The 144,179-nt window shown below is 42.9% G+C and overlaps 3 protein-coding genes and 4 long non-coding RNA genes across 10 annotated transcripts; 4 read left to right on the plus strand and 3 right to left on the minus strand.

Annotated features, from left to right (window-relative positions):
- Positions 1–984: 984 nt before the first annotated feature.
- LOC119021417 lies at positions 985–14,135 on the plus strand. Of its 2 annotated transcripts, XR_005075556.1 has the most exons (6): positions 985–1,297; positions 5,354–5,516; positions 9,030–9,112; positions 11,048–11,127; positions 11,228–11,283; positions 13,611–14,135. It is a non-coding gene; the product is annotated as an uncharacterized LOC119021417 (long non-coding RNA). The 2 variants fall into 2 exon arrangements; XR_005075557.1 differs by lacking the exon at positions 11,048–11,127.
- Positions 14,136–20,746: 6,611 nt separating this feature from the next.
- On the minus strand, positions 20,747–28,373 carry LOC119021364. The gene is made up of 3 exons (XR_005075541.1): positions 28,034–28,373; positions 26,539–26,631; positions 20,747–20,909 (listed from the first exon to the last, which is right to left on the minus strand). It is a non-coding gene; the product is annotated as an uncharacterized LOC119021364 (long non-coding RNA).
- A 3,896-nt stretch (positions 28,374–32,269) lies between these two features.
- On the plus strand, positions 32,270–91,236 carry rims4 (regulating synaptic membrane exocytosis 4). Of its 2 annotated transcripts, XM_037102379.1 has the most exons (8): positions 32,270–32,292; positions 33,233–33,330; positions 35,404–36,696; positions 65,537–65,681; positions 70,917–71,029; positions 72,992–73,093; positions 76,722–76,861; positions 82,408–82,852. In XM_037102379.1, the coding sequence occupies exons 3-8, from the start codon at positions 36,600–36,602 to the stop codon at positions 82,624–82,626; spliced, it is 816 nt and encodes a 271-aa protein (XP_036958274.1). In that variant the 5' UTR covers positions 32,270–32,292; positions 33,233–33,330; positions 35,404–36,599; the 3' UTR covers positions 82,627–82,852. The 2 variants fall into 2 exon arrangements, with proteins under 2 accessions (XP_036958274.1, XP_036958273.1); XM_037102378.1 differs by lacking the exons at positions 32,270–32,292; positions 33,233–33,330; positions 35,404–36,696 and adding an exon at positions 63,872–64,248 and having other exon boundaries at positions 82,408–82,612; positions 82,736–91,236.
- A 3,321-nt stretch (positions 91,237–94,557) lies between these two features.
- abraa (actin binding Rho activating protein a) lies at positions 94,558–101,760 on the minus strand. Of its 2 annotated transcripts, XM_037099823.1 has the most exons (3): positions 101,544–101,760; positions 100,773–101,507; positions 94,558–96,466 (listed from the first exon to the last, which is right to left on the minus strand). In XM_037099823.1, exons 2-3 carry the CDS (start codon positions 101,400–101,402, stop codon positions 96,029–96,031), a joined length of 1,068 nt encoding a protein of 355 aa, XP_036955718.1. In that variant the 5' UTR covers positions 101,403–101,507; positions 101,544–101,760; the 3' UTR covers positions 94,558–96,028. The 2 variants fall into 2 exon arrangements, with proteins under 2 accessions (XP_036955718.1, XP_036955717.1); XM_037099822.1 differs by having other exon boundaries at positions 100,773–101,760.
- Positions 101,761–104,792: 3,032 nt separating this feature from the next.
- LOC119021510 lies at positions 104,793–106,176 on the plus strand. Its single transcript, XR_005075619.1, has 3 exons — positions 104,793–105,027; positions 105,347–105,493; positions 105,683–106,176. It is a non-coding gene; the product is annotated as an uncharacterized LOC119021510 (long non-coding RNA).
- A 17,488-nt stretch (positions 106,177–123,664) lies between these two features.
- LOC119021815 lies at positions 123,665–126,588 on the minus strand. Its single transcript, XR_005075757.1, has 2 exons — positions 126,457–126,588; positions 123,665–124,461 (listed from the first exon to the last, which is right to left on the minus strand). It is a non-coding gene; the product is annotated as an uncharacterized LOC119021815 (long non-coding RNA).
- Positions 126,589–127,744: 1,156 nt separating this feature from the next.
- Positions 127,745–131,346, plus strand: lsm3 (LSM3 homolog, U6 small nuclear RNA and mRNA degradation associated). Its single transcript, XM_037102329.1, has 4 exons — positions 127,745–127,849; positions 129,377–129,487; positions 129,821–129,916; positions 130,360–131,346. The coding sequence occupies exons 1-4, from the start codon at positions 127,760–127,762 to the stop codon at positions 130,438–130,440; spliced, it is 378 nt and encodes a 125-aa protein (XP_036958224.1). The 5' UTR covers positions 127,745–127,759; the 3' UTR covers positions 130,441–131,346.
- Positions 131,347–144,179: the final 12,833 nt, after the last annotated feature.

Consider the following 144,179-nt stretch of genomic DNA (forward strand, 5'->3'; position numbering starts at 1 on the left):
ATGTATGTGTGTTTTCTGTGTGTTTACAGACTTTGTGCAGGTGTATGTTTCAGAGAGACCAACTGTCTCCTGTCATTCAAGGCCTTTGAAGGTTTTTTGTGTTCAGCGTTGTGTTGTCGACACAAAAGGTTGAAGTTTATTCATTAGGCATTTTTGTTCGACTGATTTATGAATTCTTTTGAGGAGCAGTTTTTACTGCGACTGTGGTTGTTTGAGTTTGTGGTTTGTGTGTCATTTCCTGTTTTATTTTGAAGTTATGTGCTCCACTTCCTCCTTTTGTTTCCCTCCCTTTCTGCTCCTCCCTTCTCTCTTTGTCGTGTCGTCCTGATTTGTAACTTATTTGTTATTTGCACTTTTTCTTTGTTTTGTTCTTGCCTTTGCTTGTTTTTTTTTTTGCTCTTGTTTTTTTTGTGGAATTTATTGATTTGGACTCACTTTAAGTTTAAGTGACTTGTCTGCCTGTCTGATTTGTGTTCGTTTCCCGTTTTGTGTGACCTGATGGCAACAGCTGAGGTTGAATACAAGCAGATGTAAAACAGCCAATAATGCGTCCCGACATTTCTGAAATTGGGGTTATAATAGATGAGCTCCCAAAGACATGAGTGTTAGGGTGAAGTTATATCTCAGGACCCAAATGTAGACACACACACAGGAGGAAGGAAATGGAGGAAACAAACTGAGCTTTATTAACAAAAAGCTGAAAAAATACACAAAATCAAGGAACCACCCACAAGCAAACCAGACAAAATACAAAGGAGCTCAAGTCAAGTTCAAACCAAAACGAGAAACAGGGAAACGAAAAACATATCAAAAGGGAGACCTGAGGGACAGACAGAGTGACGGACATCACAATACGAACTGACCAAGACCAGAGGGAGGACAAAGACTGTAAACAGACACACTAATGACATGACGAGCAACAGGTGAGGAGAGAAGAGGACAGGTGAGGTAACGAAGGGAGAAAACACACAGGAGACACTGAAAAGCCTGAAGAGACGCAAAAGCACACAGATTCAAAATATAAGAGAAAACATAACAAAAAGACACCGAATCACAACAATCAGAGCAGCATTTCAGTTTGATTCCAGTGTGCAGACCATCAGTACATCATCAACGCCAAATTTGTTGTTTGACCGACTTTTGACTGCATAACTTGAGTTGAAATCATGTCTGACATCGATAACAAACTCTGACCAGGCGTCTCCATGCTGCAGATTTCTGCGGAGGTTTCCAGGTTGACGTGATGTGCCGACACATACCTGCACCAGAAAACCCTGGTGAGGATGAGAGCGCCGAGGTAAGAAAAAAAAAAAAACATTTAAGGAATGCAGGAAATGAGCAGAAGCTCCAGTGAGGCAGGAAACTGTCCTTTGAGCAGCCTGTCTCTGTTTTCCTGCTTTGCCTCCTCAGATTAACAAGAACAGAACAGTTATTTATAGAGCATGGAGAACAGGGGATTAGAGCTATTCCTGTTGTGTTTTTGGATGCTTCTTTGATGACTCAAGGTGTGGAAGTGTGTGCTTGTGCGTAAACTGTGTGTCTATGTGCATAAATAAAACCCCTCCCTGCTCCCCACACAGCCCGGCTGTCTGCAGGAATGCAGTGTTTGTGCGTACCCACCTGTGTGTTTGTGCTTCATGAGTGTATATGTGGTGTGAGAGGACATTTCTGCTCAGAGACGCGTCATCTGCATGTGTGAGAGCATCGCTTGTTGGGTTGCATGCGTGTGTTTAAATCTCCCGTCACCATTAACTCTTCTCTCTTCTGGTGGATGAGTCGGACAAGCAGCAGGTTCCTGTTTATTTTTGGGACTGTATACAGAAGCAGGACAGGATCTGAAATAACTCACAGGAGGGTGTTTGTGGTGGAATTATGTGTGTGTGTGTGTGTGTGTACGACTGCCAACGTTAACAGCACGCACTGATATCAGTGGGCAAAATTCACAACACGTGCAGCTCAACTTTTTTCTGCCCAAGAGCTAAAAAAAATATATAATACCAGGCTATAAAAAGACTTCAAAGGAAGCAGACCTGTTGGCTCCAACATGGTGAAGTTTGGCAGGTGAATCTCGGCAGGAGTTGTAAGTAGACAGGCCGCCATTAACGACGCGGCACCCCAGTTAATGATTTCACTTTTTTTTTAAACCAGTTTTTTATCAAGAGATCTCTCCGGCAGATGAAGCAGAGTCAGAAATATAAGATGAACATACTCATAAAACCCCAAAAATATCCTCACAGCACATTTCTGACGGTGAAACTCGGCTGCCGACAGTTCTGTTGGACATTTGGGTTTAAATCGAGAGTTTTGTCAATTCTAGACTCGTCATCTTCAGCACCAGTCAACGCTGACTCAGGTGACATCACTTGAGGCATTTAAAACATTTTCCCAGACTGGGCAGAGCAGTATTGCTTCCTACAACCTGTAAAGTGACTTTCAGTGCTGCACCCAGGCTGTGACAGAATACGTGAGGCGAGTCTTTCCACTTGGCAGCCATCTTGGCAACATCATTTCAGTCTAACAAGACCAGAACTGCTTCTAGATGAATTAAGAGAGAGCCAGAGCTTCAGTTTTAATGGTCACCAGGACATAAAAATGTCCAACCTCTACTGTGTTTGCACACGGTTTCATGACACAAACTTATTTTCCAGAGTGACGCAGCTGCTCGTCCAACCAGACGGCTCGAACAACTGCAAGTTTGACGTCTCATGTTTGAATCGCCTCACCTTTCTTCCTGTAATCCTGTGCTCTCATGTGATTTCCTCCTCTTCCTTGCCTATAAGAAGAACCACTGGCTGATCTGTTTCCTGGTCTAAATGTGACAAAGCAGACGACTGGATTTTGACGGGATGTGTATCATACAAGAACCGTCTCTGGCGTTTTCTATTCAAAATGCTTTAAGTGGTTTGCCTCCAAAAGCAACACCCACTCTGTTCCTGTGCATGTTACCACTTCTCCCCTGAGGAGCGCCGGATCTCCCGCTGTAGAGCTCCTTAATCTCAGGACGGCGTCAGTGGCCTTCTGGGAAATCTGCAGGGACGAGCGGTGGCGGAGCACGGAGCTGACGTCTCGTCGACTCAGCAGAAAACCCAATGAACTCCTGGAGAGGAGGAGCAGATGGAGGCGCGGGACAATCATCTCAACATCGGTGTGTGTGTGTGTGTGTGTGGGTGTTTGTTTACTTGATGCTGATTGGTCGCAGGCATTGACTACACCGCTTACTGCTGCTTTCCAAGGAACTGCATCATGATCTCCTGCGTCGATAATCAGAAATGAGAAGCGGACGGACCTGAGAGGCCGATACAACAGATCGATTTGATCGATTGTGGACAAACCTTCATCGCTTCGGTCATTTTCTCCTGAACTTCTGTCTCTTTTAAACAGCGTAGAAACATTAAAAATGAAAATGAAAACAAAACCAGGTGCTTGTAAGTGAAATGCAACTCTGCTTTTCAATACACGCATCTAACAACTAAACATAAATCTGCCTCCATGAGACTGTGCAGGTTCCCCCTCTGCCGCATGAAGACTTGGACGCATGGATCGGATCTGTACCTGCCTGTCTCCCCTGGATTCTGGATCTACGGCGGTCCTGAACACCTTTCTTTGGGGCTTTGACGCTTCAGGGAGAATTACTGCGAGTATCTGAAGCTTGAGCGGCGGCCGGGGGGTCGTTAGGGGACAAAAAGCCATAAAATGTCAGCCAGGCAAAAGGAAAAAGAAAAAAAAAATCCAGCAATTGCAGGACGGCTGAGCTGTAACTTACAGTTTTCAGGTGATTAGCAGAACTCATACAGCAGTAATTTCTGTGATATGTCAGTTTTCCTTTGGCATGTCTGACACTCTAATTTCTAATGGTCGTCTTTGAAATTATTCCAGGAGCTTAACTTTTTTGACATCTGGCTTTTCTTTGTAACTTGCTCGATTAGTCATTCGCCCCCCCGTAGATCCGGGTCGGACCAGCAATTTGCACGTCAGGACCTCCACCAGAACTTCCTCTGGGTTTCGCACTTCTGGTGACTTCAGATGATGCACAAGACGAAAACACACAGAAGCGTCGAAGCGTTCGGTGTCGAGTGGCGTCCATGTGAATGTCAGGACGTAAGGTTGCGCTGTAAAGACGTGATCAAGCACCTTATTACCACACGGTGCAAAGTGCTTTTCATCAACATCAGTACGGAAAAGAGAGTGTGTGTGTGTGTGTGTGTGTGTGTGTGTGTGTGTGTGTGTGAGAGAGAGAGGAGGTGATAATTGTGAGTCTGAGCTCTAGTTTCTAGTTTCTAGTTTCTATATAAGCTGTCTGTCTGAGGCCGCGGCCCACTTTTTCTCTCCAAACTAGGCTGAAAAGCCCTAAAAGGAAGTGACTGCTGCACTTCAGACACAAGAAGCAAGTTGTTGAGGTTTGACAGTCTAGGACACACACACACACACACACACACACACACACACACACACACACACACACACAGGTTTACACTTACCTCTGTACCTATAAGGACCATCGCTGACATTATACATTCAACAGTCTGTTACAAAAACTTTCACAGCCTCACGCCCAATGCCGACTCTTCATATAGGAAAGAATAGACTGCAACCTCGTCTTCATTTTAGCTTAATAAGTCTGCAAACCCTCATAAGTTTCAGCAATTTAAAGAGAGAGGAGCGCGTGAGATCAGCTTCAGCCCAGCAGCCACACGAGCGTCACTTCCAGGCCGAGCGTGGACACGCGGAGCCGTGACTTCGTGAAGTCTGATCTCGAGAATCAGATCACACCGATCAAAAGTGAAATAACAAGCGCGGCCGCAGGCGATGACACAGAGCAGTGGCGCGCGAGAGGCCTCGGCTATGAGAGGAATGCATCCTACAACATCTGCAACGTCTAACCTTTACGATGGAAATGTCACACCAACAAATGACGACGGCCCTGCAAGCTATTTATGGTGCGAAGTCGGAGCCACCTGCATTCTTTCAGCCACCCGGGAAGGATCATCGCCGGAGCAGATATTTACCTTTATATTCACGCTGACATTAACGGAGCTGAGGACGCAGAAACTCTTGATTGTGGAGTCTCATCTGGTGTTATTAACACAAGTTAGCATGATGTTTATTAGCTCTAAAAATAAAGTTGTTCTATATGACAAGTGCTGCTGGAGTTTTGACCTATTTAGACTTTTTCCGTCTCCGTGCAGCTTTGGAAGTGAGAGAAGTTGTGCATGAAACCCAAATTCTGCTCCTACAGACGTCAGGTGTCATGGTGCTGCAGCTGTGGTGTATGTGTGTGACATTTCATGTGATATTTGAGGCTGAGCACTCAGCTGCCTCGCAGGTAAAACTAATTCATGACTGTTTTGTTCAGCTGCAGGTGATGTGTGCTGCACAAGGTGGACGATGATATACATCAAAGACATGTGAGGGCTGCGTTCAGCATCCGAGCTGCGTCACAGGGATGTTTCACACGTGTTTTATGATGCGTGTTGTGTATCTGGCTGCGACCGTTTCCCCTTTAGACCCACAACAAGGTAACTGGAACCACTTTTATGCCAAAATGAGCATCATATATAGGTTTTTTGAATGCTTGTAAACCTGCTAAAAATAGGCGATGGACTCGTTTGCCGTTCTGTTTTTTTCCTCCTCGTCACATTTAAGATCGTATAAGTTGAGACAAAACAGGATTGTGATTCCTCTGATGATTATAAATCTGTCTCTGACCTGTAACAGCAAACAGGCTATTTTTCATGTGGTTATTATTAACGCCTGTGCTCCAATGCAGTCTGATCACATATATCACATATAATATGACGTATAATTACATTACCTCATCACGATCCATCCTGCGGCCTCTCTTCCACTCGCTTCCAAATCAAATGCACATGCCGCCGCCGCCGCTGCGAGCTAGTAAAGATCTTTACCGCAGCAGGCGCTGGTGTCGTACTGCTTCTGTCAAAACTGAGAGTTGTCTTTATTAAAAACATTCTGAAATAGACACAACGACATCTCACTTCTGTCTGATGTCTGCTGAGTTGCACATGCTCAGTATCGATCCGACAGCCGACTTTAATATCTTTAACTTCAGTCTGTCTTTCAAACTTAGCGCCGTCTGAACAATGTTCAAGTGTTGCTTTACAGAGACGGACTGAAAGATGTGAACACGCTAACGGCCTTCACTTCAACATGCACTGTAGCATCACGCCTGCAGAGCAGAGTACATTAGCGATGTCACCCGGGTCCATCACAGCTGAGCTGAGCTGGAGGTGATAAATACCCGTGATTACTGCCGGGTTAATTGGTGTCCCGGTGTCCTGATTGTACACATTGACATTGCACAGAAAAGCCAGATGGTTGTGGGAGTTGGCCAGTGTGCAACGTGCACATGCTAACTGAGCTAGCTAACGTTCCAGCTCCTCTGAGGACATTAATGTTTACATCCTCTGCTGTCTGGAGCCTCTCGTCCGTGAGCAGACTCGTGCTTCCATCTTGGTTGATGTAGAGCGGAAAAAAGAAACAGTTCCTACATGAAACTTCTCACGACAGCGTCTGTGCATTATCCTGCGTTAAGTAGGTCATGATTCCTGTTAAAGACACATTCATGTGTATATTGAAATGCTCTTTGTTGGTGCCACAAGTCGAGCGCTGTTATGTTTGATTATACTGGAGAAGAAGCTGACGTCTCTACGGCCGATATCTCCAAACCTCAGCAACTCACATCAAAAGAATCCAAAGGGATTCAGATAAAAGGAAAAATAGGAATCTCTGATTTTGGGGTGAACCGTCTCTGTGCTCGTATGTCAAACACGAGCAGAGCTGGACTGTTACGATAGAGGCAGAGATGTTCGCGTCTCCCTGGAACTGGTTTTTGGATTATCGCAGAAAATAAACACAAGTTCATGGAAAAGTTTTGTCCAGCATCCTCACAGATGAACGACGGCTTCTGTGATTTTTCACTGAGCTTCCTACTACACTATATTATACACACTTCACTATAAATTAATCGATCTACAAGTTGAAAAGTTCCTGTGTTCGGCATTGTGACGTGTAATGTCGCGTGTGTAATCTGGACAGCTGTTAAGCATTTACAGCATTCATTAAAACATGTAAACTTTAAACTCCACAACTATCATCCTTGCTGAAGCTTGTGTTAACCACAGACCTGTCAGGCATCTCCTCAAAACAACACTGACCTCGAGATGAAGGCAGCTGAAGTGTAAAGACACAAACTGTCTGTGTGTTCGGACTCGTTCCTGTGATTCTCACTGTGTGGCTGACTGTGGGGAACGAGGTGTGCAGGTGTGCAGGCAGGTGATCACCAGGCTGCTGGACAAAATGTGAGAAAGTCACTGCATGCTGACGTGTCGTGATGAAGGAGTCGCTTTTCTCGACGTGTCACCGAGATGTTAAAAACATCCTCAGTTCACATTCTGAGACTGAATCTCACATCAACACAACACAGCGCGGCCGTGAGCCTTTCGTAAGCTCCCCGGGATCATCAGTCATCTGCTGCCCGACCTGCACACTTCACGCTCCACACAGACTCCAACTGCAGCCTTCAGCCTTTCTGTGTGTGTGTGTGTGTGTGTGTGTGTGTGTGTGTGTGTGTGTGTGTGTGTGGAGGAAATACACTGAGCTGAATCCAATCCTGCAGATTTATGTCGTGTTAGGAACACTAGATCACAGTAATGCTGCTTACACACACAAACTGTTCCGGGGTCTTTTTTCTTTTCCCCCCCTTCTGTTTATTATTTCTTATTCGTCCTCTCAACCTTTTTTTTTTCTTTCACTCCGCCACTCGTGTCGGTTCACTTCACTTGGACCGTGATGCAAACAGACGCGGCTTTAATCCGCTGAACGCTTTATAGTAGTGAGAATAACAATGATGATGATTCGTTTTACCTTTTTTCTATGACGTCATCGAGACACCAAACTCCCTTGACCTTTGCGAAGTCTTTATTTTACACATCTCTCTCTCTCGTCATCATTAATATCTTCTTCACCATTTCTCTCACAGGTCTCCTCTTTACCTCCATCAATCTCTCTCCTTCCTCCTCCAAAAACCCGTCTCCATCGCTCGCTCAAATGTTTTTGATCTTGCTGATGTGATCGCATCATCTGCTCCTGCATTACACTTTCTTTCTTTCTTTCTTTCTTTCTTTCTTTCTTTCTATGGGGATGAATTTGCTAGAAAGTGTTCAGAAAACAGGCTGACATCATAAGAGTTACTATAAAAAAAACGATTGAAACCTCTAATTAAATTTGTAATCAAAGAAACGAAAGGTAGGACGAGAAGGAGTGTGTGTGTGTGTGTGTGTGTCTCGGGGCGATCCAGTGTAAGTGGAACAGTTGGACAACATCTGCGTCCTTGACAAGACAGTATGTTCCCTCTGACCCGACAGGACCTGTTCTCCCTTTGTACCTGCGGCACAGGACACACACTCATTAAGTGAACAAGAGGACAGACGGACAGACTGACACACACACACACACACACACACACACACACACACACACTCACCCACACACACACACCTGCCTGTTACAGTATGCCGATGGGCGGGTCGTTGAACGTGAAGGTGAATTTTGTTACAAGGAGCTTGTTGTTGTTGGACTTTAGGAATAAACTTAAAGGGCCACGATCCCAAACATTTAGTAATCTTTTGTCTCCTCTACCTTTATATGAAAATATATATTTCAAAGTGGATAATACTGTGGGTGCAGTCGGTGTTTGCTGCGTTCAGGAGGGAAAATCTGTTCGGATCCTTTGCCAGCTGCAGAATCTGCCAAAGCACCAGTGTGACTGCGCGAGACGCTATTAAGGCTTTTCTGTCTTTATCATCCTGGAACGCGACATGATTTGTTTTACTTGAGGAAACTGGTAGATGATCGTACAAATACACACACTGTGTATTTAACTTTTCTCAGTTTATCCAGCTCTTTTGGTCCACAGTGATCCCACGAGAATTAATAGTATGCTGTTTATTTTCTGCTAGAACTTTTGGCCAAGCCGAATCAAACCGAGTTTCGCTGATTTGCTTTTCCAGAGTTGAGCCGAGCTGCACCAGCGATGGACCTGCTCCGATGTACCGTCCGTCCAGTGCAGACGTCTTGTGACTTCAGGCAACAGGTAACCAGCACCTGTCTCCCCCTAAAATCTAAACTCAACTCCTGTCTGTGTAGGACACCTGAGAGAAAGACATTATTGAAAGTTATTATTGCGTTTTACAGTTTCATCGTGTTCAAATTCAGGACTCGTGTTTAGTTACTGCGGGTGAAAACACAACATTTCCTGTAATGTTGCTTCACTTTGTCAGCGGTGATTCTTTAACAGTGCTGGACGAGGACGCACTGCTACGATCCTTCATCGCCTCACATATCCCAAGATTCTTTGCCAAAAAAAGAAGAAAGAAAGAGAGAAAATGGCGACATCACGTGGCTTAGATCGTTACTTTTGCGGGCCTGGGCGGCAGAAATCGTGACGTAAGGGTAAAATATCTGGTGACGCAATGAGGAAATGCTCCAAAGGCTCGACCGTCACATTTAACAACTGCTGACGCGGTTAACAAGGTCTCTGAAGGACTCGCCTTCAAAAACCGCAAAGGCCGGGATCCTCCAGAGGATGCAGATCCTGAATTGAGACACAGCAGTTGTTGTGCAACTCACAACAGCGATGAAAATGAGGCAAGACAGCTCCACCGTTTCCATCATCGGCTCCAGAATAAACTGTGCGTTTCATTTAGAAAGTTTGAACTCTTACTAATGTATCTGGGAGAAGTTTTTTCAGTTAAGTCAGTGGAGATACAGAAAAATGTCTCTTTCAAGATTCCCTCATCTGATCGTCAGAACTGAAATACCTGTGAATCGACAGGTGCGTAGGAGATGAACACGGGTGAAGCTTTGTGTACCGAGGAGTTACAAATTAAAAGTCTCTGACAGGAACGTGAAGACGACGGTGTTTTTTTCTGATCGTTCGATCCGCAGAAGGGAACAAAATGAACCAGAACGCACGCAAACGCGACACCTCCGATAGAACAGCCTGTCGCTGCCCACACGGCGACTGCATGACATCACTGCGACACCATCGGTAGGCCATGATGTACGGTCAGGGCTGGTTGATGTGCGAGAGAGATATTCAAAGAGACAAGCAGAGTGTGTGGCGTCTCTGCTCGAGTCAGGAGGGAGGAGGAAGGAGGCGCAGGCACAGATGGAGCAGAAGAAGAGAGCAGAGTGTTTGTTTGCTTTGTCTCGTGCCAAAAGCCTTTTGGTTTTTTTGGCAGTCGTTAAATACCAGCAGACCTTATTAGTGATACAAAATCAAGCCGGCGAGCCAACTGTACAACAGCAAGGGAGGCAGTGATGACACCACGCTTCACCTGATGTTACCTGACGCCCAGGTAGCATCAGGTCAAACAGGACGAGAGAAACTGAAGCGGTTCGGCTGGAAGCTGCAAAAGTACAGAGAGCTGAAACGTTTTCCTCTCAGGTTTCCTGCAGAGATACGAGCTGAGTATCGATTTGAAGTGAAGGAAGTTGATCGTTAGCCGCAGCCCGCTTGGAGGCGAGGCGGCCCGAGCAGGTCCATCACCGGCTCGGCTCAACGCATCGCAGCCAGACGTGCTAATGGAAAGAAGAAATTAGCTGCCTAAAAGTATTCGTTCCACAATTACGATAGTCTCATGGCGGCGATGACAAAACCAACCACATGTGACAGTAATAATCTCGAAGAGTTTCATGTAAATAAATATCTGTTAAGTCTCGTATCTATCGCCGAAGGAGGTGACAGCGGTCGGTCGGTCAGAGAGAGAAGGCAGTTTGCACGCGACATAACAGTTTTATCTATCCTGGTTTCTGCAAGTGTTGACGGCCGAAGTAACAAAGAAAAGACGGATAACAACAGACGACGAAACTTTATAAAACGGGGCAACTCCAAAGAAAAAGAAAGCTAGAAGAAGGAAAGGGGGCTGAGGGAAGATTTTTACTGGTGGGTATCGCTCAAGTTTATAACGTCATATCTAAAATCTACTCCACTTAAATTGTGGACCTTGTTTTGGGGTGATATTAGTCACCACGCCAACAGGAACGCTCCGTCTATATTCCATACCTTCGCTTAACGCTGACGAGGGCTGTAAACACAACATTAAGGTAAGCAGATGGTTCCAAGTCCTGTGTTGTGCATTTCCCTACATGGAGCATATTTTACAGCTCTAATTTAGTTTAATGTTTTTTTTTTTTTTCTCACCAGCTGCCACCGGCTCTTCAGTTTTCACACTGGAACTGAATCTCTCCAGGAGAAAATCAGTCAGTTGTTCCTCGGAAAAACGTTTCACCTTTAAAAAATTCAATGCAGGTTTTTTCCACATGTCTCCCTCTTTGCTTCCACCCCCTTTACTTTTAATCCATCTCTTTCTCTTCTCTCTCTTCAACCCCCTGAAGACACACTCACAGTCACATGGCCGCAAAATCATTATTTACACACACACACGCACACACACACACATACAGATGAAAGGCGAGGAACGGGGAATTGAACCTGTGCTCTCCTGGGACGCTCCCAACATGTGATTGGGATTCAGTCTGCAGCTCAGAGAGACCAGGAACCATTAACCACCATGTTCTATTACACTACACACACACAAACACACACTATGGCAAACAGCATATAAGGTGTGTGTGTAGAGCACATTAGAGATGCTGAAAGAGTAAATCTGTTTCCTTTCGCAGTTTCTGGGTCAGAGAGGGAGGGCGAACAGAGAGAAGGAGTCGATGACCAGCGCAGATACACTCGTCTTTCTCCAGTGAACTGATTGATTAAACCTAATTGGACAGGGGATTAGAGGAGGAGTTATGCTGGACCCTCTGCAGATGGTGATGGAGGACAGGTTCGCTGTCTAACTTTGTTAGCATCCTCCACGACGTCTCCCGCCTCCTCCACAACACGGTCGCTTCAGCCAAAGAAGTATTACTCAGAGACGGTCCAGCTCCAGCAGATATTTCCTGCCAGCGGGAATAAAACTGTTCAACCCGTCCACACTCCATCACGGCGTGGACATCAGTGGACTGAGAGGATGCTGGAGGTCTAAATGGATTTGCTAGCCGGACTTGCAATTACATTACATCTCAACGTATAATTTATTATCAGCCGGGAGCAGCATCGAGCTGGTTTTTCGTTTTCACACTGTGAATCTGTGTGTTTGTCATCACGGCATCCAGCCGAGTCGCCAGGATTTAATGTAAGAAGTTTACATTTCTGCAAAATCACAGATATGCCCGAGGTTAACGTGCACCGAGTGTGGCGTAACGTTCAGATCAGATCCCTGTTTGTGGACTTTCCCAACCATGATGTCTTTATAACCTTAATCAAGTGGTTTTTGTGCCTAAACCTAAACCTAAGCAGAGGATGAGCAGTGATGTGACACACATCTGAACAAACGTAAAGAGTCAACATCTTTTAAGTTATCTTGGGTTTTGCAGAAATGGATTTAGCCAACATTTGTTCTGAGACTGTGTCGTAGCAACCGAGGATGTTATAATTAAGCTGGACACAGTCATGGAGGCCAGTTCACATTAGTTTATATAAAAGCTGAGACCCAAATGACTCGACTATCTTCTGCACAGCTTCTGCACGCGACACTTCTGCTGACTGAGCCGGCTAACTTCCAGTTTAGCAGCCGGCAAACTCGAATGGGGATGAAATAATTTAATCGTGTTGCTCTTCTAGACTTGCCAAATGTTACTGGAGTCATTTCTTGTTGGTTGTGACTCTTAGAAAAAAATATCCACTGTTTTAGAAACGCTTCTTGGGACCAGGTGCATCATGTGACGGTGATGTGCAGTTTCAAGGTTCGGCCACTGCGGTGGAAATCTACTGTAGTACGAGTTCCCACAGAGGAAACTTTGAGTCAGCATGAAAGCATCACAACTGTGCAAGACGCAGTCTAAAACTGGAAGCCGTCGATCTGAAATCGAGGACTGACAGTGTGTGACTCTGAGAGTTATCAATAGTCAAAACATAATTCCCAACATCAAACCAGATCAGCGGGATAAACAATCTCAGCCCCAACAAATAAAACCACCTCCCTCCATCCAACTGATCTATTCTCCTGCTGCCGCTTCATCCTCCGTCCATCCGACCCACCGAGGAGGAGCCGTTTTACAGGACTGAAGGCAAAATGACTCGTCTAATGTTTCAGCGATCACATTGTGATCAGAGATGAGGAGGAAATGAGGATGGACGGAGTGAGATGGAAGGTCTGAGGGCGGAGAGAAAAAAGGAGGCGAGGGGGGGGGACGAGGTTAGAGGTTTGAGAAATAAAGACACGGAGCCACACAGGAAGGAACGCCTGATCCTCAAAGACAAATCAATGTCACCACACACACACACACACACACACACACACACACACACACACAGACAAACAGCTGCACACATCACGTGCTGGTGCAGACCTGCTGTGGTTGAACACTCAATCAGACACACACAGTTTCTCCGTAGGTCACTCACACACACACTCTCTCTCTCTCTCAGCTCCGTCTGGTTTCTTTGCACTAATTTCTGCTGTGATCACAATTATATAATTGCGGATAAAAACATTCCTGTTTCCTGTTTGTGTATTTGTGTATTACAGACACAGATATCTGAGTGATGTGTTCTGGGCGCTGCCTGTGACGGAGCCTGTGGATCTACGATTATTTCACCATTTCATGGGAAACTCTGACTTCACACATTGAATTCTTTGAGCAGATCTTTTCGGGAGTGCTCGTGCGTTTTTGTCGCTTTGATAAAATGCCTCGGATGACGTCACGCGAGTCAGCGTCTGCGAGACGTCTGTAGCCTCGTCACCTCTGCTTGAAGCTAACTAGCCGCTACTAGCGTAACAAACCTGAATCTCCATCCAATCATCATCAATAGTAGTATGTTGATCTATAAATGTCCCGTCCTGAGGTCCAGTGCGCCCGGGCTGAAGGTTCTGACTTGAACACGACAGGAGGATTAATGTGTGTTAACAGAATATTGAACTGGGGAACATAGCTGCACTCCCAGAATGCAACGCTAAATCGATACTCGTGTACTCTTAATCAATGTCGTTAACATGATCAATTCAACAAGAAACCTCAGAATTAATTACTTCTGTCTCTTTGAGGGACCAGTTTAATTTCCTGTTGTACAAATGTGAATTAATTGTATCTGAGTATCTTGTCTTAAACTGATCTTAGAAACAAATCTGTAAATTTAAGTGAATTATTTAATTTATTTATTTATAGATCACTATCAAACCGCTCAACAGTCGACAGGATCACGTTGCAAAGACGAGGATTCAGAATTTTCTTCCACTTGCAGACACGCTCGTGAGAGAAAACACACAAAGGCTGCAGATGAGATTGCAGATTAGCCACAACTCCTAAAAATCTTTTTTTTTTTTTTAAATGGCAAAATAACAAAACTGCTGCTTTTAATGAAACTTAAGGAATCACGAGCTCCGGCTTTCTGATGTAACAAAGAGATTTGTTCTTTCACTTTGTGTGTGTGTTCAGATAGATTTGCCCTCACTGAGCCTACAATGACACACACACACACACACACACACACACACACACACACACACACAGCTACCTGGTGATCCATCATGACACGGTTATATAAGACATTTATCTGTCCCCCTCCCTACGAACACACAGAGAGAAAATCATGGTGTCACAGAAGGACGAGCATAAATAAAGTAAAGCTCTTTGTGTGTCTTTATCAAACTCACACACACACACACACACACACACACACACACACACACACACACACACACACACACACTGCGGTTGCTCAGTGGAGGTCTTTACCTCTGGCTGCTCAGCCTTCTGTCTCTTCCTGGATGGACCCCAGAGACACAGCAAGACTGACAGACTGACGTCAGTGTGTGTGTGTGTGTGCGTGTTTGTGTGTGTGTGTGTGTGTGTGTGTGTGTGTGTGTGTGTGTGTGTGTGTGTGTGTGTGTGTGTGCGACAGCATAGCTGAGAAGCACAAGATTCCTGCCCGGTGGACGATCTGAAGCGTACTCTACTGTCTGCTAGTCTTCAGATCAGATACCTGGTCTTTCATGAACTTGTGTCTGCACAGAAATCTAATATCATCTTTGACAGGGACATCAAATGTTTTTTAAGAGCAGCTGCTGAAGGGGAAACCTCACATACTGCTGTAATTCTGTGAATGAACACTCAGCCTGCCAGCTAAGAACATTTTGAAAAATGATTTATATACGTATATAAAGATAATCCTCAAATTAACTGTGAACAAAACAAAACATGAGCCACCAGGATGAATGACACAGATCCCAATTTAGACGAACCTTGTTGAGTTTTGACATCAGAGCTGTTTTGTTTTCATGTTTCTTGAAGTGCAATCATGTATCATTGTATGGTTATACAACACTGGTCAAACAGGGAGAGTACAGAGAATATAAGTAAGATATTTCAACAAAAATACAACAACACTCGACGGATAGAGGATTAAAAAAATTCCTACTGGTAGAATGGCATTCAGAAGAGGCAGTCCTCTTTCGTACTCACTCATCGATATTAACTTATTAAATACGCCTGATTTTTTCATCGAGATATCTGCATTATTCCCTGAGAAGCTGATAAACATGGGGAAAGACGACCCTCTCTCACAACGTTAAAGAAAGTAACCCTGGATCCAAATCCTGTATCTGGATCTTCTGTCCAAGTTTTGTTGAAAAGCTGAAAAACCAACCAACCAACATGCGGGAACAGGTGAAAACAGGCGAAACCTCCTTGGCAGAGATACAAGTTGTCTGATTAGTCAGACAGCTAAACTGAAAATGTGACTGAAAATAAAACATTAGAGAGTAAAACTGAAAAGGGAAACAAGAATTTCATCACAATTAAAACCATTTCTCATGACAAAAACAATAGAAAATGATAAACTGAGAAGAGACTGGAAGTGTAAACAAGTAAAACAAAAGATGAAGATGCAGATGAATGTTAAAGATGGCTGACGTTCAGTCGCCAAGCGTTCATGTTGAGAGAACGAATCACTTCCTGGATTTATGTCGCGGTCAACATTAAGAATCTTCCTCTGGATGTTGACTGAAGGAATATCAACGAGTTCTCCGATGTTTCCGCTTTTCCATTTAAGATAATCCCACAGAGAGTAAAGTTTTGTTAGCGACCAGGTTAATAAATGGAGTTTGTAAATGATAACGTCTGACTGTGTGTGTGTGTGTGTGTGTGTGAGAGAGAGAAAAAGATGCATCCGATAAAGAAAATGAGAGAAAGAATAAGAAGAACACTTTTGACCTGCTCTACTCATAAAAGTTTCAGTGTTAATGCTCAGCCAGGCAGGATTATGATGGAATAACACACATTCAGTTGCATAATCTCAGAGGACTACATGGCTGTGTGTGTGTGTGTGTGTGTGTGTGTGTGTGAGCTTAGGGGTTGGAGTGATTTGGAAGCTGATTTGAGCGCTGACGAGCACCTCTGCACGTTATCTTCCCTCTCCCCTCTTCTGACCGTCTCACGCCATCGTTTTCCGTCTCGCAGCGCGTCACTTTGAATCTCCGTCATTTGGAAAATGTCGCCAAGTCTGTTGCCTTAATTAGGGCCCGAGCAGGGAACCTGCGAGGACCCTATTGTTTTTGAAGCGATTCTTCTTTTTTTTTTTTTTCTTCGGACGAAATGATTGCATTTTTCACTGCCTGGACATACCCAAAAACTCACCAAACTTGGAATATAAGTCACACCTGGCGAAAAATTTTATATTATATCTATTGTCGTCCTGAATTTCCACCACTAGGTGGCGCTGTTATTAAGCACAGCGCGTTTTGGCTTATAACTCCCATATACTTTGTCGCACATTCAAATTCCTTATATCTACGCGTTCAGTGAAGTGGGCTGAGTCTCGTGGTATAGGCCACGCCCATTTCCGCCTACCGTTTTTTTTCGCTACGTCGCAAAATGGCGAAAACCTACTTTTTCGAACTCCTCCCAGGCGATTTCACCGATTTGCACGAAACTTGGCACACAGCATCTGTGGACCCTCCTGACAAAAAGTTATTAAAAGAATTTTGATAGGCCAAACAATACTCAAGTTATTACATAACAACTTCCTGCAGATTTCCTGCCAAACAGGAAGTGTTGGATATCTCCACAACGGTGTGTCCAAATGACATGAAACTTGAGATAATACTTTGACATGAATTCCTGATGATGTGTCCAAAAGGTTAGGCGATGACCACAAGGTGGCGCTCTTTAAATTCAAATAGTTTATATCTCCACATCGGTTGGGCAGATTGACACCAAACTTGGTATAGTCATTGCCACTGCGCTCTTGAGGATATCTGACAAAGGACTTATCAATTGGCCACTAGGTGGCGCCCTGATGCCAGTTTAAAATTATATTTGGCCCTGTGCCCAAACCATAACACTTATGGGAATGAAATTCATAGGCGTGGTATAGACTAGCCCCTGCAACTTACACACCAAAAATGACCAGCAGGTGGCGCTGTTTTCCACTTGAAGGCGTTTTTGGCCCATAACTCACACATATTGTGTCACACATTGGTAAACCTTTTATCTACATGTTCCCTGCATGCAGCTGAATTATTTGGTGTAGGCCACGCCCACTTTTACATTAACTTTCCATTCGCAAAATTGCGACAAATGAAAAAGCTACTTTTTCAAACTCCTCCTAGGCAATTTGACCAATTGGCATTAAATTTTGCCTGAAGCATCTATGGACCCCCCTGACAAAAAGTTATCAAAAGAATTTTGATAGTCCTTAAAACGGCCGAAATATAAAACAACAAATTCCTGCATATTGTGTTGAAAGCAGACAATCTTGCACATCTAAACAAAATACGGTCTGATTATCACGTAAATGTTCATAATTGTGTTCCATGGACGGATGAGGCTCTGTGTAAAATTTGGTGCAAATCGGCCAATAGATGGCGATCTGGTCGCAGTCTGATTAGTTTGAATGGAAAGTAAATGGGAAAATCTTAAAATCCTCTTCAAAACTCATCGACTTTCAACCTCTTCTTGTGCTTCATGCTTTGAGCTACAGATACCATTCCACCTTTTAAAGAGTCGGAAGACCTTGAACTGTTGGGCATGTATTCAGTTTTTAAAAATCTCTTACGGTTTCCAAACCATCACAGTTTTAGTTTTACAGATTTTTAGGCCTTCTTCTGATTTTATAATGGGTGTGTATTGCGTGAGCTAGAGTGCGTGACATCATCGCCAGAGTGTAGAGCAGCTGGAAGAACTGGAGAAAAAATTCTCTTCAGCTACTGGACGATGATACTTTCAGCTTCTTCCTGAAACTATTTCGTTGCATTATGCCTCATGTGGACAAGTAATTAAATTAAATGTGAACGATGACTTCATGGGGTGATGTCACAGAAAGGGGCGGGACACTTGTACATATTATGTTTATAGGAATCTGTTTCTTACCTTTTTATTATGTTGTTCATTTTGTACTATGATTATCCTTTATTGTTAAATTGAACTGTCCTTATGCTGCTGTGACACACAGATATCCCCATTTGCAGAATGAATAAAAGAGTTCTGATTCTGATTCTGATCACGATCCATGGGAACTGCATGAGAAAGTCAGTGATGTAATATTCCAATCAGCCATAAATAAGAAAATGTTTCTAATATTTTATCACATTATGTTTGTGTTGGAGGCTGGACAAGCTGCAAGGAGCCATTTTATCTTATTTTCTGTGGGGTTTTTTTGAAGTTTTTATTTCAGTTTTTTAGGAGAATAATGCAAATTATACCTACAGAGTTCATTGTACATATTTATCATGTTGTGAGAGTGTTTCTTATATTTTTGCTGTCATATAACCTGTCAGGTAGTTTTTAATTTCTATTTTCTTTGCAGTGTTTCTGAAGCAGTTAAAAGACAAACGTATCTGTACATATCTTTAATGTGAGGCTTCTGAGGAATGTGGACATTTTTACAATCTCATACCGTTAAACACTAAAGAACACACTGTCCTCCGTCCCTCCTCCATTTCTTCTCCTTTGTTTTCAGGTGTTTCACCTTTTGTTTTGTGATTCGTATCTCAGCAGGCTGGACTGAACTTTACTGTGACTTTCAACTGCCTGTGTGGTAAATCATCAAAATCATAATGAAACTAAATATGTAAACTGTTTTTAAAGGTGCTCTAAAAATAAATACATTATTATACATATTATTATTTTTATAAATAAGGTCAATAAGACATACATCCTGGTCATGTGCCGCCCTCATCACCTCAAATGTTGACCGACAAACAGAGATGACATCATGTCAGCTCTGTCACTTAAATCCTGTCCTAGCAGCTGAACATTTAAGGTCAAAGAACCACACACTAGATTATTTAAAATATTGCTCCTTACAAAAATAAATATTAACATAATAAATTAAAAGTAAACCACTGTCAAGGTTTATATGTTAACTGTGAGAGCAGTTTAGATGTTGTACGTTTGTCCCCCTTGTAAAGTTTAATAAAACAGCTAAATAATAATAATAATAATCACTTAATAATTGAGAATGATATGACGTAACTTCCTGTGACTGTCTCCAGTCATTGCCGTTATTTTGCAATTCTTTCTCGGTGGGTGGGGCTGCAGTTCTGTACAGTAATGACATCACATGTTGGGAACAAAAACAACGTTTAGAGGTAAAATAAGACTTGAAGACTTTAACATGTGGCCCACACTTAAGTCAGACCCACACAAGTGAAACTGTCACAGGCAGAGGGAAGCAGTTGATGAGGCTTGTCAGCAGCACGTCGACTCTGTAACATCAGACAGGATCTGATGATGACTAAAGTCCAGAGGAAGTCGACACTCGTCCAGAATGTCAAAGATGAACACAACCTGCACATTCCTGCTTAAGTTTCAATAAAAGAAGTGATGAACAAGTTCCAACAAGCTGTACTGTTTCCCTTTCAGCACATTCAGCTCTCTGAAAGTGAATGGAAATGTGAACTGTATGTTCTGGTTCACTTTGTCTGCAGTTATTCTGCAACACTTTCTCCACGGGCGAGGATGCGATTCTGTATACAATAACATAACACAGTTGGAATAAAAACAAAGTTGAGAGGTGAAATAAGACTTTAAACAACATTTAGATGTGAAGGTGTGAACATGTGGCCTACATTTAAGACATTAAATGTCCCACACAAGAGCTAAACGGTGTTGACAAGAAGCACCAGTCACATAAGTCATTTCAGTCACACAGTTACAAAGAAAATGTCTTTATTTTGATTCCATTTGGTTACAAAGAAAAAAATATCGAAAATATTCTTCATTACATATTTTTAAATGTTTTCTCATTGGATTTTTTTTCAAATTAGTACATTTCTGCTCACCAGGTCTCATCTTCTATTTGTTATTAGTAAGTACTCAGTTTAAAAAACCAAGCTTCTCGTACAGGATGAGTAGGTCGGTAGCTGCCTAATTGTTTCCATCTTCTCTGCTTTAATAAAAGCAAAATGCCAATAAAAAACAGGGGAGTTTGTAGAAAGATGATGTGAATTAAGTGAGCAAACTGAACCAGGTCTGTTTCACAAGAGACTCATTTGATGCTTCATCACAGACGGACAGAAACCAAAGAGTCTATTTTGATGAGGATGTTCGGGAGTCTCACAGTCTGAGAACAACATGTCAGTCCAAAAAACTTGATTTACAGGAAATCAGGATTCATTTCAGGAAACCGTCATTCAACTCGTCCTCAGCAGCCTGTTCCTCTGCCCACAACTTTCAGCTCCTGGCTGCTCTCGTTCTGGAGAAACAAGCAGTGAACTGCAGATATATCAGCCATGTTTGATCCCCCTCGTGAAGTACAGGTTCAGGCTCCTGTGGCGTCTCCATTGATTGGCTCATCTTGGTGATTCGTCCTTTCAACTGTCCATCACCTGCAAGATGAGAAAGAAGAGCAGTGGTAGTTTCACGTCTCTTGTGCAGGTTTTGTGTCTATTTGTGGAAGTTTTTAGTGAATTTGTGGAGGTTTGAGTATATTTGTGAAGGTTTGTGTATTTGCGGAGGTTTTGTGTCGATTTGTGGAAGTTTTTAATGAATTTGTATAAGTTTTTTGTGGATTTGTGGAGGTTTGAGTGTATTTGTGGAGGTTTTGTGTATATTTGTGGAAGTTTTTAGTGAATTTATGGAAATTTTTAGTGAATTTGTTAAAGTTTTTCTGGATTTGTGGAGGTTTGAGTGTATTTGTGGAGGTTTTGTGTATGTTTGTGGAAGTTTTAGTGAATTTATGGACTTTTTGTGTATTTGTGGAGGTTTTGTGTATATTTGTGGAAGTTTTAGTGAATTTATGGACATTTTTTGTGAATTTATGGACGTTTTGTGTATTTGTGGAGGTTTGAGTGTATTTGTGGAGGTTTTGTGTATATTTGTGGAAGTTTTTAGTGAATTTATGGAAATTTTTTGTGAATTTGTTTAAGTTTTTTCTGGATTTGTGGAGGTTTGAGTGTATTTGTGGAGGTTTTGTGTATATTTGTGGAAGTTTTAGTGAATTTATGGACTTTTTGTGTATTTGTGGAGGTTTGAGTGTATTTGTGGAGGTTTTGTGTATATTTGTGGAAGTTTTTAGTGAATTTATGGAAATTTTTTGTGAATTTGTTTAAGTTTTTTCTGGATTTGTGGAGGTTTGAGTGTATTTGTGGAGGTTTTGTGTATATTTGTGGAAGTTTTAGTGAATTTATGGACTTTTTGTGTATTTGTGGAGGTTTGAGTGTATTTGTGGAGGTTTTGTGTATATTTGTGGAAGTTTTTAGTGAATTTATGGAAATTTTTTGTGAATTTGTTTAAGTTTTTTCTGGATTTGTGGAGGTTTGAGTGTATTTGTGGAGGTTTTGTGTATATTTGTGGAAGTTTTAGTGAATTTATGGACTTTTTGTGTATTTGTGGAGGTTTGAGTGTATTTGTGGAGGTTTTGTGTCTATTTGTGGAAGTTTTTAGTGAATTTATGGAAATTTTTAGTGAATTTTTTGTGGAGGTTTGAGTATATTTGAGAATGTTTTGTGTATTTGTGGAGGTTTTGTTTGTATTTGTGGAAGTTTTTAGCCTTTTTTGGGAGGTTTTGAGTGTGTCTGTAAAAAGCAGTTAACAAGTGTAAACACTGAGAGCCACAACATTAGAACCAGTGACAGGTGAAATAAATAACATGGATCATTGTGTTCCAATGTCATGTTCGGCTGTGAAACTATGGGTCCCAGCATTCGTGTGGATGTCTCTTTGACAAACACCAGTCACCCAAACACAGCTGCAGACCAAGTACACCCTCTCATGGCAGCAGCACTCCTTGGTGGCAGTGCGCCCCCTGCAGGACAACGCGCCTGCAACGCTGCAAAAACTGCTCAGGAACGACCCGAGGAACGTGGGAAAGAGCTCAAGGTGTCAATATGACCTCCAGATTCCCCAGATCTCAATCCAGCTGAGCTTCCACTGGATGCAGTCAGAGCCAAGAACAATCCATGGGGGCCCCAACATGGATGGCAGTTGGTTCTGGCGCATCCAGCAGATGCTCAGCTGAAGTGGGATCTGGACAATGAGGAGACCAGTTTGAGGCCTTGGGTTCTTTGCCATGAGGGGGTGCAGTTGGTTTGAACGGTGTTTGGGTGGCTGTGTTTGTCAAAGAGAATCCACAGAAATGACAGAACTCAAAGTTTCCCAGCAGAACATTTGATTGTAACAAGATGATCAATGCTCACTTCACTTGTCAGTTGTTTTAATGTTTCAACTGAACAGTGTATATATATATATATATGTTAAATGATTTTCATATTTTGCATAAATTTAGTTTTAACTATATTATTCATACTTTCACAGTACTTTGTCTGACAGCTTTAGTTACTAGTTACTTTGTCGATTCATATCAATATTAAACATTTGCTGATGAAACATGACATATTATTATAGATTAAGTTAATCAGCATTAAAAGCAGAAAGTTGAGATCTTAGAGAGGCCATGTGAGACAAGCCAGTGTCCTGCATTATGGAGGACAATTATTAATTAATTGATATATTGCATGATGCCGGCATACTTATAAAGCAATTCTGTACAAAGACAGCTGCTTTTTGTGTCTCATTCTCAGGTCGTCAAATAACGCACTTTGTGAGCTATTAACAGGACTCATAGAGAGTCAAGTTGTTAACAGTGAGAAGACATGTATTTTCAATTACATTTTATTTCAAGATACATTTTTTATATACATTTTTTGTGATTATCCAGTGGCTGTAAAAACTCTCCTTGAATCCTATGGGTTTTGAGGTGGGACTTAAGTCTGGTCTGGTTGGTCAGTTCACACAAGCCTGACCACAAACAACTGGATTGCTATTACTGAACTTTGGTGCCTGGAACTCTACAGTGGCGAACTGGCTATTGTAGCTTACGGCACTCAACATTGTTTAGCTAACAATGTTAGCCTGAAAAGCTTCATACCACGATGTTTTCGCCAGCAGAACAACAACTTCCGAGGGTTCATAAAGCTCATCAAGCACTCTCTGAGCACACAGTTGCGCGCTCAAGTGCACATGTACAAGAACTAAAAACAAACCTTCAATACACTCCGAAGGGTGCAAAATAACTAACAACCGCTCAAGCTGTTCCTAGCTATCAGTTCACAAGACAACAACTCCAAAGGCTTCATAAAGCTTATCAAGCACTCTCTGAGCACACAGTTGCGCGCTCAAGTGCACATGTACAAGAACTAAAAACAAACCTTCAATACACTCCGAAGGGTGCAAAATAACTAACAACCGCTCAAGTTGTTCCTAGCTATCAGTTCACAAGACAACAACTCCAAAGGCTTCATAAAGCTTATCAAGCACTCTCTGAGCACACAGTTGCGCGCTCAAGTGCACATGTACAAGAACTAAAAACAAACCTTCAATACACTTAACCTTCAATACACTCCGAAGGGTGCAAAATAACTAACAACCGCTCAAGCTGTTCCTAGCTATCAGTTCACAAAACAACAACTCCAAAGGCTTCATAAAGCTTATCAAGCACTCTCTGAGCACACAGTTGCACGCTCAAGTGCACATGTACAAGAACTAAAAACAAACCTTCAATACACTCCGAAGGGTGCAAAATAACTAACAACCGCTCAAGCTGTTTGTAGCTATCAGTTCACAAGACAACAACTCCAAAGGCTTCATAAAGCTTATCAAGCACTCTCTGAGCACACAGTTGCGCGCTCAAGTGCACATGTACAAGAACTAAAAACAAACCTTCAATACACTCAGAAGTACTCAGACAAATTAACAACCACTCAAAGTATCTGTAGCTATCATTTCACTACATCTCTACCATTAACATGACAACAACAACAACAACAACTGCTTCCAAAGAAAAAATGTCACCACAACACATTCAGATCGTTATCAGTGGTCTGCTGGGCATTAAAGCCGAGGGCCCTGTAACAGCTTTGTAATGATCTCTGCTTGGTGTTATCAAGCAGGATGCTGTTGCACACAGTTGCAAAGAAAATGAATTCCTGCAATTGTTTTCATTTAGTTTTATCACAGAGGTTCAACATTATCTTCAAGCAAAGGCATCGCGCCCATACACACTGAACTCGCGAGGGAAATCGTCATGGACAGTTGAGGGCAGAGATCCAAGCCGCTTTAGTGGCGTCAGGCTAGCTTCTACCGTGGCCCTGAGCATGTCCCTAGCCAGGCCGAAGCCCAAGCTAAACACGCACACTATGTGCACGCTTCTACCAACCATAGGTTTCTGGACATGAGGGACCTGTAAGTTGGCGGGATCGCACGAGGGCTCGTAAGATACGCTATTACCAATACCAGCGACTGATCAAAGGCCTGACTACTGCCATTCATGGAAAACACTGCTTACAGCTCCGATGGACTGCACTCGGGCATTTGCCATTGAAGATAGCTGAAGTCTGGCCAAGTTAAACTATAAATTACAATAACACCAGGTAAGCCTGGCAGACCACTAACAACGGGACTGCTCTTACTGAACTTTTGTCCCCAGAAAGCTCTACACCACAAGGCCTCCAAAACAACACGTCTCAGCTCAGTTCTGCTGGTGTCGTAGCTCTCAATCCGCTGCACTTCTACCATGAACAAGAATGCTACTGCTAACAAACCTTACACAAGCCACCAAAAATTAACATGTCTCCGGTCATTCTGCTGGTGTTTACAGCTCAGTTTGCTGCACCTCTACCATGAATGTGACCACAAGAACCGCTTCTAAACCAAAAACTTCACCACCACACAGCTGCACGTCAGAAACTGAATAGGATCCTTATTAGTGGCCTGCTAGGGGAATACGCCGAGGCTAATGTTAGTGTTGAATCTACATAAATGAAGCTGTCCATGTAAATGTAAAAGTCCCAGCTCAAAACCAACAGGGTTCAAAGGAAGTACAAGTATTTCAAACAGGTTTTGCTTTATCAAATCAAATCAGGTCAATCAGATTTTGATTTACTGAGAGGAAATATAGACATATAGATATTTTAGACATATATAGAGTATTTAACATGTGTATACACTGAGAGTCATATCATTATAACAGTGACAGGTGAAATAAATAACATGGATCATTGTGTTCCAATGTCATGTTCGGCTGTGAAACTATGGGTCCCAGCATTCGTGTGGATGTCTCTTTGACAAACACCAGTCACCCAAACACAGCTGCAGACCAAGTACACCCTCTCATGGCAGCAGCACTCCTTGGTGGCAGTGCCCCCCCTGCTCAGGAATGACCTGAGGAACGTGGGAAAGAGCTCAAGGTGTCAACATGACCTCCAGATTCCCCAGATCTCAATCCAGCTGAGCTTCCACTGGATGCAGTCAGAGCCAAGACCGATCCATGGGGGCCCCAACATGGATTGGAGTTGGTTCTGGCGCATCCAGCAGATGCTCAGCTGAAGTGGGATCTGGACAATGAGGAGGCCAGTTTGAGGCCTTGGGTTCTTTGCCATGAGGGGGTGCAGTTGGTTTGAACGGTGTTTGGGTGGCTGTGTTTGTCAAAGAGAATCCACAGAAATGACAGAACTCAAAGTTTCCCAGCAGAACATTTGATTGTAACAAGATGATCAATGCTCACTTCACTTGTCAGTTGTTTTAATGTTGTGGCTGAACAGTGGAGATATACATGTTAAATAAAATATAATTATATAATTCATAATATATATAAATGCAGGTGTTCGTTAAACTGAAACAATGCCAGCTGGCTACAATATCGCACTTAGTAAATATTAAAATACTATGACTTCCTTCTTTTATTCCCCATTGAACTAACCTGTACATTGCTTGCTTGCAAATTTGTTTGCCTTTTTAATTAGCTTTTTTAAAGACAAACAGAAAAAGAGGGAGAGAGACTAGTGTCCCAACAGTGACACTGTCATGGCTTCTGCCAACCCAAACTGTCGGTATTCAACGACCTGTGAATGAGACTCGACTATCCTCTAAAATCATTTACTGATCATAGAGTATTAATGAGCAGAAATTGACAAAACTCACACTTTCTGCCTTTAATTTTTGCACCTATATTGCACTGACCTGGTTGGACCAGGTGTGTCTCCTCTCCGGGTCTGATCACCGTACAGGCCACAGCTGTTCCACCTGAAGCTGAAGACAAGTCCCACTGTTCACCTGGAGAGAGGAGGAGGCACTTTAGTATAACATGATGACTACATGCATATATGTCTGTGTGTATACACATATTCTGATTGTAAGCAGAAAAAAGATGTATGGACAGAGTATAGACACATCTGGCAAAATGGGATTTCTTACAGGATTATCATTGCATAATAAAGAATGATATATCGGTCTGTGACCACGTGCATGACATCACCTCAGGAGTCTCACATCACTCTGCACTATAAAATCTACTTTCATCTGATTTAATAAATGTGTTTTTTAAAGGTAAAACAAATGTAAACCAAATGTAATAAGTTCTGAGAACATTAAGAGCTTTATACACGAGTAATATGATTTCAAAGTCTATCTTTTGACACACAGTGCAGTGATTGCAGTAACACATTAAACCAAAACTGAGACAAACACACTGAATACATGCTGTGCAGCTACAATGAGGCTGCTTATTTTGTGTATAAACTAATTTAGCTGCTCAAAATGACCTTCTAGATGCTGACATACTAACATACTGAGACATTATTGAGCACCTGGAGCCTGTTAGCTAACTGTGCTGTACTCAGATATTCAGCTGTAAAGATGATAGTATTAACAAGCTAACATTACACAGCACGATAATGGCGTCATGCTAACACTCTCCAACAGACACACACCTTAGCTAACATGCAAACCCGTCTGTAAAAACACAACGATGAAATGACCCAGACGTCTTTATAAGCTCATTATAGTGTCAGTAGCCCGTTAATAAAGCAGCTGAGCCGCTGGTAACATGTTTCCAAACCTTGCAGTGCATCTCCAACAAATTTAAACTCAGCTAGCTAACATAACCACTGACTTAAACTGACCAGTAAACGTTAGCTAACCAGCTTTCATGCCGTTTAAAATAATAAATAAATAAATAATACTTCAAGCCGAATTTAACGAAACTAGCGACTTGTTCTGAGACAGTGACCCAAATTTACTTAACTGTGCAGTGTTCATGTAATAAACACCGCAGATATAAAACGGCCAAAATCACAATGGAGTTTGGTGCATTGGGCAAAACATACAGTCCGCGGCGCGTTTAAGTGGATGTAATTAGGGGATTATGTTCCAGCCGAATTTATCTCAACACTAAACAGTTACACGAGACGTCTACAGTTTCGTGTTCAGTTATTTCAGAAACATTTGAGGCAAAAACAAATCTGACCGACATGAGAGGGAGGCTGGCTCCATTTTAACCGGCACTAGGCTGAGACAACATGGAGGTTACTTTGCAATGTGGAGCTCTTTGATATAAAGGAACATCACCTGGGCTAATCACCTGAGATCTATACAACTCCCACACAGACATGAACACACCTGAACTGAGCAGGTAAGCACACACATAAAGCAGATTCGTACAGAAGAGTTTACTGACCGTATTCGTGTCCTCAGAGTAGAGCCGCTGGAACCAGAGTGACGATCCAACAGCTATTTAAATACACATCTACAGTTTTGGAGGGAAATCCACTAATTTCACGCGGGAAACGAGCGAGACCGCCCCTTTTCGGCGTGCTCCACCTGCATTCGTCAGAAAGTCTGTGGGCGGGACTCATTGTGTTTATTCATCCAGTGTGAACTCATAATGGTGTTTAGCTCAGGTGGTAGAGCAGGATGTGAATGGAGGCTTTGCTTCTGCTCTGGGTTTGAGTCCCGCCATGGATCCTTAATTAGGGCCCGAGCAGGGAACCTGCGAGGACCCTATTGTTTTTGAAGCGATTCTTTATTAGGGCCCGAGCAGGGAACCTGCAACAAAATTCCTGCATATTGTGTTGAAAGCAGACAGTCTTGCACATCTAAACAAAATACGGTCTGATTATCACGTAAATGTTCATAATTGTGTTCCATGGACTGATGAGGCTCTGTGTAAAATTTGGTGCAAATCGGCCAATAGATGGCGATCTGGTCGCAGTCTGATTAGTTTGAATGGAAATTAAATGGGAAAATCTTAAAATCCTCTTCAAAACTCATCGACTTTCAACCTCTTCTTGTGCTTCATGCTTTGAGCTACAGATACCATTCCAGTTTTTAAAAATCTCTTACGGTTTCCAAATCATCACAGTTTTAGTTTTACGGGTTTTTAGGCCTTCTTCTGATTTTATAATGGGTGTGTATTGCGTGAGCTAGAGTGCGTGACATCATCGCCAGAGTGTAGAGCAGCTGGAAGAACTGGAGAAAAAAATCTCTTCAGCTACTGGACGATGATACTTTCAGCTTCTTCCCGAAACTATTTCATTGCATCATGCCTCATGTGGACATTTTCGTCAGCCAGCTCCAGAAGCGGACCGTCATCTCAGTCTTTGTCTGGGGAATCGTGCAGCAGTACACGCTCTTTTTTCTGTCTTCAGCGTGCATTACTTAATGCCAGCGGGAGCAGGGCACCAAATTATAAAGAAACGGCTTCTTCGAGGCGTTGCGTGCGGAAGCCCTGACGGCAGCATGCCCCGAGGTGCGTGGACTGCGAGGGCCCGACCAACGCTGCTCGCAGCTTTAATTATTTCTTTTTTCCCTTCCCATCCACTCTCTCCCTCTCTCTCTCTGTTCCTATCTGGGTGGTCTTGTCATCTCACATCAGTGTCAGCTGATCCTGACGTCGCTGCTTTGCAACTTGCAGTTGCCTTGGCAACGGCCGGGGATCGGGGCGGGCGGGCAGCCGAGCAGACGTGACCTTTATGCCCCGAACCTGATCACACTCTGCAGGTCAGGGTCCAGTCGGGATGAATTTTATTCCCTTGGTATAAATTCGGAGCTCTCTGCCGGATCAGAACCACCTGGGAAGCCTGATGCTCTGGAGAACGCGGACAGACGCGTTTTGTGATGTGGTTTCACGGCTGACAGTCGTTTTTACTGAATACATCCGGTGAAGTCTGCCTGGAGGAGCTCCTGCACGACCTGCAGTAACACTGTGACATTTCCATATAAATAAATGTCAGTTGCGCTGCTCTCTACACCTGCAGTTAATAAAGCAGAACATTGTTTTGACCTACTGTTCTCAGACTCCGGGCGCACGCACATAGCTTGATTTTGTGCCAAGCTGTGTTTTATCCTAAAGGAAACGTTGCTCTCGTTGTTGTTTCGATGCTTTCTGGGTCGTTTCTGCAAAATGTTCTACAAGCAATCACGACTCAAACTTAAACCTACAAACATAAAACCTTTGTGCAGTCAAAAATAAAGTCTACATGTTGTTTTTTTATTTTTATTAATAGTTTTGTTGTCCGCTGGGAAATATCAGAAGGCTGCTTGTCATCTCAGCTGGCTGGAGGGGCGTGAGAGCAGCTGGCAGGCTGAACACCTGCAGGGCAGCGAGGGACAAAACATCAAACTTCTGCTGCTTCGCCATCAAACCGTGTGCAGGTAGCAGGTTGCTGTTAACAGTCGTTTTAAAGAGTGAGGGAGCGCACCAGCACCTAAATGGACCAAAGTGGCATTTGCAGGTGTGTTTACATCATGTTTAATGAGCTGCAGCTGAGCAGCTAATTAGCTATATGGCCTGCAAACCTCAGTGTCGTTTGTTCGGTGGCTTGTTAAGGCGCCGACCTGATCGCCAGGATCAATGAAACCTTAAAACCTCACATCTATTTCTGTTGCAGCTTAACTTCAATTAAATACGTTATGTTGTGACAATGCAGTGCTTGGGTTTGGTTAGATTTAGGCACAGAAAATACTTGGTAAAGGTTAAAAAAAAAGTATGTTATTGGCTTAAAATACTTGGTTATGTCACCGCAAACACAGCTTTAGATATTTATGTGTTTCGTCAAAACACACACATTTGTTGTGGTTGGAGATGTTCTGACTCTGGCTCAGTAGTAGAGAGCCACTCCAGCCCAGATGCTCAGCTTTGTACTGCAGTGAAAAAGTGAAATAAACCACCTAAAACAAGGCTCTCCTAAAAAAATCTAACAGTTCAAATGTACGTTGTATAGGGAAAATTCACATCGCTTTATATCACCGTTCACTGGATGACACAGAGATAACTGCTTTGTGAAAATATGGTTTGAGGTTAAGCACTTTGAACGAGCTTTTTCAATTAATTCAGATTTTAGACACGTAGACGACTGTGATGGTGGGAAAAGACAGGAAATAAAATTCAGACAGTGAAAGGGGGGGGAAAGTGTAGCGTGACTGTCAAGTAGACAAATTAACACAAGCAGACACATGAGGACAGCTGATGATAGCAGAAAGAAGACAAATGGAAACGCGAAAAGAAGAAGACGGATGGTGTGACAGAGGAGCAGATGGAGGCAGAGAGACAGGCAGGGACATGAAAAAGGCGGAGACGAAGAGGGAGGCAGGTACTTGTAGTAAAAGGTCAACGCTCCTGTGATAAGGTGTGCTTGGACAGCATGCTCACAGCGAGCGGCCGAACGCTTGTCAACACGATACCAGTGCACTTCACTGGCCACAGTAGACTCAGCAGAGCACACAAGGACGGAAGCATCGCAGTGTAAAGAGCCTTTTACAAAGGCTGCCGACTTTAAGTTACACAAACACGAACACTGGGAGGCCAAAACAAGACAACCATGATCTAAAAAAGGCCAGTGAGTAAAAGGTTTTACAGTCCCAGAGCAAAAAAAAAAAAAAAGGATGTTTGTACAGGGTTGAAGAGGTCGTTATGACAAATGACAGGATTCATTTGCTGCTTATATTTCTGAATTGTTGCCTCAATATGTTTTTGTTTTTTTTCAGTATTTGCTGAATGGAATACGTGGAGTAAGAAGAAAATGCAACAAGAATAGTGATCATCACAACAGGGCACAAATAATAAGAGCTTGAAAATATAAATCTCTGGACACAATTTGACCCGTTTTTTGGGGGAAAATGTAAAAACTTCCCATCAAAAATATCTCTGTTTTCTTCCCGTTTATAGTCTACATTATACATCCATCACGTGATGAGGTGCACCGTACGTGCGCCTTCATCCAAAGCTCTGAGAAAGCGTCTAGCGTCTTCATTTGAGATGGGAGGAGAGACGACGGATGAGGAAGGAGATGGAGCAAATACATGCCAGCTACCAGCGCGAAAAAAATCATATACTATTTACAATCCTGACTGGGCGAAACTTTCAGAGTTTGAATGTGTACGGCCGATCCAGGGGGGACAAATTTTCAACAAATTTTCAAATTTTCTGCCACATGTGTTTTGCGTCCCCTCTCTGTAAAGTATGAAGGAAAAACACGCACTGGAAATCCACACAGTAAACATTACATCAGCACTTTATTTTGTCATGTTGATAATGTTAGCATGTTGACGCCCCACCGTGTCGACATTCACCCTCACAGAGCTGCTCGCACGGCTGTTGACTCCTGTTAAACGCTGTAGCGCGATGATAAGGCAGCTTTACTCTGCACATGTGCGTCTCAACCTGTGCAGTGTGTTTGTTGTCATTGTGTGTGTGTGTGTGTGTGTGTGTGTGTGTGTGTGTGTGTGTGTGTGTGTGTCCCCTATGGCTTCTATCTATAGAAGCAGAGAGATGAATGGAGCCCTGTGAAGCGCCGGTGATTACACAGCCCATCTCCTCTCTGCTTCTCCTCTCTCTGCTTCACAGGAAAAAAAACCAAAAAACAAGACGCAGAAGAACAGAGGGAGAGGAGTGCACAACGTGGAGACAAAGACAGGAAGAGACGCGAGGAGGACGAGGTGCGAACGAGGGAGGGAATGACAGAGTGAAATCACACGCGTACATACGAGCTTGAATAAAAGGTGAAAGAGAAAAATACTGTCAGTGGGTTCACAGTGAATCTGTTAAGTCATTTTTCACCAGTCAGGTGTGAATCCTCTCCTGTAGATGAACGAGGGTTTCATTTGCTGGCTGCTTGTGCACGCATACATGGGTATCGGCGCCACAATTGACTCTACGTCGACTTGGAAAGGCTTGCGCCAAAGGTGGCTAGTACTCAGGCTATCAGCTTTACAGCGACACCCTGCCCTGACCTCGCTGCTTCCCGGGAGGCAGCGAGGTCAGGGCAGGGTGTCGCTCTAAAGCTGATAGCCTGATAGCCTAATCTGTGGCTCCCGGTGCAACTGCTTGACATACTGCGTTTGTGTTTTCATACCGTTGGTGTCGACAGGTGGAACGTAGAAGAAAGGGGTGAGAAAACAGACAAAGGGAAGAAGTTGAAACTGACACATAAGGAGAGAACCACAAATTAAAACAGGAAATAACTGAACCAAAATCATCAACGTTTTATGACTCGGAAGAAAATCATCCCACCTGTATTCAGCTAAAATGTGGTATTTGGCATAAAAAGTAAGAAGCCACTTACTCTTTAAGTTTAAAAAAAAATCTAAATCAACAATTTTAGACATGGTCGATTAAATGTGTAAACTGATGTATGTATTTTATTCCCTCTGGTGCTCCTGTGAAGTGAAACATCCACAGGCAGCCGCTCAGCAAAACACAGATATCCTGCTGTTTAAACACGATGTGAAAGTTCTGCGAAAGATTGATGAAAACTCCCCAGATTCACGGCAGGATATCTGTTTTCACTGCGGGCATACGGAGCTGCAGAAGGTGTGGAAGGGGCGAAATAATCAATACACAAAAAAATAATGTTGTGGGTTTTTTTTTCTCATGCAGCTCGTGTGAAAACAGCGTCAGTCGACTGAATCTCTGCCATCACTCAGAATTGTAAAGAGAGTCCGACTAAGTACCAAGACCTGCTCCACAGTTTTGAGGTACTTCTACTACACTACGTCTCAAGAGGAAATAATGTATTTTACTTGGAAGCTGTAGATGTAACATACAAAACAAACGTCTGATTGATAATGCATTGTTGTGACGTAACTACCAAATGCATGTGAAGTATTTGAAATTAGACTCCTCACTGTCAGCTACAACATCAAAATACGTTGGTGATCATCAAAAAACAAAACAGTGGCGAGGCGATTGTGCTGCATGGCTACTTGTTTGCATTTTATAGATAATACTTCTTTACTTCTTAAGACTCAGTATATCAGCTTTCAGAAGTCTCTCAATCAAAACAAAGAAAATCAAAAGACGTAGTTTGATCACATCATGAAGTAGCGTAGGATCATCGGAGTTGAACGATCACCACGTTAATCCTGCAGAAATGTTTACAGGCAAGATAAAGTATCATCGTTTTTTTATTCATGTCATGTTTTGGTCACGTTCGCCGACATCATCTGCTGTTTCTCGCACCGTCACCTTAAATGAAATGACAGATTTATTTTGATTTGAATATTATTTGAAACATTTAGGATAATATGGACACAACTCAATAAATGTCTAACAAAGGTTTAGTCATTTCTAGTCATTGTAATGCAGAAATGTTACATAATATATATATTTTCAGTATTTTCCCGTGGTGGTATGACCTTTACTTACAGTGGATCTGAACAGTTCCACCACTTTATGCTCGTAACTGCCGTTCAACATGTCATGAACGGGTAAACGTCATGTTGTTGGATGGAAAACCACAAATGCTGTGTTCAAAAATTTGACAATGGCAGCTTGTTGCCTCCACGACACTGGCCTGCTAACACAATAGAGGGTTTTGATGTTGTTATCTTTTTTATAGATCTCTCTTTTCTCATACATCGCCAGTCATTTTGTCATTGCCTCTCTTTTTTTGTTTACTGCTTTAGTTTCACCCTGACAAAACACAACCATAAGCCGTTTTTTTTTTACTGGGCAGCAGGTCGCCAATTTGGCCGTCCTTTTTGCAGCTAGGTCCATGGATTTAGACAGAGGGCGGCAAATTGGGGGTCTGCTTTGTTCCAGTAATTTGACACTCAGAGAGTACACTTATTTCCGCCTCCATTGTTGTAAATCCGAGGCGTTAATGTGCCGGCCACTGCGTGAGATGGGCGGAGGTGTGGATGACCTGCACTGTTGTGGGACCCACAGCTGGGGGGTTTTAAAACCAGGAAACAGCTGATCACAGCAGTCAGTCCATCACTTCATCTGCGGACGTTAAGATGAGCAACTGAACAGCCGCTGAGATCCAGGAGATGCAGCGTCTCCTCGGCCTCTGTAGCTGTCTTGTTGTTCGCTTCTTGTTGTAGCGGCGAGCTACTAACGGTCACTACTTTCAAATTAAAAGCCCACCACTAAGATCCCAGTTCTAAACTCCAATGGGGTGCAATGTAAAGCTCTTATTTTGAAGACAGATTCTTTGTCGCTGTTCACTGCCCAACTTCATGCTTCACGTCACGTGACATGTTTACACCTACCCCAGTGGCGGCTTTTGGAAAAGGAGGAATATTACACCTCCCTTTTAGAAAGACAGGCACATTGCCGCCCTTATCTTGGAGTAAATGTGCTGCCTTTTCGACATACATTTAATACAAAAGGGTGTCACCCAACACTGGATCACCTCTCCTTCTGGACATCGATCCATGCATTTCTGATCATGTGTTGATGTTCGAGAGAGAGGGAGAGAGAGAGAGAGAGAGAGAGAGGCTGTAAACTTATCCTGCGTTGCATTACCTCCACTCTACCCCCGAGTCACGCCCATATTCCCTCATCTGCGTTATGATTGGTCGGGCTGCCAGCAACAGTCTGCTCTCCATCCCCTCTGTTCCCCCTCCTCCCTCTCTTTCCCCCCCTCTCTGCTCTCTCTCCCTCTCCCTCGCTCGCTCTCCCTGCAGCTCGTCAGTGAATGAGTTCAGTCAGACACAAGCTGTTAAACAGCACAGCCTCTCTCTCTCTCTCTCTCTCTCTCTCTCTGATTCTCTCTCTCTCATCATCTCTCTCTCTCTCTCGCTCTCCGTCCTCTCCCGTCTCAGGAGCAGACAGCCAGTGGAGCATCTGCACGGCAACGCAGCGGACAACAGGACCGGCGAGAGGAGGACGAGAGACGAAACCTCACGGCATCACAACGTTGCAGAACATCAACAGTGATACAGTTCAGATCAATGCAGAAGCAACAGATTGCCGCCCCCCCACCACTGCCGCCACCACCGCCACAGTCGAAATTGCTGCTGCAACTGATGCTCTCCCAGCTGATCTGGGCTCGGAAACAAAGCTGATTGCAGCCGACGTCTTCTGGGTTTTGAAACTCAGTTTATTTGGGTGAAAGAGAGGAAAAGCGTTTTGCTCTGTCAGAGCACCGGGGGGGGACATGACAGCGCTGAGCAGCAGAGGCGATAAGCTTTGATTCAGTCGTGGGAAAAAGCAACACGTTTCACGCTGGGCGTCAACATCACCACGACCACCAGCGTCTCCTCCCATCCTCCTTCATTCACCGGGATCGGAAGAAGAAGAAGAAGGAGAAGAAGGAGAGCAGGCAATCTGAGCTGTGAATGCACAAGCAGGAGGAGGATGTCAGATTGACATGCACGCTGCAGAGTTCAGGGAGTTTTTCTTTTGTCTTTCTGCCAAACAAACTGTGTGAGATCAAGTTTTATCAGCGTGAAGACTCACAACCAGACAACAACAGGTCCATCAGACTGTCACGTGGACTTCTGAGGACAAAAGGGGATGAAGAGGAGGATGTACACCAGCTTCTTCTGCCTCGGAACGGGAGCAAAACAAGGATCCAAAAACTAGAGCAGAAATGACAGGAAGAGAGAGATTCGACTCTTCTATGCACCACCACAGATAGACGTTGAGTCATTGAGAAAGCATATACAAAGATATTATTTATAAGGACACTTAACCTCGTCAAATGAGAGCAACCAGTCGAGAGATATCTCACTTCACGAGGATGATGTTGCACCGCTGGAGCTTTCATTTTGTCTAACAAACACCAACGAAGCAACGCTCCTGCTGCCACTTGCTGAAAGTAAGTTGTTGCACCGATTTCCTTCGGTGTGAGCACCTCGGGGGTTCTTGCTCTACTCTTCTTTTTTCCGGGGTGAGGTGGATCTGCCTCGGGGGCAGCTGACAGCCATCCAAGACGCCGCGAGCCGTACTCCGCGTGAAGAATGCCCAGCCGCGCTTGGCCAAGCCGGCCGACCCGGGCCCGACGGCGGGCCTGTACATGGAGAGATCGCAGAGCCGCATCAGCCTGTCGGCGTCCTTCGAGGCCCTCGCCATCTACTTCCCCTGCATGAACTCCTTCGATGAGGATGATGGAGGTGAGTGGGAATGACACACACACACACACACACACACACACACACACACACACACACAGTAAGATTGATTGGGACATATGTTGTTTGTCACCTGTCTGCTGGGAAACTGATGTTTCCATCCACACGTCAGTCAGTCAGTCAGTCAGTCAGTCAGTCAGTCAGTCAGTGTGTTATGTAAATCTGTGCTGGCTTGGAGGACCGACTCAGTGAATCACCTCTCAACATGTGCAAACCTCTCTCACTGTTTCCGTTTGTTATTGTAATAAATGCACATTTTCAGTCATATTATATGTGTTGAATTGGATCCTGTCTGATCCTGTGGTTTAACTAGTCCGTCTAATAAATGATTCTACCATTCAGTCGACGTTTATCATAATCGACTGATGGTTTAAAAGTCATTTATCAACTAAGAATACCAAATATATTGGTTCAGCCTCTCAAATGTGATCGCTGCTGCTTCTATGTCATTTAAATTTAAAATATTTAAAACATTTTTCTATAGCGAATGATTTATCCAGTATTTGAAAAAGATACCAGACATATTAAATGATGGAAAGTGGAAATATTTTGTTAGCTGCAGCCTTGATAACACTGACAACATTTACGTATCCCTCTGATAAACATCACAGGGCTGATGGTCGAATGGTTAAATACATCCAGTCCATTATATACTGCATGTGTCGTACGTAGTCTGAGGGATTTGGGTTATAAACAGTCCTTGAAGAGAGTTTTAGTTTGATGCCAGAGTTTGTTTCACATCTGAAACAACAATTGATCCGAGCAGACTCAGTGGTTGAAGAAGTGATCCAGTAAAAGTCTCCATCAAAGACTCGATGTCCCAGAACTTCATTATGCTTAAGAAACTGAAGTGGCTCTTTTTTACCCTCCTTAATCCACCAATACCCCAAAAAACCTTGGGATGAGTTTCGATTCTGTATGTAAATTTGACAAACACTGAAAAACCCTTGATTCTGAAAAGGTAACCTGCACCTCCCACCTCGCCGACTGTACGTCTGCAGGTAACTACTGTCTGCAACTTCAAGCTGTGATAGAAATACATGTGACTTCACTATCACAGTGTGCATAAATAAACAAAATAAAATAGAGTAGTAATTACGAAAATGGACCCATTTTGTGAAACGATGGATCCTTTTCTTGCCTCCCTGAACGATGACCTATTTTATGTTGTTAATCCTGCACACACAAGTTATCGTCACGTGCAACACGATAAGATCTTTCCATGACTTCAGGGGATCTCGTGTTAGTTTTTCACAATGATATCACTGTTCCAGATGGCCTCCTTTTTTAAAATCCAAGTGGAGCTTTACACATTTCTAACCTGAGTCGGTATCAGCAACGTAACTGAAAACAACTGTGAACATCTGTGGGGACTTTTATGATATTTAACAAGCTTATCATGTATTTTGTATTAAAAATCAAAGTAGAAAGAAGAAGATTTCCAAAGTAAATTAGACTGAGATTGATGCATGTTTTTTTTATTTTTTATTATTATATGTGATGTTAATGTGTATGAGAGAGAACCTGTGCTCACCTGTGTGGTTACGTCAGGTGTTCATATGATGAGATTGTCAGTTGGATGGAATACATGATGATGATGATGATGTAATTCACGTTAATGCTTCATTCCTCCTGATTTCCTGCCGCACTAATCTGGTCCGGAAAACTGTAGCGCTGGATTGATTTTTCCATAGTTCAAAGGAAGGTTTATTGGAAGGATAAAGGTAGACTGATTTTTTTTTAAATGAGAGGATCTCTGGAATGTGTTAGCTGACGTTAAATAGGTCACAATTTCCTTAACAGATTTATACATTGATAGATGACGGATGTCTGTAGCTAGCTAACATGACAAATTGCAGCTAGTACAGGTAATAACACTTACCTGGACTCCACAGCAGAATCTTTTAGGGTGGGACTAAAGGAAACATAACTGTGCACACAGACATTTTGTTAGAGAGGTCATATTATGCTAATTTTAAGGTTCATACTTTTATTTGGGGTTTTCAGTAGAATTGTTTTTTCCAAAAAACACATTATTTTTTTAATCTATTTCATCTCGAACGCTCTGCTTTAGCTACAGAGTGAGACTTCCTGTCTCTGTTCAACCTTTTGTTGAGAGTTGCACATTACTTAACAGGCAGGTTGTAGCCAATCAGAGGCAGAGTAGGGCAGGTCATGCCGAGCAAGGTAGTGCGATCTAAAATAACGTGGCCACAGCAGTAACAATTGTATGTCTGCTGACTGACTGGAGTCTATAATAAACATATATAAAAAAAATATATTTCTAGGAGACCTGTTACATAGTGACACACATACGTTACGTAAGTAAAGGCTCGACTCCAAACCAGGTGTTTCAGACAGTGCAGAAGCAGAGTTTTCTCCCTTTGGTGCCAACTTTTGACCTTTCACGTGCACCAAAATGCTTCATAACGCAAGAGCAGGCAAAACCCCAAAAAGTTAAGTTGGCCAAGCAGTTTCTTTCCCCTTTGCACCCTCACAAATTACCTTAGTCACATCTTCTTGGGTTATATCTGCATTTTGTTATTATCAGTATAAAAAGAGAACAGCTGCAGCTTGGTCCGTCGTGTCTCTTGGGATGTCTTTCACATAGCTGGAGCTTGTTGGAACAGCTGGGACATTATACCATGATACTGAATAGTTTGCTTGGCAGAAACAACCTGCTGTAGTTATTGTTACAGCAAATAAAAGTTAATCCAATCCAACACTTGCAGCCGCTCAATCTAAACTTCTGAGACGGCCGCTCATTTTTAGAAATACCTTGCTCACCGCGTCTTCCTGCTGCTTCACAGCTACACACACGGTCGTGAGAAACTAATTGCCTTTGTGAAATCGGACAGAAAGCTGAGAAAGGAAGACTCTGAGGGGAAAACACTGAGGTGTGACCTGTTTTTAAGGACATTAGAGTTGACACATTGATGTGTGTTAACAGATTATCTGTCCTGTACCCTCATCGACGGCCTGCAACGATCACAGATAACACTGCCGCTTGATTCACCCCGGTGAATGTCAATATCTTACCTGTGCCATTTAAAAGCTCGTCCCTCCACATAATGCAGTCTTCCTTGGGGTTAAGGTGCTCCGCAAAAACCCACGGGCCGACAGCTCTGTAATCTTCAGCTCTCACTGAGTTGTCCTTTCTGCGCTCTGGTGGCCGAGGAGTTTAATCACCAAGCGTGAACAGCCGCCTCCTGGTTCACATCCCACCAGGGACCTTTGCTGCGTGACATTCCTCATCTCTGTCTTCTCTCATTCTCTCGCCTCTCTCCTGCACTTATGTAAGAAAGTCATAAAAATGCCCACAAGATTATGATTATGAGTGTAGAGACCATCAATTAAAATTATTACTCATGGCTTTTAAAAGCAAGTGGTGCTCACTGGTCCTATAAGGTCTGATGGAGTTTGTTTGACACATTTGCAGCTCTTTTACTGTAGATGCTTGTTTCTGTACGTAAGGCTGCGTTTAGACAGAATCAGCAGTTAGCTGCAGAGTGGTAGCAAAAGAGGAAGACCATAACTGAGCGATTTCAAGTGTTCCTTCATCGTACCGGGCCTACAATGATTGTCTGCATCCACAGATGAAAATAAAAAAGTGTTTTTAAAACCGGTGCACAAAGGCAAACTGAGTGAATACTTGTGGCACATTATATTGACAGCTTACATAATTGGCCACCACAACGAGATGTCGTTTTTTCGGCACCGCTGCAGCCAAAACGTACCACTTTCACTCAGATGTTTGGGAGGACGTGCATTTGATCGTATTGAGGTCTAATGTAACAGCGGTGAAATCTTCTTTGTTTTGTTTCTTAATTATAAACCAGGAGAACGTCTCCGTCTGACTTTTCTTTGTAGCTCCACCATGAGGTCATATTTTCTTATGACATATGTCATATCTGCGTCTCTCAGACAACACTTTGCCTAACTGCAGCTTAATAAACAACTTCCAAGGCTGCAGACTCTTAAGTTTCATTAAATGAGAGATCGAATCTTCTTTAAACAGCTTGATTTGACTTCTGATGAGCTCTGTTTCAATATTTTAAATGTAAAATTCACCTTTAAAATGTTGTGGTGCTGGGTCTGTTATCATACGGCATATTTGTGAATTTAACAAACTTCCCGGAAAATTGGATTCCAGTGGCGTTTTAGGGTCAAACTACTTGAAATGCATACAGATCCTCACCTATGTCATCTCACACTATCACCTGTTTCCAACGTGTGTGTGTGTGTGTGTGTGTGTGTGTGTGTGTGTGTGTGTGTGAATGACACCAACCAAGATCACTGTGATGAAGGGCAGCATGCTGGGAACATCACCTGTGTGAAGGTGTGAATTTGTTTACGTCCAGAAATCAGATTTCCAACCTGCTGTTTTCCAACAAACACACACCATCCCACGTTCACCTGTAACGGCAGCGTGAACTTTACTGTGCACCCGCTTTCTCACGGAGAAGAAATATTTGTGTGAGCACTCATGCATTCAGAAATATAGGTTTTTCCCACTTGCACTTTTACCCACACACACACACACACACACTCTGACAGATACGAAGGCAGTGTGTGAGGTAATCAGAGCGAAGCGGCAGGCCGTGGTTTGTGGCTCTCAGTCTAATTAAATGCTAATATGGCTGCTGATTGTGGCTGACTGCAGCTAAATAGAGGCCTGATTGCAGGTTAATTCTCTCTCTCTCGCTTCCTTTTTTCATCTCAGTGTCTCTCCATCAGGCTCTCTCTCTCTCTCTCTCTCTCTCTCTCCGACCCCGCTGTTTTTACAATCCTGTTTGCAGGTTAACTCTGCCTTTCCACCTTAAATTGTCTTTTAATCGCTTTCCATGCTGTTTTCTCTCTCTCTGTCTCTCTCGCTCTTTCTTTTTTCCCATCTAACTCGCTCTCTTTGTTTCATTCTTTCACTTCTAGTTTGATTCAGTGTGTTTCACTGACAGGACAGGCAGGCAGCAGAGCATCAAGTAAAGCAAAACAAATAGAAGGTGGCGCATGTGTGCCGCTTTTCCACCAACATTAGCAGGTTTATGTGGGATTTCTTTAAACATGGGAAGTGAAAATGACTCGTTTCACTGTCACAGTTTGAGCCATTTGGTCCAGCAATATTTGGAAAGTCTAGAAGAGCTGCACGATTAACGTATTTCATCCCCATTCAACTGGAAGTTAGCCGGCTCGGTCGGTGATCCGGGTGTTTTCAAAGCCGGGAATTCGACAGCACAGAACAGCTTTCATAGGTCACTGAATAAAACTACCTTGAATCTTTTATTAAAGAAATAGTGATATTGCTGTGTGATATGAGAATAAAGGACAGTAAATATGCAGTAGAGGGTTACTCCCGTAAGACAAGTGTATGTTTACGGCGATAAGATTGAAGAATCGATGAGTCACCGAGCGAGCATCTTATTTTTCATGTTTTACATTCGCAGTTTAATGCAGAAGAATCAGCTCTCAGCTGTCAGTCTGTCACCACGAGCAGCGAAATATGACACCTGAGCTGCTAGATAACACATACATAAGTGTGTGTGTGTGTGTGTGTGTGTGTGTGTGTGTGTGTGTGTGTGTGTGTGTTCTGTCTGCTTCATCTTGGGAGACATGAGAACAGAGAGGAAAAAAAAAAGATAATTTGAAATTCAGGTCAAAGAGAAAGAAATGCTTTTTTTTTTCCTACCAATCAGACAGAAAAGAGTAAAAATCTGCTGACCTCAGCTCACCTGCCTCTGGATTTTAAAGGGTGACTTACACTTTAAGGTGGACATACGACTTTACAATATACATTCACTGCCGTTCACTAACCACAGTGAACCGCAGATGTCAGTTTATTAGGTCAACGGTTTCATAATTAAGACGACGAATCAGCTGTCCGGTAAAGCAAAAAGGCCGAATCAGGGCTGCGAGAAACGAGGCGTGTTTCAGATCGTTCGTGAGAAATTTCTATCTAAGCAGGTAAAAAAAAAACAAAAAAAAAACAACATGTATTTAATATTGAACAATTTGGGGTTCTGTATCTCCGTCACTACTTGTTATGATTAATGATTAAAATGTCATATCTTTGGACACACTGGGCTCTAGTCGATTTCCTTGAAGGGCACGTCTGCTGCTGCTGCTGCTGCTGTTCTGAGATGAGCGTCATTGTCTCAGTTCATCTGAACCTGTTGACCCGCTCAGATCGACTGCCAGCGCACTGATTTGTGTCACTTAACGTACTTGCTGAGGAGTCGGTCCTCTCGCTGTGTTTACACAGTGATTTATGCGGTTCATCAGCCCTCCGTGTTCGGCTGGCTGCTGCAGACTTCATGCACCGACGCAGCCGGCAGAATAAATGTTGGCATCAAAACCTTCCTGCAAACTGTGGATGAATGTTGAGACTTTACTTTTCTTTATGCTCATTGTTATGTTGTTACAACGCCGTGCTTAGATTTGGACTCAGTTTGGAGTCCAAACCCAATCACCAGAATAAATGTTAGCTGAGAAAATGTTTTGCAACACCGCAGATACGAGTTAAAACTGGACGTTTCTTTATGTTGCATCTTTATATTTGAATTTGAATTTTTTTCTGTACGGAAAACTCTACAATTTAGCGTTGATTCACTTTACTAGCATAAAACTTAATAATAATAGATATTATCAGATATTTTGTTAAGGTTTGCGAGCTACAGATTTAGAGCTACGACGGCATCATTTCTCTGGGATATTAATTTTATAATTGTAAAATCTTTCATTTATATTGCGTGACGACTTAACTCACTCAGACCCAGTGACATATATACTTACAATCTGTCAAGTGTTCCCTTTGTTACCATACATTGATTATTCAAATAGACTTTGTAGTTGCAGAGATGCACTCTGTTAATTATGGGGATGTAATTTTCGACCAGAAACCCAAAATAGAGGCTAAATTTAACCTTGAATCATCTCTAGCCTCTTTTATCGCCACAAAAGTGTCTGGAAATGACTCCAGTTTGTCTTAAAAATATCCAGTGGTGTGAGCTGTTAATATATCATGTAAAGTGAACGTGATAAACCACATTTGGTACAGATATTAACGTTGGATCTGTGGTTTGCAGATGTGTTAACCGCTAACATTATATCCATACGACGAGCTCAAAAGCAACGTACGCTGCCAATACTTATTTTTATCGACGCGGCTGCATGAACAATAATAACAATCATACGTAAATACCTCTGTATATTTTCTGTTACATTTACTCGTAACATAGTTATTGTACTTGCCGTACTCTCACTTATTTTTTTCGAGCATCAAATTCTCGAATTAACTTGTTAGTTCGCGTTATCGTCGCGGAACACAAGTACAGAATAGAAAGCACAGGTACGTTTCCAGGAACCTGTTCTCATAGGTGAAGTGATTTAGGAAGGATTTTTCTTTTTCCTTGTTCGTTCTGATCTTTCCATTAATCAGGTGGAGGAAAAAAAAAAAAATCCTCTAATATAGAAACAGAACAGGCGCTGCTGCTGCTGCTGCTGCTGCTCAGGGAGACTAATTGAGTCTATATTTCTTTGTGTGAGACTCTGCTGCTGTAATTCTCTGCTCGTAGGGACCAAATGTTCTCTCAGGAAGAGAAAACTGAGGGAAATCTTACAAAGTGATGATTTCTTTTTCAGCCCCTTGCTAATTTAGGACTAAACCCTTTTTTTTCGTTTGTGGTCAAAAATTAGAACGAGGACTACGTTTATTTCGAAGGTGAGGTGATGATTTATGAAGTCGTGAATGAGAGCGTCGTGTGTGTAGAGGTATGAGCGCTCACCGGGTCATGCGACGTCGTCACGCTAAATGAGATGTCAGTGATTGTGGGCGGGTCGGGAACATTAGCCCCTCGACGAATCAGAGGACGGATTGGAAAAAAGGAGGGATGAAGAGGAAGGAGGATGATGGATGTTGGAGCCAAAGGGAGAGGGAGGAGTGGGAGAGAAAGGAGTAGATGTGGTGAGAAGAAAGCAGCATCAATCATACATCAACCGGGAGTCAGAGGCGATGGAGGGATAGGAAGAGGACGGAGAGAAGAGTGATGGAGGTGAAACGACAGCAGGGGGAAGGAGGGAGGGAGGGAGGGAGGCAGGAAGTGAGAATTGAAAAATTAAAATGGCTCAGTAGGACTCTTTTCCCCCCTCCTCGCTCGTTACCCTCGTCTTTTATCCTTCCTCTCCTTCCTGTCATCGAACAATCACTCCATCTCCCGGTCTTCATTCCTGCTGCGGAGTCAAACAGAGGCCGAGCGCAGGAAGGACGAAAGGAGAGGACGAAGGAGAACAAATTAAAGCTAATGAGTTGTGTTTTTAATGAAAATCTTAATGACAAAAATAAAATAAAAAATGGCAGTGAAGTGATTTCTACCTGCGGGGTCGCTGCGACCGCGGCTACAATAATGTTTAATACCTGACGACGAGGCGGAGACAGACGCTCGCAGGGCGACGTCAAACGATATGAGTTATGGAGGAGAACGAGGGGAGACCGGAGAGGAGGAGAGAAACAGGTCTCTGGTGAGCTTCTGAGCTGGAGAGATGACCCAGAAAAGTCAGGACTACAAAATGGACTGCCAGGAAAAGGAGGTCTATTCTATAGGGAGGAGGAGGAGGAGGAGGAGGAGGTGGAGGAGGAGGAGGAGGAGGAGGAGGAGGTGGAGGAGGAGGAGGAGGAGGTGGAGGAGGAGGTGGAGGAGGAGGAGGTGGAGGAGGAGGAGGAGGTGGAGGAGGAGGAGGAGGAGGTGGAGGAGGGAGGAGGAGGAGGAGGTGAAGGCTGCAGGTGTTCATTTGTTATACTGAGCAGTGTGGGAGCAGGAGCAGCGGCTGTGCTGGTGTTTTAATACAGTGGACGAGGACAACAAGTAGAAAAAGCACTACGTGTCAGGGAGGAGGTTGATTAATGAGCATTTATTACCCAGAGAGCATAAAATTATATGACGTCAGACATGATGCTCATCTCAACCAAAGAAGAGGAACGAAAGAGCTGCGAGAGGACGAAGAGTTAATGTTGAAAAGTAACGGGACATTCAGACGGAAACCAGAGTGAAAAATTGACTTTTTGCTGTTTGTTAAAGTTTTTTCAGACACTGATGCAAAACAGACCAAATGGAAAACTTAATTAATATTAATAAGACAGATCCAAACCATGAATCACAAGGACGGTCAGAGCCAATCAATTCCTCATGTGTAACTTTAGTATAACTACTGAACACCTGATGATTATTTTCATTAAAGATAAATCCACTGATTATTTGGTCTGCGTGAAACGAAATTCAGTGGATAAAATCACATCCACGGTCACGTCGTGCACCTATCTAACAATATATGTCAGAATATATTTACAAAAAATCAATTTCTGTCTAATTTTATAGCAAAATCGAAGAATCGATTAATCATCAACTTTAAACGGTGAGCGAGTGGGAAGGTGTGAAGAAATAACAGCTGTCTAAACCATGAAATAAAAAAAATGAATAAGATATATAAAAAAATAAAGATAAATAGAAGCGAATTGTCACAACGATGCAGACGCAATCAGGGAATGTTTTTTTTTGGGCAGGAAAAAACACTTTGTCAGGTTTTGGAAAAGACCAGATGATAGAACGACGTCTTAAACGTTGGTCTCTCGGGTGGCGACCGTCTCTCCAGGCTGTCAGTCCACCACCGCTCCCTCGCCCTCCCGCAGCGACCTGTCGAGGCACGTTTGGCGCCGGGAAGGTGGCTCCGCGGATCTGACGTGTTCTGGCTCGTCCCACAGATGCTAGATCAGATCGGGTTATTAGAAACTAGGACACCGGGCTCACACCTTCACCTCCTCGTCACTGGAATCCTGAGGATTTTGTGGAGTGGCTCGGGAGGCCATGAACATTTTTATTTGATCTGCAACAGTGTTTGGATGGATGGACGGAGGTTGTAACGATCATTGTTTGTATCTTTTTGCCTGATCGGTGTGTATTTTGTGTGCAAAAATCTAAGATGGCACCACCAAACGAGATCCAAATAGGGGTGAAGACGCTCAGTGGCAGATAAGAAAAGGACTTGAGGATGGAGGAGGGTAGAGAGGCTGGAAAAATGAAGATGGGTCAGATGAAAAGCGAGTCAGCCTGACTGATGCTCCTCTAACACACCCGGCCGTCCTGACAGGAAGTCAAGTTGTCATGTGGGCTTCAAGTGCAGACAAAGGCCACACGAGACGAGCTCCACGACGGCTCCTCAAACATACCATCACATAATGAATGAGAGTGTGATTTCACTCTTAACGCCGCGGCCGGGCTAACAGCCGTGCTTTGTGCGGCAATGACAGGAAATCACCGAGAGGCAATTCTGGATGTGTTGATCCGTCGAGCTCTGACAGCCACCTCCCTTTGTTTCTGATGACAGGTTAAATCCTCCCATCCGGCTCTGGCGGCTCGCGCATTGTTCCGATTACGAGTGTCTGTTAGTCAGGAAATGGAAATATTAGTTAGGAGGAAGAAAAGAGGAACCCAAAAATGTCTCTTTGACCTTTTTTTTTTTTACTTTCCCTCATCTCACTCCGTCTCTTTGTGTATCTCCTCCTCGTCTGTGGTCGACTTTCTAATCAGCTCTGTTCTCTCCGGCTCGTCTTCACCCGTCTTCTTCACGCCTGTTTACTCTCCTCTCTTCACTATTCCGTTTCCCTTTCCTCCCCCTTTTTCATTCATCTTCTCAACCGTCTCTATCTCTCCCACTGCGCCTCTCCTCTTCCGTCTTCACCCCTCATCACCTCTCATTTTCTGCCTTCTCCTTCACCTCCCGTCTTCATCTTTCCTCTCGCTCTTATCTTTCCTCTTTCCTCTGCTGCCTTTTCTCTGTTCTCTCTGCACTCAAAAGGAAAAGAAATTGTGTTTAACATCATCTTGTTGTTATTCTTAAGTCACGGCAACATCGTACTCATTGCGTTGAAGAAGGGCATTTTTTACTGCAGCACATTTGGACTTTGTTTCGTGAGAAACAGCCCCAAATGAAGCTCATAACATCACCTCTGTTTGATTCAAGCATTTGGTGCAGAAATGTTTTCCTCTGAATGTCGAGCCGAGAAAGAAACGTTCATCAAACGCGCATCAATGTATCACGATCCCGTTTAATATACATGAGATAGAAAAGTAGAAAGTATCGACTCCTGCGGCCACAAACATTTCACAAGTTAAAGTATGACGACATTTTTATACGCTTCATGAAGTCTCCATAAGTTTGCTGTATTTTTTTTTTTTTTTTTATAGTTTGTTATACAGTGTTGTAAAATACACTGAGAGGATCCATTCACTTCTTTAAATATTTAAGCAAAAACATTAATTTCGTGACATTTATGGAACTTTATGTAACTATTTGAATAAAGCAGCGGAAAAGAAGGCAAATACTCTGCGAGGCCTATAAACGGAACCTCACCTCAATATGCATGATTAGAAAAATACAAGCATAATGTAGACAACTTCATACCTGTCCGTTATATATGGCAGTAAAGCCCGGCGGGGTCGGCCCTATGTTCCCACATTTCCAGGACATTTTCAAAATTAGGTCTTGTGTTTCCACATTTCCCTTCAATTTCATGGTTAGGGTTGGGGGTCAAGGAAACTCTGACCTTAAGGAAATATGGGAACATAAGCACGCCCCATACGTTGCGTTAGCTTAGCATGGAGACAGGAAACAGCTGTGTGTGTGTGTGTGGTTGACCCTTGAAACTGACCCCAGACCAGCAAAAGCACTGATGTATTTGGTGTACACGGCCTTTTTTAGTACTTGGAACGAACTCGAGTCTCCAGCGTCTGAGTCTGATGACCTGTGTGCTCATCCTTAAACCAAAATTTCACCAACAGCATCCTCATCTTCATCATCATCATCCTCTATACGTATGTCTGCTTACCTCTAGTTTATTGACTACGCTACAGCGAGCACGTGTGGAATCCGTCCCACAACTGGACTCCAGGACGACGTGTAGACAGTTCGAAGCCCGTTTGGGAGTAAATCCAGGGCGATATAAAGATGTGTCACGCTTCCCTCCAGTATATACAGTATATGTGATTTGTAACAGACAGGGTCGAATTCAGACACTGTAAACAAACTTATTGGTATGAAATTTGTATTTTTGATGCACTGATTTGTGCTCAAAGCTGCGACGAGCATCCAGGAAGCGTGCAGCCGACCACACCTTCGTCTTTTATTTCACAACAGATCGACGATGAAGATAAAAAGACATGATAACACGTAAACCGAGCTCGCCTGTCTTGTAATTCAGCTGTAATGCACTTGTTCCTCTCTTGTTGCTAATTAGATTGAATTGTAAATACAGAAAAAAACAGCGTTAATGGAATTTAGTTTGTGTAATTAGGTCTCACTGATCTCATCAGACACGGTCTTAATGTGCTGACATCACACCTCTGACACCTTCTGATGAACCTGAAGTCGGACGCTCGTCAGATGTTTCGTCTCTTCGCTGCAGCGCTGCGTAACAACTGAACGTGAAGCTGCACGTTAGCTCTAATAAAACACTCGGTGTAGTTTCTTGATGTGATCGTCGTGCAGGTAACGTCTCCCGTTAGCTTCAGTATGTTAATTAAATGACTGTGAGGACGTACGGACGGCGCTGTGTGAAGGCGTCTTTACGACGAGGCATAAAGCCGAAGGAGGCCGAGCAGTAAAAGAGGCACTTTTCTCCACACGCAGCACTTTACAGCCTTCGTCCCGTCTGAATCCGGCAGGAGGCCGTTTGTTTCTCGCCGTGCTTATGAGCGTTTTGGTGGTTGGAGGGGACTGTTCGTCGTTCGAGACACACATTTGCCGGAGTTACTATGTTTAAACGTACTCTGTAAATTCTGTTACTGCTCTCAGTAGAGTCAGCTCAATGTTGAGAGTTTTAAACAGTTTGCGGTGTAGTTTCTGTGTTTTCGGGAGTGTACTGTAACGGTTTAGACTCTGCAAAGGTGATACGATCACTGATGTTGGTATTTTCAGGACATTATGTGTCTTATTTTGAGGTCCCGTCAATCGTTTCTTCGGGAGAGAACACAGAATTTTCCATTTTCTGAACTCAGAAAGGACTTTTTTGGTGCTGTAGGAAAACAGTGTGACTTAAACTTTGCATCAGTGATTTACACAACAATATAACACAATTTTCTGGAGAAAAATAATCAGCAAGACACAGATTCTTTTGTTATAAAATGCTTTTAGCTGCTGTAGAAATTAGGAGGGAGACGTCGCTTAAACATCGCAAGGCCACTATTCATTTCTTCTTTCTTAGAAACACTTGACTGTCTTTTACTTACCTTGACCAGGTGGTTATTACTCTAACCTTAGAGATGAAACACTCTCTAACACTGGCAAACTATTTCTTCCAATTCAACGGGGCGTCGGATTTGAAAACACTCGATCAAACTCATCAGTATGGTCAAAAATATTCAACCGGCTCTCCTCCAAAAGTTTCCTGTTCATCACCAGAAAATCCGACATGTTTATTACGATCCATAATCACGTTAATTGTGAGGATGATGGGAGCAAAGGAGGCGACGTAGAGTCCACAGACGGAGGACAACACGATAAAGAATCAGGTCAAACACACTCAGACTTTCACCCACGAGACTGCTGCTCATGTCACGTGTGAAACCAAAGTCAGTCTTGTTTTAAATGACGTAACACGACTGAACTGACGTCATGTGACTTACCTGAACCTGACCTAAGCAAACTGCGCCCGTGGTGACGAAGGTTCGGCACGTCCGGCGATCGAACTTTAACGCTTCTTCAGAGCGTGTTGTGATGAATGTGTGGGATCTTTTTAAGAGGGAGTTTTCACGCGGTGAATTAACAAGAATCACAGACGGATCAACTGCGACACGTTGTCATCAGATACAATAAAAATTTTAAACTGCAGCCGTCTGAGGCTGTGAAGCACTCAGAGGGGAGGGCAGCTCAGGTAATTAAACTTTGAAAATAACTCCAGCGATGGTTATTGCTTGTAATAAAGAAAATGTGCTTTTGAAAGTAAAAATGACGTCTCAGGAATATTACATCCTGTCCTCTGGATTACAGTGTTAATATTTACTTGGCTCCAGGAGCTCTTTTTTTTTTTTTTTTTTTTGGAGCCCTTTCCTAATTTAATCAAGTCTTTGTTATGGTTGAGTCTTCAGAGTCATCTCTTAGTTTCTAAAACTCCTTGCTCAGACATTTTCTTCATTTAAAAAGGTCTTTGTTGGAGCCTCGTCCCTCATTTTGGACCCGTTAGTCCGCCGCCTCAATGCAGACCTTGGCGGGAAGAAATCACCTCAGTGCCAACTGTGATACAGGATCGAGGACTCTGTTGTGTGTGTGTGTGTGTGTGTGTGTGAGTGCTAACACAAGTGTTTTTCGTGTGTGTGTGTGTGTGTGTGTGTTGTCGCTCTAGGATCCAGCCAAAATCATCTTTCATTGGACTCACCAACAGAACCGGTCATCTTAAGGTGATTCGTGCAGCGACACAGTAAAACTGTCCAGTCACTGCTCCCGAGAACGAGCGCACAAACGCCAAAAGATGGTTTTTGTATGAAAGTTAGGATGATGTCGGTGTGTCACCTCAGTCAAACCTCTGAGATTTGAGAGCTGATTTACAGAACGTATGAAGAGTTTCTCTGATCGGACTTTTGCGTGCGTTCGCTGCAGCTCTGGTCCGTGTTTGTCTCGTCTTAGCAAGACGACTGAAAGCAGAAGGAAAGTGTTCGTGTCGCTCTCTCAAAGGCGGCTTCCTGAAATTCACTCGTACATCTTATTTGAGTTACTACCGGATGAACTGCCGTGATGTCTCGTGCAGACATTCATAGCTGAATGAGGCTGAAACCCACTAAGTGACCTGTTCATCTAAGACCTGACTTCCTCCTTTGCTGCTGTCATGATGACTGCAGCCACTAGAGGTCGCTGCAGACGTTAACGTTGGTCATTTTAATAAAGATGGCGATCCTGCCTTAACGTTTAAGTTGTTGATGTTTTTAATACTTGGAACAAAACCTACATTATCTTTTAATACATTTGTAATTTCCCAGCTTGCTAAATATATGAATAGATCAGTTTATGAATTGCAGGAAGGTGTATTTCACATCTTGATCCACTTGTTCCTGATGCTGTTGATATCGATCCACTGATTTTATTATGGCAAACACACACAAACAAAATGATGTTTACTGCAAATCTACGTTTCTGCAAATCAGGAAGGACATAAAATATGATCTCAACAACAAACGGGAACAAATGACGAGCAACCCAGGTTGATTATGGGAAAAGATGAAGATAAAGTTAATAGAATAATATATTCTGATCTGGTTGAGTATTTAGTTTAACAGTAATTCTGAGCGCGATCTGACATCTTTACTCTGTAATAAACAACATATTTAAGACCTCTTTGACTTTTATGGAGGAGCAGAGGAACACGATGAAGATAAATATCAGCGTTTTTTAATCTACTGGAAAAATAGTTTATCAGTTTGTGTTACTGCTTCAGCGACACGGTACTTAATGTTCGGAGGAGCAGAAATATGTCATCTTTCTGTCTCCAGTTATGACGGTCGCTTCTCATTCTTATCTCTTCTGTCGCTCTCGTTCCCATCACTCACACTCTCTCTCTCTCTCTCTCGTTATTTTTAATTCTGTCCTCTTCCCTTTTGTGTCTTGACAGATTTTTCTCCCTCCCTCTTTGTTTTTCCCTTCTGCTTCCTCTCAATCACTCCTCGTCTCTTCCGCCAAACGTATCAAAGTTTGTTCGGCGAACGCAGTGAAAGTCACCGGTGCGTCGGCCCGCAAGTGTATTTAAATCAACGCAATAAGACGCATCGGTTTGCACTGAATTGAAACTCACTGGAGATATTTATGTCCGTCTCTGTAAATAATATATAAACCTGGTGACGTGAGCGTCCTCAGATCCTTCCTGCTGCCACCACGCTGAACACATCCCAGAGGGAAGGAATCAGACAGCTGACTGCGGCTCAGCCGAAGTCCTCGCGGTGTTACAGATTCATGGCCGGCTCACAATCTGTGCTTACATTTATATTTTACCCCTTGAAGTGTTCAGCCGCCCTGATGCAGAGCAACTTAAGTAGATTAAAAGCGCATTAAGTTAATTTACTGCCGTTATCGACCTCTGCCGGGGGTCAGCAGGATTTTACAGTGCTAAAAGTGGAAGCACACAATCCATTATACTGTGTTTACTGACAGAAACATGTAGTTTGCATTTGTTAATCTCTTTGTTCCAGACTGAAATATCTCTGTGGACTGTTGGAGAGGATTGCATGTGGCAAGTAGCTCACCAACCACTGTTCATTGTGCATTGTTTGTTTTTGCAAACCACAGATACATTGAATAATCATACCAACTTCTCGTTCGTTCTCACTCCCACCGTGTCAAATACAGCAGCCTGGTCAGTGGAGCGATGCTAGGTTAGGTTCGACACTGTGGTACGGTAAAGAGAGAGCGAAGTCAAAGATGGGACTTTCCCCTCCAGAAACCTGGGTTTGGATCCTGTTTGTGTCCAGGAGTCAAGAGTGATTTGTTTGTTTTTACTTGATTTGTATTTAGGTAACTTTTGCTTGCATACAAGTAGTTTTCGTTCTGAACCAAACTGCGCCGTTTGACAGCGCTTATAACAGTCTAAAAGTCAGAATATGTCCGAAATTGTGATTACAAATTCTGGTAATTTTAGCAACATGTGTAACATCTTCTAGCTGTGTTTGTTATTTTAAGCTAACACATCTCTCCTGAATCTTAACCAAGATTATGTGTTTGTGTGCTTAATTCCAACCCAAAGAAACGTAAAAGGGATGTGAAGTTTCAGTAAAAAGGGGGGCAAAATCAAAAATACAAATATGCATGAATCTCCAACGATGTCTCCAAAAAAACCTCTGCAATCCCCTGAATATATCTGTAGCACAAACCACCAGGTTAACATCCTCGGTTTTGAATAAATATCTCATCAACTAGTGGTTGAATTGTCACAAGATTTGGCACAAATGTTTGTGTCATCCTCAATATTCATTAAAAATTAAAAAAGCCTCCTACAGGTCAGAATTTGAATAGTAATGGATAGTAATAGATGTAATTTAGTACTTCCACCTCGGCGTTTTCCCTCCTCTGCGTTAATGTAACAGTTCACTGGAAACGAAGACATGTTGTGTGTCGTTAGCATCACATTAAAGATGAGCAAACATCTCTCGTGTCTCGGTCTTAAGTGCCTCGCGTGAGTGAGCAGCAGGTCAGACTCAGTGCAGCAGGTCAAAAGGTCACTAACGAACCAATGACGGATGAAGATTTCTTATGACAGAGATGTTCGATCAATGCGAAGGTTTAACCGGAGTATTGGCAGCTGCGGGCCGCGCGATCGATAACCCTCCCACAGGTCACCGTGAAGCTCTGTTCACCCTGAGTGGAGCGGAGACGAGGGGAAACGCATCCACTCCAATCTGCCAGGGAAATGTTTCTGTGGGAGGGAGGAGAAGGAAGCGATCAAGTGATGGCAACACACACACACACACACACACACACACACACACACACACACAGCAATTTGATTAGTAGTGCGTTGTTGCTGTGTGACCGGCATGTGGCGCATGAAAAATTGTATATTTCCTTTGTTTCCTCGTCCACTGCCTTTTTCTTCCTGCACTTTATATCATGCGTACCAAATATAACGTGACATTTCTTCAAGACACAACTTCACTTTTCTATTTTATGTTGTACTTATAGTCTGGTTAGATTGAGGCACAAAAACTACTCGGCTAGTGTAAGAAAATAATCATGTTTTGGCTTAAGACACAGCTGGAAACGTCCCGACATCTAATTATAAATATCCAGTGTGTTTTTTTTAGCGCTCTCTCTCTCTCACCTGGCAGCCATCTTGCCTCACTGTCACGCCACTTCCTGCTCGGCCACCTCTTGACAAGAAAGTCAGCTCATAGACACGCAATAAAACATCCAGATTTTAATGTAACTGTTTGCAGAAATGTAGAAATACCATCATTTTATTCTGCCCCACATGCTAATAATGGTCACTGTTGTTCCACCAGGACGTAATGTGTGAAAATGTAGTAAAACTGATGACGTAACAAGATCCAGGAGCTCCCTACATATGGCCAATGTTAATAAAGTTAAGACAGTAAGAGACTTTTGGTCCTTGAACCTGGATCACCTTCATGCGTTGGACATGTGGTTGTTGTTTGATGACACACAGAGAAAGCTGCCGTCTTTATCCATTACAGCATCAAGCATAAACCTTGAAAAACATCTAACTTGATGTGTCCTTGAACAAAAGCATTTTAACCCCCCCAGGCTTTCCTGTGCCTGCGACTGTGATTGTTCCGGTGGCTCCCAGGTGTTCAAAAATAACACGTCGCACTCAGCAAAAAAGACTTCATTTGGAGAAAAGGTTAAGAAATGCTTATCTACCAGTGAAGTAATTAGCTCTGACTCTTGTCTTCCGGCCCGCAAACCGTTCTGCTTTGCCTGTCGTTCGCGGTGCCAAGAGGTTTCAGAATGCAGCTTCTTAGTCATCGCTCGTCATCGGCTGAAGCGTCTCTACAGGAAAGTCATTCTTCAAATAAATGCAACTCTCTCAGCGCCTCCCAGGATCCTCCTTCTCCTCTGTCTTGCTCTGACACCACCTCATGCCAGATTCTCTCTCTCTCTCTGTAATGAATGGGCTGATGGTGAGAGAGCAGTTCCACTCACTTGGATATTGCAGTACATCCATTTTATTTTATTTAACCATTCATTCATCCGTGGGGAGGTTTTTTTTTTTTTTCGGGATGTTCCTGGGCTCGTGTTGCTTCATCTTGAAGCTCGGGGAAAGGAGAGATAAAAAAGAAAGTTTGAGCAAATGATGATACAAGAAGCAACAATGACAGACAGAAACTTTTCTGCAGAACTAAAACAGAGACGCAGATGTTTCAAGGTGGCTAGAGTAAATTATAGGAAGGCCAGCGTCTACAAAACGCTCTGTATCTCACCCCGAGAAGCATTTTTAGATGTCTGAGAACGAGTATATGAAATTAAGCCGAGCTAAAATGCATCATGACGTTTTATCCTCCTCTTTTTTTCTTTCCCTGCGTCACCCAGAGGAGCAGATGTACCCTCGACTGTCTTCATTAGCCTTTTTTTCTGTGACAAACTCAGTGTGGAGGTACAGGAGGGAGGCTGGGTGGGTGGGTGGGCGCAGGGATTACGTCACAAAGCTCCCAGCATGGCACGGGAGGCAAATTACAGCCTCAGATGTGCGTGAAGAAGTCGGGAAGTTTGGAAACTTTACAAAGTGCTTCGTGAGGAGAGAGAAGGGGGTTCGTCGAGCAGCGTGGCGTTAACCCCTCCATGTGACAGGACTCGTTTGATTCCCGGTGCTAGAGGAGGAGGATGCAGTCGTGGGGCTGTTCCGCACCAAATGATCGCCGTGATAAAGGTTGTTGAGAGGTGGAATAAATATAGAAACGACCTCACTGACGTCTCAGTCTGCACACCCTCCTGAAACACATCTGAGATTTCACCTTTCCTCTAAAACTCTTTGTCTTCCCCGGTTTCTGTCAGATCTCTCTCTCAGACAGGATGCTATTAGACTATCTCTCTTCCTGTACTCGATGTGACGAAGGTGTGAGTCATGAGTTGATGGATGTAAATGTCACTGATTGCTTAAGTAGTCTAGACATCCCATAAATCAGGATTTGTTTATGGTGAGGGGAGTTAAAGGTTTATTGGATTCTTTTTTTTTTTTTTTTTGTCCACCCACCGTCTGTTGTACAGCTGATTTCATTTCTAAACTGTGACTAGAGACGACAGGTTTCACCGACGAGCTAACAAGAAACAGAAATGAGATCAAAAACAATAAAAAGCAGGTGACGCGTCACAACGAGGCCGGTGAAAGACTGTGCGATCAAGCGAGGAAAGATAATAACGGAGATACACTTGGTTTTTAAATGGGAGTTTACGTAGACGAGAGGCTGTCTTGTGAAATTACTTGTTCAGATACTTGCCTTTGTATTATATGTGTTACCAGAGGACTCCACCAGAGGACTAAGGGCTCAATCTTGCTTGGCCCAGTTGCTCCGTATGGTACCGAAGAATGACTGTCACTCCCAACCGGGCCTGAGAACAGTTCCCTTCTTGTGCGTACAGCATCATGGTGTAGCACGCTGGAGAACAACACTAAAACATGACTTTACTGACTTTTTTGTGGCGTATTTTGTGTCATTTCAGTCACAGGCGGCTCTCTGATATTCCTGGATTTTCTTGTTTATGCCGGGCGGCATGATATGCATGATTATACTCACAAAAGAAGAAAGTGCTTAAAGCAAAACTCTCTCCAAAATGCAACCTAGGATTTTTTTGTGAATGCACCCGAGTCAAACCTTCGTGTAAAACCATAATTATGAGCAAAGAGGCACTTTTAAAATTGACCGTATTTTCGTTTTCGGGCCAAACTCATTTTCAATGGGAGTGCTACGGGCACTTTTTCGATAGCATCAAAATCTCGTATCCTCCAGGTTACGTCTCATTCTGAGATCGACTCTTCTCCACTGCGGAACAAGCTGCTGCTAACATGAGCTGTTCAAAAACTTTCTTTTTAGTAACTCTGTGCACACAAACAATGTTGTCAGTGCTGGTGTTCATGTGTAGAGACCCTGGTGATGCTACCAGCAAAGTTTCATGTTGTGTCGAGACTTCTTACTGTTTTAAAAATACAGATTTTGATGCTGTCGTAAAAAAGTGCCCCTAGCACTCCCATTGAAAATGAGTTTGACCTGAAAACGTGTAAATCTTAAAAGTGCCTGTTTCGTTGTAATTATGCTTTTACACGAGGTCTCAGTCATACAGAATTACTTCAGTATTATGGGCTGTAGAGCATGTGAACTACAGCCTGGTTTATCCACCACCACTTCTTTCTCAGTTTATGCTTGAGGGAAAAAGGTCTTTTTGGGGGCCAGTGTGCACCATGTGACATTGTAATTACACAGTTTGGCCTCTTTGTCACGTTGGCGTCACGGCCTGGCACTCGTCCTCGGGGGGGCTTGGCGCGGCTCTGACGGCCTGGACTTTTCCAACATTATCCTACCGTGAACAGAAATAACAGCTTCGGACTGATGCTGATCTTTTACCAACTATTTTGGCAGTCATGCAGCGGCAAATTACACAGACGTGACACTGTACAGACGTGGTCTGTTAGCTTGCCTTTAAAAGTTTTCTCCATTGTTGCTGCTGTTGACATGATGTTGACCTCTGACCCAACCAGAACCTCTTGGTAAATGCAAGAAGGCCACCGTATATTTCTGGCTTAACATTTCACAGACAAATCGTATGATTTATCTGAGCTGGGTGTGTAATTAATTCTAATTACAGAATGCTAACCGCCAAGACACACAGTTATTAGCAGCACAGATGCCACAAACAGTAGAAATGATAATAATCGTGGAGGCTGAGATAGCTTGAATCACAGACTGAAGTCCACCGGGCAAAGTCTTTATACTTCAGACTTCAAGGCTCGCTGTTTTGTTGGTCTCTAGCTTTTTTTTCCCCCATTTTTTTTTTTTTTTTTGTGGAAATGTTCCTGCTGGCTCGTCTCTGAAGAGTTTGTTCAGGTAAACTGCTCGAACATGTGAGTATCTAGTTTTTGATATTGCAAAAAAAAAAAAAAAAAAAAATCTCAAGGGGACAATTATGGAAAAGCTGCTTGAGAGTATCGTCTCTTGACGGCATGTGGCTTCTGTTTCTGTCCCATATATTTGTCTTACGAGTCATTGAGGCCACCAGGTATGACCCACCTGTCTGTCCCACCTGTCTGTCTGTCTGTCTGCGTGTTGGCCACAGACGTCGGCTGAATGGGGAGCAGCTATTTTCGGCGTCTGTTCTGCTTTCATTAATACCTCTCTGCTGGGAGACAAACTAATGAGTCCTGGCTCTCTGATTGCTACATCACAACTTTTGTGAGTCACACCAGACACTTTTTTGTGCTACATCACAGTGGGTGCTCCACATCACATGCTGTGAGCTACATTTGCTACAAACAGTGGTCTATTTCAGACCGGAGAGGGATTTTTCAGCGCGCAGAGAGAACATGTAGGAGGAGACGCTCGTGCTCACATTCGAACAGGATGTTTTTACCCCTCAAAATATACCTGGCACTTATATTATAATGGTTTTATTCCTTGCAGTTGTTTGACCTTTATATGACACTCAGAGGAGGACTTACTGTCACGGACTTGAGTTAGCAGGCGTGGCGACAGGAAAGAGGAGAAATCAGGTTGACGGAGTGGACAAAAAAAAACAAAAAACAAACCCTGTGCACGTCCTCTGACACACTGACAAACTGGACTTAAGACGCTAAACATCTGGAAACAAATAAACAACAGCAGCTGGTCACAGAGGGAGAAAGTGGTGCAGCTCGGCTTTCCAAGCAGATGTTGACGGTCCGAACATCTGTCCCCCCCCCCGTCCACCCGTAAACATTTGTGCTTCAGGGTCACTACCTGTGGCTGCTCGCTGTGATGAATGAACGCCTCACTCACGCAGCAGCAGCGTTCAGAATCATCAGGATTACTTCAAAGATGCGATTATTGGAAGAAATTCTGCATAGTGGCTTTAAATTCAGTGTAAAAATGGAATAAATGGCTCCAAAGATGTTTAGTACGAACACGGCTTGATTATTTTTAGTGCATCTTTCTTTAATTCGTGAGTTTGGGTATATTTTATTTCAGGTTTCAAAATAAAAGCCTGTTATGCTCCTATATTTAGACATAATGCATAAAACATAAATAATGTTTAATAACCTGTGTTTCTTTCTTCTCTGACGTTGTTTCTCGCACCGAGCGATTATAATTTGAGAGTAATAACGAACTCTCATTCCACGATGGAATGTAAGTTCATTTACTCAAGTGCAGTATAGAAGTTACTTTACAGGTTGCATGCTACAGAGCCAAAGCAGTTTATGAATTAATTTATTTCAAGATTTAAGATAAATGCTGAATATCTGATCTGATAGTCGTTCAGGTGGGTAACTGGACGACCTTTACTTGTACTCCAGTGCAACTTTCAGTCATGGTTACTTCTCACAGTACTGCTGTAGAGAATTAATCATGAGTTAGAGAGAAACAGGAATCTGAGACGGAGCATTTTGATTTGCGAAAAGAGAAAAAGAGAAATGTTCATTCAGAGAGAATCCACTGCAATATTAATGCAGTGAGGACGGTGTGTAGACAGTCTGATGATTAGAGCCATCTTGAATTGAAAACATTTAAGTGTAATGTTCTTCTCGTCTCCTAACCTGAAGTAGTTATCGAACTGAAGTGACTGAGGGCTCACATGCGACTGCACCAAACGGAGACGAGCAGTTAAGTTTTCTGACGTTTTCTGGGACTCACCAGAGTGAAACGGTGCTGACTGCGGGAGAAAAAGAAAGATGCAGATGGGACAAAGAAAACGAGAAATCTAATTTTAGTGTTGGAGACGATCAGCGTAGAGATGCTGTAAATAAGAAAAACTGTCAGTCTTGTGAAATTTTAATCTTTCATCTTGATTGCCGGGGGAAGATTTCCTCTCGCTCTGCAGCGAGATGAAGCAGGACGAGCAGGATCGCAGCGAACGGAGATGATAATAAGCCATTAGCGCGTTGGAAGGGTCGCAGGGAAGCTGAGTGTCTCCAGCCATTATCCACCTGCTGATTCAGTTATGTAACTGTACTCCGCCTCAATACACCGGCGCTGACAAGAGGTGACAGCGTGGCTGCACACACACACACACACACACACACACACACACGCTAATGTAGAAAACAACATGCCTCTGTGTTTAAAAGGCTCTCAGAAGATTTGGATTCCAGCGTGGTCTCCGTAGAAACAACATCATGTCCATGGCAACGGTGACTGTGTCGCCGGCGATGGCACGAGCCGTGTCCGACATCACTTCCTGTTCTGAAGTGCTGAACAGAACAGCAAGTGGACTCGCATGAAGTACGTTTCACCTCTCGTCCAAGAGGATTCTTCGGTTCTGAAGCCGATCCGACGAAGCCTCTTGGACTTTTTGTTTTGCACACACAAAAACACAAAATTTAAGTGTTCAAACAAGCAAAATTGTTCAGTTTAGCTTCTTCGCATCTGTTTCATATTTTAAACGGTTCTGTGTAACTTCTGTGCTGTTCTGGATATCAGCCCATTTCTTTGTAATTCAAGGTTTTATAGTTTTCCTCTTTGATGCGTGGCAGTACAGTGATCCACTGATTGAGAAGAACCTTGTTATTTACCATTTCTCAGGAGAGGAGACGTGGTCAGGTAGATAAATACAACCCGTGAGTACAAAGGACACGTCGGAAAAAAAACATGTAGCATCATGTGACAGAGTTCATACAACAGGCTTGATGTGATACGAGTCCAGAAAAAATCCCACATTGGTGCTGTTCTGCTGGTCCCGTCACTCATCCTGCTGAGGAAATGATGATTTCCAAAGTGTGATCCTGGTGGAAACCATGATCCCTGGAAATTCTCCATCTGAGATGTTGTGTGTTCAGGGTTCTGTCTAGCAAACACAGCCTTGGTGAGGGAGGTAATGTCCTCGCCAGCCAGCCGGGCTGAGCTGCAGAACTGGGCAGCACCAGTGTAAGACAGTGTCTCTCTCTTCCAGCACAAACGGCCATTTACTAAACCCGTTCTGTTGAGAATCTGTGTGTCACCTTTATCAGGTGAATTTACATTTATCTAACGTTTCGTGAGCGGAGCGAAGAGCATCCTGCGGAATGTCGCAGAAGAACCGACCCGACTCCTTCACGTAGAAATCCACAGTTTAAGTGTCAAACAACTTCAACAAAGGTCCCATTTTAAGTACAATACACACACATAAAGCTGCTTCACAAGTTTAGTTTCATCAAGGCTGTTTGTGTGGACGACTCTGCTGAGCGTGAAGGGGCTCGCTGTCACGCCGTCTGGATTACTGCAGCCGTTAATGGCGATAATGTCTGCGTCACCGTCCTGAGGTGATCTTCTGTTTTTAGCAGTCCAACAAACGAGACGTGCCTGAGCCTCAGTGTGGTAATCGTACGGACTTCTACTGTCTCCAGACTGTGAAGCATGTCATTCTGTTCGATGCAGTGATTTGTCTTCTGCTGTGGGGCGCCGCAGACTGCAGAGTTTCACTTCAGCCTGAGCAGAGAACAAAAAACATGTTGTGTGTGACTCAGAGACTGTCGAAAGTCTTCTGACGCCGCAGAAAAATGTGACGATTAACAACTTTTAAATGTTCGATTAGATGCTGGTAAAGACGAGCCTGACCTCCGACTGTTCTTATCACAATGGTGAACACACTGGGGCTGCCGGACTGAGAGGGAAGCAGATTTGGGTGCTTGTAAATCCAGATGCAGGACAAGATTAGGATTAGGAATTGTGTTTTACAAATTGTGGCTGATCAGGTTGTTCACCGGGGCTCAAAAGCAATAAAAAGTGCATCCTGACCCAGTTTTTTGGTTGTCGGTCGTAATCCTGCAGGAGTTTGAGGCTTACGCCTCTTTAGAAGTCGGCGTAAATCAGATGTGTACATGTTCATGTGCATGTATATGCCGACAGCATCGAAGTGATGGTGTTCCAGGTAGTTTGTCGAGGTTGAGGTAAATGCAGGTCATTATCTGGCTGCCTGATTTCATTTGGTTCTTTAGCGCTTCAGCTAGTTTTGAGTCAATGTTGGTCCCTGGAAATGTTTCACAATCTGTATTGTGAGTCTCGCTGGAGTCACTTTCAGTCTGTGTTGGACCTCCAGCAGAAGTAATGAAGTACAATTACTTACTTTATCTTGATCGCATCTGAGGGGATTATGGATTCATTCTTATTTTATATCAATGCACATCACTCGCGGCAGACGTAAGAAGACGTAAACAGACAGAAAAGTCGTGTTAGTGTCTCGTATCTGCAGAGAGTTTCTGATTTTCTCTCTTTGTTGCTGCTCGGGACGCTTTACCAACCCAACATGTGTCTATTTGACGTCCTGGGAACGAGACTCAACAATCAACTGTCTTTGTGGTGCGTTCAGGAACAGCTGGCACAAAATCCAACTGATTCTACTTTTAACTTTAATAGTCTTTGAATTCTGTTAACATGACGTGAGCTTCAGTTAGCTTTGACCACAAATGTCCGTCAGAGGACTTTTTACTCTGATACTCTGAGTCCATGTCAGAGCCTGAACTCTGTTACTGTACTGGAGTAAAGGAGTTAAATCAGTGTCATGCAATGAAATGAAATAGGGATGTTTCACTGTGTTGCAAACTCAGATAAATGAGATAAGATAAAACAACCTTATCTAAGATGATAAACCTGGGAACAGTTGATTTCCTGCAGCTGCAGTTAGCTAGAGAAGAGATAAAAAAAAAAATAAAGAAGTCCTTGTTAAACATCAGCATCAGAATCCATTTTACACTGGACACAAATCAATCAGACAGTAAACTCAGACACCGGTGTCTGTAAACCAGCCGTTGGTATAGATGAAACTGGAATGCTCCACAAACACATCAGGATTAAGGGCAATAAGGGATGTGGCTGCAATCAGAGATTTATCCCAGTGGGGTCCTGTTAGCCGCAGAAATCACAACATCCGTGTTTTAATTCCACCAAAAGACTTCTGTTGCACGTCCCTTCCTGCTGTATTGTCTGTTGGACACGACTTTAAACTAGTTTTGGGCGTCAACAAATCCACAATTCTTCTCTGGAGATGAATTTATTCTAGGGAAGCAGAAGAGGTAGAAGAGACAAGCTGAGTGAAAGTCGCTTCAGATACGCTGGAGAGCGCTGAGCTTCAGACTGAGGAGATCTCAGAGGGTTCATCTGTAATAGGAATACCTTCGTGACTGAATAATGGTTATTGTGACCTTCGTTCTGGTTCGTAGTATCGATGTGTGACAGCTACAAACACAGGCGTCAACTGATCGTATGAAGCCAGTCGCGAAGCAGAAGCGCTAACCCAGATCTGCCAGCGACCCATCCCCACATGAACGATAGAAATAGCACGGTTCTAGGTCGCTCTTTAATAACTGCAGAACTAACTTCATGTGCCGGAGTGTGTGTGTGTGTGTGTGTGTGTGTGAGGACGTATGTGTGTCAGTCTTTCTAAAAGCATGTATCATTTCATTAAGGTGATTGAAACTGTCTGTGGAGAACGAGAGCGTACGACGTGGTCCGGATTTGTCATTTAACAGCCTCGTTGGACACGGGAAGCGTCGCACCGCTTCTTCTGCTGCGACGCGTGAAAAGCACGAAGACGGAATCGAGGACGTTGTTTGGCATCCTTTGAACCGGCCGCGGAGGAAGTTACCGATCAGAATCGACGTCGAGTGAGCCCGTAAAGCCAAGAGTGACGTTTCGACGACGTGTTGCGTGTGCGACCCGCAACTGGGAGATTTGGAAAAAACCCAGCTAGCAGCAGTTAGCGGCTAATTTCGAGAAGAAGAAGAAGAAGAAGAAGAGCAACCGAAAATGTTTGCACACTGGGGAGACAACGCGATGTCCGGGAGTGCCTTGACCTCTGAGAAGAGGACGAGATCGACCATCTTATACGACAAAGACGGTAAACGGCTGTTGTTCCACGTTGTTGTGTCGTCGTCGTTTGTTTAGAAGGCGACGCTCGTGTTAGACGTCACGCTGTCAAACCTCACGCCGCTTTAACTTCCAGAAAAATGCTGTGTGTGTGTAATGAAAGGTTTCTGTTGTGGCAGTGTGGTGCGATCTGTATGTCGAGCAAAAGGCGGGAAAACAAAATGTGTTTTTAATGCAGAGAAGTGGGGAAAAAAAATCTGAATTTCAGCTGATTGACTTGAACTTTAATCCACTCATTAGATGCATTTTAGTATTCTTTCAGTTGGATAACACAAAAAAAACCCCATCCCTGTCACATGGTCTAAGGTCATTTCAGGCTTGTGTAGTGTGTGTGTGTGTGTGTGTGTGTGTGTGTGTGTGTGCCTTTACGATTGTGTGTGTCCTCACTATTAAAGGAAAACAACTTTCCTGTCCTGTCCTAAAAACAAGGTCAAAGACCTCCTGCAAGAGCACTTCATTATATGATCAAGCCTCCATCAACACACACACACACACACACACACACACACACACACACACACACTCACGCACGCACACACACACACACACACACACACACACTCAGGACACCTTGCAGCCACAGATACGTCCCATAAAGCGCGCCGTGCATCGATTTTGTGGTCTATTTTGCAACAAGATGTATGTCTCTGCTCTGAGGAGGGAATCTTTTGTCCTTGGCCTTGTTAAAGTGATTTCTCATCACCGTGGTCGTCCTTTTTTTTTTTTTTTTTTTTTTTTACCGCCACTGATCGAGGTCACAGCAGGACAAACACATGAGCAGTTTGGATGTAGAAATGTGGGGATGCTTTGGTGTTATCTCGAAGGAAATCTGATTTGATTTGTGGTTTTGTTGGATTTACTGAGATAAAAGTGAAAAACTTGATCTTACAGTCACAGACGATAACATTTCAGTCTCACAGATTATTTTTAATATGTTTTTTATTTGTGTGATCTGCAGAGTAATTAGCATTTTCTTTTTACTTTCTCCTGTGCTGTCCTCAACTCTTTGTCTTGAACTGGGATAAAACAGGAAAAAAAATGATTTTTAAGTTGTTTAAACACACAAATAATAACCTTTACTTGACTACTACTTAAAAAATCATGTTTTTTTAAATTTTCAGTACCTGGTAGTGTGAGTTCTGTACCCTGTGTACTCAGTCAGAGCGTCATGCAGATGGATGTAAAGAGTTTTCTGTCAGATAAAGATCTGAGTATAACAGCAGCTGGATTTATTTGTGTCTTGTCTTTCTCCCCATTAGTCGACACAGAGGGCAGGAAGCTCAAGGGAGGCATCCAGCGGAGCACGGAGACGGGTCTGGCCGTGGAGATGCCCAGTCGGACCGTCCGCCAGGCGAGCCACGAGTCTATAGAGGACAGCATGAACAGCTACGGCTCCGAGGGCAAGTGAGTAACTCATCCTGCGCCGCCACATGACCCGGTTTAGCTCACACGACGACAGGAGAGGGAGCGGTACGTGATCCAACGAAGGCCCACAGTCAGGATCCAGCTGTGCACAGTCCTGTTGTTTAGTTGTCTGATAGTTAGCAGGATTTAAACTGTGAACCAAATCCAGTTAAATCTGGTCACAGTTAAGCAACAACAACGTCCAAGTGCTGTAGGTGCTCAAACACAAGCACAGCAAAAGTTTCTCAGGCTTCAGCAGTGATGAGCAGACGAACAAAACCTCGTCAGGGAACATTCAGTATCAGCAATTTGCCAGATATGTTAATGAACAACATTTCCTCATTATGTTTATAGAACAAAAACACGTAATCTGTGAGCAGTTAATGTCTTGCAAAGCCTATTTGCAGCTTCAAATTAAATTTCAAATCTGTAAACATCGTTTCTAAAAGACGAGGCGAGAGTTAAAGAGTGCAGCCGGACAGAGCGTGTGATTGGTTTGTGTTTTGTAGCTTTGATGATGAAGAAGAGGAGGACGAGGAGGAAACGTTTGCGTTTCTTCACGTGTACTTTAATATTCTGAAAACAATCCTCAGTCTGATCGTTACAACCCTCGAGGGAAGCAACACGAAGCAAGAAACAGCGTCAGTTAAACCAAACGTAGGTGATGTGTGGTGAGGAGAGTCTCTGCCCCTGCTGGCTGGGAGAGGAGAGGCTGAGGAAGATGGAGGAAGGGCTTTTTGTTTTCTGTCAGAGGATGACCCAGTGTAGGCTGCGTGACTCCAGGTAAACAAACCAGGAGACAAGATGGAGGGAGGTCTGCAGGAGTGACATTCGATATGGCGAGTTGTAACTGTTCTCAGTCTGGAGACGACGAAGAAATGCAGTGACGATAACGCAGAAACAGCTGATCAGTCACTTGAGCTGACTGTTCGCCGCGTCAGAGTTCATTCAGCTGTTTTTTTTTCCATCCAACATTTTACACATTTACTCTGACAAAAACACCTCAAGCGAGCAAACAAACAAAACTTTTATGGAATTGGAGGATTTTTCTTTCAAAAATTTCTAATGACACATTCTCCAGAAAGCTTTGATAGAAACACGGCTGCTGACACTGACTGCTGTCGGCTGCTTAGACAAGGAAAGACAACTTTGTGTAGCACATTTCAAACACTGGCACCATTCAGACTGTTTCACAGAGGAATGAAGATACAGTAAAGGTGAAAAACACAGTCTAAAACAGCAAGTATGCCTCTTTTAGATGCACTTCGATGTTTTTCTTAAACATAAATCTGAATTTTATCTCCAGCCTCTCTGCCAACAGCAACAAAACCAGTTTAACAACATTAAAACGTAAAGAAGAGCTGCTCTCATCACATCTGAACTGTCATAACTTATTTTTTCTGTTAATTCGGTGTGCAACATTTTCATGCAGCCGCCCGTAAACGGAGTATTTACACGTTCCAAATAAAAAAATGGAATATTAATATGCATGCAAACACAGCGAGTGATGCAATCATCCTCCCCTCTCTGCGTCTCCACCTCTCCCTGTTCTCCTCCCTCGCCTGTCTCCCTCCCAGCCCCCACCAGACTGTCAGCCTGTCTGTCTGCCTGTCTGTCTGTCAGCCTGTCTGTCTGTCAGCCTGTCTGCCTGTCTGTCTGTCTGTCTGTCTGTCAGCCTGTCTGTCTGTCAGCCTGTCTGTCTGCCTGTCTGTCTGTCTGTCTGTCTGTCAGCCTGTCTGTCTGTCTGTCTGTCTGTCTGTCTGTCAGCCTGTCTGTCTGCCTGTCTGTCTGTCTGTCTGTCAGCCTGTCTGCCTGTCTGTCTGTCTGTCTGCCTGCCTGTCTGTCTGTCAGCCTGTCTGTCTGTCAGCCTGTCTGTCTATCCGACTGACTCTTTCTTGTTACGCAACTACTGGAATTCAAGCTGGTAGCCAGGTTGGCACTGATCAGCATGTGTCCGTGTGTGTGTGTGTGTGTGTGTGTGTCTGTGTGTGTGTGTGTGTGTGTGTCGGTAGTACTACACTCGCATCGCTGATGTCATAGCTGCTTTTCCACCGGGTCTTTACTGTATACTCTCTCTGTCTCTGTCTCTCCCCTGCCGACTGGTTCTGTTGGATGGATGGATGATAGAAACAGTTTCAGAAAATAAAATGGAACCTCAACAAATGTTAATTTGATGGGACTTTGTTATGGATGCATGACATTGGATTTTTGCTCCAATCCGATATTTTGAAACTCATTCCGGCTGTGTGCTGATGCAGATAAATACGTATACACATCTATTTTTTTAGCGTAATTGCAAACGATTGCAGATCTCACCTGTAGTGGAATAAAGAGATTATTGTTCCACACATGCACGTACAAAAGCGCAAGTAAGGCACCATCTTATCAGCCTGTCATGCTTCAAACCCATTCATTTAATATTAAACATATAGCCAATGCTTCTCGACAAATTTACAGGAACAGTTTACCCAAAAATTTAGATTCAGTCATTATCTACTCAAAGAGAGAAAGTCAGGAGACGTTTCATTGTCCACAAAACGTCTCTGGAGTGTCACAGCAAATCGGTGTTGCAGCATCCTGCTAAACAACTGTTTCAAAAGGTAAATGAACTGCCACAAACAAAACTGTTGGTAATTCAAGTCTCCGGATTACAAATCGATCTGTAAAGATGTTTTGTTCGCTCTTTCTTCAGCCAAAATCTAGCTAAGCTAAAAGTTTCAGCCTGCGTGGGTGCACGAGTCTGACTGTGCGTCGAGGGTTTATTATCAATCTGGGGTCTCGAGGCTCCTGGAGACTTGGATTAGCTCAAACAGCTGCTTGATTTTTTGGTTGATTTTCTTTAACATCTGAAAACAAATCCTCCTCTTCTTCAAGTTTTTAGGAAATGTTTTGTAGACAGAGAAACTTCACCTGACTCAGCAGATAAAGAGCGAGATTTCTTTTCCCTTTTTTTTTTGTGAACTGACGCTGAACTTTGAGTTCATTCGCGGTGAACCTGCACAAAAGATAAGCTGGTATAGATCATGGATTGATAGATGAAAACTACCAGGAAAACCAGAGTTTGTTAATCTACTCCATCCTGGAATCATGACAATACAAATTTCTGACTGTTGTTACATAACTTTTATTATCTCCTGAATCTCTCCGACGGAGGAGCTGAACGGTTAAGTTGTGTTGATGCTCTGAGCTACGAGCTGCACCACACAGAGGAGGAAACTACAGTGGGATCGTTAAACGGAGCCGCAGCAGCACATTATTTAAATCGGCAGCAGCAAACGGCTGCTCGTCTTCCTGCCCGCGTTGCGTTTCCGTCAGCTGTTTGGCCGCTTGGCTCGGGCGGCTGATTGAAAGAGCTCTGAGCCTGCGTATGCATGATCCATGAATAAGCACTTTGTTAGCTAACACCGTCCAATCACACTTATGAGCTTATTGATTTATGGTTCGGCCAATTCAGGACTCTGCAACTGTGTGTGTGTGTGTGTGAAGGCAATGATGGGGCCCAAATGGGAAACAGTCCAGTCGGGATGATACACACAGTTAGTTCATCCGTGATACGAAGTCCAGGAGAGGCAGTTTGGCCCCTTGCGTAAAACCAGGCCGTCTTAAAATAATACGGTATGGAATATAGGATATATTACACAATACGGGACCTTGAATATTTGTAACATCGGTGTCCTCCGCTCGCAGCACGCACAGGTTTACATTGAAGCGTCACATTTCTGTGAACCGGCAGCGTAATCCCCAGATGTGCCTCACACACACCAACGTTATAATCTAAAGCTCAGGATTTTATCACCCAGTAATACCCACTCAGCTAATGTTCCCCTGACTTATGACTTATTGCATGTCAGCACGCGCACACACACACACACACACACACACACACACACACATATAATTGATATTAAATATTAAAAATGTACCTGTGATAATTTAATGTTTAATGACTAATCTAGGCCAAGTGATTTTGCGTGTTAATGATATCGGAGTGAGAGAGTTAAACGTCTTCGTTGGAACAATCTCGTAAATATTTTAACACTTTCCCTCCGTCGTGTAGCGCTGGAGAACACAAAGCTGTTCGGGTAATTTAGTCCTCGTCGACGTGACCGTTGAGTTTTCAAAATAACGCTCCTGCTTTTCTGTTTTCCTTAAGTGTGCAGCTGCGGTAACTCTCACCAGAGCGGGGATGAGCAAAGATAATGCAACTGTTACACAGAGTTAAATATTAAAGTGGAGTCAGGAGAGAAAAATGAAGGTTAAGAAGAAGAGCGCTGCCGTTATACAGTCGTGTAAGTAATAAACTCAGCAGATTAAACAGGTTTAAATAGTCTCGATGTGCTCAGTCATCCCCGGTAACGGCACAGATTTGGTGATGGTCTTGGAAAGATTTGGGCAAAACTGTGAGATATTCTGCCACCCTAAGTTTACTGACTGACTACAAACCAGGCTCTTTTTATATGGAGATGATTAGACGTGAGGATGGGACTGGTGAGGACTTTTCTGTGGTCTCGAATAAAACAACCAGGAGAGTCGGAGGGACGCAAATCAGTCACAGTCACACGATCTTTAGAGGAGGTTTAATGAACCGGAGTAAGTGGAGGCCGGACGGCGGCTGCAGGACTCTGGAGCTAAAAGTCGTTCACCCGTGAAAACCTGAAACGTGTCGTCTGTTAACTTCAGGAACAGAAAACCTGCTGCTTCCGTCCGAGACGTCGCTCTGCCGTCCTGCCTCAGACACACGTGGAGACTCGGAGGCTGGTGATACATCGGCTTCAGAACATGTTCCAGTGGATTTGTCCTTCCACTGAACACACACACACACACACACACACACACACACACGGTCACGTTATAGCATACCTGGCCCGCTGCCAACAAAGCACTCTGAGCTGATTCCTTTTGCACAATCACACACAGACACACACAAAATGAGGACACAGGGTCAAACTTAAAAAAAAAAAAAAAAACAGCAGTCTGAGTTTAAAATCAGGAGGCTAATTAGAATTTTGGGGAGTTTCGTTGAAACGGTTCATTTCTGTCATGTTTTTATTTATTTTTTTTTAAAATTCCTCCAGACTGTTTTTTGTCTCGCCTCGTCTCTCTGCTCCTCTCTCGCATCGAAGCCTTTTATCTTCCAGACTGTGACTCACTTCCTCTTAATTGAAGCACAATGTGAACTGCCTCGGCCGTGTTTTAACCGTCTGTCTCTCTCTGTCTGCCTCCTTCGCTCTGCAGTCTCAACTACAGCGGCATGTGTCTGGCGTCGGACGCGCAGTTCAGCGACTTCCTCGACGGGATGGGACCCGCCCAGTTCGTCGGGCGACAGACGTTGGCGACGACGTCAATGGGTGAGAGACGACGAACGCCTTCAGTTGCACAACCATTATGAGCCAGTCAGCCTGTCATCGATTTTGTCTTTGATGCTAAGAAAGATGACTCACACAGAACACTAAAGTCTGTCCCTCCCTGCTTAATTATCTCCATGCTGAGAAGGAAAATTATGAAGAAGATTTGTGGAGTCTGTTCATGAAACTCTCCTCATGAAAAATGGGTCTGAAACTGGTAAAAACGGCTCGTTCCCCTCATAAAACTGAAACCAAACGACTGCTGAAATAATTTCACACCGGCAACAGAAAGTGCCCCATAAATCCGAGCCGCGTCCTCCTGCAGAGTGTTTCTCCTCCGTCCTCCTGCACTTACTCATCTTCCAGGCTGTATATATACTAGATATACTGTGCGGCAGCCCGTCCTCCGCAGCAGTGATCTACTGTAAGTGGGTCAGTTTCTTCGCTGGCAGCCAGACGGTGTCCTTGGCCCGACAACAGTGACACCGACTGGACCCGCTCCACTCCAAACCTGCTGTCCAGTTCCAACATTATATAATATCAGAGAACTCAGAATAACTTGGCCGTCATCTGCTCTCTGTCACTTTCAGAGGAATGCGTTTGTCATTTTTGGGGACATTCAGCTGAAGCCAGTTTGACTTTCAGTGAGTGGAATGAAGAAAAAGTTTAATTTCCCGGATCACAACTGAACACAGATTGTGATCTGAAAAAAAGACGAGCGCTAAAGCAGACGGAGCAACTTAAGCATGTTGGGGTTGTGGAAGTGTAATTTTCTGGCTCTTAGCTTCAGTTTGGTTTCCAGCAACTTTTTTACAAAACAATATTTGTCCCATAGATGTTCCACTTTCTTGTCCTTTGTCATTAAGTGCAGTTTGGTGCAAGTGCAGCAGGTTTAAAAGAGCTTACTGGCCAACAAGCTGCCAGCTGTTGAAACGTTATCACACAGTAAAGAAGCCATCAAACCAACAACAGTGACCTAAAACAGGTAAAGAGCTAACAGGATTTGATGTAACACTCCTTTTCGTACAAAAGCAGACAAAAAGATAACAAGTTTAGAGATTTAAGACAAATTAATCTTTATAGCCTACAAGTGATGTTACAGTTTCTGTGTCTGCATCCTTCTGAGGAGTGTTTGAAGGCCAATTACGTCACGCAAAGGATGTCCCAGTTTGAAGGCTCCTCCTCCTTTTCTGTCTTTTTGGAGGATGCACTGCTACGATCCTTCATGGCTTCACATATCCCAAGATTCTTTGTGCGCCCATAAAAGAAGAAAGAAAGAGAGAAAATGGCGACATTGCGTGGCGTAGATCGTCAATTTTCACCGGCCTGGGGGACAGAAATCATGACGTAAGAGTAAAACATCTGGTGACGCAACCAGGAAATGCTCCAAAGGCTCGACCGTCCCATTTAACAACGGCTGACGCGGTTAACAAGGTCTCTCTGAAGGACTCGCCTTCAAAGACCACAAAGGCCGAGTCCTTCAGAGGATGCAGACCCTGAACTGAGACTGAGGACGATAGAGGTCAGATAGAGGAGCAGCCTTCAGAGGGAGTGCAGATGACTGGTTTACAGAAGAAAATTAGTGATAAAATTATCTTAAATTGTCCCGCTGGAGGAGGGGAGGTGGAGCAAAATGCAGGAGACGGCAGGCAGGAAGTGCAATGGATGGATCACAGCAGTGTAAGGAACCAGCAAACACAATGGAACATCCAACAAAAGATTGGACTTAAACACAAACTGAGCTAACGAGGGGACGAGTTGGAGAAACACAGGTGGGAACAGGGAGGAGCTAATGAAGGAGATGCAGTGCAGGTGTGGAGGGAAGAAGCAGATTGGAGAAGAGCTCAGGTGAACAGGGAGGGGCTGACAGGTGTATAGGTGAAAGTGACAGGTACGATAACTTCTGAAAGACACCTCATCCATTCTCATTGCTAAGGTGCATGTGTGTGTTGTCGTGAATCCCAGGTGACGTAGAGATCGGGCTGATGGAGAGGAACGGGGGCCTGGAGGTGGAGGTCGTCCAGGCCAGAGGACTCACCATGAAACCAGGTTCAAAGACACCTCCAGGTGAGTGCGGTGCGCTGTGACGGTCTGTCGTTTCTCTACAGGATGTTCAGAGTTGAGCAACACAATTTAAATATCGGGATCTTTTAATTTATTTATCAAAAAAAGAACTTGGAGTTTTCCCACGACACACGAATCCACCACAGAAACACAAACAGAACAGCCTGCAGCGCACATTTGAAACCTAATGGGATACATCCCTCCCAAAAAAACAATTATGGTCCCTTGAAGACATGAAATATGCATGAGTGACGAAGAGGAAATGCTGTTTTCAGTGTGCGGGGAGTTTTCACACACAGAGCAGAGAGCTGTGATGAATAAGTGAAGGTCCACGTTTACTCGAAAACATGCAGCGAGTCGCCGCAGTTAAAAAAACCCCAAAACAAAACAAAACAAAAAAAGAAAAAACAGTTACTGGATTGTCCGATTTCTTTTAGATCAATCAGGAAATTGTTTCGGCTGCCATCACGTCATCAGATGGAAAAATCAGTGATCAACACAGACGGACTGATTACTCTGCGGAACATCTGAGGTCACGAGTCCGAAACATTTCCACAGTAAAGCCTGAGAAATGTTTCAACAGCCACGTTCTCCGCATGACACCATGTGGAGGTTTTACCCACTTAGCAACACGACTGAATAATGTTTTTATTATGAGTGCGTCCATGTACTGGTTAGTCCTGAGCACACGGGCCAGGACAGACATGCACATGCAGAGTTGTGACGTGATGCACACTCCTGCCAATAATTTCACACTTTCCTACTAATGGTGGTGGAAATGAGCCAGGAAATGCAGCAATGCACCATCGCAGCCTGCAGGAGGAAGAGGAACACTGCTAGCAGGGTAAACACAAACAATGCAGGTTTTTGAATATGTTAAAATCACCAACTGTTTTATAAAGAGGGAAAAAACCTGACACGAGGATGTTTCCAGCAACTTGTTTCCAGTTGTTCACAAGTTGAAGTGAAAGATTTGAGACTTTTTGACGCAAACTAGATCATTTCTGTCTGATCTTTGGGCAGAAATGTGTTTAAATCCTCATTGATGATCCGTCCACCTGACAGGTGTGGCACATCAGGGTGCTGATTAAACAGCATGATCATTGCACAGGTGTGCTTTGTGCTGCTCACAATCGGAGGCAACTCCAAAATGTGCAGTTTTATCACATCATGGAGCTGTCTGACCCGCCTCGGCCTTCAGCTTCATCACGTCAAGTCTGCGAGGCCGCGGTGCTGCTGATAAACAGACCAACAGACCATATTAATAATTAATGCGCTCTATATAAACTGTACTTTGACATATTTATTGTGCTGTGGGGGAAAAAAAAACATTTCTGGCCGACGTGATTCAAGTTATGAATTGTTTTACATATTCATGAGTTATTTTAGTTAGTTCTTTTCCTTTTGCAGTGGACTGTGGGTAATTAAATACAGTTTGTTAAAAAAGCAGAAAATCCACTCAGGTCCCTTGTGGACTGAATAAATTGTTGCACTTGCACCTGCAAAGCTGCCTCACAGCTGCAGACCACCTGTATCCACACTGACCCCCAGGACCTCCTCATCTGGATCCTCCACCCACATGAACATCTGGGACCGGCCTCCTGGACAGCTGTGGCTGTGGAGTTATGGTATAGGCAGGCATGAAGCGTCAGACAACAGACACAGGTGCATTATATTGTTGGGAATGTTGTGACGTCAGTAGTTAAGAGGCTGCGTCCAAATCCCCCTCCCTCCAAACTCCCGGACTGAGCCTACGTGGACTCAAGTTGTGCCGTGATGTGTTCACTGTCATCACGTCAAGACTGCGAGTGATGCTGAGAGACAGCCCTGAAGACTACGATGATAAAATCAATTTGGACAGCACTCAAGACTCAGACTCTCTGCAAAGCACGCCTTCAAAGTCTGCAGCCTGAAAAGAAAATGACTCTCTTCAGGCTCGTGATATGACACACCTGTCAGCTTTTTTAACAAACTTGTGCTCAAAATCTGAGAGAAATGAAAGTCAAAACGTACTTTAAGATGAATGTATGAGCTGATCAAGCAAAAGAATCAGCTCGTTAATCAGATTAATTACCTCGATCTTTAACGTGATCAGAGGAAACAGAAGCAGGACCGACACACTGTCAACATGACTGCACTCAATTTATTTATTTATTCCTGCAAGTTAGATTGTATAACAACAACCTATTAACTCTGATTGTAGTCCCCCCCCCCCCCCACCTTAGTGTGGTTGCATAATATTAAAGCAGCCATTGATCCTAATTGCATAAGAAACAAAAACAGCGTCAGCGAATAAGGAGAAAGAAAAATAATCTGGGAGAAACTACGAGAGAGAGCGAGAGATAAAAGCAGAGAGGATAATAAAAAGCACAAACAAGAGAGTGGAGCTGAGTGGAGAGCAATTCAGCTTGAATGAAAAGGAAAAAAAAAACAAAAAAAAAAACATGGGAGTGAATCCAGAGATGAGAGGAAATCCACATACAGCCGAGCGACAAAGGAGGAGAACCTTGCTCCACATTTCAGTGTGCCGGGGTCGAATCTTTAATCTCGTCACATAACACACCGGACTGAGAGCTGTGGTGTGTGTGTGTGTGTGTGTGTGTGTGTGTCAGTCAAAGTCCAGTCTCTGATATTGTTTCGGCTCGTGTTACCAGGCAACAAAGTGTTATTCCAGGAAATAAAGTCAGAACTGAAAATGAAAATGAAAACAAGACGACAACGACGTTCAGACCAACGGCTGACATGCAGCAGGGAGATGATCCTTCTGAAGTTTCCCGTTTATTTCATTCTTGTTTCAATGCTCAGAGTTTTAGGGAACCACACAGCGTCGGGTCATCAGCCTCCTCAGGGAGTCCAAGGAGGCAGATATTGTTCTCCAAGTCATCGGCGCGCTTGCTCTCAGCTCGCTCTGTAACATCCTCCAAAACACAAATAATCATGTCTGCCTCTGTTAGGCGCTTTTCACGACTGTCTGGCTCCTCGAGGTGCACTTGTAGAAGCTTTTCCTCAGTGGTTTAGGAGATGTGCCTCATGATGTGCAGGTTCAACGTTAGCTTCAGCTCTGGCTCCACTGCTAGCTCCTGCGTTAGCGGCTGGACTCCTCCGCGGCGTCGGAATCTGTGTTTTTCTAGCGTGGACTGCCTCAAAAAGTAGCTGTTATACTGCAAATGAATGGAAGTCTGTGGTGAACTGTGGCTTGTAGCTTCTTCTAGCACTCCTAAACACAACCTCCCTTCAAGCCGCCATCTTTAAAACCCCTGTCTATACAATTCCTACCCCAAAATATACCAGCTCTCAATTTCTTAACTCACTAAGAAATCCAGTTGGAACGCAAAGCAAGGTGAAGACTGGGTCCAGGTTTAGAGCTGGAGTTGGTAAAATAGTACAAACCAGCAGGAACAAGACAAAACTCCTCCGTCAGGCCTCCAAACACCTACGACTTCCCCGTGGCTCTTGCTAGCTGTTTGTTAGCAGCTAGTTTGCTACATTCAACAAGATCTCGCTCTCTTTTTAGTCTAATAAATGCATAAAGACAAGAACTCTGTTTGATGCCATGTCCATAAAAGCTACCAGGGGCGACAGTTACTCTTTACTGATTTTCATTTTTCCATGTCTGTCCATGTCGTTTCAGCGGCCTACATCAAAGTTTACCTCCTGGAGAACGGGATCTGTGTGGCCAAGAAGAAGACGAAGTCGGTGAGGAAGTCTCTGGACCCTCTTTACAACCAGGTCCTGGTCTTCTCAGAGAGCCCGCAGGGGAAAGTGGTCCAGGTGAGAAACACTGTGAAGTTATTCAGTCATAAACAAAAATACTGGACAGACTGAGTTTTTGAACCTGATGGTGGTGCGAGATGAAATGTCAGGCGATCACCAAAATGTTACCAAGTCGCTCCCCGAGAGGGAAATTAATGTTGTTTACCAAATTTCATGCCAATCGATCCGTCATTTGACTTGTCAGTAGCAGAAATCTCCGAGAAATGAGTTTGTGACCATCAGTCTAATAAACACCCAGATATTTCATAGTGAGTCTGACAGATTCATCCTCGTGGGACCATGAATGTTTTTCGGACAAAATGTCACAGCAATCCATCCGATGGTAGAAGAGACGTTTGTCGTCTGGACCAAATTAGACGACCGACCGACCGACGAGCACCATATTGTTTTTCCTCAGTGTTTCTACAACACAAGAGCAGCAGGCCGGCGGAGGAGAAGCAATTCATCAGCTCAGTTATAAACCGATGGATGGATTTAGGTTCGGCCATCAGAATCTCGGACGAAGAGTTTGACATTTACAGTGCGAGCCCGGCTGGAGGGAGCGCAGGGCCGATCTTTGTTCTTTCTCTTGTTTGAGCTTCAGCTGCTCTCCGGATCAAAAATGTCACAAAAGAAAAGACTTATTATAACATTCAGAGCTCCGTCAGCCCGTTCCATCATTCCTCTTTTCATTTTTATTCTTTCAAAGCCATTCTGCTTCTCGTCTTTTTCACCCTTTTCTCTTTCTAACACCTTGGATTCTTAATTTTTCTTCCCTTTTTCAGTTTTTCTACCCGGTAACTGCTTCATTTTTCTGTTTTTCTCACCCATCTTTGTCTTCATTTTCCTTCTTCCTTCCTTCCTTTTTTCCTTCCTTCCCTCCCTCGTTTATGTCTTTCTGTCTTTCTGGCCTCCTTCCTTCCCATCCCTCTTTCTTCCCTCTTTCTTTCTTTCTTTTTCTTTCTTTCTTTCTTTCTTTCACCTTGATGTTTCATGTTGCCTTCATGACTTTGTGATAACACAAAACACCAACGTGTTTGAACCCGACATGTCTTTGAACCCAGTGTGTGTTTGAACCCGACGTGTGTTTGAACCCGGTGTGTGTTTGAACCCGACATGTGTTTGAACCCGGTGTGTGTTTGAACCCGGTGTGTGTTTGAACCCGGCGTGTTTGAACCCGGTGTGTGTTTGAACCCGGTGTGTGTTTGAACCCGGCGTGTTTGAACCCGGTGTGTGTTTGAACCCGGTGTGTGTTTGAACCCGGTGTGTGTTTGAACCGTGTTTGAACCCGGTGTGTGTTTGAACCCGGTGTGTGTTTGAACCCGGTGTGTGTTTGAACCCGGCGTGTTTGAACCCGGTGTGTGTTTGAACCCGGCGTGTGTTTGAACCCGGCGTGTTTGAACCCGGTGTGTGTTTGAACCCGGTGTGTGTTTGAACCCGGCGTGTTTGAACCCGGTGTGTGTTTGAACCCGGCGTGTTTGAACCCAGTGTGTGTTTGAACCCGGTGTGTGTTTGAACCCGGCATGCTGCAGGTTTCCGTCGGTGATCAGCAGGTGTGACCGGTCGTGCGTTCGGACGCCTGCAGCTCTTCCTCGTGCTGCTCTGCTGCTGCTGTCGTTGTGTAATTAGCCACTAAACGCCTCCCTCTTAATTATCTGCTGTCTGCGCCGCTGTCCTCCGAGTTTCATCAAACTCATTCACACCGAATAATGAAAATCGCTGAAATCAGCACTGCTTTTCAATTTGCCACTTCCTGATTTAGCAAAGCAGAGCGCAGAGAATTCATTCAGGATCCGTCCTCATAATCAATCCATGACTAATGCAGCTTTTTTTTTTTTTTTAAACGTCACGTGAGAACCAAACACTCAGAGCACGTGTTTATAAAATGTCTAAACAGCTTTTTGGTCCACATGGATTCTGAAGTTTTACTTTAGATGTGTTTCTTTTCCTGAAGTATAATAAAAAATCTCTCTTTTTCTAAGTATTTTCTCACCCTGACATGTAGTAAAAGGTAGAGCGATCTCTCCTAAAATCAGAAGTTACAGCTGGAATCACCTGCTGTGACGTAGCTGCGCATTATTTTTTTCATTCTAATGTGACAATGCAAACTGTTAAATGTCAGTGATCTAATGCGAAATGACAGAGAAAACGTTGACAAGGATCTAAAGCTGAAACTAAAACAAGTTTAAGAGCTTTTTCCAAGAACTCCACACAGATCCATCGGATCCTGTAGATCCAGTCGTGCGCTGGAAAACAAATGGTTAAATTCTATTGAAGTTAATGTTATAATGTACCAAACAAAGACATTTTGACCGTATTGATAAAGATAACTGAAATCTTGTCCAACAAGAAATATTTGGGGGGACTCTCAGTGTCATGAAATCAGTTTTACCCTCCTGAATCTCCATCGTTATTGTTATTATGATTATTAAAATTATTAAATCCATATTGTTTGATGCAGTCAGATTAAGAAAGGATCCAGAAGAAAGGAGGAATGTCTTGTGTTATATCTCTTGCTAGCTTGATATGTGAATCATTTATCTAAACCATCTGACCATTTGGATTGAAGTCAGTTTTGACAGGGATTTTAAGTGCTTGTGACCAGGTGTGTGTGTGTGTGTGTGTGTGTGTGTGTGTGTGTGTGTGTCAGAAGGTTTCTCTGTGTGTTTGGTTAAAACGCCTCCAGAACGTCCTGAAGTCGCTGCGCTGCCATCTCTGAGTAATTAGCCACTAAACGCCTCCTTTCTAATTATCGGCTGTGCGTCTTTTCTCCTCTCATCTCATTTTCTCTCTTATCTCGTGCTCTCTGACGACTCGCCTGTAATCCTTTTGTAATGTTTAGTTTGTTTTGTTTTTTTCCGTGTGCTATTGTGTGTTTGTTTTGTGTTGTCTGGTGTTAGCTCGAGCTAAATGATGGTTTATTTCTGTACTACTGTGTGTGTGTGTATGTACGTACACGCTAAAGACTCTTGTTTCTCTTTTTCAGTAAGTTCAAATATGTTTTATTGTCACATGTTTCAGCCATTCTTGCAAAATGAAATACACGACAGAGGGCTGGACAATCAGTGCTGACCAACAATAGAAGAAATAAGAGAATTTGACAAATTTCCCCTTAAATCAAGACAGCTTTTCTCCGTCCATGTCCTGATTCTGACTAATGTCTGACTCTTTCATTATTCTTTATTATTCTGTCTCTTCTAACCAACACTGTGAACACTGAGCAGCTCAGTTAGAAACACGCTGAGCATTTGAAGTAACTTGCAGGCCAGTTTTGTAACGGCAAACCTGAAACCTTCATCTGCAGATCGGAGACTCGGAGATGGACACGAACTAAAAGTCCACTCGAAGCAAACGAAGGTGGTGAGTTGACAAAATACAAAAATCGGAGAGCTTTTACAAATACAGAACCCTAGAAAGTTAGAATTAGGAAGATGCTGTACAGAGCTAAACTCATGAGGACGAACCAGAAGTTTTAAACTAGTTTGCATCTTTTTATTGAGTTTGTTTCCCCGAGCTGCTCCACGCTGTTCTCTTCCAGCAGAGCCTCTTCTTACTCATCCATACCTCGAATCACTCCCACCACTGTCGAGCTGCAGTACTAGATTACTTCAAGCACAGTGACAAAGTAAAATAACGACTTGATTCGCCCTGGATGTCGTCCTCACCCACCAACATTAAGGCTTTTAAAAAAAAACACGACTGTTGAAGAGATTATCAATCATGAGGACGGCAAGAGAAGCTGGTAAAAAGGCAGGTTTGCTTGTTCTCTGGGGTTGCTGACTTCGTATATATCATAAAAACATGTCGCACAGATGGAAAACTATTCCGTCATTTGACCTGGAATTTCTCTGTCCAGTGTGAGAGGAGTATCAAGTATTTTTGACCGTGTCGTGTTTCCAAATGAATTCTGCTGTCCTACTTTCTGGTGTAACTGAGCACTTACAGTTCTTCTTCTTCTTCTTCTTCTTCTTCATCTTCCAATTCCAGTTCATCCACCTGTCGTCTGCACCCCACTCATCCTCACTTCAATGCCACAAAGCGCTTTTTTTTTTTTTTTGTCTTTCCATCAGCACCCGTGTGTGTTTGTTCGTCTGTGTTTGTGAGGAGGATCTAGGACACGGTACTTTCCATCCTCCAAAACTTAACTCTGATCCAGTTTCTCTGGTTCTGGCTCGCATCGCCCTCTCGCTCTCTCTCTGCTCCGCTGTGGTGTTTGAGGTCAGGAACTTGTTTGGAGAACCGATGGTGCGCAGACAGAAAGAGAGATAGATTCTCCTCCTTTTAAAGATGGAGGGGAATAGATTGGAGCAGATTTTGGCCTCTGTGTCTCTGTGGAAATCACTTCACTTGACACACACACACACACACACACGCACACCCGAAACAAATTGGTATGCTGCCATGCACAGACACACAGGACCAACACACGAGCAGACGGATATTGATTATTTTGTCCGCCGCTTGACAAGATGCTGAGGCCCGTCTGAGATGAGCCCTGATGTTATCAGGATGTCAGGAGACAGAGGACGCCCAACCTACAAACACACACCGGTCTCTGAGCACATAGCACCGCCATCTCCCTCGCTCCCTCGCTCCCCCACACACACACAGACACACACACACACACACACACAATCCCTCTTCATTTACTTTAATTGAAACCTCAGCCTGCTCTGTGCTGCTGTAACACACAGAGATAAACTGTCAGGATGCAGTTCTGCCTGAGACCAGATTTCCAAACCATCTGGATTAATGGTAATTAACCCCACACTCTTAACCCGATCACTCCGTCAATTAATCTGCCTGATCCTGCGGTTACCCCCCCCCAGGTTGTTTTACGTACGTGATTCAAGTCCCTCTGAAGCCACATTGAGGCTCTAAATCCCCTCGAAATGGAGCTTCAGTGGGCAGGAAAACACTGAGCGAAGCATTAATTACATCCACCTGTAGACACAACTGTGCTTATCAAACCCCCTTAATCATAATCATAATATATTGACGTGGATTGTAAAGTTCGACTCTGGTCTCGTTTCGCTCCTGCAGGTCTCTCAGAAGTCATTCAGTGTGCATCTATTGTTTGCTGAATGTAATTAAAAACATCAACTTCCAGCGCTAATATTTCACTCAGCAGCTCATTATGAGATTTGAGTAAACAGGGAAAAGGAATCTCAAGGTGGAAATGTATCTCAGTTCTTTGCTGGTCCAGACCGAAATATCTTGACAACTATGAGATTGCTATAAGTTTTTCAAATTCACGTCCCGTAGAAGACGATTCCTGCCAACTTTGGCGACCGCTTGACTTTTCCTGCAGATCAGAGTGACAACAGTCACAGACATTCAAGATCCAGCGAGGATACTTTACGTGACTTTACCCCTACAGCCATCCTGTTAGATGTCTCAACATCAGCTCCAAATCAGTTCTTCTTTGAATATCTGACATTTATTGTCCCCAGAGGATGAACTGTCAAATATCTGCTCTCTTAATTTCTCATCTGGCAAAATGTAAATGTGTGCAAAACTCTTTTTTATGGACCAGTCACCATTTGTATCTTGCTCTTCTGCAGGTGATCGTTTGGGGCAACTACGGACGGATGGACCGCAAATGCTTCATGGGTGTAGCTCGAATCCTATTGGAGGAGCTGGACCTCAGCACAATGGTGATTGGCTGGTACAAGCTCTTCCCTACCTCCTCCATGGTGGACCCAACGATGGCGCCGCTCATCCGCCACTCCTCCCAGATGTCCCTGGAGAGCACCATTGGGCCCTGTTGTGAGCGATCCTAAGACTCGCGCCAAAATATAAAGTTTTGTTGTTGCGACTAAGATTTCATTCACGTCTCAACCGAATTCTAGGACAAGTATTTATTTTATTTTTTTTTTATAAATCCTGTAGCCCCGTGCCCGGGTCAGCCAGGTGATGATCCCCCTGGAGCAGATACCTGCTGGTATCTCACTCGAGGGCCCGTTGACAGGTCCGTCCACTCTCGGGACCGAACCACTCCACTCATTGGAAACGTACTGTAATTCTTTTGATATTTTATAAGACTGTTTCCCCCCCCAGAGACTCATGGGAAGCACATTTCTTTTGTTGTTGCAACCGACCGCCTCTCAGACTCGCAGGAACATTTTGCTCTCTTCAGATCTCTCTGATGGAAAGGAAAAAAAAAAAAAACAAAAAAAAAACCTGCTTAATGAGGAAACTTCAAAGGAGGCCTCGGTTGCCGACATTGATCACATCCTATGGGGACCACAATACACGGCGGGCTCGGCTTCGCTTCAGCTACGCGCCTTCTTCACAGCCTACATTCGATTCTTCATTCCCAGGACTGCTTGTTGTCTCGCTGTGTCCTCATTAGGGGACTGGACGGCTCCGCAGTGTTTTCTGTCAATTCCACGAGTCCGGGGAAGAAAAGTGGGACTGCCCTCGTACTGTTTGAGACACCAGCCTCCCATTTTGCAGGAGCGCGGGGGACAGCAGAGGACTTTTAAAAGAAATACTTAGCTTATTTGTTTTAAACCAACCAAGACGTCTTGGTTTTGAACACTCTGACTAGAGCTGTTTTTTGTTTGTTTTTTTTGGTTTTGTGTCACACATTTGGCCCTTCAGTGTTCAGTTCATTGATGTGTACGCGAAGAGAGCCGGGATGAATGAGAACAGCCATTCTGTCCTCCCGGAAGGATCTAGATCTCGACCTGATCTCGGGAAACCAGAGCACTGCTGCGTTTCTGTTCTACCAGTTAGTGCCGACTGCAGTTAATTACATTCATCTGCAGTGTAAAGTATCAATCAGTTACGATCAATTATCAGGATTCACATGGTTTGAAAGGAAAGCAGCAGGATCTGGGTTCCCAAAGACCATTTTGCCAGTTCGACCCAAGAGCCATTCGTATTATCAATCACGACATTAGCCAATTTTACTGATTGTTTCATCTCTTGTGGGAGGTGATTATCAGATAAATCAGCGAGGGTTGTGTTTGGTAGGGAAAACGATCTACGGACCCATTTTACCTGCTTGTTTCTTGAATCTGTAGCAACTTGATTAAATCCAAGAAGAGATTTTCAGCTTGCAACACGACTGAAGATGCATCCTAAAGTAGAAACATGGTGTTTAGCAACACAGTCACGAGAATAAACGTTGGTCTGCAAACCACGTTGAACCTTTCTTTAGGATCAATCTTCAGTTTCATTTTCTGACAACACTGTGCTTATGTTCTGGTTAGGTTAGGTTTGGGCACAGAACCTGTGAATTGGCTTAAAGCAAATATTCAGTGCATGTTTTGGTGTTTAAATAATTTATATTTATATACTGGGAGTCGTGGCCGTGAGGTAATCCTTTGGGAGAACTACGTCCATCAAGGTTTCGACCACTAAAATTGCTTGTTTTTGCCACTGACAGGCTGAGGTTGTTTTTTTTCATGTTTGACAACCTTACAGAAACATTTTTCTCTCAGATATACTGTGTTGATAAAGAGCAAGATCCTCTTCATGACCAGAAACACAAGTGTGAATCTGAAACATTAATTTACACATCAAAACATGGAAATAACATGGAGTCTAGGTTTAAAAAATACCAGATTTCCCCCATACGTAAATACCAGGAACCTCTTTTAAAATGTTCCAAAGTCTCATCAGAAATATTTAGCAGTTTCACGGTCACAAATTTTGAAACATTGTCTTGAACAGTGGTGTCTGGCTTCCTCCAAGTCTGCGTCATAAACATCTGATGTGAATGCAATATTAGACTTATTGTAAAGAGTTTGATATGGTACTATGACTCAAACATATCTGACGGTTTGCAGAAATGTAAAAATGCCAACGTGTTATTCTTGCGACACACAGATATCTGGTGTCAGAACCAAACGTGATTTGAATCTGATACATCCAATATATTGTTTTGGATCATGATCAGAAGTCATAGCAGCTAATCGAACATGCATGTAACTGTTATGTCTAAATGTGACGTAGTTAAACCTTTATCGAGGTAAGATCGGGCATGAAACACGCAGGTAGAATCGGGGTCCGAAGTAAAAAATGGGTGTTTGATCTCATTTGATTCTGTTCTGTGTTTTTTTTCTAAATGTTCACATCCACCTGGTGGTGCAGGTCACATCAAGTGCAGGATCGTTGGGGGGGGAGATTATTGTACCTGTGCTGTAGCACTGACACATGATGCCAGTACAAAAACAACATGTTTCCAAAAGCATCGAGGACAGCCTGAGTAGCCTGGCTGACAGTGTAGGGCTGAAAACTTGCTGTACATCCCAGTTTAATTGTAGTTTGCAAACACTGAAATGTAGAAGTAGATTTTTCTAGATTTCCTCCTCTCTCTCTCTCTCGCTCTTTTTTTTTTTTTTTTTTTAAAAAAAAAAAAGCTTTGGCTTACAATAACAGTTTCTACTGTGCCAATTTCTACCAGCAAGTGTCTTCTCCTTCCTCATCTTCAGTTACCTTGCGGCATGCGTTATCGTGAGGGAGGAACAAGAAACAAACCACTCGCAGCATCTGACAGCAGCATTCAGGCTGTGCAGAGAGGCGTCCCTTTTTATTCTAAATTACAGCCCTAATCCTCAGACCGCAGAGGCACCTGCTGATTAGCCATGCCATGACTCAGTACGGAGAGAGAGAAGGAAGAGAGGGAGGAAAAGGAAAGAGAGAGGACGGAAGCATGAAATGTACTTTGCATCATCCAAACAAAAGGAATCTGTCCGGACTGACGTCAGGTTTCCAAATAAAAAGGACACAACAATAGGATGAAATTAAAGGGAACACAATGTGCACACTGTAGAGAAATTTATAGTTTGTTAAAGAAAACAAAAAGAACATTTCATTTGGGCACTTTATGATTCTTAATGTGTTTTTTTTCCTTCTTTTTTTAATTGTGTAAATATTCTGGTTGTCAGTGTCTTTTGGAGTGAGCCAAAGTGAATCTATAACGACTTTAGTTGATTAATGTTAAAATCTGAGGGAGGAGAAAGGGATAACCTTTCGCTAGTTACCGTAAGATTGTAGCATTAGCTGGTAGCATCCGCATGACTGATTAATAACTTCTAATTAATTAGCAGACCACTTGATAAGAGTAAGCATGAGCTATACGCTACTAAAGACAGACGAGAGGTAGAAATGAGAGCGTTACATATGTAGCAAATTCATTCAGATTCTGAGTTTACTGAATTTCCTTTTGGGCTTTTCCTTTTAACAGAATACAACATCTGAGATCTGTTCTGATATGTTTCTTTTTTTTTTGTTTTTTTGTTTTTTTTTTACGTTGAGACAAGATTTCAGAGCAAAATCAAATAATAAATAAATTAATATTTTAAATATACCAGACCATTTGGAGTAACTTTACTCTGAAAAAAACAAACAAACAAAAAAAAAAACAAAAACACAAACTAAAAGCAAAATAAGCCTCTGTTTTGCTGGTAGCAGTGTTGCAGGGATATTAAATTAGCTACATTCTGCAAAGCAATAATCACAGAAACATCCAGTCATTGCAGTTTATGTTGTTTAGTAGAAACTGTGAGGAATGACCAGCTGAGCCAGTGATCGTTTTCACTCCTGTCAGATTTATTGGTTATGAAATTCAGTGTCACTTCTGGCATTAATTTGAGATATTTCCAACACTGAACTTTAGAAAAGATGTATTGATGGTAAATCTTCTGGACAAAGTTCACTAATGTCACCAATTTATTATGTTCCAGACAAAAAGTTAGCAAGTTGAAAACGTGTAAAATTGAGATTAGTCAACGTTGTCCTGAAGATCATTGTAAGTTTTCTCCTTTGGGAATTTGACGTTATAACTAGTATATGACTGGTTTAGCACCCCAAACATGTCCTCGTACGTAAATGACCATTGCCAATGACTCCCAAAACAACGGCCATTGACCCTGAGAAAGGTATTGTGCACTTACAGTTTTGTTAAGTTTAGGCACTACAACCACATGGTAAAGTTAATAAAACGTTGTAGTTTGACTTAAAATACCTACGTTGGTGAGTTAAAATAAACTCACCTTTGACTATCTCTTTCACACTAGACACCACCACCAGTCTCCTGGGTGAAAGTCCTCCCACACTCATCCCTGCAGTACCTGGACTAAGAGTTTATAGCTCTCTGGGCTACTTCACCTGAATTCCTTCCTTTGCTGCTGTAATAATTATTATGGCCAGTAGAGGTCGTCGCCTAACAAGAAACCAAAATAAGAGTTGTTTTAGATGATGAAAACCAAAATACTGAAAGGTGCATCCTAATGGCATCATGTCCTGATGGCCCAGAGAATAAAATACAAAGCAGCAGGATTTTTATGATTTAAAAAGATCTGAGAACAGGAAGTGAAAATCACTGGTGACGTCTCTGAGGTCACTTTATCACAGCGTTCGTGTTTAGTTTCCATAACTTATTCCAGGGAGAGTTGTCATGTAGTCTCTGAGGAATCTCTGTTTACAGAAGGAGCAAGAAGAGGAGAAGCCCGTGTAAAATATAACAATTCTGATCTGAAAAATGCAGGATCATTTTTCACGACCTGAAACTTTCCTTGAATTGCATGGATCTTAAAATCTAACGATGACGATGAACTGCCTGGTAGTTAGAACAAACGAAGACTGTTTTTTAAAAAAACGAGGTGATATGAGACGAGTTGTACAAATCAAATATATACATATATAATATAAACAAAAAAAATCTATTTAAAAATAATTAACTCTTACTGTGACCCGAGGAATGTTTTGTCAGTGTTCTTTTGTGCCAAAATTTGAACATATTTTGAGGGCTGATTTCCCGACCGAGGACCAATATGAAAGAGGAAAGTTTACACACTTCAGCGACCCACAAACAGAGTCCATCATGTTCTAAAGAAACGAGTTTGCATCCATGAAGAAGAGCTCTGTGGCTGAAACAGAAGTAATATTGCATGACGATGACGATGATCTTAGATTTAGCGACGAGAGATCACAGAGTGAGTTTGAAGTAGAAAGTCGCGGCGGTAAAACCATCATAGAAGTTTCCCGTCTACTTACATCTGAGCTGCAGCTGCTGCCTGTGCAACACAAGTGTCGTTAAGTATTAATTAATGTTAACAAAGAGCTGATTGTTCATTGTAGCATTTTAAGAGCCATCAAAAACATTCCTAGCAGATCCTCTCGAGGGTGGAGCAGCAGCAGCGTGGCGTGCATGCGGTGGCTGATGGGTTTTCTATGACGGCTACAGGCGAAGATTTGGGCGTTCGGTGTGAATTTGTCGTAAACTCTCTCAAGACAACGTTCTGCTCTAATTGTTCAGGAGAGAGACAAAATCTACGCCAAGATCGCTAGCAGGAATAAGAGTTAATTACTGTTTGTTTTAATTAAAAAATTGACCGTGTGATTTCGCTCATCGAAAAGCTTCTCGTTCACCGAAAATCTGTTTGTGACATTCTTTGCAACTTGGAAGTCAAACGGATGAGATGTGTAGATGTTCTAGTTGTTCAGCACCAAAAAAAATGTACGTTTCTCTTTTTGCGTTCACCCATGTTTTGATTGTGTCTGCCACATGGATGTTTAATTATGTACTACTATCAATTGTAATGTAAGTAGAGGCCTTAAAAACACCGATATACATTTTTTTGTCAGGGCTAAGGACTAAGAAATGTCACACAAAGTCATTAAAATAACGCAAAAAAAAAAAAGAAAAAAGTTTATCACCATTTCAACCCCCATTTACTCCGATTAAGTTTCATATAAGGGAAATAATTATATTTGCGTATGTTCTTAATGAATTTCTGATATTTCTGACTGACTCTTTGTGTATTCTCCCCCCACTCCTTCATGTGGGCTTAATTCAACAAATTGAGCAAAAAAACCCAACAAAAACAAAAAAAAAACAAAAAACATTTTTTGCAGAGTCGATATTCAAAAATTCTGACCTGTTTCTTAACAAGACTTATTTTCTAAACTTAGATCGAACACTATGTCACACTAGTGTTTATTTATTGATGTTTGAATGCACATAATGGTACTTTGTGGTTTAAATCAAGTAGAAATAAATGATAATAAATACACACATACAAAAAAAAAAGGATCTTCGCAATTTAGCCATCTGTAAGAAATGTACTGGAGTCCTTTTTTTTTTCCACCCAAACTGCCTTTTAGGTCGACATTCTGCAAAAACAGACACTTTCTCTTTTCTCTAATCAGTTGTTCTCAGTTCTACGACACCGTCAGGAGTCATTGACCGAGATACAGAGAGGAAACTCTTGGTGGGCAGCCGTGCTACGTTTTACTGAGCAGCTTTTGTGTTCAGTAGCTTCTAAATGTGAAACAATGGTAAGATGTCTGTGTCCAAGAGTTTCCCCTCAGCAGAATGAATGTTGGCATTGTGTGTTTCTGCAAATTGAAACTTTTTGATGATGTTGCAACCTTATTTTTTTAAGTTTAGCTCCAAATTTGAACTTGTGACAATACTGTGCTTATGGTCTGCTTAGATTTAGTCATAAAAATCCTTTGGTTAGGTTTAGGAAAAGATTACGTTCTGGCTTGAAATTCTTTTGTGGTGGTTTTGTCGCCACAGATAAAGCTTAAAATCGTGTAGACATATCGTCAGAAATATCAAGTGGTTTCATGCTCACAAATGTCCAAACGCAGTCTCGAGCAGTGGTCTCTGGCTTGGCGGCCATCTTGTACCACTGCCACCGCCTCCACCGCCCGACATGACATGGACACGGAAACATTTGAGCGTTTCCACGGTGTGCAGAGACGTAAAATGCCAACATTTAATTCTGGTGACGAGGCAGCTCAATCAACAAGCAAACAAATGTAAAAACAGCCGTTAACTGAAAGCGCCAAACTAATTTCCTTTCAGGTTACAAGAAAGAGACATTTTGTTGGATCCAAACGTTCAGATGTTTTGATTTTACGAGTCTAACTGTTCCAGACTGAATCAAAACATTTGGCTGCTCCTTCTTTGAATACAGCTCAAACTGCATCAACAACCACAGTTTTGTCCCCATGTATGGATTGATTCGTTGATGTAATACGGATGAAAAACGTGACTTTTCGATTGTGTTGGGTTTTGGATGGTGTAATTGGTAATAACCTGATTATTCACACAAAGACTGCAGCGACTCAGCTGTAAAGTTTCTGTCTGTTTTCGCAGATCGACCTCAGAAGTGAATCTGGGTAGAATTCCCTTTGAAGTTACCTGAGCTTAAATTGTTCATATCATTTTTCCTCTTAATTTCACGGGGTTTAACTAATTAGTAAGAAGGAGAGCACTGTTTGTGTCCTTTTTTCTGTTTGGAGTGACAGTGTGTACATTTCAGGACACATATCATATCATATTCTCTCCTGGGGGGGGGTGGAGGAGGTGGAGGAGTGGGAGGATGAAAGGCGAGATGCAGCTCCTCTGCGGATGTTATGAAACGGTGGCTGTTGGATCCCAAAAGCAACACATCTCCTCCAGTCTGCTGTGCCGCAGAGGCAACGGCTCCCAAACTCCCCCCCCCCCTCGGAGGCTCGTCCTCCAACCCAACCCTCATGAAAGTGCTCCCCCACATGCCATCTGGTGCCCCACATAGAGCGAATGCATTTTTAAGGTTGGGCGACCCCAGTGTGAATCAGAGTGCCGCTGAGTTTCATAAGTTGTGCTTCTCGGCACCATTCTGCTTCCTCTACGAGCTCACATGTTTTGTGAATCGCTGGTTTCAACTCATTCGGTCCCCAATTTGAAATATTTAGAACAAATTCTCCTTTTATTTCTGGTTGTCATGTATCTACAGCATTCACAGCCTTAAATTCTCATCCGTAAACCGTCATTTGAGGCCTTTGGAGGACACATTTTCCAAACATGACATGTTCTGTAACTCCCCGGAAATACTATAAGGCGATGTTTTGGTTTTGGGATGCCGGACGGGACAGTTTCACAGGCCTTCTCATGCTGTCAGGAACATGCAATATGGGCAACTGTTGGAGGCAATGCTGATGGAAAATTTGTCAGTGATACGAATTCATCCAGGAAATTGTTTTTTTTTGTTTTTTTTAGAAGCAAACTGTATTTGGCATCATTGTTTAAACTCCACATTTTAAGAGTCACCGAAGCCATTTAAGGGATCTCAAACTCTCATTCCATCTGTAGATTAGCGTCAAGGAATGTTAGCATAAACTAAGCAGCACTAGCAAAGCATTAAGCGGCAGACGGCCATCTGCATTGCTCTCCATTTGTTGCTCATGTATTACTGCCTTGAGGAACCTGAATGTTATCAGACGAGTGACAACGTGGTGTAACTTTAGTTTTATTCACCGCACTGTCATTTAAAAAAAAAACAAAACACAAGTATATTTGCAGATTCTTTGGCAAACTGTTATATTGTTGAGTAAATGCACAATTTGGTGTATTGTTATTCTATTCCAGCTGTCAATAAAATAGTTTATCTCCATCATGATGCTAAAATGTTTGTTTTTTTTCTAATTATTTTGCATCAGAAACAACAGAGGCATGGTTACGATTAATGGAAGATGTCACTTTATCTCACGATAACAGTGCAGTGTCGCAATTTTGCCATTCAAACTCAACAAAGCTTCATCTTTGAGACGTTGATAAAAAGCTCTTCCATAACCGAAGATCCAGCGTATGAACACGAGTGATCTCAAGATCAATGAAAGTGTCTCGCTGGCATACTGCAAGCAACTTCTGACTGCAAGCTTGCCTGGTTCTGCCATGTTAATCACCGTGATTCTCTGCCCGACACCGTCCTCCAGGGCACAGTGGGAGGACAAAGAGGCTGACGATGCACAAAAAGCCGGCCTGGCAATGTAAAAGTGCGGACGGGTCGAGTACTTGACTCACTGTATGACCAAACTCCTTGTGCTGTAAGTAAACTGCTTCATTGTACACGACTTAAAATAAGTTTAAATGACTTTCTGTTGTGTTGGACTGTCCCACGGAGCATATATGTAACAATATGTGGCTTTTTAGAGAAAGACAGTTGATTGTTGATGAACCCAAAATGGTGGTATTTGACAACCTGGGATTGAAAGTCAGTAATCAACTTTCTCTTATCATGAAACTGCATCAAGGGTCGGGTCGGGTCATACGTAGAGACCAGGGTTTGCATCGGGTTTGTGATTAAGTAGTTATTGTGCCTAAACCTGACCAAACTGCAAGGTTAATGATATAATATGTTAGTGTATATATATATCTGCATGCTTTATTAGGAAAGTTTAACCAGACGTTGCATCTAACAGACCTTTTTCTTGTCGTCCAGATCTGATGGGCATAGTACAGGATCATCTGCATATATTGCAACACTGGCATTGTCCAGAACACCACACTTCACTGCTGATACCTCAGAATAACTGTCTCTGTATAGCTAAGATTATTTTTTAGTCAGGCAGCAGAAAAACGCATCAGTGTCGACAAGCTCTTTGGGGTTTTTCTTATCAAAACCTTTCACCGTTGTTGGTGTTTGTGCGGTCAGACATTTCTGCCGCCTTCATGACTGAACCGTTAACTGACCAGCAGCTAGATTTCCTGCAAAACTTTCCTGAAACCATAATATGCATCAAACCTCTTGTGGGAACAGATGAGAGAGGACAGACATCAGGGAGGAGAAGGAGGGGGAGGAGGGAAAAAAAAACCCACAATAATATCAAAGATGGAGGAAGAGAATGAGACGAGGAGCAGGAGAGGGAAGCAGAGGAGAGGAGGGATTCATTTTGTTTGACAGTCAGCAGCGAAGGACGACCGAGTGTGAAGCTTTAGCCTGTCTGTATCGATGGAATCCTCTCCGTCTCCACATCCGTCGCTTTACACCACCTTTCCTCTCCTTTTTGAGCTCTTTCTCCTCTTTTTTTTTCTTTTATGGTATCTCTCTGGCTCTCAATCTTTCTCCTCCCATCACTCACTATTTTCCCTCCCACTGTCTCTCTCTCTCTCTCTCTGGCAGACGTCCAGACTCCCTGGCGACCAAACTGATCAGCTTGTATTAAGGTCTCTCTCTCTCTCTCTCTCTCTCTCTCACACACACACACACACTCACACACACACACAAAGCAATTGCGTGACAGCAAGTCAGGTCACACTAGGCACACACACACTCACCGAGGCAAAGGCATGACTTGCATGCACATGCGCAGACTGACGGACGAAGAAGAAACCACATCACACACACACACACACACACACGTATACACACACATGTGCGAGTGCTAGCGTGACTTGCATACACAAGGCTAGAAAAGACAAATTTCACACACTATATTTGGTCTGGAAGCAGCAGGAGGCCCTCAGATGCTGCACAAAAGCAAATTGAGACATAAATCATTTTTCCTCGACGGGGGAAATTACAATTCCAAACAACAGCATGTTCCACCTCACTCAGACACTGACACCGTACAGGAAAAGAGTTGTGCTTCGACAAACACACACTCTCATCCACCCGACAGGCTGTCGGCTGTAGCGCCCCCTGCTGCATCACTGTCTGCCCGTTTGACATTTAAAGGTTTCGAACACAGAAAAAATGAGAAAATATGGCGATGTGGTGTCCTCCTCTCCTCCACTCAACACTCCTTAAATACTATAGTACTGCTTTGTATCACCTTTGTCTACCTCCTCTATGTACACCTCCACTTCTATTTCATATATTAACAACTTGTAAGGTGACTCAAAGCTGCTGTTAGTGATATTTTTCATAGTTAATTTATGCCCTGCTCGTACAGTAAACAAGAAAATATATACTCTGCCCACTTTATCCAGTCAGGAGGATCCTCCTGTTTGCTGCTACGGTGTGTCTGGCGATTACCGCTCTGGGTTCATGAGGTGACAGAGGGGATTGTTCACTGCAACACTAACAGGAAGTTTGCTAAAACGTCGACAGCGCTTACAGCAGCGTTAACTAGCCAAGTCCAAAGCACATTGTCAAAAAAGCAGCCTGCTAATTTTAAGCCCCAAGCTAATTTTCTAGGGTTAGTGTGATTCATGAAGTTTGATGTTTAGCTGTTAATCTGAGTCGTGTCTGGGCTGTGTTTGGGTCATATAAACATGTTTTTTACATGTTGTAACCCAGCTTCTGCTGTTTAATTTTATATAAAATAAGATTATATTCTTTCACAATTAGTGCAGTAGTGGCTCTGTGGTTGTTCTGAATGTCTTAAGGGTTAGCGTTAGGCGTTGAGGTTTAAAGGGTTAAAACAACCTCAGTTATTACTTGTGGTATGTTACACTGAACCTGCAGACATCAGGTTATAATAAATGGCCTCACACCTCCTCCACTCGTCTCTGCTGAGGGACGCCCTGGTAGTAAAGGAGTTGTGATGGTGGTGGGTGAATTTGTTCACAGTGTCTGGACTGACAAGCCACAGAGTCCACAAGGGCTTAAGACCGTCTCACTGCAGTATCAGCGAGCGCTTAAAGGCTCTGGCACGAACTTCTGGAAACATCCCAGAGGATTTTTCTTGCAGCTCGGTAGACTTCTCAGAGTGTGTCGCCCGGATTTCACTGCAACAGTGACATCAGTGAATGAGAACACACAGCGGGGACGCATCCAAGACACCGAAGTTTATCGAGCCCGCCGTGCAGAAATGTAAAGTTTGAACTCTTAATGACGCAACTCACATGTTTTTTTATTCTTCTGCTGTTTGTGGTTGTTGTTGTATTTATGATTTTAGCATAAATTGCTGAACTAATATTTTTCTGTGGATGGAACCTGTCAGGGCAGCCGTCTGTCAGCACTCTCAAAAGGAAAACAGGATCAGAACTTAAATTGTTTTATTGATTCACGTGTAGCCTATATTCACACTCAGCTAACCCAAAATTGCAGAATTTCACAGTCTCAACACTAAAAGACACATTTTTTTTTTTTTTACAGAATGGTTCTTCTGAAGAAGACGCACAGGGCTTTCACTTTGAAAGAAGAAAATATTTCAAAAGCACCTCTAAGTTTGATTTAACACAATAATACAGTGTACACGTCCACAATGTTAAAATGAGGTAAAATAAAATGTCACTATACAATCGTGTATGTCAACGATATCACACATCGCACATAAACGCAACAGACAAAATGTTTTCAGACATAAATAAAGAGTTAAGATTTCTGTTTCTGAGCTCGAGCTCCTCATCAGGACGATCAGCACCAGACAAAGTGTCAGCGATGGAAGAAGAAGTGCACAGATCCTTTAGTAGCAGTACCACAATTTCAAAATAAAAGACCCGCACACAAAATTGTACTTGAGTGTAGTTAAAGTACTTTTTATGCATATCAGCCTGGACCGGTCCAAACAGCGTGAGTGGATAAGCATCGCCTTAATTTAACCCATAATAATGCATCACTTTTTAATGGTTAAATGAAAGTAAACAGAAAAGGTGGTGAACTGTAACTGAACTAAAGACAGCGAGCCGGACCGTCTGATTTGATTTCACTTGAGATAGTTCAGACTGTTTGCTGAACATGCACTTATTTCTCAAACAATATTTTGCCGGGAGGTGTTTTTGTTATTTCATTTCAAATTTGACAAACATACATTTAAATCCCGAACAAAATCTGCATGTAATAATAAGAAAAAATAAATCATAACTGGGTGTTAATTTATCCTTCATTCATTTATTCTACCAATTTTCACAAATAACCAAAAAAGGAGGAAAAAGAGGAAGAAAAACAACATGTTGGTCACATCTGCTGCTTCATTATTTCATTTTTCTGAAACACCAGAACGTTCAGATATTCTGTGACGTGGACTTTTTTTTTTTTTTTTTTTAGCGTAGAGGAGCGAACAGAGCGTCTGTAGCTCGAGTGTGTCTGTGATTGATGAGTTTCTCCAGTCTCAGTCCGGGTCGAGCTCTCCGGCGTGACTCACATGGTGGAGGATTGTCGTGGCTTCTAGTATGAAGCGTGGTTAGCAAGGCGAGCATGGTTAGCATGCTAAAGATAGCTTCCCTTTCACCGGGTGACCTGTCAGGTATATGAGAAGAACTAATGAGTCTGCTGAGTGTGTGTGTGTGTGTGTGTGTGTGTGGCCTCCACATGTGCGCTCACATGCCTTTTAATAATTTATGACTAGTTTTGTTTCCAGCGTTTCTGCTAATAAATCTACAGTTTCCTTCCAGGTTTCTGTCTCTCTTCCTTCCTTTTCTCCTGTGTAGCATCGCTGTTAGCACTGCTAGCATTGTTCCTCCAGCTGAGCTCACGTGTGTTAAGTGTTCGTAAGACATCCTGTCCGTCCTCAGTCCCTCACTGTGATGATGATGTGGTCGTCCTGTCCCTTCCACAGCATCTCGCCTTCGAAGTCCAGCATCTTGTGTTTGCGGCAGCGCAGCAGGATGCCCACCACCTTGTCCGAGATCTTCACGTAGCGGTCGAAGAGTCGGCCGAATGATATGATGGTCCTCCCCTCTTTGTCCTTGAAGCCCATGTCTTTGATGATCCACACCATCTCCTCCATCTCCCTGTAGATGTGTTTCTGCGCCCTGTCGCCCCTCTCCGCCGTCCTGGACCCCTCTTTGGGCCGACCGTAGCCGGAGTCGCCCTTGCGGAGGCGCTGGGCCATGGAGAACTCGTAGTCGAACTCCTCGCTGAAGGGGTTGAGCTTCTGGCCCTCAATGTGCTGCTCGGACCACTGCTGCCAGCGGCTTTTGATGTCACCCGTGGTGGCAATCTTGATCTGCAGATAAAGGATGGTGGGACGGTTAACATCAGAGCATGTGATGAATTTATCATGAACAAACGAGCAGAGCAAAACAGTTTTTGTTTCCTTTCCTAACTTGCATTTTGTATTTCTGGATTTTGTATTTGGACCTCAGCTTTGTTACAAAATCTCGCCTTTTGTTTCTTTCGCCTGCCGGCCTCTCGTCTTGCTTTTGGTTCGGCCTCTGTGGCTTCGGAGGAGCTCCGTCACGTCTGAGGAGATAACCCCGGTGATGTCACAGTGATGTCATGAGTGTAACTTTGACTGGAACTTAATTAACACAAATATTGAGCAGAACACTGCAGCGCTGAGAATATGAAGCTTGAGTGAATCTACACAGTGTTGCATGATGGGAAATGTAGGGTCCAGCATTTCTGGGCTTTAAACATACTAGAGGCTAAAGAAGGGATTATGGTAGGGCGCTCGCTTGATGGAAATGTGTTTTCATCTGGAAAAAGAGTCGCTGCCCATATTTTCTTTCGTGTCATGCACATGAAAAATGTTGTGATGTCACAAACGACGCCATATTTTGTCGGGCAGTGTGACAGGACTACAAACCCGGCAGCCTGGTAATCATGGAGACGGGCTGAAAACCATTTTGTCGCAGCAAAATGTTTTATTTCTGCCGACAGGTTTTCATCAGAAGTGTCGAGCACCCGTCCTTAAATTGGCCTTAACATTCAGGATATCTTTGACTCTGCTGCAAAAACCTGCACATTGTCTTTTTATTAAACGTGTGGCCTGACAATTGAACCACATTTCCCACAACCCCTGCTGTTTCCCGTCTCGAACAGCTCGTTGTTTTCTCTGTTTAAACTATTTTGCTGTCATTTCCCTCAGATCAAGTCTGCATTGGCCCCGCCCCCTTCTGCCGGTGTATAAACATTGATTAATGACCCCACAATCTTTAAATAAACTAGTCGCTGTAATTGATCCCCGTGCTGGCCTTTGCTATGCGCCCGGCCACATACACTAATGGAAAAAATCTGTCTCTGGTCATATACACAAGCAGGCACGAACACATTTACATCCTCTGGAGTCCATTAATAGGTTTTTTTAAAAAACCAGTGCAGGGTGTGTTGGTTCTGAACAGCTCGTCAGAACTTTTTCATCTACGGTTGTAACTTTTAATGATCTGAAATCTCATCCCTCCTTCCTCCTGTCTTCCCTCTGTCATCAAAATCTTCTTCTTCTACTTCCTATTTAATCTTTTCTCCCCCTCTCTGTCCTCCTCCTCCTCCTCCGGTTCTCCCCCCTCCTTCCACCTCTCCTGGTATTTTCCACAGCATGCCCGGCCTTCAGATCAGTGTCACCGTATCTCTTTGGAATTTGCTCCGTGAAAAGTGAAGACCTTCGTCGAAACTCTGTGAACCTTTAAAGTTATAATGCTCCTGTTTCCCCCCTTTTAGTTCTCAGCATTTGTTGCTATGATCTTTCTGCTGCCTGATAGTAACATATATTAAAAGTACTCGTGTATTACTTGAGTATTTCCATTGTAAGGTGGTTTAAACATCAACCTTTACTGCATTTCAGAGAGAAACATTATATTTTCCCGCTGGTTGAAGTGACTTGTTGTCTCTCAGATCAAAGTTTTCATTCAAAACCTATGGCTTATAAAATATAACCAATAATAGTAGATTATTCCACTCAACAATATGTAAAATACTCAAAAACAAACATGTTTAAATGCTGCTTATGACATCAGTGTAATTCAAGTATTACATACTTTATAATAATTAGATGTTTAAGTGATGTCACTACTGATTCTGTGGAGTTGCTCAAGTTAAATTATTTATCAAATCAGCTAAATTGCACAATTTCATAATGGAGCATTTCACATTATGGTCTCTGTTGTCTCGGGGAGGAAACGTTAATCAGAAAAGAAAGATTGTCGCTGACTGAACAAACGAGCTGACAACTATGTGGCGGACCCTGCCACCTTATTTTCCTCTGAGCAAAAGCTTGTTTTATTCACTTATGGAAGCATGGATGTTTTTTTAGTTGGTATTATTACCTCATTTGTATCGGAAATATAAAGATTCTGTTTAAATTTCTTCTCCAAAACCACAGAATGCCCCTTTAATGCTGTATCATCAATATATTTATTGGATCGTGGAGCTGAAACCACGTGTGGCACGAGCGGAGTTGTTTGTCAGGTCAGAGTCAGAACTTTTTAGTGTCTCATTTTGTGCCACTTGACTGTTTTGGTTCATCAAAATTGTTCCCAGAAGCAGCAGACAGACGTTTTTTTTTAGAGAAAAGAGCCAAAATACAACCCACTGAGTGCAACATGCCCAGCAACAGTGGAAAGACAAAATGTTAGTGAAGATACCCAGACATCCAGCTCGTGTTATACTGAGGCGACTGGACCTGTTAGAAGTAAATCCTGCTGCATCTATAAAACTCTTAGACAGGGAAAAGACAAAGTTAACAAGTAGCTGGTGAAGAAGTCGAGCATCCTGCAGCTGAAGAGACAGATCTGTAAACCTGTGGCCAACATTTGTTAAAATCTAGCCAAAATGCATCAGCTGTAATAAAACAGTACTGATGGACTGATTGGCTACTCATATAAATATGAATAAAAGCATAATAAGTATCTTTAAATTCTGTCGAGGGTTTCTCATCTTTCTCTGAATTCTTCCCGTCACAGCGTCGGTCTCTCTGCCTTCACCCTGCTCCACCTGAAGGTCAGGGTGGAGGACGCGTCTGAGAGCGTGACTATTTTTATTTACGTATATTGCGTTGCCGCTCCGTCCAGCTTGGGCCTTTTTTTACGAGTTGGACTCGCTCTCTGGCGATCCCCTCGACATGTGTGCCGGCTCCTCTGCCTTTTTTAGGAGACAGTTCAGAGTCGGAGTTGTGAAACTGTTCTGCTCTTTGGTTTTGGATTTCTTCAGGTGACATCAAAGAGACTTCTGCTGAAACTTGTTTGTGAATATTTGAGCTCTGATTTAAAGGGTTTGTCCTCCACTGTGTGTTTGACTCGGGGACAGCAGCATCGCTTATTGTGGTTGTAGAAAAAGCAGGCGGTGTCTGGTGAAAACACCGTCTCATACTTTTTAAAAAAAGAGGAATCATGTAAGGTTTGACTTCTGTAGCTGTGCTCTTTAGGTCGTCTATAAGCCTGTCACCAACAACACTAAACTGTACAAAGGACCAATTCTCTAACGACCTCTATCACAGCATAAGAGGTTTGGATGTTAGCCAGAGATGAAGTGTTTGGCCTTTTCTGCCATCGCTGTGTCTCCGCTTGTCTCTCCGTTCTTTGTAAGGAGGAATTACAAAGCAGCTTCCATCCTCTGCAGCTAATATTTTAGCTGCTTGGAGATTTTAAAGGCCCATCAGTGAAATCAATGATCAGATGTGAAATCAGATGTGAGTTGCATGCTGACAAATGTTGAATATTTTTTAAATACTTCTTTTACTCTATTTGTATCCATTTTAATGTCATCAGTGTCACCATCTTTTAAAAAAAAACAACAAATAACTGGAACATGTCACGACACATCTACACAGGTGGAAAATGCTAATTGGAAATTGTAGCACAGAACAAATATAAATCATGCCTGAGTGTCTCTGGCAAGCTGGCCAGTTCAAATGCTTGTCTCATATTCACTAGTATTGAATTAAATTTGTCATGAGTGCTATTTTAAGTTGATTTAAAGCTGCAGCGGAACAAACTGTGAGAACTGTTTTTTTCTTTAGCAGCTGAATTCTCAGCTATGTTTACCAGCTAGCTACTGGTCTGTTTGGTTTATTTAGTTGAGCAGCTGTCTCTTGTGGGGACTTGTACTGTAAAACCAAAACAATACGGCAAAAGAGGCTAAACGCTGGGTTATAATCAACAGTCTGGACAGAGATATCTTAAGTTAGCATACTAACCAGCACTTTCAGTCAGGACTGCTAGCTGCATGGCTAACTGGGCTAACCAGCTAAGCCTAGCTTACCTGCTACAGTTTGCAGGAGTTAGCTGTCACTCTGGTGACAGGTGACCATTTATTACATATTGTACCTTTCGTATGAAAATATGGTTGGTGTGGCTTTAAAGGTCCACTGGAGGATTAAAGGGGGATCTAATGGCAGAAATGGGATTTAATATTAATAATTATATTTGTGTGTTTAATGACATGATACTGAGAATTGCTGTGCTTTTGTTAGCCTACACTTTATATCTGCAGTGTGAGCCGTCCCTTCCCACCGTGTTGCATGGCTGTGTTTGTTTCTACAACGGCCCAAAATGGACAAATCACACAGTGGTTCTTGAGCGGTTCTGTCACTCTACCTTGGGCCTGTTGCTCTGTTTCTTGGGCTGGATGTCGCTCTGCTCAGATTTCGGTTCACCGTTGTCGCTGAGCCCGACCTCCTCTCCGAGCCCGCTGTCCTCCGTGTCAACACTGCTGCTCCTGGACCCCAGCTTCTTCTCCTGGAGCATCAGCTTCCTGTCTTGGATGACCCCGACGCTTCCCCCCGCGCTCTGTAGAGCCCTCATTTGGCGCCTCCGCGTTGGCGACTCATTCCCGAGGAACGGCTTGCTCTCCTCCGGACCGGACTCCATCTTGCCTTTGATGGCGTTGACCAAGTCGATGCCGCCGCACTCGCTGAGTTTGGGCTGGACAGTCTTGGTCACAGAACAGGCTCGGATCTTACTCCCGCTGTCGTCGCCGGCGTCTACTGTGATGACACGTGGCGTGACGGTAAGTTTGACCACGTGATCTTTTTTGTCTTCCTCTATAACCGATGAAGGCATCCAGCCGGTCGGGATGGTTTCCTGTTTGTTGCTGTGTTCGTTGGCCCAGCCCTGCCAGCTCTTGGCCAAGTTGGCCACCATGGCTGCACATTTTATCTTCCGCACCGCCCGTTTGAAAGCTTGCGGCTCCTTTGGTGAAACTGTGGTGGTCCCACCGCTGCTCATGGTGATGGGATGCTAGAAATTAATATCCTTGTTGAAAGTTTTTGATAAAACCTTGCGAAGAATTCCCACGTCTGTAGACGTCCAAAGTACGAAAAGTCCAGCGTCACGCTGTTTTTTAAAACTGGTTCTGGCAAAAGCTACTTTTGTCTGAACGGATATTTAGATTCTTTTTGTTCCAGGTTTGAATCTCAAGAACTCCTCACTCGCACAAGTCCGTTCGTCTCAGCCTTTATAGCCGGGCTGGATCCTCACAGAAACATCCGGAGCCTTCCAGATCTTCAGTCGGTCAGTGGGTGAGCGGCTGGTGTGAAGAGTGCGAGGACTTTGGTTTAATCCCCCTGATGAAGCCTCGCTGGCTCCACACCGGCCTTTAAATAGGGAAAGGTCGTAAAGGAAGTGATGTCGCATGGCGTCCACGTGAGACTGAAAAGTCCGGTGTCAACATTCTTGTTACTGACACAGGTTCACGCGCACACACACACACACACACACACACACACACACACACACACACACACACACACACACACACACAGACAGACGGTGACTGAGGGGTGGAATTTCTCCCAGTGGGATCCAGGGAACAGGTGTCCAGTGTTTTTAGCCCGGAGGTTTCTGTCCTTACACACAAATACTCTGAAACACAAACAGGCCATCGCTCTGAGTCAGCCTGCTATACTTGAGGGACCAGTGTGTGTGTGTGTGTGTGTGTGTGTGTGTGTGTGTGTGTACTGTACTGTATGGATTCACTGTGTATATTTAGGGATGTTATCATTCAAATACACAACTTTCCTTTGTGGCTCGACTGGTAATGCTTTGATCGCTTCGATGTGTGAGTGTGAGTTCTCACATTGTGGGTCACGCACCAGGCGTCCGGATCGTGTGTTTGTCTGCATGTCTGTGCCTGCAGAGCTGCAACTATTTCAGTCTCAGCGTATATTTGTAAATATGTGAGTGTGAAATCTGATTATGATTCATGTAGGGCAGCGCGGTGGTGCAACGGTTCGAACTGCAGGCCGAGTCATCAGGATGAAATGTTAGCTAACGTTTCTGCAAACCACTGATGCGTCCACACAGACACAAATGTCTTGTCAACTTTACATCACATGTTTATTACCTGACTTTCATATCGGGAGTCGAAGAAGATGGTGGAGAAGAAAGAGAAGATGCATCCAAACCGGTCAATGCACTTTGTGTCTGCTCTTTGATATTTGCGAACGTGAACCCACTGGATATCTGTGACGAGGGATTAGCGGCGTTTCAAATTTCTTGCACATTGTACCACTGAATATTTTAAAGGGCACCTCGGGACAATTTCCAGCCATGTTTGTGGTGACCAAAACAGGTAGTATAAGCTAAAATATGAAGTTTTCCTCATGTTAATCAAGAGGTTCTTGTACAGAAAGCTAATCACAGCATTGTGACGGGAGAGAAATAGAAGAATGAGCATAAAAAAAACGTGAAGTTTTGACAGAAATATACTTTGCTACCGTTTATTCTGGGTCTTTATGATCTCACTGTGTCTGTGTGGCTTTCTTACAGCTGGGTTAGAATTGAACCCCCCACAATCCTCTGAGATAAACAGTTTTAGATTATAGGTGGATTGATTGTTGGTGTTTGACTGTGTGTTGTTGAACTGAGGTCATGAGGTCATGTGAGGTTGCAGAAATCTTCGATAACTTGGACACTGAATTCCAAAAACGAGAAAAGAAGACGTTTATTCTGACACACAGCTTTGTTTTTTGGCCGGCTAATTTAAATGTTTTGCTTGTAAAGCAGCCAACTCTCAGTCTTTTGTGCATCTTCCATAATCACAAAATCAGCTTCTGCCCGATCAGGCTGAACAGAGACGCTGTTCCCAGTAACAAAAACAAAATAAGATAAAAAAAAAAAAAAAAAAGACCTGTAAAATAAGATGAAACCCATATTTCAGATCGTTAAGATGACACTGCTCACATCCGACCATGTGATCCTGTAGGCTCGCTAAGATTTCGGAGGAAGCAGAGCAAGCTATCCTCTCCAACACTAACATAACTATATGCAGAGGTCACGGCTTGCATTTAATTATGTTTTACATTAAACAATCAGGTCTTCTCTCCAAATAACATCTTAAATTGGAACCAAATTAATTTATGTTATATGAATATCAAGTATCTGAAACGAGGTTGTTGGTGTTTGTTATGTACAAAGAGTTTCTCCCACAAACTAATGAACCTGTTTATATTTCAGCACATATTCCCCACTGATTTACTCTCATATCGCCCCGTTACATAATATGTAAAGCGTGATGTAAGTTTTCTTTCTCGGCAGAGCTCATTAGCAACCGTCAACGAAGAGGACGGCGTATTAACCAAAAAACTAGCACCGACTGACGGGCGACCGAATGACTGAGAGATTTATGGTGCGATTAAGTGTTTCATTAGCACAAATCCTCATTAGAGTTCATTAAACGAAGAGAGAAATCTGAGTGAACGTCGAACTACGGCTCTAATTCTTTTGTTTTTACTGCTGCTGTCACCTTTATGCTCATATTTTATAGCTCTTAATAAAAACTTATAGAGCAGAAACATGTCGACATCTGTCTGCAAAGCCAGAACACCACGAAGGAGCTTTTTTTTGGTTGTTTATCACCACATTTAGTTGTGTCATACACAAAATATAACTATACTATGGCTGACTAACCAGAGCACAGTTTTGAGAAAGCAAATGTTGGATTGTGATAATAAATATCTTTCAGTTTGTATCTGCGCGCAGCCAGACAAAAGCCCCAAAGAGTCTCTCTGCGGACTGAAATAACCAACCAGAGGCCGTCACCAGCTCAGGTTTCTGCCATATAAATGTGTGTGTGTCTGTGTGTGTGTGTGTGTGTGTGTGCTTCAGGTTCCTGGGTCTCCTGCCAGCAGCTGCCTCACGTGCACGCTCCCCACTGTGCACGGCACACGGCTCGCACAGAAATAGACTCGCCTGGCGCTCGAGAAAACCAACGAGAAAGGTGCGAGAGCGCCGAGCGTAACGATACGAGTGTTTTAAACGCGACACAATCGGACGAAATGTGCCTTTCTTGCCGGCTGAATAATAATGTGGGTTACTGTTCTGTTCTGTCCGTCCCCGAAGGAAAAACTCACCTGCAGGTTTTAGGATGACAGACTTTTTTCACTCCTGAAACAATGTCGACATGTTTGAATCAGAATTCACACGCAGGAATTGTCTCTCTTTCTGTTTTGTAAACTATGTGAAAGTGTTCTTCTTGTCATCTTTTTGAAATATGAGCATTTTATTTTGTAGTTCTTCTTCTTTATATGTCGTGTTACACTTTCCACTTCCTCTCTCTGTGCACACCTGCGTCTGGTTGGTTAATCAGCCTCGGTGTATTTCAGCCAGTGTGTTTTCACCTCACTCATGTTGGTTTGGCTGTTTCACCTCTGTGTTTCCCGCATCGTCCTGTCCCGTCTTCCAGCTTTTGCGTCCCTCGTCCTCATGTTGTACTTGTTCCTGCCTTTTGCTTTGAATTTTAAACTTTTTTTTTTGGACTGCTCTCAGCTCCTTACCTGTCTGCAGCTGGGTCCCTCTGTGTTAAACCTGTCGTCTCACGCCGGAAGGTTTTCTCTGTGTTTTCTGTCACAAGGTGAAACTTAAGATGTAACAATTTCCAGACCTCTACAAACCATACCCTCAGATTTATTAAGAATACACTCAAAGATATAACATGTAACATTTCAGCATCAATAATTCCAACAATGTTCAAACCAGAGAAATTCGTAAATTAACTTAAGGCGACGGTGCGTTTCATTCATTCGCCTGTGCTGTAACTTCAGAGAGAGATAAAACGTTTTATGAACAGAGTCAAGTAGTTTGATTTTCCTGGTTAATAATGTTTTGAAGACAACAACTCCCATGATCCCTTGCTGCTTATCTTGTGTCTTTTGTTTTGTTTGGATTGAAAGTGCCCTCCGAGGTGCCCCGCTGCATGCTGGTGCCATTTTATTTGATGTTTTTACCTCCAACATCCAGAGTCCACAAGCCCTCAGGGCAGAAAACTGTGCATTAAATAACACCTAAAATCTGTTGAGCTGGAGAGACGAGCTCCTCGGGTGAGAAATCAAGTGAAATAACACAAACATGGTATTAAAGCTGCAAACTTACACACCATATGAGCACAATACTCACATATCACTGCGCCACTTCCACAAACATATCCTGAATATGTACTGTGATGCTGTATTTGATAAAACACTGGCTGGATTGTAAAATCTTTCCCTTCTCTCCGTCTAATCTCACAGAGCCAGGCCTCCGTCTGCTCACACTCATGACGATAAGCTGGTGGTTTTACAGGCTGGACTAACAAAGCCGGGACGTCTGTGGCAAAGCAAACTTTAAAAAAAAAAAAAAACATATCAATCAGTCTTTGGAGTTCGCATGAATTGAAGTTTGCAGAGACCGACTGATCCCATGTAACTGTAGTTTTGAGAGAGAAGCTTTATGAGCCGAACGCCAACTTTACAGTGTTGAAAAGTGCGAGAATGTTAAATCCATCTGCAATCTCTCCAAGCAGACGTCAGGAGTTCATTCTTTAGTCCGTTTTTAGTCGGATTCTTTAATATGACTGATGACAACCCGAAGCTGCAGTGAAGACTGATGGGAGATCTTCATCAGCTGCTGCCGAATCACTGTTGCTGACTTAGATCGTTTACCTCAGTGCTAATTACGACATTAGTAGTTCACTATGGAGGACTAAACGTGGCATAATTAAATAAATAAATACACCATTAAATAATTGATTAATATGTGACATTAATTCATTAAAGTGCTGATTCATTTCATGTTATTATTTCACTATTTTAATTAATTATTTTAATTATTTCATGGTCCTGTGTTGCAGAGCTTCATGAATTTACTTTATCTGTCAAACTCGTCCATCAAAGTCGGTGGGCGGATCCTAACAACTGATTGGTTACCCAGCACATCAAGTCAAGGCAAATTGATTCCAGAGAATGGATTGATCAAAATTTAATAGGCAGGACAAAATGTCAAAAACTTGCCCTTACTAGAAAATTCATGGGGCTCCTCCATCAGCATAGCCGCCATGTTTTGAAAGACTTCTTCTTTTTCTTTTGGTTTCAAGACTTCAGACCAAAGCAATGGATTAGACTAAATTTGCTTTAGCCCCGCCCACTGACATTGATGAAGCGCTGCAACACAGGACCATGAAATAATGAATTAAATCGTGAAATAATTATACATACCTTTACATAAAATTAATAGGTATTTTAATTAATTAATGACATATTTAATAGATTATCTAATCGTGTATTTATTCATTTCATTATGGCACTTTTACTCCGCCATAATTCTCACCTTTCCCTTTATGTTTCTAGAGTGACTCAGATCATTAATAAAGAAGAAGCCGGGTGTTAAAGCCTCCAACTCAGATTGATATCTGATGTCTGAAGCAGCTCCAGAGGTGGCTCAGTGATTCAGAGCTTCCTGCCAAATTGCTCCTCGGGAGTCGAGAGTTAAGTTCCACATCAAAGTTATTATGTACTCAGGCTCGCTCCCTCACACGCAAAAAAAAGACCTTTTCTAACACCGTTGTTAATCATTTGTATCGATGATTTCACTCTGAGAGTTTCACGCTGATCCAAGTCGTAAGAAGCGCTCCAACAGTGAGTCACACGACTCAAGAATATTAATGAGAGTTTTATTTCCAGAGTCGCCTGAAATAGCTCGTCATGCCTCACAACTCTTATTGTGTATATTTCTCGACACATACTTTCACGTGGGATGTGTCACACCAGGAAATGTTGTCTAACGTAATATAAAAAATATATATATCCTGTGCACCAGCTGTACTTTTTATTATTAAATTACGTTTTGTATTTCCCAGTTTAAAGTCATCAGCCCCGTTAGGTCCACGACTAATACTGAAGACATATTTTACGACTTTTAATAACTAAAGAAGCAAAAAAGTAAAAGTGCTTTTAAAACTTTTGCACTCAGATATGTGAATGTATTTTATGGCAGTATGAGAAAAAGATGATACTATAAGGGAAACAGTTATAGAAGATAAAATCAAGATAATCACTGCATTACTAAGATAATTAAATGAATAATAATACATAAAACTCAATTAATGGTGACTGGACTTTCTAAACAGACGGGGAGACACTGGAGAAAACATGGAGTCATGACATCACATCACAGATATTGTAATGTTATTAAAAAATAAATTAGGTTAAAATACACAGTTCTTTATATGTTAATTGTCATTAAAAGTCCTGCATTTTCTACGTGATGTATACAACAAACAAACATGAGACTCAAATCAGTAAGTCCAAAGTCTTTTTTTCAGCTTTATGTTCTGCTTTTTTCCTCTCAGTTGATGCTTTCTTTTAGCTTTTGTGGTGCTTCTTTGTGTTTTTGGTATTTTTGCTTTTCTTTGTTGTTTTTTTTGGGGGGGATAATATGATTTTTGTGTTTCACTTTCCATAAAATAAACTAAATGTTTTGTTCCCCACCCTGTCGGCCTCCCGAGTGTTTCTGCAGTCGCGTCTTCACCTTTTTGCCAAATTGTGACATGATGTAACAAACGTATCTGTAATTTCCTCCCATTCAAAAAATGTTCCTTCCCTTCACTTTAAAAGAGTAAAATACTGACAGCCTGATACAAAAAACTAAACTGAAAACACAGAATGAACACAAACAAGTCGTTCGAGTCATCATGTCTCGAGTCAAGAGTCTTTTTATGTCTACAACAGTGAGCTGAGGTGACGACTTTCACGTCTTTGATCGATATACTAATAACTAATAATTCTCTCCTACACATAATTAATACACATAATATTTATTTCTTTGCTCTATTTCTACTGTGAACAACTCTGACTTGTACAGACTTTTATTTGTGTTGCTGATCATGGATTTGTTTCTTTTCACAGCCCACTGACCTTCTTGATTCTCTCCCATCCTTAACTATCTTTGATTTATTCCGTTTTTTTGTTTCGCTCGTTATCGGCTTCATTGGAAAATAATGAAAAGCTGGAGTCGGATTTCTTCTGTCTGTACCAGCTCGTGTAACTTCGACACTCCTGACCTGAATATCCGTCCTCACCTCAGCAGGAGGAAAGAATACGGATTTTATGACCCAAAACAAAACAACTGTTCATTATGCATGAAGGGTTTCTTTTTCACAGACACATTTTCACACCAATCACAGTGTCGATATTTGTGCCCTGCGCGTGCTTCTCTCTTGCATAATGGATATTTTTGTGTCTAATTGGAGGATGTCTTTTTTTTTTTTTTTTTTTCTGTGTGTGCTGACGCCATGGCTGCAGGGAGGAGAGCCAGGAGTGAGATCTCATTACTGGGTTTGGTTCTTCTGGCCCGGCCGAGTGTCAGTCCTGGCAGAGCGAGACACACACACATTCTCACACTCTTTTACACCTCTATACTTGTGAGGGGTTGTCGGTGACTCAATGCGATCCCCCCTCACGCATAGCCCCAAAACCTCAATCACCACAGATACGCGGTTAAATTTATCCCTTACGTTAACCTATAACGATGCTAATACCAGAGCTACACGTAAGCGTTGAGCCTCAAATAACCATTTATAGACGTGTAGAAAGACAGAAACCAAACACATACATGCATACAGGAGAGAGAGTAGGTGAACACACACACACACACACACACACACACACACACACACACTTGCTCCATGTGCCGGTCCAAGTCCGACTGTGAGGAAACAGATTGGAGTCAGTGTGAGAGGAGAACGTTTTTCTGGCTGCCCGTGATGGCGGTGACATCACCGCGCAGCCGCGGCGATGAACAATGTGTTTGTGATCCGTCTCTGGCAGAAAAGAGCAACTGTCTCTGGCTCTGGAAGCTCGTCAGGCCGGATCAGACAAGGAAACTGTTACTGCTGCAGTGTGCGACCAAAAAAAAAAAAAAAAAAACTGCTCACACACACTGAAGACTTGCCTTTGTCATCTTTTTTTATCCAATAAGTGACTTTTATTTTGGTAGTCAACCTAAAAACAACAGCATGTTAACGGTATATTTCTTTATTAAACCACAGACACTCATCAAGGTTTGGACCAAATATATAATAACTGCAGTGAGACCAATAACTTGCCATTAATTTCAAAATGTGTCATGTCACACAATGAAAACCACAACCATCAGAGAGGGGAAACAATCGTCAACACAATATCATGAACGCAATAAACTGAATCAGTACCAAAATGCTGGTAAAATGTGCAAAAGGTCTGCAGGTAGATCTGCTAGATTCTGCAGACCACATCCACATTTTTAAGGAGGCATGTGGACACTTTCCAGACACTTGTTTTTTTCTCTCTCAGTCTGTCCTGGTTTAGTTATTTCCTGTTTTATTTTGTAGTTCTTTCCTCCGGTGTCATGTTTTGCTTTTCACTTCCTCCCTTTGTCCTTTTTCCACCTTTTTCCCTCTTTCATCACGTAGTCTCTGGCTAATTAAAGCCTGTGTTTTTTTATTTGCCTACTCTTTATCAGTTTGTCGTTTTGTTTCCTAACATCAGTCCTTTTTTGTACTTCTTGATTTGCTGACGCCTGCTTCTTGTGTTTTTTTTGCCGACCACCTTTCTGTTTCTTGTACTCTGGAATCACTGAACTTTGGATTGAAGCTCGACTCCCGTTTTTCACCGTCAACTTCGTGGTGATGAGCTCCAGATCAGCAAGTTTAGGCCACAGAGATTTCAATGAAGCGTTGAGTTCTACTCATTAATCTATCAACAGCCAAACAACCCAATATCATCACGAAAGCATCTGATACTATATTTCCTGCAGGAATAACACTTTCACCTTTTTAAAATAAACCTGCTAACGTAATTTCAAAAGATCATCCTGCTCCTGGACACATAATGTTACCATGCCGAGTGTCACGATGCCCCTGTTTTCCACCTCTTCCGGCTGATGCTTTTTGCCTGCCTCCCTTTTGTGTTTCAGTTCGGCAGCATATAAAAACTTTGCTTTAGGTTCTTTACACCGTCGCTAGTGCAAAAATCTCTGCATAGCAGCATTTTGGGGGCATTTTTCTGTTGTTTGCAAGCGGATGGAAATGTCACAGAGGCAAAGTCACTCAGTGGAAGTCAACAGAGAGCGATGAGGGTGGAACTTATTTGTGCTCCGTCGTCACACAGCAGGGACATTGTTGGTTTCTGGTTAGCAGCAAACTCTTTATCTCTTAAATGCCTTCAGTCCCACAAGAGGTCATGAAATGTGGACGGATGGTGGACGCTTCCTGTTGCTGGATGCCGCAGCACTCGTCTATTGTTGATAGTTTTAGTTTTTTCTTCATTTTTGCCATCATGCAGGAGAGCAGGGAGCGAGAGAGAGCGAGAGAGGGAGGACGGGGAAGTGGGACAGCAGCAGATCAGAGCACGAAGCTCCGCTCGCTGCCGCGCCGTCGCCCGGGCGAGAGGCAGAAAGAGACAGAAATAAACCTGACAGGCGTTTCTTTAGTTCTGCACTCCTCGCTCTGTTCCCTCTCCACTGTGAATATGACACAGCTGAGTCACACAACGACGTGTGTGTGACACATACAGAGAGAGAGAGAGTTTGTTAATGTGCAGCTCATTTGCATGCATGTGTGTGTGTGTGAAGCGCTTTCAGGTGAGTGTGTGTGTGTGTGTGTGTGTGTGTGTGTGTTCGCTCTGGTGCAACAAAGACACCTAATAGGATCAGTCGACTTCAATCTTATGTCGATTGATAACACACCAGCGCACCTACACACACACTCTCTTTGAAGTGTATGTGTGTGTGTGTGCGTGTGTGTGTGTGTTGAATTAAAACCCATCCACGTGTCCTTACTTCCCGCTATAGGCGAAGTAAAGCCGATTAAGGCGGTTTACCATCTCACCACCGTCGCCTGCGATGCGACCCAGCCACTGACGCGATGGAGCAGACAATGCAGACGCTGATTTGTTCGACTTGTTTATTCAGCTGTTATTAAATTCTTCTGTTGCGGCGTCAGCACAGCGGATTAATACATTTGTTCTGCTATTTTATTAATTCCCCATCTTTCTCTTCCCCCCCGTCTCTCCTCTCCCTCCATTAATTTTCAGTTTTTATACTTCCTTATCAGCGTGCAACAATAAACCACTATATAACTGATTTGTATGCCTCTTTACGCTCTCTGTACGACTGTCTTTTTTTTTCTCTGGCTCTTTATACATTAGCCATTATTTCTGCAAAGCTTGCTCTCCGCTGGACCTCCGTGCTGTGGCTAACAGATTTGTAATGCAGTTGCAAAACTTGTTTCCGGCCTGTGATAAAGTGTGATATCGCCGGCAATCTTCCCAACATGTGCCCCCCCCATCTTTCTCCTCCTCTCCCTCGTCTCCTATCCATCTCCTCCTTCCTCTGCCCTTTGTGCAGGATGGTGAAAAGTAGGTGAACAGCTGTGCAGAGCGCTCAGATAAGACTTATGTGACGGGTATTAGCAGTCACATACGGGACGTATGCATTTTTTTTTTTTTTCGGGGGGGATCATCTGAGCCTTTTGTGGAGAAACACTGTGTGACTTTTTTTTTTTATTTGTGGGGTCTCTGCTCTGTCTTTTCTGAGAAGAACTCCAATCTTGGGCCGAGGGTCATAAGCAATAGCGGCACGATGCCAGGGAACAGTTACTGCTGCTTTCTTTAAAATAATTACAAATGTTTCCACTATCAGGACAAGAAAGAGGAAACTCTCCAGAGGAAGCAGAAACTTTCGAAAAAAAAAAAAACATATTTCCTTTACACAGATGGAGCTCAGGATTTCTCAGGAGGACAACAGCTTTACTCCCAAAAATGTCACTGTATGTTTTTGGATTTGTAAGAGAACATAAAAAATTAACAAACATTAGATCCTGATTGGTTAATTGATTGTCTAAATTTTCAATGAGGTTGAGCTGCTGTGGTTCTTATTGGTGAGCAGTAGAGTTCCACAGCTCAAGGATGAAAATGTATGACTATCACTCCATGGAAATGCAATCAAAGTTCATATGTGTCCTGCCTGCCAGTTTATAACAGTTATTATTGAGAGTGGACAGGGAAAAGAACAGAATTGAGCATTTCTAACCGCACTCTGTTATCGACTCGTCAGGGCTTCCTCACAACAGGAAGCTGCTGCAGGAGAGTGGTGAGCTGTGTTCACTTTTCAGTAAAAATCCAACTAAGCTAGCAGATGTGTGATGCCTCGAACTATGTGCTGGGACTGTATTTGTACTGTAGCTGAAGTTTGGTGCTGTTCTCAGCATTATTTGTGGCTTTTTGATGGCAGTTTCTTGCTGCAGGCATATACTGCAGTGTATCGTTATCGTGCGGTCATTTCTGAGGTTGCTAAAACTACGTAAGCTAGCAGTCTGTAAACTTGATCTCTCGGGGGGGGGCGGTCTTACTCTGTGTCACCGTGTGTTAGACCATGGATTAAACTTACACCGGAATATCCCTTTAAATGAAATTCACACCAGTTTGCCAACAATCGTTCATCTTCTGTTCACTCTCTTTCTCACCTCCCCGTCCGATTTCCCGTCTTGCTGTTGTGATAACAGGGAAAATGAGTCTGCATTCTTATAATGGAGATGAATAAATGATATTAGAAAAACACTATTGCCAACATTTATCACTTCCCTCCCCCCTTTTCTTCTCCCCCTCTCTCTCTCTCTCTCTCTCTCTCATTTCTTCCCCCCTTCTCTTGCAATAATCAACCCAATAAGTGAGTCTGTAATGGTGGGAGATATTTTTGATGACACACAGTGTTGAGGCAGACTGGCCGTAAGTGCAGCAGCAGCAGCAGCAGCAGCGTAGTCATATCCAAACCCATTAGATAATGGAGCTAATATTGTGATGGAGCCGATAATGCCGCCCTCAGCTCGATTTTTTTTCTTTACGCAATGTGGAATATATAGATTTGATACGTTTCCTGGACGGCCACACTCAGTTTTAATTGGCTTGAAAACATCAATAACATTTCAGTTTTATTAGCGCTCTTTAAAAAAATAAGAAAAAAAAAAAAAAAACAACTGACCATGGCATATTATTTGAAAAACTGAGTGAAAATTTGTGAAAAGCGAGACGCACCGCTAACTCATCGTCTTCTACGTTCCCTCTGGACTCGTAATGAGCCCGTGACCTAATGCACAGGGGAGGATGTCTGCAGCGAAACACTATACGACCCGATATATGCAGATTACATGCAGGCCGGATAGAAACAACTGCTGTTGGCCTAACAAGCTGTGTAATAAATGATCCTCTCATTCTGCAACAGGCTCCGCTGCACAGAAAAATATTGCCGCTGTCAAATCTGGTTTTAATATATTCATCATGTGCAGCTACAGCACAGCCATGTGCAGCCTCTTCTTCTGTGGTGCTTATCAGTCACCGTCGCTCTGTTTTTAATGAGGGGCCCCGCGTCAGGCGTCTCCTGGATCAGAGCCCGTCCTCATTGTTTTGGTTTGGACTCGATCTGACAAAAATCTGAGATAAATGATGTGTTTTTGTTTTTTACATAAGTGGACTAAAATACTGCTGCTGTCGTGTGTTGTTTGATAAATGGTTGTTGTCAAATGAAAAGCAAACACGTGTTGAGAGACGTGCTTATGTTTGGGTTCTGTGGATGTCAGCGTCAGTCCAACACTTCAGTCCGGACTGAAACATCACAACAAATATATAATCCAACAGATATATTATCCCCTGACGGCTCCTCGAGCAGCAGCATGTTAATATTTGAAGTTTTGAGCGACATATAACGGGATATCAGGTTAATAACTTTGGTGATTATTTAAGGTTTCCTCTCGGACCATCATCAGTTTGATTTATCACTTTCTTCACAATTATGATTATGAACCAGTATACCTACGAAACGAGTGACACCACATGTGGTTTGTGTTGCTCGCTACATAACATGCTAACTTAGATGGTGATTATTGACTACTGTTATATCGGCTAAACGTTGAGCCTAAATCCTAAATCCAGCAGGTGTTTACGACCCATGTTTATGTTCGGTGTTGGGCAGCATTGATATTTCAGCAGTAGAGGAGGACGTGAGGAGAAGTGGGAGGGGAGACAGGAGGAGGTTCAGTAGAAGTGTCAAACAAGGTCAGCAGGACTATAACTCCTGAGATAAATTACTAACAAAGTGTTGTGAGGTCACGTGCGTCACGTAGCGTCAGACACTGAGCAACTTTTATTCAAGTCCATACCAAGATGGTTTTTTAAGTAATGTTCTTGCTTAACTATGATACAGTTTTCTTTACAAAACCCGACTAGACAGCAATCATACAATGTAGGTCCGATATGTGCGTCGCTGTTACACTTAAAGGATTATGTTGTTTTGAGAATACTGATATATGTTGTTTCGGGAGATGCTGACAATCGACCTATCCAGTTGTTCAGTTATGAGCATTTAGCTCAAAACTCCAGGCATGGCTGTAGACTCTTGTTTCAAAATAAAAGCACCAAAGAATCTACTGTTCAGCGGACCTGAGACTGACTTATTTTTTTCCTTGGAGTAAAACTGGATCTAAAAAAGCACAAGGTGTAGAAAGAAGAGTAAGGAAGGTCTTAGTAAAGGCAAACGAGTGTGAAAAAATAGTACTTCCAGAATTACTGTTACATGTTTCACGTGGTCACAGTAATGTCACCTCATTTTTCAGTCTTAACGAGTCATTTCTGTGTCTTTTCTTTCTGTAGGAAGCTTCCTAACAAGCTCAAACTGTGAACCTCACAGTGCTGAATGTCTTTTATTTTAAATTAGTTTACTATAACTGCCATCAGATCCAGCCCGCCCCCATCCTAACATAAACTGTGTTGATTTAACATTGCAGTTTCATGTTCGGCACACACAGAGAGAGAGAAGGTGAGAAGATATTTATAAACTGATTTCATAACTAATCTCTTCTTCCTGGCGACACGTGCGCCTGCTCGACGCTCGGTGATGAATGAATGTGTTAGCAGAGCCGTCGCTCCGTGGAGACGCGCCGCTGCTCTCCATTAGTTTTCATTGTGTCGCTCCTCCTGGCCAATAACTGTTTGGTCTCTGCTGCGAGGAGTCGCTCCACAGGCCGACTCTCTGATGTATTAATTGGTCTGGATAACGAGCTTTCATTCTAACAAGAGACGCCGCACATGTTCTGACCCGCACTGAGTTCTGCAAGTGTCAGCGTATCTGTAAAGTGTGTGAATAATCTGTACATGTGTTTACTTCAGCTGCATTTTGCCTTTGCGGTCAGTGAAATGCATGAAGAACGAACATGTGCCTGATGTATTGTCCGTCCTGGCTGTTTCCCTTTGCGGTGCGCTGGTCTATTTCTGAGTTCACCTCTGAGTGTCTGGCTTTGACATTGCTGGAGCACATTACCATGACAAAGAGCCAGTTAATGTCCGTGTGTCCTGCCGCCGCTCCTCAGAGATGAGTCTCTGACCCACTAACAAGTCCTTGATTCACAAACACACACACACACACACACACACACACACACACACAGATATCATTAACTGGCCGCTGCACTGCTCTGTAACGGCAGCTAACATCATGTCCGTTGTTCTCCACCTGCAGGCCTCGTTTACAATGTGTAGAAGGACACGTGACTCACCAGCAGGATTTTAAATGAACGACTGATGAAAACCACTTTGAATTTTTATCCTGAAGGACGAAAAAATTCACAAAACTCGTCAAAAATCATGTTTCTAATCTCTCACACATCCACAGAGCATTTGAACGAAATCTAACTCAACTAATAGCCTGAACCAAACGCAACACATCCTCCGACCTGAACGACCGAACGGGTCGACGACGAATGACTCCTAAAACAACAAAACCAGCCGTACTTGACCTTCGTTGTAGTGTTGTAGTTAAATCAACTCACAGCGGTCTCCTGGGTGAAAGTCCTCACTGTGCTCGTTTTATCTGTCCACCTCTCCCTTTGTACAAGAAGACGTGACTTCCTTCTTTGCTGCTGTAATAATTACTCCGGCCACTAGAGGTCACTGCCTAACAACCAATAAAAATATGGGGGTAATAAGCTGCTTGCAAAGATGACCTAGATGGTATGTTTCAGATGAGCAGAGTTAATGTTTCAGCACATATAAATTATGTTAAACCTGCAATATTGGATTATTTTTCAGCATCTTTATAGTCTGTCTGTCCACCTGGTCAGTGTTAGTCCAATATTCACTCTCTTTTAGCTCTGTTTTGGTCTCTGGTGGCTAAATGCTCCACTTTGTTCACCATCTAGTCCAGTTTTTGTCCTTCAGAAGACCATGTTTGTTTCTTAAACAAGGTCCTGTTGAAGAGAAGAACCAAGAGAAAGCACAGTAAGTTTTCTACAATTAAAACAATTTTGAGCCTTTTATACAAATGAGTTATATCACTAATGTCAACATCTTGACACAGATATTTTAATTTATGATGTAAGGTAATTAACAAATAAGTACATTTGATCAAGGATCTCTTGGGTAGTAACCATCAGTCAGGCTCCAGGCCTCCTCTCATCTGTTCCTTTCCTTTCCTTGACATATCCACCCTCCCCTGCAGCTCTCCATTTCATGTCACTTGTTCTCCCGTCTTGTCATCTTTATCTTCATTTCCTTGTCTCTCTCCCCCCCGTTCATTCCCCTTTATTCCTCTCCTTTTTCTCTCCTCAGTAGCACTGGGTGTGATAGCGGTCCAGCCTCGTGATAGATAGCTATGCTCTAATTCACATTGCTTCAAATAGCCAGCAGTGGGTCGCAGCCTAAATTGCTGTAACTCTCCGTCTCTGTAATGGGTTTCTGTCACAGAAAGGAAACGGACACAGAGAGTTCAAGCAAAAAGAAACCAGAGACTTACCCTGGTGCCAAACTTCAGTGGCACCACAGAGTTTTGCAGGGTTACGTTGCCTCTAATTGCCTCTAATACAGCTAATCTCCAATTTGTAACATTGACTCTGCAGAAGATGTACTTTGGTGCATGCGTGGATACTGGCGATGGTTTCTCTGCGAACAGTAAACGGGCTAATGAACACATTTCAACCCAGTCATTGCTCCTCTCAACCTCATTTGTTACTTCCAAGTGGAACACACATGCACAGATCCATAGAAACGTCAGTTGTTACCCAAATGGAACACAGTCCTTCAATCTCTGGCTCCTGTTCTGCAGTGTAAACCTTGAATCTGTGTGAGAACAGCTCACAAGGTTAAATCTCAGTGTTGTGTCGAGGATCTAAATCATTCATGGAGGCGTCTGCACTTTGCCAGCTTGTGCATAAATGCACAACGCGTTGGTCTGAGTAGAAGGTGTGTAAATGTTGGTATGGAGTGCATGCGGGCTGAAACCTGTGTAGTCCGTCCATACAAGTCGTCCATGTGGTGGAAGTCTCTAAGTGCTGTCCGAACCCACCGTTCATCCAGTCCACAAGGGCCCTCCAGCACCTTCCCTGCACACTTCTCGAGTGTCTGCTTGGGGTGCGCACTTTTCAGAGCTTCACAGATTTGATTAGCCACAGCTCATCGCAATATGGACGCTAATATATAGACGTAAAGGCTGTAGAGTCGAGTCTTGCGGCCTGTCTATCAGCAACTCACATCACCTTGCAGTTTCAGACCCTCAAAGATGGTGAACACTTCACAGTACGTACGAATGAGAACCTTAAGGACTCACTGTGCATTCATGTGCTGTCAGAAATGTTGGGAAAAAAAATGTTTTTGCCGATTCTGAGTGTCCTCTCGAGTCAGAACAGCAACTCTGAAAGTTGGAGAAACTTTTGGCAAGAGTTGCCAAAATAATAAAGTAAACAAAGGGTTGGTGGTAAGAAACTTTTCCTTTTCTCTCTCTTGTCACTCAAATACTGGAAACAACTGTCGATGTGTTGCGGCACAATAAAAAGCACAACAACTTCTTGTTGGCGTCCGTGTTGCTGCCACATTGCGACGCGAACGCAAGTCAGAGGAACGACTTCCCAACCTCTGGAAGTAGGACCATCCGAGGAGTCCCCAAGTCATAGGATTCAGTTTTTAGATGGTACCAAACAGCATCAGTTGCATTACTAGCATCACACCTCCGGAGTGGAGAGGAGCTGGTCCTGATTTAGATGTAGCCCAAGAAAACCAAGACGGATCAATATGTGAAGTGGCAAAAGGAGACATATGTATACTGCTAAGTTAACATATCTGGACATCTGGACAACAGAACAGCGGCTCAGGGTCAGAGCCAGCATCTTGTTATCGGACAGGTCGTTGGTTTCATTCCCCTGGTCTGCATGTTGAAGTGTCCTTGGGCAAGATACTGAACCCTAAACTGCTCCTGATGTAGCTGGTCGGCACCTTGCAGGGCAGCCACCTCCATCAGTGTATGAATGTCAGTACGAATTACTGTAAGTCACTTTGGACACAAGCATCTCATAAATGTAAACCTTCATTAATAAGTACATGTCCTGGACGTTCCAATGACACTCAGGCCCGTGTCCTCATTTGTGTCTCTTCATGATTTGCTGTTGCTCGTTAACAAAGGACGATGTTTTGAAGTGAATGATGAAGATAGTGGATGTAAATGGATCGTGTGTGTTTTTCCCCCTGCAGTCCTCTGCAGGCCCTGTCGTCCTCATCTCCTCCTCAGCCGCTGATTTAAATAGATCCGGTGGAAAATAGCTACAGAGCAGACAAACTGCTCTCGCCGAGCGTGTTTGTGACTTCGTATATTCGTGTGTTTTGTGTCCAGTGCATACATATCAGGATCTGCATGTGTAAATGTGTCTGTGTTTTCAGATTGCTCCATTGACTTTGTCTTCATCTATAATTAAGTCCATATAAATCAGTCTGTCAGTCACCGCCGCAGTGTAAAAAGGGCTGAATGGCATTTTAACGACTGCGGGGGCTATTCTCGGGTCACGGCGACCTAACAGGTTCGCACTTTCCATCATTCACTCTGAACAATTCATTATTCCCCTGTACCCTTCCCTCCACATTTCGACTTTCATCTCTCGGCCCTTCCTCATCTCGCCGGCGTGTATTTTTAAACCCCCTCGAATGGAATAGAAAATCTCATCTGTTTCAAAAGTAGATGTGATTTTGCAGCTGAATTCAGAGCACTAATAAACAGCTAGTCGGTCACGGTGTAAAGACGTCCTCAGCATCTTTGTCACATTGTGTTTGTGCTTCTGATGGAGGACGACGGAAAATCATAAATGTTAGTCCTGGTTGATCTGCATGAAATAAAGGTCAAATAAAGCTAATTTGGGTGTTCTTTTCTTTTTATTGGGCCTCATATTAAAAAGAAAAAAGGTGCAGGTGATGAATTTTTTTCTTAATTTTTACTTGAGTGTTAACTTCAGGCCAGTATGCACAAGACAGACTGTTCATAGACAGACTGGAGAGCCATCGCCCACATCCTCCAGTTTCTTTACTGATTTCAAATCGGTCTGCTGGTGTGCTCATCGACAACTGTTTCCCCAGTTGGAAAAACAAATGAGCCGAATGTTGAGACTATAAATGGGGGGGGGACGTCATCGCTCTTTCTTTGCCAGAACCACAAAGATGACCACGAGTGTGAATGACATCAGCGCAGCTATTCGCGTTGTTGTGGTCGACCTACTGAAATAGCTGTTGAAATGCCAAATGGCTCGTTGTCCAGGGCAAAGACAAAACATGATGTCATACTGAAAAATGAAAGTTATCACATTTCAGACTGATTATTATGGTCGAGAATATCTAAACTGACACATAGACCCCAGTTACATCTGGTATTAACATGTTTTCTGGATGTACTGACTGGGTAAATAGGATCCAGGGACCCGGGAATTCACAGTTGGGGATGCTGAGTGGTCAGTTCACATAATGACATAATAGTAAACTGTGCCCTACATTCATTTAACTTTCTTTTTCTGATCAATATTAACAATTATTCACAACATTTGGAGATGTTTTACACTACAGCAGATGGCAAACTTGAATGCCACTTGAAATGAACCAGACTCCCTTATAAAATCGCTCAATTTTGTGATTTGTTGAGAAAGAAGAAACTTTACAAGCTTTGTGAACTGCTGTTTCTAACAATTTCTTAATTATTTTGGCCCTCTTGTAAATTCGGTGTATGTTATATCCTCAGTTAATAAGGTACTGCAGCCCTCTCAGCAACCTTTGATGCGTCTTGTGCCAGCTTTAAAACTGTTTTAAAACCAGGAAACAGCTGATCACAGCAGTCAGTCCATCACTTCATCCACGAACGTCAAAATGAGCAACTGGACAGCCGCTGAGATCCAGGACATGCAGCGTCTCCTCGGTCTCTGTAGCTGTAGCTGTCGTCTGCTTGTTGTTGTAGCAGCAAGATAACAATGGTCGCTTTCAAATTAAAAGCCCCCCGCTAAGAACCCGGTTCTAAACTCCAATGGGGTGCAATGTAAAGCTCTTATTTTGAAGACAAATTCGACCTGTTCACGCCTACCCCATTGGTGGCTTTTTGGAAAAGAGGGAATATTACACCTCCCTTTTAGACAGACAAGGCGGCACATTGCAGCCGTTACCTGGCTGCAAATGTGCCACCTTTTCTATCTAAAAGTGGCTAATGAGACATACTGATGAAACTGATGCTACAGAAGCATCTATGCTAATCTGAGGAGCTGCAAATGTTTTGAAATGAGCAGTCGCTTCTCTCGCTGGATGTCACGCCTGCACCGGGCCCGTAGCTGCTGGTGGTTTCTGCATTTGTACTCTATATTCATGACAACAGCTCGGTAGCTTAGGAGGCAGCTTTCATACAAATTCAAGAATAACATTTAGGTGGTGAAACAGCGACTTCCTGTTTTGGCCCCGGCCACAGTGTGTTCAAGGTTTCCAGCAGCAGATGACGCAGGAGAACAGACTGACTTGCGGCTGCGGGTCTGTGATCAGACTGAGCAGGAACAGTGACACCAGTCAACAGACACATGCTGATGTCACTACACTATTGACTTCTGTCTGTATATTTTTAGATTTGGAGGAACCTGCCAGCAGGATCTTTGTGGTTGTGGGGGGGTCGCCATGTTGTGTTTTTTTAAGTCATTCGTCTGGGTGGAAACGGTCTGATGCGTAACCTTCAGTCAGTACGAAAAACTAAAACTGTGAGTGCACTTTAACTGGCATCACATGAAATCACCTCCACCTTGAAGCTGCCAGCGTAGGAAGTTGCTTAGTGCGGCTGTAAGTGAGCTGATATCCTTTAAAAAAAAAAAAAGTCATAATGTTTAATTATGTCCCATCAGTCATTCTGTCAGAGAATGATTTCATGATTTTCATTTGACCTCCCGGCAGCTCTGTGAAGAAACACACTGGAAACGGCGTTGTGCATCTATTTTAACAAGATAATCAGAAGATGCTGTTTTTTTTTTCCCGGAGTGTCGTCTAAACTGGGTCAGTGTTCAGAACATTACAGTCCAATATAAATAGAGGCACACAGAGAGATGAGGCTCTGTGAGCTGCGAGAGCTGCTGGCAGATTTCTTAAGCTGTTCTCTGTCCTCTTCCAGATGGAGAAGATGTTATTCATGTAAATGTGTCGGTGTGAGTAATCTTCATGAAACAATACAGAGGAGCAGTTCTGGTGATGAGGCGAGAATCTACCGTGTGTGTGTGTGTGTGTGTGTGTGTGTGTGTTGACAGGATGATGACCCGAGACAGCTGCAGCTAGTTTAGACTCCTATAAGGAGCCGGACTCACGAGCCATTCCCTCAAATAACCTTATGTTGGTGAAAAAGATGTGTACAGTATGATGTTCGTGAACTAAAGAGATATTTTTTCAAGTCAATGAAGTTGCTGTTGGTCATACAGATTGTAAAACATTGCGTAGTTTTGTGTTAAACCGCCCTGCCCAACACACCCTTGCTGGAAAAATCAGCATAGACCAGCACCAAAAGTCTAGGGTGGTTTTTTCCAGCAGAGACGTCAACAACGCCAACATGGCCACCACTTCAGCACGGGAAAAGGTGAGAATCACGATGAAACGGGCCATAATGTCGCCTGTAGTTACATGTAAGGGTAGTTTTATAAGTTAACAGTCTTTCCAAATTATATGTCTAATTAGAAAGAACTTTGTGAAAGTTATTAAATAAAGGTATTGTTGCAATATTCAAGTTTAAATGGAGGGAAATCAATAATATGTGAGACAATTTTGTGCTTCCAACATCGTGTCAACACTCTCAGAGAAGGACATGTTTTCTACCATAAAAATCTGTTTCTCCACACAGAAATGTTTTTTTTTTTTTTTCACAGTTTGGTGTGGAGGACCTGGACCAGCCTGCACAGAACCAGGATCTCAACCCGATCAACACCTTCAGGATGAACCCTGAACAGGAGCAAGTCCGCACCCTCTGGTTCTGGAATGACTCGCTCCTTTAGTAATCAGATATGGGGGTAAAGTGCCTCACTATTAAATATACTGACATGTTCTTCACTTGTCTTGATGTTTACACCTAAACTTTCCAGCGCAGTTCAAATCTACAGGCAGACAAAAAATATCCAGGCAGTGGAGTGTTTGCATTGTAGTTTCTTCTTTTTTTTTTTTGTTTCGTGGTCCAACACTGACCTCGTGTGGAAGCTGATGTAATTGCATCTGCCTGGTCATCAACAGGAAATCCTCCCAACAAATACAGCACCTTAAATTAAATGTTTGGTTCATGATTCAGTAAGTTGCCTGCTAAATTGTATATGGTTGATTTTTTTTTAATGCTGATTTATTCTGGCTTGAGATTACATCACTTGAAATGACACAGCGAATATAAACACTGAGCATCTGATTTAACAACAATAAACTATAGTGCCAATTAATGTCATTAGGCCATGACTCAGATACATTTAGCTGATAAACACGAGACTAAGATTAAGCATTTCCCTAAAATTGAAGAATAACAAATAATCTAGCTATCTCGTTTTATCATTTCTGATTACTTAATTGCCGCCATATTTCATTGTAATTTTAATCTGATGGCATCATAGGAAAACATGGAATATAAGGGTTGGTTTTTGAACTATGTTGACGAGGAGAAACTTCTCCTACGAAGGTAGCCAAGATTAAGTTGAGTTTTGTGGAGCAGATACATTTAGACAGCTATCTGAAGTCTGTCTTTGTGAAACTAGCTTGATTCTTATAATTTTCTCTGACAATCTTTAGGAGTTGTCAGAATACATATTTCTGATAAAACTGATGTCTGAACTGATATCTGCCTGCTATTTTTAGCTTTTTATTCCAGGTATATTTTCTTCTTAACACAAATTACATCACCAACAATAAAAGAACAGAAACTTTTCAAGGTGATAAAAATGTGCCTTTATTAAAATAAGTGTAATTCAGGCTTTTTCAGTCAGTTTACAACGGTTGACCACGACTATTTCCAATGACCACAATGGACATCTTGGTTGCGCTAACCCATCGGAAGACGCAACCAGAAAAACACAGGAGACAGTTTCTCTATGTGCTGCTTAACACACACCACAGGACTCTGCTGCTCACTGGCTGCTAACAGCTAACTAACTTTCTTATATCAACACAGATTTTCAGCAGCCACTTGGTTTAACCATCACAACATTTTAGCAAAGATCCTGTTACTGAGCTGTTTGTGACTGAGGGGATAGAAGGACCGGTGACGTGGGACAATTCTCACAACGTTAGCTCTCGTGTAGAGAGGTCAGCCAGTGATTGTTATCTCTCTCCTCAGTACTGTTTAATAAACAGCTTTAACAGCAGGAGAAGAAGTAGAACATTCAGTTTGTCATTTGGGATTATCTGTTTGTGAAAAGTATACAAATACACAAAAACATCACTACAAATAGTGAGACACAGAAGTGCCCCTAACCCTTACTGTTTATTCTCTTAACATTTCAACACTAAACTCAACTAAACCCACTAATAACTAACAAGTTCAGATGACAATAAAGTAAAGAAACGTCCTTTTGATCGCTGATCTGCATCAACACGATACTGCGTCCATCAATCGGTGATCGGTCCCAAAATTCCTGATCGGTGCACCCTTAATTTCCAAAGACCAGAATGGACACGCGCCACCTTGTGGCCAGTCTCCCCAGTGCCTCCCACTTTGGATCCTGCAGGTTGTGATCATGGAGAAAAGAGAGGGAGGAGAAAACGGATGAATACGTTATCAGTCTGAGTGTAGTCATATTATTGCACCATCTACCTTTCTAGGTCAGCACCCACCTCTGTGTGAGTTAATGGTTAATCTTTCTTTCCCTCTCCTTACGTGCTCTCTTTGTTTGACACCTGATAACTCTCCTCTACCGGCAGCAGATATTAAAAGTGCTGGTTGTTTTATCTATAAAAGCAGAACTGTCTGCAGTCAAAGGTTAGTTCTGAGCCACGCGCGAGCTGGAGGTGTTCAGCTTGTCGCAGGGATCTCTTCCACCACAGAGCCATGCTGTGGCTGAGGGTGGAATGGGTAACACCACTGCCCTTCTCTGCCTCCTCAGCAAACACAAACACCAGTATAAAGCACTGGGCTGAACTGGGAGAAGAGGCATGCACACAGCAACACACACACAAACAAACACATACACAACCTTAGCATGTCCAGAAAACACAGAAACACAAGACATAAAGAAAAAGAGTGAACAAGACGACTATTCTGTCACTTTAATCAACACTATACTTAATTTAACATATTTGGTTTTTGCACTGCTGGTTGGACAAAACAAGACACTGATGACATGAGGAAATAACAGGGTCGGGCAATATATTGATATTATATCTTTATATGGTAATAATCTGCAGATTAATCATACATTTTTAAATAATATTAAAGCCTCAAAGGTGCAGTATGTAGTAGAGGTGTAACGATACATCGATACAGCGCCTTTATTTTGAAATTCCCTGTGCCTGAGTCACCGTTCATTCATTTTATTATAAAGAATAGATTTTTTTTTTTTCATTTAAATGACTGGAAGCAGTGATGAAATAACACTTTCACTGAAGAGTTTGGTAGTAAAGTTGTCGCATCATGTTTTAGTTATTTACGTAACTGATAAACGGGCAGATGATGTCATCATGATCGCAGGCCCCTGTAATCAAATCAATCTTATCATCCTCCAATTGGATAGATAGATAGATAGATAGATAGATAGATAGATAGATAGATAGATAGATAGATAGATACTTTATTGATCCCAAGCTGGGACATTACAAAAAATTGAGATTTACACAACTAGTATGTAGTTTTTGGGAAGAGCAGAAGGACTGACATTGACTGATTTTATTTAGTTTTACTTTGTTTGTTTGTATTTGGCAGACCCTGTGTCCTTTTTTTTTGTTTTGTAGCTTTAAACCTTATTCTCCCCTGACATCAGCAAGTTTGAGTTTCTTCTTCCTCTTTCCTCTAAATAATTTTAACTGTGTGCTTCTCTTTGTGGGTATAATCAGGTAAGTTAATGGAACTGGATGAACTCTAACCTGCCAAATAAACAGGATTAGATTTGAGCTGATGGAACAGCAATCATTCATTTAGATGAATTTGAGCCTCTTGTTTGTTTGGTTTTTTTTTTACTTTAAACTTTGCAGGATCACTGAAATTAATCTCAGGCTGCTGCCACATCAGCTCTGAGTAACTTCCCAACCTGCTGCAGTTATTCTTAAAGACAGCGGGTTTAGTCACATAGAGACATAAAGCTTCAGATAAACAAAAACAGGAAGAAAACTCAGGAAGAAAAACCCAACACAACTTCTCTGTGAGTCTTCACTGACGCTGCTAACGTGGCAGTTTTCCTCCAACAACTACAAGCTAACAGCGTCTTTGCGTGAAGTTAGCTTGTATAGCATACACTTTTAAAACTACAAAAACGATTAAATACTCGACTTTAATTCGCTTTTAAAGCCTCTGAATGTTGTTATTTTTAAGTGGCTAACACTTGTTTTAACCTTGAACTCAGAACAAGTCGAGAGTCTGTTGGAGAAAACTTGACAGTTGTTGTTGATTTACAGTCGCTCGAAATAGCGCAACAGACTAGAGTGAATTACTGGTAAAATACTTGGTGAGAGAATTAAAAAAAAACGAGTCTGAATAGGAAAGTTTAAGGTTGGCTGTCACTTACCGTCGACAAACTGCGATTCAGAGCCTCCGCACGGAGATGTGGAGGATGGAAAGGTCTGGAAGGAGAAGAGGAGGAGGAGGAGGAGAGTGGTACTGTTCAGCGCGACGTAGCGGGTTGCCAGGTCCGCTGTTTAGCCGCAAGTGCGCATGTGCAGCTGTGCAGAAAATGTTTTGCGCTTCTTTAGTATGAGTTACTGTAATGTAACACTTTTAGGGGTAATGTAGTATTACAACTCGTTACTAATAAAATTTCAGTAATATATGACTACAGTTATGTCATATCTTACAATTTATTGTTGTTTAGTTAAGAACCCCTCAACGTGACAATATTAATATAGACTTTTAAATTAATATATGTTGTTTGTTCAGTCTGTGTGTGACAACAATCAGCCTAATGATGAAGCCTGAGTGCATTTTAATTCACCTTCTTTAATCACATCATGCATTCCTTGTTCTGTGGACTATCATAAGGCACAGAAAAGTAGATATTTGTCATTATAAGCAACATTACAGACACTATAGGTCCTTTGTGTTTAATATGACTAAGCCTACAATTAAATATGTTTATTCCTATCTCATAATATATCAGACTTTGACCCTGGTCTCCCTACTTGTAACTGAACTATATAGATTATTTGGGCATTTTGTTGAAAATAACTAAAAGGCAGTGCAACAGCTAACTTCTTACCCTACGCAGTAATATTGTAACATAATATGTGACTTTAAAATGAAAGTCACTAGTAATATATAATATCAGAATCAGACATGAGAATTAATAACATGTATGATATATTGCATTTTGTAAGTAACGTGCCCAACACTGATTATACTGCTTCTTACTGTGGAAGTACTATTTTATTTTTGTCAGGTTGTAATATAAGAGTGGATTGTAATAATGTGTGTTAATTGTGTCAAATCCATATGCGAACTACAGCTTCCATCTAACTAAAAATGACTTTTGCAAAAAGTCCAACATATCCCTCTGGAATGTGAGGCTAGCATTAAAATTAAACTTTATTGTAAAGGTAATACAGTTGATTTAATATGTCATATAGTTTGGAAGAACAAAAAAAAAACAACTAAAATGACATTCAGAGTGACTTAAGAGTTGTCAGTATTGCATTTCTTACACTTCCGCACACTTTTGTGGAACTTCATTCTAACATATATGATGTTTATATTACTTATTTCTTTGCACATTTCTCTCAACACATGTCAACAGCTGTTGGACATAAAACCCGAACAAACACTGTTTATTACACAATATTAAATATCCACATGAGAAACTGTCCTGCACACCGAGAATGGTGGTTTTTGCGGACCTGGCAACCCCCCCCGTGCCGGTCGCACCGCACTGCGCAGACTCAGAACCAATGGCGGACGAAGTTGAACAGGTTTGTCCATCTGCGTTAAACTACGCTGTTTTTCATCTAACACGGCGTGAATATGAATATTCCGAGAGGACGACCGCAAACATTTCACCTGTGTGTTCATTTAACGGGGCTAATGTTTTTTATTTATCAGCGTTTGATCTGTTAATATCGCGGAGAGGCCCGCCAGACAAGCTAGCACAGTTAGCCCGGCTAGCATGCGATGCTAACGTTCAAATGAAAAAAAAAAAAAAACGTGTTTGAATGGCGGTGCTGGTTTGTCTGTGAGCTGCACGCTTTAACAGAAACGCAGTGAAGATTAAAACTGGGAAATACGAGACGGAACCAAACTATTAGTGCTGACTGACTTTGTGTTTTGTTGTGTGTGGGAAAATAGCTGAATACTGGTTGTACATGTTGGACTTGTTTTAAAACAGCTGGTCAGACTGGTGAGAAATGTAAATATTGAGAAAAAAAACAGGGAAATTAGAATAAACAGAATAGCACAGGTATAGTATATGATCTATAACGTTGGAAGCAATATGATTTCTTTGACTTTCCTCTGTTGTCCCTCTGTGACCACCAGGTGTTGTGTCAGTTTGGTTAAGTCTGAATCAAGTATCCACATTTTATTGTAATAACCGAACAGAGCGTTTGTATTAAATGTCAGCTGCAGGGTGCTTCATAGCAGAATCAGTAAGTTTAACAAGGTGCTGAACGTTAAATGGATAAGCAGACTTAACCGAGCTGTATTTCCCAAACCTGGGAAACCTGCAATTTAATGCGAGGAGTCCCAAAAGTTGAGTTTGGGTTGAGTTTGTGTAGATTTGATGGACTTGTACTGAAGCTCACACTTGTCTGTACTTTGCTTTTTGCATTAGAAATCATAACACAAACACAAAGTTCTTCCGTTTTTCAATTTTACTTATTTTTTTTTATTTTAATTTTATTTTATCTCATTCAATGGCTGCAGCTTCTCCACGTCACAGTCTCTTTTCCAAGATTGCTGTGATTATGTGCCAGAGACCGAAAATACTTTCTGATGAAGTGAAAATGTGTTACAGCTCTAAATTATGCATCAAGCATGTCGCCAGCTGTAGCCCCAGTTTGTGCCCTTTTGATTTATTTTAACACCACATTAGAGTCACAGTGCTGAGCATCAGCGCCTCTTAATAAAATGAAACTCCAGGTGATCTTTTTGAAGTTCAGAGGACATGTTTAACAGCACCAGAGGTTGTTTTAACACCTGGATTTTTAAAAATGTATATCTGGCACTCAAAAAAAAAAAAGTATTTTAATCAGCTTAAAGACTAACATTGATGGTACCTGTTAATTGTATATGTTTTCTCTATGAAACAAACCAAAATTATCAGCTATATTTGTCTTGATTTTTGTCTACAGTTGCCTCTGGGCCTTTAGTGAAATAGCGCTGCCCTTGAAAACCTTACAGAAGTGTGGAAGCAGTCGCCCACTGGCTGAAATGGCTGCTAAAGGTTGTTGAAATCTGTATCTTAACATTTGTCTAACTAATGTCCTTTACGTGTGCTGCAGCAACCGACCACCAACACGGTTGAGGAGCCGCTCGATCTGATCAGACTCAGTCTAGATGAGAGGATCTACGTCAAGATGAGGAACGACCGGGAGCTTCGGGGTCGACTGCATGTAAGCCACACGCCCACGTCATAAATAAACAAAACACTGAAGCGCCTGGATGTGTGTGTGGTTGTGTGGAGGATAGTTCTGGGTACTTATACTAATGTTTGATATTAATTATGTATGCACATAGGAGTAAATAAACGAGAAAAACATGACAATATATATTGACTGAAAAGGTGTAGGCAGAAGCTTTAGTTTATGTCACTGACCCTTTAAATAAATTATGTAAGCAGGTCATGTTTGAGTAGCATTAAAAATACATGAGCTTGTCCTCTTAGGAATCCGTCATGTGCAGTTTGCCATCATTAATTCATATTTTTGGGTGTTTGTGTGGCCCAGGCGTACGATCAGCACCTCAACATGATCCTGGGTGACGTGGAGGAGACGGTGACGACGGTGGAGATCGACGAGGAGACGTACGAAGAACTCTACAAGGTACAACATGGGGTTTCTTCCTGTTAAAGCCTTGTATTAGCTTACTGAGCAGCGACTGTTGTTGTGGTCCAGGCTCCTCAACAAGTCTGGACACGCACTGAAATGTGTCGAAAGCGGGTTTGGTCATCATGTGTCAGTCAGTCTGACACAGTTGGCCGTCTGCGTGAGTAATGAGGAAATACGATCCGTGAGGCCGGTTCGAATGATAGATCAACGAGTCAGACACTAAAACACTTCAGTTAGATTACTGAAAGAGATATTTGGGGGATAAAAAACATTTTTTCAAACCAAATAAGCGCTCGCTCTTAAACTTGTTCCATTCAGTAGACTTTGCAGCAGTTAACTACCCTGTTAAATGAAATTTTGAGAATAAAACTCATCATAAAAAACTCATCATAAATCTAGCAGTAAAATATGCATTTCTTTTTTGTGTGTCTCTATAGTCGACCAAGCGGAACATCCCCATGTTGTTTGTCAGAGGAGACGGCGTCGTCCTCGTAGCTCCGCCTCTCAGGGTGGGCTAAACGGTGACCGCTGTCTGATGTGAAGGAGCGTTTGTGACAGCCGGGAGGTTTGTAGCCTGCGGGGGGAGGGTGGTGCTGTCATGACCGGCTGAAACACGGGTTGGGTTCAAACATCTTCTGCCCCCTCAGGTCAGACTCGCTTGTCAACACCGTCCTCTAATAACACAAAAGGTTAGATACTACAAACATTCTCAACTTCCTGTTGTGCGGCTGCAAAGATGTAAAACATGTTTTGAGTCACAAGAACTTTGTCTCTTAGTTTTGGACTAAGAGAGCGTATTATTTTCTGTTAATTTTGGCAAATTGATTTAGGGAATATGGGTGACTTCAGGCCAACATTTGCTTTTTTCTCTGAATACTTAATTTGATTCTGCTCGGTGCAACAGTTGATAAATTCCTGCTGTTCCAGTTATTCAGGCAGAAAATTCTAATGTTATTTTCTTCTCCACTTGGGGACGTAGTTACCTCATTTTCACAGTCTGCAATTAGTCAGACCAAATTACCAACGTCTCATTCTGGTTTTTAAGAAGCCCAACTGCTTCAGATGTGTACGTAAACTTGTTTTGGTCTCATTTTATCAAGTTTAAAAAGTATTAGCAGAAAACAAACTTGAGCGTTGAGGTTTTATGTAACTTTTGAACTTGAAATGTCTCAAATGAAACTTTTGTGTTAGTTTAAAGCAAAAAGTTTTGCAGTGTTTCCAAACCCATGATCTGTGAATATTTGGAAGATGTTTGAGTTTCTCTGGGATGGTTTAAGTTTTTTTTTCTTTTTTTTTTAATATACGTATTTTTTGTAGCGTCTAGGGGACTTGGAAGTATCATGCTCGGATTTGTAAAAGACGTGTGAACATTTGCTCTCATTTGGTTTTGGTAACTTGAATAAAAAATGTGATTTGAAAAAGAAGAATGTCACTCCGGTCTTTGTGTTAAAAATATGAAAAATATAAACAGCATTAGAAGAAAATCTCAGCAGATAAATCGATAGGTAGCCAACAGCTGCGTAATGAAAAGACACAGAAGTATTCTCAACATTTACTTCTATAAGGACGTTTCATTTGTTGTTGATTCTGGCTGCCGCTTTGGACAAAAGATGACAGGGAAATTTTAAATTGAGCAATAATCTTTGAAAATATGTTTAAATGAAAAATATTATTTTTACAAGCAGCATTAGAGTGAGGTGAAGTGCTAGAAACTCAGAACTACACTTGAGTACGTTATTGTATTGTTGCAGTTCAACCACTAGATGGCGGTATAGGTCTAATAAATCATCTACAGCGCTGCGCTGTTGAACAGGTGATGGTAAAGACGAGGACTGTGCCTGAGTAGACTGCCAGATTCCTTCGCTCATATACAATGGAACGACCCTCAGTGAAACTCGGCTGACAAGTTATTAATAGCTTAACAAGCGACACAGTTATCCCCAGGTCCGGTTGTTGAACAGGGACTATTTGTTCGGTGGAGAGTTCTAAGAAAAACTGTTCTGAACTTGTCGATGAGTTCACAGCAGAAACGTCCTTTGAGTCAGAAACATAAACCCGTCAGCCCGTTATCATGATGAAACGGGACATTTTAATCGACCTGGAAGCAGAACGGCAGCGTGTCTCTCTCCAGGACAGACGCAGACTCTTTAATAAGAACCGGGGGAGACTTGGGAGACTTTTACTAATTCTTCCTGTTTAAATTTTGCGTTTCCAGAAGCGGCGTTTAAAATAAGCAATAACCTCGAGGAAGTTGTTTATTGGTGTTATGAAACGTTTTGTTGATGCCAGCGGTACGCTGCTGCACCGCCTGTCTCGCCACATCACCATCATTACCCATTATCACCGTACACAGCTACCTCCGAGGGACTATTACTGTAATGTTACATCAATAGGACAAGCCCTTAATGCACTTTAATGAGGAGCTCAGCAGCTTCTTGCCTCTAAATGTTTGTAAATGAGGTCTATTGTAAATGTTATTCAATCGGGGCAATAACAATGAAGGAACTGCTTTATGTAGCAGAGCTGAAATTATTTAGAGAATTCAAACAAAACGACTCCAAGTGAAGATTAATTTACTGCTGTGTGAGCTCACAGGAAACAGGATTATGATAAACAATCCCTGGTTACTCTTAACAGCTTTTGCAGAACTTTCAATATCGTTTATATTAGCACAAATAAAAAGGTATGAAATATGTGCATCCAGTGACTTTTCATCTAGTGCCTGCATGAGGTTGACATTTGTGGCTCTGAGTGAAATGTCTTGTTGACGGTTGAACGCCGCGTAGCATCAAGAAAAACAGTACTTTTTAGTAACCTGGTTCATGTTTTCCTGCCTCCAGGGACCTGACTCATGACAGACTCTTTCACTTCCTCTTTTTTTTCTTCTTTTTTTAACATTTTGCAACGTCTAACAGAATGGTCGGATTAGCTACCAGGGACATCAGGTTCTGCTCACTGCCGTGGCCGTGTGCTCTGAGCTACTGGGTTAGCTGCTAAACAAGAGTCTGTTCAGCGGTTGTGTCGGCCGATCAGAGCAAACAATAACTTTGGATTCTGAGTGATCACGCCACATTCAGAGGAAAGATTTGTGACTGACTTCTTGCAAAATGTTTCAACTTGTTCCTCCTCATGAGTCATTAAAAAATAGGTATGTGTTTGCATACCTCACATCACACATGTACTGTGACTCACTGGATGAAGACTGTTGGTGTAAGCCGTTCATTTGGCAATTCTTTTGTGCAGCCTTCCCTTCATCCTTCCACGAACTGCGTGTACATTTTTCAAAATCCCTGTTGAGTGAAACAACAACCTGAAATTAACTAATTACCCTAAACCTAATCAGAGCCGTTACCTTTTTCTTTTGCAGGGATTTAGTCATTTTAATCCCCAGGGTTTGCCTCTCCACGTACATGTTGCTTTGTGCCGTTGTTGCATCCTGGGTTTAACTCCTCCCAATACGATTGCAACAGGTTTTCAAGAAATGGAAACAAGAGTGAATTTTCCCCAGTACTAACTTTAGTCTTGTGCTGACACAGAGCTCTGGAGATACAGTAGGTCTGTGCTATTTGAGACTTCTAATGTTGTACAGATGTTCATGTTCTCCTGAGGATCAGTTGTCATGACTTTAGTGACTCCCCTGACTTTTCATCTGGCACCAGGCGGCTAATTAGCAAAGGAAGGTTTTTGCAGTCACGTCCAAGCTCTTCTGTTCTTAAGTCTGCAAAGATCTGCTAGCTTGACCTTTTTTTTTCCTTCTTGTTAAGCTGCAAATATTTTAAGCTCGGTTGTGTAGGATTCAGTGGCATCTAGTGATGAGGATGCAGATTGCCGACCAACTGAATACCCCTCGCCTCACGTAAAGCACTAGATCCTCTCAAGACGCTGTGTTTGGATTGTCTTCTCTGGGTAACTGTAGAAACATGGTGGTGCAACACAGTGGACTCATTCGAAAGAAACGAAAACATTAATTTCTTAGTTTCAGGTGATTTTACAAAAAAATTAGAGCATATTATAAATATTATATTCGATTTCTGTTTTCAGATCCCACTTAATCCTGCACACTGGACCTTTAATGCTTCTAAAATAAGCATGCAGCACACGTGTTATGCCGCCTCGGTTTAAATGCTGCTTAAATGTAATGAGCGGCAAACATGGAAGCAGATCTTCAAGTATGAAGTTATAATAATACAGTCATAGCCGGGACTTAGCAGGGTGTGTTTACTGCGCTCGGGACTCGAGCTGTCCTGATCTCCGTCTGGCTTATTGCTTCTGCCGGCGATGCCTGTTGACACATCAGGGAACACGTTTTATATTAGCACAAAAGTTTTCTTTCACCGCCACATCACTGAAACAGCTGCTGTTCCTCTTCCTGCTTTCTTGGTCTTTCTGAAGAGCTAAAAATATCCCTCGGGTGTTTGATCTGTTATAAGACACAACAGCGGTTCAGCTGAACACCAAGATAAAAGTCAGTATCATTCGATAACTGCAGCCGCCGTGATGCTCATGGGATACGTTGTCATACATAAACAAAATAATCGCAGAGTGTTCGGTGTAGCAGAGCTCTTCATTCTGTCACCGTCAGATATCACCAATTTGTGATTTTCGGCACATTCCAGCAGCAGCTGGACGGACTCAATCATTATGTCACCGTGTTCCTCGAAGCGGTCGACTAATAAATGACTTCATGCTTCACATGTCTCCACACTTGTGTCAGAGATATTTTTTGAGTTCTAATCGCCGGAGCTCCGACGTGATGAGGCCACATTGCTCGGCGTTCACACTCAGGCTAACAATGTCTCTGATGTGGCTGCAGTTATTTAAATCTGCCCCCTGTCACTTCGCCTGCAGCAGCCAACACTAACACACCCTCCTGGGCTCGTTATTTATGGATTAGTGTGGTGAACTTGTGACTGGAAGGCTGCTGGTTGGAATCCAACCGAGTGACACTTTTTATTAAAATGAGTGCAGTTGCACATTTAATGTGGTGGTCTTATCGTGTTGCGTGTTCCACAGATACATCCAACACTGACATTTGGCACCAAATGTGGCATTTTAATACATCACATGCTTATTGTGTGACATCGGGACATGAGGGGGAATAGTGGTGGGGGGACATTTCTTGCCATTTTTGTGCCGAACAAAACAGGAGGGCAGACCATCTCTGACCAAAACATTTTGAAGTATTTTAAGCCAAACCATGATGTTTTCCAAACCCTAACCAAGCAGGTTTTGTGCGTAAACCTAAGCAAAACATAAGCAAAGCGTTGTGACAAGAGAGAAAAGAGTGTTGGTTTTCTTTCAAGCTTGTTTTTAACAAAAACTGTCATACAACTTGTTTTTCATGTGAACAAACGAGCCCAACAGTGTGAACGTCTTCGAGGAGGGAGTGTCTGAAAATGTAAGCTCCTACTCTTGTAATTAAACCTACCTGCATTTCCTCCATCCATAAAGGAGCCATAAAACCAAAACAATGAGGAAAATGAGGCTCAAAATGATAATCATTGAGTCACTGATAATATAAAACTGATTTAGCCCGATTCAGATGACTCGCCGCAGACCAGCTGTGAAACGTTTTACGCAAGGTTAAAACCCCAGAACTGTTCTGGGACTACCTGTCGGCACGTGAACGCAGCCGTAGAGTTCGCCCGAGCTGAAAATAAACTCGTGGTGCAGGTTTGTCACATGGCGAAGCATCGTGAACAGGAATAAACTGCAAACAGAACGGACACGTAGCACACGTGAGCACGGACACACGGAGAAAAAAATCACTGCCGTCGCGACCCACTTGCATAAAAATAAACCAAATAAAGGCCCGTGGAACCTCGGACCGACACGCCCTTGACTTAATAAAAGTAAACTTACACACACACACAAACACACACGGCCTCTCCTATCATGAAGGCGTCAGAAATATCACTGGCCTCCTACTGTCTGCTGCCTATTTCTGTATTTACCACAGAGCAGCGTAACAAATCCAGCGTGTGAGTGATTGGCTTAATATTCGTCCGTCGTGGGTTTGTTGGGCTGCTGCTGAACACGATTAGGTGTCGTGAAAACTTTCCTTGGACACCAGCGGTGATTTAAAGTCCAGAATGTGGGGTTTGTTTTTGCCAAGAGAAGCGACGCGTCCCTCAGGTGTTTGTCAGCGCAGCTGCATCTTCTGCAAATCTTGTTTCAAGCAGAAATTGAGCAACTGAGCAGGTTCGGTCACATGGAGAACAGTTAACCCACCGGCTGCTCGTGTGTTTCGCTCTTTTTGCTGTGTCATGTTCTATATTTTAAGCTCCCTGTACAATGTACGAGCGTTGCTGACTTGAGCTTTTTTGCAGAGTTGTGGAAAAAAACTGAGTTGAGTCTGCTGTGTGTGTCCTCTGTTGTCCTGGTTACTGTGGAGAGAGGAGGGGGGGGGCGTCCTCATCAGATTGTGTTTCTCCCTCGTTCCCCCGAGTCTGTCTACATGTTGGACAGTTTAACAGAGTTGAGTTATGAGTGTGTGTGTGTGTGTGTGTGTGTGTCTCGTGTGTTACATAACATCATGTCACGGCCGCTTGTCGGAACACACACGTGATCTCATTGCTAAATCCCTGGTATCCTCTTTACGTCTGAGTGCATACTGGATGTTGCACATGTAGCCTTTCCTGGTGTGTATGTGTGATGTATTAGTTATGCGAGCACACACACACACACACACACACACACACACCAGAAACAACAAAACTGCTGTGATGTGTTTGCAGAGTTTATTGCTTGCTGATGCACACTGTGTTTGTATCGTCCTCAGCTCTGTAGTTACAGTTTGTTTAACAAGTTGATTATCTAAATATTATATTTTTGCTTTTTTGGGGAGTTTGTGTAAACAAACAAAAAAAAAAAAAACACCAACTGCCGCTCTGACTCACACTGTTTTAAGTGGCAGGGGGTGAATGAATGAGAAAAGGTCACCGGCTGTGTGTGATGGGGACTGAACCAGCGAGCGAGTAACAAGAAGTTGTGATGCATTTACGGTGAAACGGATCCAAAGACGAAAAATGTTTTATCATGTTATTCAGATTTAAAGGTCAAGTGCGTAGGATGTAGTCAGCCCAGACACCGAGTGTGAAGCCACTGGATATTTTTAACGAGACGAGGAGCCGCCTCCTGGCTGCGACTGTGGCAACAAAACCAGATAATAATAACTGTAATGTCAGTTTGCGGCGACAGAACCAAATAAGCGAGGAAACGATCATTTCCTGTCCCCGACCACGTGGTTTCTGCGTCTTAGCCTAACCAGTCCACACAGACAGTGTTGTCACCACATGGACTCAAAAACGAAACCTTAAGAAACGCGAAGGCGCAATCTAAGTAAGGGATGTGAACTTTTAACACCTTTGTGACATTTATTCTGGTTGAGCTGTGTAACCAACTGAACACCCCTCGTCTCACCTTTCCCTTCAGTCACAGGCAGATTTAATTAATCACTGTGTTTGTGTTGCCCTAGAGTGAGTCTTTTTATATCCACAGGGGGAGCTGAAGTCCAACACACTGCTGTGACGTCATATTTCTGAACATCATAAATAACTAGAACATCAGAATTTATGCTGAGTTGTTTATTGTTGTTGTTGTTGTTGTTTTTGTTTTCTGCCGCAATTTAGTTCAGGTTTAGGTTTAGGAAAAGACGCTGTGGGTTAAAAATCGAAGCATTCACAATATTAAACTGAGAATCTCTTTGGTTGTGTGTTTGTTTTTAGGGCCTTTGTGAAGCTGCACGATGATATCCCTGCAGCAGACGTTAACTACGATGTGCGTCTTTAAAAGAAATAATAAAGTGAGCCTGAAACTTTCCCACGCTCAACTCACTACTTTCCATTTTGTTCCCTCCGAGCAGGATACATAACTTTATACGGATGTGTTTTTTTTTTTTTGTTTTTTACACTCAAAAAGGTTCATGATCAGGAGAAAAAACACTTGGTTTCTGTGGGTTTTTTCCTCCTCAAATGCTTTATGTATTGAACATTGCGATCCTGCAGTACCAGTGTTTTTGTGGTGATGGCCCGCTGGGAGCCAGAACTGTTCTGCTATTAACCATCCAGCTGATGAAGACTGCACAGCACGTACAGAGTAAACACAGAGCGTACACACACACACACACACACACACACACACACACACACACTGCCAGGCACGCCACCAAACACCAACTTATTTGCTTGCAATTTGACTGAGATGCCGAGCCAGGAGCTGAAATTATTATGATAAAACAAAATGAAGGCCCCGTGTGCTTTTCTTCTCCAACAAGTGACCCATTGTAGAAGTTGAAAAATAACAGCCCAGAGGGATCTGTTATACAAGAGAGCAGGACAGATGGCCAGAAAATACCAAGATGCCACAACCGTTTTATGATGCCAACAGAGATCTGCCTGCTGAGCTGAAGAGCAGAGGCCCAGGCACGGATACGTATGTGTGTGTGTGTGTGTGTGTGTGTGTATGCGCACGTGAATCTGAGGTGCCACTTCGTCTCAAAGTTCAGATGAAAACATGGAATAAAGGGATGTCTGTGCAGGATAATCTTATGCAATCCAGATTCCCATCTAACGATATTCCGTGCACACATTTCGGTTTTCTTTGTTTTTGTCGCACTTTTCTCGCTCCCGGTCTGACTGATGTGAGTCACCGACAATTAAAAACCTCGTTCAGACGCAGCCAAACCACTTTACCGATGGCCAAAACCAAACCTATTCACCAGCCTCTTCATGTGCTGTACAAACATTTGAAAACAGGGTGTGTAATTTGTGGCTTTTTTTATTCGTTTCATCTTTTCATGACGGAGGAATAAAGAATATTGTGTGCGGCATTATATAATATGACGAGTAACAAAGAGCGCACTTAGTCTAGAGTCGAGCGATCTCCGCCAGGTGGGTCCGACTGAGAGACTGTGAAACATCTGAGGTGACGGATGATGAAGCACAGACTGTAGTTCAACAACATGCAAGGTTTTTAATAAAGTGTCCCTGCACAATGTGCTCGCTAAAGCTTTTACTTTCAGATGCATGGAACAGTGTAAACAACGGGGTAACTGTAACCTTGTAAGGAAAAAATAAACTACCGACACGTCCAAACGTCTGAATTCAATCTAAGTTTACATGCACAAATATGAAAACATTCAGAATTTGTCACGTACACAACATATTCGGTTCAGTTATTCCAAATATAGCTCACATAGCTTTTTCCCGAATAAGACGTGGGACATGCAGATATGCACGTTTAAATTTGTGTCTCAGTCAGGGTTTTTAAACACAGTTTGCGACTTCTTGTCGACCTTGAGTCGCTCGTTGTCAAGGATGCGTCGCGCACAAAACCAACCAGCCATCCGTCTGCCAGGTTCGAGGGTCGAGATGCATGCTCAAAAGAAAAAAGCCCTCATTTCTGGTCAGAAGGAGACACTTACTTTATATAAAAAAAGGTTTTGTGGTGGGAAGCAAAATGGCGCCTGCAGCAGATCCAGGTGTGCTACTTTTTCCATATTATGATATGATGAATGACACGTTAGGGCACATGGCTCCATGTGAAACAGGAATATTAGTGGAATATTCACTTGTATTAGCCACATGGCGGTTTATTAGGAATATTGTCTGGTGCAACACATCACACAAAGTAGATCCTCTGCCTCTTACCAACAAAGAAGAGTTGAGTCTCAGCTGAGAGTCTCTCCTGCTTTCCTTACGGTCATTTTCCTAATCTTTACAGTGGATCATTACATGCGAGTATGGAATTAATCTATAAATGTCAGTTTTCTACCCAGGACAAAAGGCGTGCGGCAGACTGGGTTAGCTTTGTTTTTAGCCTAGCCGTTCGCCGGAAAGGATCTATCAACAGGACGTCATCCGGCAGAGATTTAATCCTCGTGATCACAAAGTAAACCTGAGCAGCATTATATGAGACTCATCCAGAAACCTGATAAGAGGATTTTTTTTTTTTTGCTCCTCCTCTCACAAACAGATTCCCTCGCCTGTGGGCCTCAGGATTTAAACCAACACCTCTTTGGTCGGGTGCCAGCTCCTCTTACCTCTGAAGCTTCCTCCACCGCTGTCCCTCCTCTCTGTTACTGTGCAGTAATGAAGGCTTCAGAGGCTAATGAGTCTGAATTCCTCTTAAATTGACTACTGGCACAGTCAGCAGGACGTCGAGACGCAGCAGGTTTTTATTTTTATATTGTTTACTCCTCTGAGTTTCGTCGGTCAGATGGAGCTTCTATCTGTTCCTTTAACCTCCACGCTGTAACTTAACCCTGCATCCAGTCTTCACGTATCTCCCCTACACGTCCCCTCACATCTTCCCCAATCATTTCTCGCTTTTTGCAAACTCTGAATGAGATGTGCGCGGAGCATCGCAAATTACAGCGAGACAGATTCGTCCTTCCGATTGTTTGCAGGTTTTTCAGAGTGACTGAGATTATGAGTCAATCCTTCCGTTTTCCATGTGCCGGTATAACGTGACTTCATATGTCCATGTGAGTGTGTTTATTTTGATGTAATCAGTGAGATGTCCTCTCATTCAGCTGTGGGGCATCAGTGACTCATGGGAGACAGAATGTTCTGAAAAGTGCCCCGGACGTGCCCCGAACTTATGTTTGTGTATGTACATGCACCGCTGAATATGCATTCATATGAGAGATCCTTTCTTCTGCTCTCACCAGCGTGAGGCCACGAGAACAATTTAGAGTTTTATGCTTCTTTCTTATCAACTGGGTTGCCGCAGTAATAATGTTGAGCAAACTGTACATACTGTATGTTAAAGCTGTTTCATATGAACAACATTCTCGGTTGTCGGATCACATCCAGACTAATTTAATACGAGCCCGACTATCGTGTCAGGAGGAGGAGGAGAGGGCGGCGACCTGAGAGCTTGGCAAGACGATTTTCAACCAAGACACCGCTGTTTGAGACAAAATCACTAGATGTTTTTTAAGAAGACGTCAGGAGAGTTAAATCCAAACCAGCTGAGGGCGACTGTGGCTCAGAGTCTGTGTCTTATCAGAGGGTCGCTGGTTCGATTCCCCTGGTCTGCATGTCAAAGTGTCTTGTCTTGGGCAAGATACTGAATCCCAAATTGCTCCTGACGTGTTGGTCGGCACTTTGCATGGCAGCCACCGCCATCAATGTATGAATGCATGTATGAATTACTGTAAGTTGTTCTGGACAAAGTGTCTGATAAATTCCCTGCATGCAAACAGAACTGTGCGTCTCTGATGAGACGTCAGGACAATTTGCTGCTGATCAACCGGTATTTTTAAGGAGATGTTGAGATACTTTCAAGCTGCGTTAGTGGCAACAAAACTCTCACGTTTGACAATTTGCAACTTAAAACTGGGTATTTTTAAATGCAGTGTCAGCCGGGCACGAGTTTCATGACTTTGTCTTACAGCTTTTTTTTTTCTGGCAGTGGGGTTGCTTTTTTAACGAATCTCCCTCTAGTAGACTGAAACGCTTTTCACTGCTGCATCATTCATTCTGCTGTCGGCTCACTGTTGGTTGTTTTCCATGAGAGAGAAGATGAGATTTGTCTCTCATCAAAGACTGATTGATGTCTGTACTCTCTGATATCATTTTAAAATAACGCTGTTGCCGCTTTAGCCGATGCAAAAATTGTTTACAAAGATCGTCGTTTGATTTTGAGAACACGTGTTGGGACTCTGGGTTCAAACCTGCCGAGCAGCCGTGATTTTCCATGTGAAGTCACGTTGGGTCAGGTTGATTAATGACTCTTAACTGCCAGTAGGTGTGTGTGTGTGTGTGTGTGTGTGTGTGTGTGTGTGTCAGCCCTGTGATTGACTGGCCACCTATCCAACACCCTGCCTCTCGCCCACTGTCAGCTCCAGCAACCCCCAAGGTTAAGCGAGTACAAGATGGATGGATGTTGTTACTGCAAAGCCTGCTCAAGGTCGGCTCGATAACATCTTTATGTTGACAAAACAAAATCAGTAACCAATGGCTGGATAAATATTTAGAAGATCTGAGAACGTGCAGTATGTTTTTCTTTTAAAAACAAGAAAATAGTTGCACACATAAGACATTATTTATGGTAAAGGAGGTTAAACCTAAAACGCAGTGTCATGGTTAGTTATTAACCCCAATTTGATGCGTAGATACAGAAGCAACAAAGAGTTGAAGAGACTCATCAGAGCGAATGATTACACCTGTTTCTAATCAGGTCGGTATCAGGAGGTGCAGAGGTGAGTCTCTGCTCCTGCCTCAGTGAGCTGCTGGTGTTGAAGATGGGTTTAGTGCTGCAGAGCGAGGTTCCCCAAGAGCAGCTCGTGGCCTAGTTAGCTGGGATTTGAGCATCTGGAGTTGTTGGCTGCTCCTCAGTGTGAAGACGAGCCTTCATCTTACTCTGACCTGGAAGAGGATTATCACTCCTGGGTGAAGTACTCCAGTCAGGTTGGGAAACAGTTTAGGTCGGTCTCGTAGGAAATCAGTGGAATTTCTAACAGCGTCTCCCATTTAGTGAAAAGGACTGAAGGAGCGTCAACAAACAAATCTGAATCCTGATCCAGTGACGTTAAAGCTGGTTTTTATACCATATGTCCTCTTTAGTTACATCACACACACACACACACCTGGGTCCTCCCTCCGTCCCTGATGTGTGTGTGTGTGTGTGTGTGTGTGTGGCTTCAGTCACCTGTGTCCGTGGACAGGAGAGAGGTACGATGAGGTCATCGGCAGGCAGAGCACGAGGCCTCAGAGAATATAAAATGACAGAAGGTCACATGGAAGGAGAGCGAGCTCACACACATGAGGACACGTGAACGCAGAAAAAATCACATCCAGACTCAGCCGGCCGGGCTGGAGACGCTCTGCCATTACATCACTCGCTTCTTAGTGACCTGCGAGTGTCCACCGATCGCAGAGGGTCATCAGAGAATCAGCTGTTTACAAAAACCATGTCGGAGGACGAGAGCAGCTGTCGGTACGAGCCGATAAACAAGAGGAAAAATCGATCCTATCACTGGTTGTTGCTTTGATTATCGGCTCGTGCTCCACTGGTATCTCTTGTCCTGACGTTTGTCTTTGCTTGTGAGATTATGTCATATTTACCAGCGCAGACGTTTTACATAGTTTAAACTTTTCTTTAACACCCTCCCTTGCAGTGTTCCCCATCTTTGTATTAACTGGCTGACGGCTTCCTGCAGGCCACCGACACCGGAGTTGTCAAACTTTTCATCCAAGTCCCCTTTCCACAATATTCACATTGTCTCAGTACTCAGAAAAACAAGCAGGTTAGCATAGCTTGTTAGCGTTGGCCTAGATTCCCTTTTAGATGCATTTGTCCTATTCCAACAGCTAGCATCACCTGTCTTTGTTTGATGGGTTCTGTGGTCAAGATGGCAAAAGAGCGCAGAATACAGTTTAACGTACACCGTGTTGGAATGTGACCCTGTACTTTTTACTCAAGTGCTGTAATAATCTTACAATCTGTAACTTTTTTTTTATCTTTGGCGATTAAGAGGTGGATTCATCTTGACTCTTGTTGATCGACCGGACCGCAGCAGTGATTCGTGGAGCTGCTGTTTCTAGTAGTGTGATGCTGTCTGCCGCCTGGAGCAGGAGGAGAAATGCACATGTTCAAACAAAATGCCATAGTAGCTCAGTTAGTGGAGCACACATCATCACTGCAGCTGCCCAGCGATCGAGTCCCACTGCTGGACAAACATTACAGAAGCCCTTTTCACACAGGAGAAGGTGCATTATCTCTGCAGCGGTGGTTTGCCGATTCTCCGCTGATGGTGATTCACACTAAATTGGTACACGTCATGATGATGGCGTCTGTGTGTTTTCAAGGTGTTTTCCAGGTGTCCTCCTGTCAATTTAAACCCGCGCACAGTTTATAATCATATGGATGCTGTTGTGATTGAGGTCCTGACCCACCAAACATCCTGGAAACTGATGAAGTATAATTTTTTTGCTCTAAATTACATAATTACATAACCACCATCAGTAAACTGGAAGCTGTGTGACTCACTCACTCGGAGGGGACGGAGGCTGTTTTCTGGGGGAAAGTTCACTGAAGTCTCGCTCAGAATTGTTGACCGTTGCTGTGATTTATTTTCATTACAAACACTAAGTGAGTTAAAGTTTTTTGCCGGTGACAGACGTTTTTTTTTTGGGCAGAAATGTGATGAAGAGTCAGGAGGACAGACAGGAGGACAGACAGGAGGACAGACAGTTACTACGTTACTTTTGTTTGGTCATGTAACGTTGCTTTGTGGGAAATTTCTCTC

Source organism: Acanthopagrus latus, chromosome 6 (assembly GCF_904848185.1).
Source record: "Acanthopagrus latus isolate v.2019 chromosome 6, fAcaLat1.1, whole genome shotgun sequence".
In the NCBI taxonomy this organism is placed as follows: domain Eukaryota; kingdom Metazoa; phylum Chordata; class Actinopteri; order Spariformes; family Sparidae; genus Acanthopagrus; species Acanthopagrus latus.

Excerpts from the sequence above, each read along its gene's own strand:
- lsm3 (XM_037102329.1), top strand. The coding sequence starts at position 127,760 with ATGGTGGTTTTTGCGGACCTGGCAACCCCCCCCGTGCCGGTCGCACCG. Across the intron at positions 127,850-129,376 it reads TGGCGGACGAAGTTGAACAG|CAACCGACCACCAACACGGT; the intron begins GTTTGTCCATCT and ends CGTGTGCTGCAG. Across the intron at positions 129,917-130,359 it reads CGTACGAAGAACTCTACAAG|TCGACCAAGCGGAACATCCC; the intron begins GTACAACATGGG and ends GTGTCTCTATAG.
- rims4 (XM_037102378.1), top strand. The coding sequence starts at position 64,158 with ATGTTTGCACACTGGGGAGACAACGCGATGTCCGGGAGTGCCTTGACC. Across the intron at positions 64,249-65,536 it reads CATCTTATACGACAAAGACG|TCGACACAGAGGGCAGGAAG; the intron begins GTAAACGGCTGT and ends TCTCCCCATTAG. Across the intron at positions 71,030-72,991 it reads GTTGGCGACGACGTCAATGG|GTGACGTAGAGATCGGGCTG; the intron begins GTGAGAGACGAC and ends CGTGAATCCCAG.
- abraa (XM_037099823.1), bottom strand. The coding sequence starts at position 101,402 with ATGAGCAGCGGTGGGACCACCACAGTTTCACCAAAGGAGCCGCAAGCT. Across the intron at positions 96,467-100,772 it reads AACAGAGCAACAGGCCCAAG|ATCAAGATTGCCACCACGGG; the intron begins GTAGAGTGACAG and ends CTTTATCTGCAG.